This window comes from Salvia splendens, chromosome 9 (genome assembly GCF_004379255.2).
Source record: "Salvia splendens isolate huo1 chromosome 9, SspV2, whole genome shotgun sequence".
NCBI lineage: Eukaryota > Viridiplantae > Streptophyta > Magnoliopsida > Lamiales > Lamiaceae > Salvia > Salvia splendens.
This window is the reverse complement of record NC_056040.1, coordinates 1,488,257-1,607,775: the sequence shown is the minus strand read 5'-3', so window position 1 is coordinate 1,607,775 and position 119,519 is coordinate 1,488,257. Positions and strand designations below refer to the sequence as shown.

Below are 119,519 nucleotides of genomic sequence, written 5' to 3'. Positions count from 1 at the left end.
AGCTTATTGTATTTTAAAAACTATATGTTCACTCACAATATTAAATCTTATACCACTACTTCATTTTTATTACTACTATTTGTTTATGATAAATAAAAATAGTTAGATATTTGGTATAATCATTATAACACTACATATAGAAAATACAATACTAAATTTTATGGAGTATTTGACTAACGAGTAAAGAAATTACAAACGAAACGTGCGTTGACTGTGATCAGATCTCACAAGTGCTGTATACAATTAAAGAGTTTAATGTAACCTTACATCAATGACCGCATAGCGCAGTGGATTAGCGCGTCTGACTTCGGATCAGAAGGTCGTGGGTTCGACTCCCACTGTGGTCGTTTTTATCCTTTTTTACTTAAACTTAACTAAACCCTAAACTTAAACTTAAACTTAAAAATCATGGGCCGTAGCCCAACAAGAAAATACAAATTTTACTTAATTTAAAATCATGGGCTGTAGCCCAACAAGAAAATACGAATTTTACTTAAACTTAAAAATCATGGGCTTTAGCCCAACAGGAAAATACAAATTTTACTTAAACTTAAAATCATGGGCTGTAGCCCAACAAGAATAATACTACAAAATTAGGGTCTTAATAAATAGAGTTGAAAATCCATTCATTTAAAGGTAGACTTTCCATTGGTAATATTAATAGATATTTATGATGTATTGACATCTCGTCACACATTATATACTCCATTTAAATCTATTTTCCCCTTTTAGTATTTAGTAGTTAAGATTATCTAACCGTTAATTCACTAATCACGGATACAACTTGATCTCAATAGATTCCAATAATGTAAAGAATAGAAATAGTGATATAATGGTATATATATATATATATATATATTCTTGTAACACATAAGGTGAAAAGGTAGCTAAACTATATCGCTCTACAGCATTTACTTATTCGAAGTTAGCAAAAAGTAGCAACATTTCTATCCTAGAATTAATATTGGAAGATATAATATTTCAATTGAATAGTAAATCATTTATTTGAAATGAAGTACTAATATGAAATTGCATTCTAATTCCAAAATATTTGTTTCGTTTGCCAAAAAAACAACAACCAAAATTCACATTAACTTTTGCATTATTATTTTCTACTACTACTATTTATATGCATTTTTAATCTCTATATTAATTTTCAATTTGTTTTGAGTCGTGGGCCCGTGTATTATACTTTACTTATTTTTTAGTTATTCAATATTTACATTTTTATATCAATATTTTTCTGTCTATTCTAATATTCTAAAATGCATTCAAAATTCAACCATAATATGTCTAGTACATGGCCATCAATCACACTAAATTTAGGGTATACCATAGCACCCTTTTGATTTTTGTTTCAGAATTAGTATGTTTTATATATTTTGATTAATGTATATATCTAATACACTTATTTGGAAATAAAGGTCAAGTATATGCTTTCTCCTTTTAAGCTTCAAAGTTTATCCAAATTATAATGTTTTCATAAGGAAATCCGTAAATTCAATTAGTATTAATATATCATTATCAAATTTTAATTTAATGCACGTTATAGTGAATTGAGCTCAGAACTCTAATGTATGACTAGATTTAACAAAAAAATTATTTATTAAAACTTGCTTAGAAACTATTACAATGCGAATACTTAACTATTAGTACAAAAATAACTCCTAACTAATAAACACTGAACATTGTGAATCCTCATAGCTTTTAGTGAAACAAAGCTTGGAGTATAAATAAATATGCTAGGCAACATATAATGTGCACAGTGTTTCAGAATAACATATGTCAAAATATCTTCACTATTTTTAGAGTAGATAAATAGATTCGAACCACTATTGAACAATAAGTCACCATTCGCCAAAACTTTGAGTGGTATAATAATTGTAGACTTACCTCGTGGTGCTATTGGAGATTGGTTGAAGGTATATTCCATTATCCAAGATTTTGTATCTCCATATTTGTTCATCTTCCAAATAACAACTTGTCTAGGATGTGCCACATTTCATAAACATAGTCGATTCTCCAAAATGCATAGGCGATATCCACAATAGGATGAAATCGCATTATTGGAGTTTTGAAGAGGAGGCAGAGAAAAACTAGTATAGAGCTCGGTTTCAAGATCAAAGTTACAAACCAATAAATTATTCTCGATGTCACATGTCAACCAATGAATATTTCCGTTAAAAAATATAGCATAATCAGTTGTTATCTTAGCTCCTCGTAATTCTGGAGACATGGTCATTCTCAAGTGTCCTCGGTCAGGCAATTGACTATTCGCATCTGCTGGGATGCTTCTCCAACATACTTCTCCTAGAGTGTACACGTGACAAAACCTAGTTTCATCGACACATAAAATCTTATATTGCCCACTTAATTTGCTTACTCCAAATCCAAATAAAGACCTTTGTGTGGGTAGAGGAGGAAGCTCGATATATTCACAAGTCATTGGATTGACTACGAAAAGAATATCATCGTTAGCATCCAGTCCGTCCCACAACAAAAGCAAACCATTGACCGAATCAATTACAACGCGATGGCTATGGCTAGTAATAGTTGGATATTGATCATAAGGAGGAGGCAAGCCGAATCTGAAAAGTGGCCGGCATGCCTCATCAACGACTGCATACCCCATCTTGTCTCGATGATCGAAAGCCATAGCCATGCATGGTTTGGGAGCATAGACTTTCCAAATCTACTGTCTTCGATTAGATGGCGCCATGACTTACAAACACACTTGCATCTCATAATACTTTTAATCGATGTCCATCAATAATTCTTCGTGTAGAGGATTCATTGTTTTGAAAAAAAAATAGAAGTACCAACTGAAAAAGAAAACGGAAGGCAATGACTCGAATCTCAAAAGTATAGATGAAGGGAGTGGAGAAATTAGTAGATAATAGTAGCAGTGTTCTTGGGCATCTATCGTGAAACTCTCTGATATATATATACACACTAGGGTTTGGCAAGATACACATAAATCTATACAGAAGATATTCATAAAACAAGATAGCATAATTAACGTGATCAGTTATTTCTTCGACACCTAAATTGTATGCAAAATTATTTCACAGATTGTTACAAATTTATATTTCCATATATAAACTGCATTTTTATTTGTTGATCTTTAATACTTTCATATACTATTATCTATTAAATATCTGTAATTTTATTGGTTGTGATATATCTTTACAAATTTTAAAAAAAAAGATAAATTTAGTAAGGAGCATATTTTCAGATATGTTCCAATTTAATTCTCCTTTTTATTATATTCGCAATTTTTTTTAATCTCTCTTAGTACTCGTATAGGTATTTACCGAGAATGTCATTACTACTACACGTCTAAAAAGGAGCATATTGCTTGAAAAACAATAAGTAATTTGATCAATTTCTGGTTAATTACACTATTTTCACAAATATCCAATTATATAATTATAGTTTTAACATTTTCAACTGTCTCATAATGATGATGAATTTTCTTGATGAATTGACCTTGTGAGGCGAGCTCCCTCCATTTTCTTGAATAGATGATGACTTTTTCAATTTAATCTGATTATATATGATTCGTAACACAAACAAAAAATAAAATTTATCAGTAAAGAAAAAGAAATGATGAAAGAATATTGCCAAATGAAAAGAGAGACACTAAGAGCATGCGCAGCGGTGGCGTCGGACGCCATCCGTCGCCGCTGCACTCGCGCCGCTGGCACGGCGCTGCTCGATGTATCGAGCACGTCCGTGCCAGCGGACGCACACGTGGCGCGCTCCCATTCGTCAACGGCATAGCCGTTGCATTTAAACATTTTTATTTTTTTTTTAAAAAATCGGTTTTTTATTAAAAAAACCGATAAAAAATAAAAAAAAAATTCACTTCCCCAAAAAAATATATCCGTTTATAACCGTTTTTTACACATTTTTTTACCCCAAAAATACACACTTTCATCTATAAATACCCCCAATTTCACCCCAAAAATTCACATCAAACTACACAACTCTCATCATCATTCTCCAATATCCATTCTCATCTCCATTCTCTCATATCCATTTTCATCTTCATTCTCTCATACCCTACAACATCACTATGTCCGGCCAAGACGATAACCCTTCGGGCTCCCACGGTTGGAACCCCGAATGGTTCGGTTCACAACCGTTTCCTAGTCCAGAAACGGAATATTCGGCCCCTCCTCAAACCCAAGATTCGGCCGTTCCGGGTGGCTACCGTCCATACCCAATCGACGACCAAGGTGCCTCCGAAGGGCGCTACGGGTGGACACCGGAGCCTAGGCATCGCGCCCCTTCCCAAATGCCGATTCCTCCATCTCGCGCCGGTGTCCGCACACCGTACTCACCGGAGGAGATGGAAAGATTGTTCAAGGCGTACTTGGAAATCTCCGAAGATGCGGTGGTTGGAACGAACTAATCCGGCGATCACTTTTGGTGGCGCGTCTCTAGCCGGTACAATGCAAACCGGCCGCCCGGAACGATCGAGCGCAATGGTGCGCAACTGCATCGGCCGAGCCAACGAAGAAATTGGCAAGTTCAACGGCTATTTCATCCAGGAGTCCCGGAATGTCGGGAGCGGCCGAAGCGAGGTCGACATCATCACCGCCGCGCTGAGCACCTACCAATCCATGAACGGTAAGTCGTTCAAATATCTTAACGTTTGGCAGGAGACGCGGACGCACCCGAAGTATAAGGGAGGCATAACATCCTCCTCTAGTGGCTCCTCCAAACGATCAAGGTCGGTAGCCCTATCCGACTCCGGCTCGGAAGAAGTGGCTAGCCAACTCGCCGGAGCTAACTTGGGTAGCCCCGACGCCGGACCGAGCGGTTCCCAACGCCGCCCCCAAGGAAGGAAGAAGGCGGCGGCCAACCGTCGTCGCGGCTCGACTCCCGAAGCCACTCCCGAAGCCGCTCCCGCTCCCTCTGTGCCACCTCCACCCCCGAACAACTCGTTGTGGATGCTCTTAAGCCAACTCAATATGGCCGATAGGTCATCTATGGCCCCCACGCAACTTGAAACACACGAGACCATGATAAAAGGTCTCCAAAAACAATTGGGCTTGATCCCGTCGGATGCGTAGTCTTATTAGGAGTTTAATTATGTAATTTTTAATTTTTAGGATTTTAATTATGTAATTTTTAATTTTAAGGAGTTTATGGTACTTAATGAATTCTCTTTCAGTCCTCATCTACATTTGCTAATCCTTTCCCTTGTACAGTAGGACACCTGTGCCAAGTCTGAGACCATGATGAGCAGAGTAATAGTAAGCAGCAGTCGAAACGGATGACATGTACGTACTAACGTAGTAGTGCAGAGTAATAGCTTCAAGTTTAAAAATGACAAACTGTAAAGAAATCGGAGATGAAGTTGGATTGTAGATGACGAAGTATTTTGGAAATTTGAAGAGAAACTTTTATTTCTTGAATGGAGAATTTACAGAATCGAATTTGCAGGGAATCAAAATCAATTTCCCTCTCTCTCTTCTTTTAAACTCGCGCCTAACGAATTTAACCGAAATTTCAAATCCTACGGCTAGGATTAAAAGTCTGCTTCATCTCGCATCCGACGGCTTCTGAGTGTTCTCAGCCAATGCAGCTTGATTTCATGCTTCAACTTGAATTATCAATTGCAGCTAAGCAATTAATACTTACACAAACAAATCAGTAAGCGTAAATTTTGGAGCAAGCTTGTTGATGGCTATTCATTATACCATAGATTTTAGTCAAAAGTGTTACGTGTCAGTTATTTTGTCACAATCGTATCCCACATTATATATAGTCATGTTCTGATCATATACTTACGACTTTAATGCATAGTGATATTTACCGTGACTGCGAAAAGGGAGGAGGGCCGGGAATTAAATTTCTGTGGGCAGCGATAACTACAATATTGATAACATTAATAGTCAAATATATTTAAAAATAATGTCAAAGATATGCATATATAGGTCGTTTCAAGTTTCAACAACTAATTGTAAAAGATATTCAAATATTGGAATATAAAATTATTTAAAAATCAGCTGGAAAAGCTATGAAATTTTTATTTGACAAGTTAAACAATATCACCTATTTATACAAAAATATGTCGTTTAGTTGAAAAACAATAACAATATATTGCATATAGACGATCAAAATTTATCGCCTTGTAATGATTGTAAACAAATCAAAACTCCATGATTGTTTCAATTGATTTTTATAGTTGCGAAATAGACTAGGATTTGATCAGAATTCGTGTTTTTATCCAATTTGACCAAATCAAAATACTAGTGATGTCTAATTACCTATATAAACCAAAACAATTAAGACTTAAGAGGACAATGCTTTCTTTCACATCCAATGAAGCCGCAAACAACGTAGAATTCTTAATTATTTCCCAAAACATAGTTTCACTCACTCACTAGACATTAGTCATCAAGATTTGAAATATAGAAAGAAACTGTAGGTCTGTAACAGACAGACCAATTCATTCTGCTCTAACTGCACTAAACCATCACCATTAGTCGAATAGAAACTCGCTTAACAAATCATCAATCAATAGATCCCCGATCTCATTACGCGATTTCTTCCACGGGATCTTGCCAGTGCATCTCCCAATCAAGTTTTCTCTGCAGCTCGTTTGCAGATTCTTCATGGCTAATCAGCTTCTCAACAGTGCTTGTAACAAATCGGATTGTGCAAGATCAAAGTTGAAGGTTGATGACAACAAGAACAACAAGTAAAAGATTTGTAACTCGAGGGATTTACGTGGTTCGATCCTAAGATCTACATCCACGGACAAAACGAGAAGTAATTCATTGATGATCAAGTGTGGATACAACGAAGAAGAACACTCTCGGAGATTTACAAGTAAAGAACGCTCTCAACTCGCTCGAAGTTGGAACCTCTCCTCTCTACTCGATCTCTCTCGTTCTCTCTCCGATATGGAGCTGGATGAACTCTGCGAGCTGCAACTGCAACTGCTTTTATAGGAATTGCATCAATTCATGCTGCCGCTGCAAGTCTAACTGAATTTTGAACTCTTTCTTCTTGATCATGTGTTGCACACTCCTGTTGGAAATCATAGAAGGAATCAAAGGGATATTCTACGAAGATTGCATAAAATCAGACACGGAATTGAGAAGATTTCTAGCGGATTGATTAGGGAAATTGATTGAGGAAATCTTACCTTGTATAACATCTCCTTAGCTTATATATCATGTACCATTGTCATTGTGAAGAATATAATAGAAAATATACCTTTCTACATGGCATCAAGAGCAGGTTTAAGGCTCAGAAACAAATCATCATAGCCCAGAAAATACCCTTCTCGACCAATACAGGCGAGAATCTGTCCAAAAAAAAATGTCAGAAAACAAACCCAATATTGAACCCATAGCCGAAAAAATCAGGTCAAGTAAGAGTGTCACCATAGCCTTCAAACTGAATAGCTCGAATTACTCACTGTGGGCACGATTAATGAAGGTGTCCATTGGCGGCCGAGGAGTCTACCGCCACATCTCCGGAGTACCGTCCCCACCGAAGCCAGGGGAGAGCGGTTTCACGGATTGGGAAGAGATAGACTTGATAGTCTTCTCGTGGATTATCGACAACATGGAGACAAATCTCATAGCTGACTTCGCACATCACCAAACGGCGAAGTCCCTGTGGGATACGCTCGCGGTGACGTTTGCTAGTTCATCGGACTCGTACTTAATCTACGACCTGCGAGACAAGGCGAGTAAGATATTGCAAGGAGATTCAACGCTAGAAGCGTACTGGAGCCGTTTACACGGTCTATGGATCGATATCGATCGGTGTTCACACAAGACCGTGAATTGCTGCGACAAAAGAGTAGAACAATACCGAGAGATCAAATCAGAATTGCGTCTATTTAAATTTCTCACCGGACTAAACGAGAAGTATGATTGGATCCGACGAGAGATCCTCAAAGAGGATCCCTACCCCTCAGCCGACGTAGCGTATGGATGGGTGAAACGGGAGGCAGCTCGACTCAAGATCATGTCACCGGCGTCCGATTCAACATCCATTACCGTCGGCAACGAAGCATCATCGGGGGTCGGATTCGGATTTGGGGCAAGGGAGTATCGTCCACAACAGAAACAGAACCGAGGCCAGCCGACGCCGACACCACGTTCGGCCACCAACCGCCGGGGAAACAACCGGCCAGACAAGTCAAACCTCTGGTGCTCCCATTGTGGAATGCACAAACACACCAAAGAAACGTGCTTCCAATTGGTAGGGTACCCAGAGTGGTGGGAGGAAGAGAAAGCCGCCAAAGCCAAGGTAGCCGTCGGAATCAATGGCGGAGGAAGAAACCAGATTGAAGGTCTCTCGACCGGCGGAGGGAGTCAAGCCGTGACGGGATTCCAGGAGAGGAGGACCGAAGCCGGAGGTCTCTCGACCGGCGGTGGCAGCCGCAGTGAAAGCAGCGGCGACGGGAGAAAGACCGCAGAGGCGATGAGCGCCTCTCTACGGGTTGAAGACGGCGAGAATGGAGGTACTGGGCTGGGGGATGAGAACCCTAGCCCATTTAGAAATAGCTTTGCAATTAAATCCTCAACTTTTAAGAAATTTGGCATTTTACCCCATTCCGAAAATTATAAACAAAATACCCCCCAGATTCTTGATAATCCCAAAAACGATCCCATTATATGCAAAAACATGTTTTCACCCCTAGAAAATCTATCTTATGCTTTTGAGGCCCAAGAGTGTAGTATTATTAATGACACGGGATGGATCTTCGATTGTGGGGCCACCGATACTATGTCTTACGATCGGAATGATTTTCTAGAAATTCATAAGACCCAAAAATCACACATTAAGACTGCAAGCGGGGGGATAACACCAGTTGAAGGGGCGGGAACTATAGAAATTTTCCCTAATGTTCAAATTCCCAACTGCCTCTATGTTCCTAAACTGTCCCAGAAATTAATGTCAATCAGTCACGTGACGAAGAATTTAAATTGCTCTTTGCTGATGCAACCGAACTTCTGTATGTTGCAGGATATCCGGACGGGGAAGATTATTGGACGTGGCACTGAGCGTCGTGGGCTTTACTTTGTGGACGAGATTGCTCGACAAGATGGTGCGGCGATGCTTGCTCACGGGTCCACTAATCAAGATACTTGGCTCTGGCACCGTCGGATGGGCCATACCTCTCCGGGTTATTTGAAATCCTTATTTCCTAAACTCTTTGTTCCTAGAAATTTTTCATGTGAAGCCTGTGTTTTGGCCAAGAGCCACCGAAACTCTTTTAAACCAAATGATACTCGTGTTGACACTGTTTTTTCCTTGATTCACTCTGATGTGTGGGGCCCAGCACCCGTAGGAACTAGTTCTGGTTTTCGATATTTTGTGTTATTTGTCGATGATTGCAGTAGAGCTACTTGGGTTTATTTCATGAAACATAAATCAGAAGTATATGATAAATTTGTGATGTTTTATAAAATGATTCAAACTCAATTTCAGACATCTATCAAAATCTTGCGATCTGACAATGGGGGGGAATTTTTAAATAGCTCCATGACAAATTTTTTCAGTGAAAATGGGTTAGTACACCAAACTTCTTGTTCCCATACACCAGAACAAAACGGGGTAGCAGAACGGAAAAATAGAATCATTCTTGAAATGACCCGAGCCCTCTTATTTGACTCTAAGGTACCCCCATCCTTCTGGCCTGAAGCTATAGCCACATCCGTTTACCTCCTTAATCGCCTTCCCACTAAAGTGCTAAACCGAAAGACCCCTCTGGATCATTTATCTACCTTAACTAAAGTCCCATCAGCCTTATCCTTACCACCTAGGACTTTCGGTTGCTCCGTCTACGTGCACGTCCCAAAACATGAAAGACATAAATTCTCCCCTTGTGCAATTAAGTGTGTTTTCTTGGGATATGGGGTTAACCAGAAAGGCTATCGATGCTATGACCCCAAGACCAAACGGGTCATTACCACCATGAACTGCAACTTCCTTGAGACTGAATTTTTCTACCACCTTGGGACTCAGGGGGGGAGTGTGAGACAGGGGGAGCCGTCTGTCCAAAATGACTCCCTACGGTGGTATGTGCCAAGTACCTTTGATTCGGACCCAACAGAGCAAGCTGGCACTGTTCATGAGCCGATCTCACCTACGGAGACGATCCCAACAACGCTTCCGCCGCGTGCCTCTGATCCAACCGTAACGGAATCCGAGGTAATATCTAGTAATCCTGAAATTTCAGATATCACCCCTAACTCACTTGATACAGAAGACGAGGAGGATACCACTATTGATCAGGATACAGGGCAGTATGTACTCCCTCCACGGAGTACAAGAGGAGTTCCGCCAAAGAGATATTCTCCAGAACGAATAGGAAGGAAGAACAGGTACTCAGTAGCAAACTTCGCCGAAGCCAACATATCAAAAATGGCTAGAGCATTCCATACGGCACTGTGTGAGGAGGAGATCCCTAGAACCTTTGAAGAAGCTGTCAAAATTAAACACTGGAGGGAGGCAATGCACGTCGAGATGAGGGCACTAAAAAGAAACGGCACCTGGGAAGTTAGCCCGTTGCCCAATGGAAAGCACACAGTTGGCTGCAGGTGGGTCTTCACAATTAAACGAAGACCAGATGGAAGTATTGATCGATACAAGGCTCGGTTAGTAGCAAAGGGCTACACACAGACTCATGGAGTGGACTATTCGGAGACATTCTCCCCAGTCGCAAAGATGAATACCATAAGGGTCCTACTATCAGTGGCGGCAAACAAAGACTGACCACTACATCAGTATGATGTCACCAACGCCTTTCTTCACGGAGAATTGAAAGATCCCATCTATATGGAGGCTCCACCTGGGTTCACAGAAGAATTTGAAGAAGACAAAGTGTGTAAACTGAAGAAAACACTGTATGGGCTGAAGCAGTCCCCGAGAGCTTGGTTCGGGAGGTTCACAGAAGTAATGAAGCAATATGGCTATCAGCAGAGTAACTCCGATCACACACTTTTCATCAAGCGGAGAGGGGAAAGGATCACCTGTCTAATCATCTATGTAGACGATATGATCATTACAGGCGATGACGCAGAGGAGATAAAGGATCTCAAGGGACATTTGGCTACAGAATTTGAGATGAAGAATCTAGGAGATCTCAAGTACTTCATTGGGATTGAAGTGCTCAGATCGGGAAAGGGAATCTTCATTAATCAACGAAAGTATGTTCTCGATCTCTTGACAGAAATAGGGATGCTCGAATGCAAACCCGCAGATACTCCTATGGTGCAGAACCATGGCCTTCAAATAATTAAAGGAGCAGCGTCAACTGATCGAGGAAGGTACCAACGGTTAGTAGGGAAACTCATCTATCTATCCCACACTCGGCCGGACATTGCATATGCCGTTGGAGTTCTGAGTCAATTCATGCATAATCCACAAGACGAACACTGGGAGGCAGCACTTAGAGTGGTGCGCTATCTGAAGGGAACCGCTGGACATGGAGTGCTGTTCCGAAAGAATGGACATCTCGACATCCATGGATACACGGATGCAGACTGGGCAGGGAACCCAGTTGATAGGCGATCAACAGGAGGTTATTTCACCTTTGTGGGTGGAAATTTGGTGACTTGGAGAAGCAAGAAGCAGAAAGTAGTGGCTTTGTCAAGCGCAGAGGCCGAGTTCCGAGGCATAAAGAGTGGACTCACTGAAATACTTTGGCTTAGGAGAGTAATGAAGGAACTAAATCTCGAGTCACAGAAATCCTGCAAGCTACTATGCGACAACAAGGCTGCGATAAGTATCTCAGAAAATCCTGTGCAACATGATAGAACCAAACACGTTGAGATTGATCGACACTTCATAAAGGAGAACCTTGAAGAAAAGATAGTAGAAATCCCATATGTGAAATCCGAAGACCAACTGGCGGACATCTTGACGAAGGCCGTTCCAGCAAAGAACTTTCAAGAAGTTTTGGGCAAGTTAAGTTTCGGAAATCCCGTCACTTAACTTGAGGGGGAGTGTTGGAAATCATAGAAGGAATCAAAGGGATATTCTACGAAGATTGCATAAAATCAGACACGGAATTGAGAAGATTTCTAGCGGATTGATTAGGGAAATTGATTGAGGAAATCTTACCTTGTATAACATCTCCTTAGCTTATATATCATGTACCATTGTCATTGTGAAGAATATAATAGAAAATATACCTTTCTACAACTCCACGCTCGGTTCCCATGCACCATCACTCGTTGTTATCATCTCAAAACTCCTAACAGTGCTTCTGGCTCGTTCCTTCCGCCTTGTTAGCAGCAGTGATCCTGCTAATTTTGACATCACCCAGGGATGTACATCAACGTGCTTCAGGAAAATCTGTGAGAGTGCTGAGTTGATTCTGTGGAATAGCAACATCCTCTCTGGTCTCGACACAGCCACCTCGTAGTGGTATTTCTCCTCAAGGATGTCAAACAACCCGGTGTTCAAATGTGAAGTAAATTAGATAACATTTTGACCTTTCTTCAGAGGAGTTATGTTATAATTAGTAATATTTACGGTTTTCACAAGATTTGAGTAACTAAAATGGTTCTTTTAAATGAAAGGCATATTTCTGGGAGCAATATTTTCAAGAAGTGAGAATTTTTTAAAAGATGTTAACCATGGTCTTGGAATTTTATTGAGTGGCGTACTACCTTTCTTTAGAGGAGTATTTCACACACTACATATATTTCACACACATTACACAATTCATACACTACAAATACTACTCACATTTCACACATTTCAAGCCTCCTATTTTTGAATTTTTTTCAGCTTTTAGATTTTTTTTTTCTCGATCTACACCTAACAAAATTGAAAATTTGAAAATTTTCAAATGTTTAAACTGAACCAAATCGAAAAACTGAACTAAATTTGAAATTTTAGTTTGTGTGAAGAGTGTGTATTTCGTGTAAAATTTGTAAGTGTGTAATGTGTGTACAATGTGTATATTTTGTGTACAGTGTATGTAGTGTGTTTATTTGATGTGTATTTTGTGTGTTTAGTGTGTGAAGTGTGTGACAACAGTAGCGGTGGCGACGACGATGGCGGCAGCGGCAGCGACAACAACAACGATGATGGTGGCATCGATGGATTTATCCTGGTTCTTGGACTTGAGAGTGATGAGATTTTGCTTTCCGATCGAAATGCAAACAAGCTATTTGGGGTTAATCCACACATTCGCAGGCTCGCAGCCACATTATAAATGTCTTGCCGCAGGAGAATGATCCGTGTTAAGATTTTTTTTTCTTTTTTTTTTAATTGAATGAATAATATGTTACAGAGACTACATAGTTATAGGCTAGATATTCTACACATATGGTAAACCTAAATTTACAATAATTGCTCTCTCTAATTTAGGCAAAATATATTCTCATATCAATCACATAATATTCTCCCGATATTTAAATAACTTATTCATTACATAATTATTTACAAAATATCTATCAATAGTATGTTTATGCTTATGTATTTAAAACATAAATCAACTCTTTGTTTCAAAATTCAAACATAAATCAATTCGTAGAAAATTGAATAAAATTTTCATAACGTAAGAGGTGCATCGTAGATGTAACAAAAATATTTTGAATTGTTAAAGAGTGAATTATCAAGAAGCTAGCTAATTGGAGTAACTCTAAATTTTCTTGAATTATGATTGGGCAAATTTAATTTATTCCAGCTGTAAATAAGTCAAATAATAATTTATTATTGTTTTAAGAATCATCAAAGTACGCATAATTCATGAATCCATGAACCAAAACACTTTGCACTATTATATTGGAAATATACTAAAAGAAAGCTTTTATATACGAGTATTTATGAATCCATGAACCACATAGTGATTTTTTTCGTGATCTTATATAGTCGGTTGACGTATTTGGATCTTGCATGGTTTTAGAGGGTTGTCTTGTATGATTTTAATTATATTTCTGTTTTTGGTATGTTTACATATTTGTTGAGAAATGGTAGAAAATGGATTAGAAAATGTACACAAAATATGTGGATATGCAGCAGCCTTGTTTGAGTCAATGTTTCGCGTGATTTTGAAGTCTGATAAACACCTAATGCATATCATTCTCTTCGTCTTTGAAAGAGCTTCGCGTGGATATATTGCACGCCTCAATCGGAGCTTTGTAGAGAAAGTTATGACCACTACAAAAATTGCTCGCTGTGCAGAAGCCTTCAACCCGATGGCCTGCCCGTAACCCGAACGGGTCAGCCCGCCTAACCCGACAACCCGAACGGGTCAGCCCCAAATGGCCCGATTTTAAATTCGGGCTGCGAAATTACAACCCTAACCCTGTATTTTTATCGGGTTATCGTGCCGGCCCGCGGGTTCCGGGTTACGTTGGCATCCCTACTTAAACTTAAAAATCATGGGTCGTAGCCCAACAAGAAAATACAAATTTTACTTAAACTTAAAAATCATGGGCCGTAGCCCAACAAGAAAATACAAATTTTACTTAACTTAAAAACTATGGGCCGTAGCCCAACAAGAAAATACAAATTTTACTTAAACTTAAAATCATGGGTTGTAGCCCAACAAGAAAATACAAATTTTACTTGAACTTAAAATCATGGGCCTAGCCCAACAAGAAAATACAAATTTTACTTAAAACTTAAAATCATGGGCTATAGCCCAACAAGAAAATATAAATTTTACTTAAACTTAAAATCATGGGCCGTAGCCCAACAAGAAAATGCAAAGTTCAGGGTCTAAATAAATAGAGTTGAAAATCCATTCATTTTAAGGTACACTTTCCATTGGTAATATTAATAGATATTTACGATCTATTGACATCTCGTCACACATTATATATCTAATACACTTATTTGGAAATAAAGGTCAAGTATATGCTTTCTCCTTTTAAGCTTCAAAGTTTAATTATTTAAATAAACTAAAACTCTAGACAGTAAAGGATTAAAATCCATATTTCATAAGGAAATCAGTAAATTCAATTAGTATTAAAATATCATTATCAAATTTTAATTTAATGCACGTTATAGTGAATTGAGCCCAGAACTCTAATGTATGACTAGATTTAGTAAAAAAATAATTTATTAAAACTTGCTTAGAAACTATTACAATGCGAATACTTAACTATTACAAAAATAACTCCTAACTAATAAACACTGAACATTGTGAATCCTCATCGCCTTTAGTGAAACAAAGCTTGGAGTATAAATAACTATGCTAGGCAACATATAATGTGCATAGTGTTTCAGAATAACATGTGTCAAAATACCTTCACTGTTTTTAGAGTAGATAAATAGATTCGAACAACTATTGAACAATAAGTCACCATTTGCCAAAACTTTGAGTGGTATAATAATTGTAGACTTGCCTCGTGGTGCTATTGGAGATTGGTCGAAGGTATATTCCATTATCCAAGATTTTGTATCTTCATATTTGTTCATCTTCCAAATAACAACTTGTCTAGGATGTGCCACATCGCATAAACATAGTCGATTGTCCAAAATGCATAGTCGATATCCACAATAGGATGAAATCGCATTATTGGAGTTTTGAAGGGGAGGCAGAGAAAAACTAGTATATAGCTCGGTTTCAAGATCAAAGTTACAAACCAATAAATTATTCTCGATGTCACATGTCAACCAATGCATATTTCCGTTAAAAAATATAGCATAATCAGTTGTTATCTTAGCTCCTCGTAATTCTGGAGGCATGGTCATTCTCAAGTGTCCTCGGTCAGGCAATTGACTATTCGCATCTGCTGGGATGCTTCTCCAACATACTTCTCCTAGAGTGTACACGTGACAAAACCTAGTTTCATCGACACATAAAATCTTATATTGCCCACTTAATTTGCTCACTCCAAATCCAAATAGGCACCTACGTGTAGCTAGAGGAGGAAGCTCGATATATTCACAAGTCATTGGATTGACTACGAAAAGAATATCATTGTTAGCATCCAGTCCGTCCCACAACAAAAGTAAACCATTGACCGAATCAATTACCACGCGATGGCTATGGCTAGCAATAGTTGGATATTGATCGTAAGGAGGAGGCAAGCCGAATCTAAAAAGTGGCTGGCATGCCTCATCAACGACTGCATACCCCATCTTGTCTCGATGATCGAAAGCCATAGCCATGCATGGTTTGGGAGCATACGACTTTCCAAATCCACCGTCTTTAATTAGATCGCGCCATAACTTACAAACACACTTGCATCTCATAATACTTTTAATCGGGAGTCTTTCAAGGATGTTCATCAATAATTCTTCGTGTAAATCATTCATTGTTTTGCAAAAAAATGATAGAAGTACTAATAGAAAAAGAAAACCGAAGGCAATGACTAGCTATTAGTTTTCTTGGGCATCTATTATGAAACTCTCTAATATTTATAGTATAGTATTTGGGAGGATATTCATAAAACAAGACAACATAATTAACGTGGTTATTTCCTTCAGCAATCAGCACCTAAATTGTGACAAAGGTAGCTTTATGAGATTTCCTTAATTTATGAGATATTATACAATATTAGATTTCCATATTTCCATATATATTAATGTGTTGATCTTCCATATTTCTATACTTCCATATATTAGTAGTACATGTAATTTGCTTGATACTGATGTATCTTTACAAATACGTACAAAAAAGGATAATTTAGTAAGGAAAAATAAAGATTCGTATTGTATCAATTTATTTTTACTGCCACAAAATATGTTGTAGTGCATGACCAACAATGATAAACATTGGTTTTGAGGGAATTATTCTCATTATTGGTTGAAGAAAAGTAAAGATTTACACGCGCTCTCAATATCTCCACATATGGTAAGCTATTAAATCTATACCTAATTCTATACAAGGTATTAAAAAGATATCAATCACCACTAATTCTTCCAATCTTGATTGTGTAGGATCTTCCCTTGATTGAGTCGGATCTTTCCTTCCAACAAACAATCACAATGAATTTAACTCAATAAAGTAAAATATTTAATAAAGCATAAAGCATATGTGGTATAGTTTTATTTTAAGTTTATGTAAGTTTTTTATAAGCAGTTTCATTTAATTTTCTCAATGAATGAAGACATGCACCCTACGTAAAAATACATCATTTTTTATTTATAATACTAGTAGTATTGTTTCCTTTAGTTTTTTTTTTAAAAAAATACTCTAGTATGATGTATTAATACCGGTGTTACAGTTGGTTTCTACTCCTGTTAATTTAAAGTGTCAAACTTTATCCATGAATTCAGCGACTTTAGGTACATATTGTTAGATAGTCCGTATATGATATCTCAAGTTGCAGCAGCTCAACGACAAGTGTTGGAGAAGAGATCAAAGTTGGCACGGAGGTTCAGGAGCTTCCGTCGAATTAGGTGTTAGTATAGATCTTTTAATCTCAGTCCTTCGATCGTTAGAAGCATAGATTTAAATGCTTGCATGTTTGTTGAGAATTGATTACGTACATTCTTGTTACGTTGTTCTCTCTCTCAATTCAATTCAATAAAGTTTCTTTTCTTGTTCTACATTGTGTCTCCAATATTCGATTGCTCTTTCATGCATCATATTTTAACTAAATCCTAATGAATTAAACAATTAAGGACTCATAATATTAGCGGTTTGATTGATTTACGTAGATAAATAATTGTTGGATATTTTGGTAAATAGAACTCTCGAGAAATAACTATTCAAATTTCATATGGCATTATCCCTACTGTTGATATATTTCCTTTTCATAAAAAAAGCACACCCCCAAACTCATTTTTATAATATTTTTTATAGAATAACACTAAATATTAATGTAGATGGTTGAAGACGGTCTTATTAAGAATTGATCTGGTGTTAGATTTATTGATCACTTTCGAAACCCTTAATATAAATATTAGGAACCATATATCTAGGATTTAATGCTATCTTGGTGTTAGATTTATTGATCACTTTCGAAACCCTTAATATAAATATTAGGAACCATATATCTAGGATTTAATGCTATCTTGTTTTACGAATATCTTCCCAAAGCCTATAATATAAATATCTATAGAGACTTTCATAGATGCCTAAGAAACATCTCTCTCGTTCCCAATTCTTACTTTTCCTCCAATTCTTTATTTACTCTTGTTTTTTTTGTTCTTGTTTATGCAACTGGATACATCTTTTTTCATAACAATCGACTATGTTTATGCGATGTAGCACATCTAAATAAAGCATAGATTCACAAACTCTAAGATAATGGAATATACTTTCGACCAATCTTGGATAGCACTATCAAGCAAGTATATATGATTATTAGATTATTCAAAGCTTTAGCAAATGATAGACTTATTATTCAATAATGATTTGAATCTATTTATCTACTGTGAAAGTATTGAAGATATTGTGACACATGTATGCCAATTGCCCATTATATATTGTCTAGTGTAATTGTTTAATTGTTTATACCCTAGCTTTGATTCGCTCAAGTCGATAACGATTCACAATGGTTCATTATGTATATTACTCTCTCCGTCCGTCATTAGGAGTCTTATTTCTTGGCGGCACGAGTTTTAAGTAATGTTAAGAAAAGTGGATGGAAAAAAATTTATTAGAATAAGAGACCACTTGTATATATTAGTTTTAAATTTTAAATGAAATGTGAGTTAAATGAGTTAGTGGAAGGTGAGACCCTATTACCATGAACCAGGACTCCTATTCGCGGACAGACTAAAATGGCAAAGCGGACAGACTAAAATGGCAAAATGAAACTCTCATTCACGGACGGAGGGAATATTTGAGGAATTTTGTAAAACTAAGATATTCCTATCAGAAATTTGGCTTGACAATAAATTTATATACCCATACTCTTATCAAAACTAAATAATTATCAATAAAACTCTTTTTGTTATATCATAATTCGCAGTTTTGATCTTAGATTTTCAAAGAAAATAAAAACAATCAAATTCAAACTAAACTAGACAAAAAAAAGATACTAGAATCAAACTAGAGCTGCATGTGTACATTTGCATATCAACACAACGTTTCCTGAAAAGTTGGATTACAAAGGAAATTATTGTTGAACAAGAGAAATTAAAAAACTTTTATTATCTAAATGCAAATGTTATGTAGGAGTAGAATTTTATAGAATTGTGTGATAAAATGTTTAGATACTTGTAGTCAAATTATGTGGATATTATAATTATATTATCTAATAAAATATTTACATTATTATAAAGAATAATCTAGATATATAGAATAGAATAGAATAGAATAGAATAGAATAGAATAGAATAAAGTATTCTAGAATATGAGATTGATGCCTATATATGATGTATCATTTACAAGTTGATATTGAGAATTGAAGTGTTTCTTAGTTTCTCCAAATTACTAAATCTAATAAATTGTTTTTATATATCTGAACTCATTGTCTTCTTAAACTTCTTCCAAATTATATTAATCGTTTTTATATATTCCAATAATTATCATGTTGAATGATAGTAGATTCCACATAATTCAAAATGAATATACCACTAATTCTGCCATATTAGTGAAAGTTTTTTAACAAACGATTTAGTTTTGTTATCGCCATGTCTTAGTATTGCTTCTTTTTAAATAGATTTGCAATGATAGTGTTTTTATGACATTTATTGAATCATACTACAAAATGTATACATACTTGTCCATTCTCATTACCTAATATCAATGTCGTTGCGTGTACACGCCGTTGTCAACGGGATCGACGACTTTATAGTGACTCTCACACTTAGGACTGATGACATTGTGTTTTCCCATCGAGATGAAACGAAGCTATTTGGTAACCACCCACACAGCCGTGCCCATGTCATATGCGTCTTGCCGGCTGAGAATGATCCGAAAGTTGGACCTACCTGCAAAAACTTTGAAATCATACTTGAAAGATCTTCCATGGCAGGAGATGGGGAAGGTTATGACGTCAAGGATTGGGAGTGGATTTACAAGATTGAAGATAAGCCCGGGCTAGAAGAGGAAGGCAGGCCGTCGTGGCGAGAGGAAGCGGAACGTCAAGTATATGCACGCGCGAGAAAGCAACATTCGGGAATCAAAGTGGACAAGTCAACGTGATGTTCCATGTTTTGCATCTACTTGGATAATATTGTTGGAATTGCTAGAGTACTAACATGATATTGTTGAGTTCATGATATTGTTAGGGTACATTTTTGAACAAAACTTTGTGCGTTCGGTACCATGGAATTGAGGTCTTGGAATTGGAATTGAGGTCTTGATGAATCGGACTCTTTGTCGCTTTAATCTGCTCTCCAATGTGAAAACTACTCTTGGGGGCGTGTCTGCTGTCTGGAGCTCGAAAACCTAGGTGCCTTTTATACCCGGGGGCGGAAATAAGCTTTTCCAATGTTCCGCACAAATCGCCCGGCCGGGCGATTTTAAGTCGCCTAAACGCCCGGTCGGGCGATCTTCTCGATGCCGTGATTCTTCCACATCGCCCAGTCGGGCGGTTCTTCCTAGGCAGAACGCCCGGTCGGGCGAACTTTCTGGAATCATCCTCACAAACGCCCGAGCCGGGCGTTTCTCTTATGCATGAACGCCCGGTCGGGCATTCTTATGTAATCTCGCTTCAAGCTCTTTTTCAAGTCATTTTCACCTGTTTTAGCTCCAAACACTAGACAAACTCATCAAAACACTTAAGTAGTGGATAATGGATGCAAACTCGAGTAATATGCTACAAAACATTGAAGTATTCACGTTAAACATCCAAAATACTTGCTATACTACGAGTTTATCAAGCTCGGTTTCAAGATCAAAGCAATAAACCAATAAATTATTCTCGAAATCACATGCCAACCAATGAATATTTCCATTGAAAAATATAGCATAATCAAATGCTATCCTCGCTCCTAATTTTGGAGGCACTTTGAATCTCACGTGTCCTCGGCCAGGCAATTGACTTGTCGCAGCTGCCGGTATGCTTCTCCAACATTCTGCTCCTAGAGTGTACACTTGACAAATAGTTTCATCAACACACAAAATCTTATATTGCCCACTTAATTTGCTTACTCCAAATCCAAATAAAGACCTTTGTGTGGGTAGAGGAGGAAGCTCGATATATTCACAAGTCATTGGATTGACTACGAAGAGAACATCATCGTTACCATCCAGTCCATCCCACAACAAAAGCAAACCATTGACGGAATCAATTACCGCGCGATGGCTATGGCTAGCAATAGTTGGATATTGATCATAAGGAGGAGGCAAGCTGAATCTGAAAAGAGGCCGGCATGCCTCATCAACGACTGCATACCCCATCTTGTCTCGATGATCGAAAGCCATAGCCATGCATGGTTTTGGAGTATACAACTTTCCAAATCCACTGTCTTTAATTATATCGCGCCATGACTTACAAACACACTTGCATCTTATAATACTTTTAATCGAGAGTCTTTCAAGGATGTTCATCCATAATTCTTTGTGTAAATCATTCATTGTTTTGCAAAAAAAATGATAGAAGTACTAATAGAAAAAGAAACCGAAGGCAATGACTCTGTATCGCAGAAGTATTAGATGAAGGGAGGAGCGAAATTAGTAGCTATTAGTTTTCTTGGGCATCTACTATGAAACTCTCTAATATTTATAGTATATTATTTGGGAGGATATTCATAAAACAAGAGAACATAATTAACGTGGTTATTTCCTTCGGCAATCAGCACCTAAATTGTAACAAAGGTAGCTTTATGAGATTTCCTTAATTTATGAGATTTTACACAAAATTAGATTTCCATATTTCCATATATAAATGGCGGCCGTTTTATTAATGTGTTGATCTTCCATATTTCTATACTTCCATATATTAGTAGTACGTGTAATTTGCTTGATAATGGTGTATCTTTACAAATACGTACAAAAAATGATAATTTAGTAAGGAAAAATAAAGATTCGTATTGTATCAATTTATTTTTACTGCCACAAAATATGTGTTGTAGTGCATGACCAACAATCACAATGAACTTAGCTCAATAAAGTAAAATATTTAATAAAGCATTAAGCATATGTGGTATAGTTTTATTTTAAGTTTATGTAAGTTTTTTATAAGCAGTTTCATTTAATTTTCTCAATGAATGAAGACATGCACTCTACGTAAAAATACATCATTTTTTATTTATTTATAATACTAGTAGTATTGTTTCCTTTAGTTTCTTTTTTTTTTAAAAATACTCGAGTATGATGTATTAATACCGGTGTTGCCGTTGGTTTCTACTCCTGACAATTTAAAGTGACAGACTTTATCCATGAATTCAGCGACTTTAGGTACATATTGTTAGATAGTCCGTATATGATATCTCAAGTTGCAGCAGCTCAACGACAAGTGAGGGAGAAGAGATCAAAGTTGGCACGGAGGTTCAAGAGCTTCCGTCGAATTAGGTGTTAGTATAGATCTTTTAATCTCAGTCCTTAGATCGTTAGAAGCATAGATTTAAATACTTGAATATTTGTTGAGAATTGATTACGTACATTCTTGTTACGCTCCTGATCTCGGTTCTCTCTCTCAATTCAATTCAATAAAGTTTCTTTTCTTGTTTCGATTGCTCTTTCATGTATCATATTTTAACTAAATCCTAATGAATTAAACAATTAAGGACTCATAATATTAGCGGTTTGATTGATTTACGTAGATAAATAATTGTTGGATATTTTGGTAAATAGAACTCTCGAGAAATAACTATTCAAATTTCATATGGCATTATCCCTACTGTTGAGATATTTCCTTTTCATAAAAAAAGCACACCCCCAAATGCTATTGAAAGTGGACCCAAGAGAAGAGAATAATGTGTAGTGTTATATTTTGTCATGTTAGAATGTAAATGAATGAGAAAATGAATATACCATCCAATTTTTTTAAAGAATTAATATTACAAGCGTTTTAATTTGTTGACTAACAAGTAAATATTTGATAGCGATAAATGTACACAATTGTACGTACATAATTGAACTTTTTTTAACATTTAACCTTGAAAATCGTTTCATAAACATTAATTGATTTAAAATAAATTTCATACTAATCATTTTGCAACACTTTAAAAAAACTAAAATTTTAACTTAAATATTTGTATATTTAAGAAAAAATACATTTTTTACTTATTATTGTATATTAATTCGAATCAAGCTCGAAATCATGTTACAATTTGACGTAAAATTTCTATATCACTTCTTTCTTATTGTTACATAATAATACAACAAATAACAAATTTAATTTTTACTAAATTCAATTAAATTTTAAAATTTAAGGATATTATGTACATTTATCTTTTCTCTATTTGATAACTATGTTTATAAAATGCCCTCTGAAAACCTTTTAGTTACAAATTTTTTTTCAAACGATAAAGTTGAGATGTAAAGTAAAATATTTTTCTGTTTTTTAGATATTTACTAATTACGGAATGGAAGATTAATTATCAGTTTTTCAGTTTGGTTTTGATGATTTCTATCTTATTGACTGCAATTTTTATATTAATTTCCGTTGCAGGTTCCTTAATTTAACCGATTGATTATAAGTTCAACTCCTACTTGAAGAGATTGTGATTCATTCCAATTTAAAGGGTTGATGCATTTGAGTAAGGACTGTTTGTCTTTCAAGTTTTACATACCAACTATAAAATGAAAGTGAGTTAAATCTCATTTTCTACGTTTCAATCCATATGATTATTAACATATTTATATGTTTTGGACCATAATAAAATTTAAATTGTTAATAAATATCATACTACTTTCCATCTCAAGCTATTTGCATTTTTATTTTTGTTCCATTCCAAACTACTTGCACCACTTATATTTTAATTAAAATATTAAAATTAATAAATTATTCTTTTACTACATTTAATTACACTAATTTATAATAAATTTACCATCTAAAAAAGTGCGAATTGGGGAAGGAGTAATTTTATAAATGATCGCCCCTCTCATTATTATGTTAATTTAATAGTCATAGAAAATTCAACCGCAGAACGAATATCTTGCATATCATAGGAGTAGTAAATTTCCAACATAATAAAGTCAAAAAAGTTTTGTATACGGCAATCTCAGTAAAAAAATTTAATCAATAAATAAAACATAGAAATTCCGCAGCCTAAATGAAAAAAAAGTTTTGTGTACGGCAATCTCAGTAAAAAAAAATGTAAATCAATAAATAAAGAGCAAAACGTCATTAATATATGCCTATTTTATGATTTTGACCATATACTTTATCTATTACTAAATTTTAACATCCTAAACATTTCAACCCGGATCACAATTAGTCCAACACTAACAGTTCCATCAATTTTTAAACGGTTTAAACCCGATTTTGACGGTTTCAACAGTCTCATTCGTGTTAAAATTATTTAAAAATCGGTCAAAAAATCAGGTTAAAACTGTTTAAAAATTAATGAAAATGTTAGTGTATGACCAATTGTGATCCGAGTTCAAATATTCAGATGCAAAAATTCAGAAAATAAAATATATGACCAAAATTATATAATAGGGCTATGATCTGGAGTAGTTTTGGTGTGTAGTCGTGAATACAACGTAGAAATTCCGCAGCCTAAATGAAGATCCAATTGGGCCTTAAATGGGTCCAATGGCAAGGCTGTGAGGTGGGCCCGGGGCGCCACGTGAAGTCGGCGGCTACTTAAACAAAATCTCGCCTAATCTCTTCCCAGCCAATCAGGCGTCATCTCCCACGTGGGACTACTCACCTTGCCATCACCTGATCACTACCCCTTTCCCATTCTCTTTTACAATAAATTCTCCATTGTCCCTACTCAATCTACCCCTCTCCCCTTTTTCTTCTTCTTACTCCTTCCTTCATCTTCTTCTATCTATAGTTTTTAGTTATCTTGATCGATCAATCCCCCTCCCTCTTATTAATTTGATTTGCTTTTTTTTTTGGTAATCGAAGATATATTTTCATTGGACAGCCAGAAGATTAATTAATCATTCATCCCAACAGTCAGTGCCTTGGGAAAACATATGGGATCGGAGTCTCCTTCTGCTCAGTACATCCACATGGTGAGTATGTATCTTTCTATATATATATTATTCTCTCTTTCATTTTACTATTCTTCTATTTTAATTTATTTATTACTTTTATTATTTTTTTTAAACGAGTGTGTTAAAGAAATGAATTGCTTGTGGTGGAATTGAGGGAATATGTATTTTATCTGTCTTTAATGATATGGATATAGGTACAACACCTAATAGAAGAGTGCATAGTATTCAACATGAGTATAGAGGAATGCATGGAAGCTCTAGAAAAGCATGCAAATATCAAGCCAGTCATTACTTCCACAGGTATTTTATTTTAGTTGTATTGATCACAAAATGGAACTGTGATAAATTCAATTAATACAATCAATATTCAATATATATGTATAATTATACACACACATATATACTTATGGAAGTTTGACCTAACTCATTTTAAAGAGAACTAAATATTGTTCAAAGAATAAATTACTCATGGCCATTTTAAAGAATAAATTACTACTATTATTCTCTTGTTTCAATTCAAGAACGACGTTTGGAAGTGTGACCTAACTCATTAAAATGAATGATCTAATATTGTTCAAAGAAAAATAAACTACTCCCTATATATTTGTATAAATGCGGAACTAGTGTATATCACCAAAAAAAATGTTAAGCTATTAAGTATAAAATTGATGTTTAAAAAAAATTATAAAAATAGTTGTATTAGAAATGAGTCACTCACCCCTTAAAAGGTCTTATAAGGAGGAGGGTTATATAGGTGAGCTAGGATCGTTACCAGATCGATGTAGGACAAGAATTATGAATTTTAACACGCCCCCTCACGTGTGGGCCGGAATGACACATCGGACTTTCATCAGGGTAGGCAAGAGAAGAGATAAAAAGATATAATCCATCATCGACTTGAACCCGCTCTGATACCATATTAGAAATGGGTGAACTAGGATCGTTACCAAGTCGATGTGGGACAAGAATTATGAATTTAACAAGTTGAGTTGCTATTAATTTGTGGTGAGCGAGGATAGTGTGGAAGGAGCTAGAGAAAGAGAACAAGGAGTTCTTCGAGGCTTATGCGAAGAAGAGAGAAGAGGGAAGATTCAACTCGGATAGCGAATCAAGCCAACGCCAAAGAATACACGATATAGTATCGGAGTCTACGATGAAAAATAGCAATGACGATGATAAGTCATGAATGATTGGTACTTGAATTTTTTGATTTCGACAACGATGTCTCAAGCATTTGTTTTGTTGCATCACATGAATCTGTAATATGTTTTTTATACTAAATTCATTCCAACATCTGTTTTGTTGCTTCTTGCTTCACGTGTAATGTGTAAAATCTAGTACGAGTACTATTTTATATTTTAATTATTTTCTTCACGAGTAATTCACCCATTTTGCCAAATGTAAAATTGAGTTGGGTAGTGATGATATTTTGTACTTGAACCGTTGAGATGAAATATAAACAGAGAGTAACATTTAAATAAGAGGTTGAATCGATATAAGAAAATACTTCGGTTTCTTTTGTCCTTTGAGAATAGTTTTAATGAGTTGCAACATGAATTTTAGCATTAGAGATTGGTGTATGGAGTATATTATAAATAGTACTCCATTCGATAAATTATTCCAATTTATGAATAGTGTTATGTATAAAGATTAGTACTTCTATTATGTTGTGAATTGGTTCCATTTTATGGAATGTTACTAAGGATTAGTAAATATGTTGTGAATGGAGGAAATGATAAAATATATTGTAGGAGGAATAAATAAATTTATATATTACGAGGAATATATTGTCGAAGTAAACTGATCGAATTGATGATACAGTCTATGATATTAGTGCACGTATGTTTTATTTTATATAAAAAAGAAAAGTTTGATTATGTTATTTTATTAATTTAGCTGAAGTAATAAAATAAACAAATTGATCTTTAATTTGTATAATGCCTAAAATTAAGGATGCCAATAGTAATTTTTATGGTACCAAGAGAGAACTCATTACAAATACAACTAGCATTGCCTCTGTTTGTTAACTAAAAAATTTAGTGGTACAAGCATTGTGCGACAGTGCGACACTACATATCCAAGAAATATCCTTACTCTTAATACACCGACAAAATATCCGAATCACAAAAAATTTTAATCATGTTTACTAGCTCATCAGGCACATTCACAATTTTGTAACCAGTCCAATTTAAAAAGGGATATTGACACCTATATCAAAAACTTTCTAAAATTAATATTCCCTACAAACTTTAAATTTGGCAAATAATATTAAGAACTTAAAAAGTCCATCGACAACATAATCCGGCTACATTAAATGAGATGGATAACCAATCGACCTTCTAGGGATTTCGTAATCACATTGCTATCATTTTTTCAGTGGTAAGCACGTACGATGTGATGTGATGGCAAAGGACATGTAGCCGGATTTCATCGCCGGTAAAAAAAATTCAAGAACTATGAGTATCATTTAACTATATATAATTATGTTTGTATTTCTTTATATCTTTAAGTAGTATTTGACATTCGGAATAAGATCATATTCCATGAATTTAAGCCCAATTGGGAGTTTGAGAAGAAACGACTTTTTTGGCGCCTTGGTATATGGATGAGAGGATGGTACCTGGAGCTCCCATTTTCACCCGGACAGGTGATGGATAGCTTCAATGATGTTAGGAGTTGGGCAAACTCAATGGCTATTTTTGGAGGTTAACTGTTTTGATCCACTTCTGTGGCGAGCTGAAGCAAGAAGCTAGTGCTTTTTCCACGCCCTCACCCTGGATTAAAGTGGTACCATTTCCCACCCCTCGTTTGCTACTCGTTGCTCACTTGAAACAGGTTCAATGGCTGCCCCCTCCCTTCCTTCTTTTTTGATGTTTGGCCTCTTGGGTGTCTTCTTTTGGGTTTTGTGTTGTGTCGTACCCATGTGAGCTTTGGTTGTCCTTTTTTGTTTTGTTCTGTTTGAGTTCGTTGTGATGTTTGGAGCAGCTCGTTTTGGGGCAGTTGTGAGCTCCTTGCGGTTCGTTGTTGTTCAGCTCATCTTGAGCATTTTTATTCAGCTCACCATTTTTCAATGGTTTGAGCATTTTTGTCTCATAAAAAAAAGTAGTATGATGAGTATGTTATTTATTTATGTGTAATTTTACATACAGTATGTAACAAGTTGAAAGAATTGTTTGTAAATAAGGGACAAATGGAGTAGTAATTTTAAGTATTGATGTAATAAGTTAAAAGAAAAAGTTTTTGGAGTACATTACTTAGAGAATGGGGTTCAAAAGTCTATATTTTTATGGGATAAATAGAGTAGTAATTTTTTAAATTTTACATAAATATTACTCTATTTTGATTCATTATTTGAGAGTTATATTCATTATTTTATTTTATTTTTTTACCTTGAAACTTATCATAATATGTAAAAAAAAATTATGTTCTCTTTACTATACGAGTGGATTGATCCAAACCCGATAGAACGGACCCGATCGACATCTCCACTCTCATGTTTACTAGCTCATCAGGCCCATTAACAATTTTAATGAAATATTATTTGGGCCGGACTTCTATTTTTTAATAGGCCTGGTCTTAACCCAAGAACTTCTTACTAAAAAGCCCTATAAACTAGATGCCACTCTCCTCCAAAACCCTAGAACGCCACTCTCCTCCACAGACAGCAGCAGCAGTTTGCTTCGTTTAGAAATGGCTCCCGCGAAAGGTGTGCAATTCGTGTTTTAATCTCTAGATTACGCGAATTCGTTGTTTGTTATTTGTAGATCGTAGTTTTTGTTGATTTGAATGGTACCATCACTGTAATTTGTTTTTTTTTTTAAATAGTAAATGCAGAATTTGGAATCAGGATAGCAAAATAACGATGCTGTTTCCTAAGATGTTGAGTAATTTAATAAGCTGATCTACCTCCGTTATTAGTTGTTGCTTGAGATTTATTTAATGATTTTTAAGCAAGAGTTGTTAATGCAGTTTATGAAGATGTTTAGCCACTGTTGAAATGTTGCGAGCACTATGTGTTTGTTAAAAGTCGTAAACTATTGATTGTCGTGACCGATTTACTCGGGAATTAGTATAAATAGAGTTTAAAATCAGTTTCCATTTGATTTGGTGATTGATTTCTTCACACTTTCATAAATTATGCAGATAGAGTGGAATTGAATGTGTTAGCTTCCTTTTACTTATTATTATCATTCTATGCAAAGATGTTAGGTAAAAAATTTCTCACCCCTTTGCATTTCTATTTTGTTCATAAATGATATGCAGCCGATGCTACGAAGAAATCTGATGCAAAGGCCCAGGCCTTGAAGGCAGCCAAGGCAGTGAAATCACCTGGTGCCTTCAAGAAGAAGGTCAAGAAGATGCGTACTAAGGTCACTTTCTACCGGCCCAAGACATTGACCAAGGAAAGGACTCCGAAGTATCCTCGGATCAGCGCTGCCCCTCGCAACAAGCTCGATCACTACCAGATTCTCAAGTATCCCTTGACCACGGAATCGGCTATGAAAAAAATCGAGGACAACAATACCCTTGTTTTCATAGTTGACATCCGCGCCGACAAGAAGAAGATCAAGAGTGCGGTAAAGAAGATGTATGACATTCAGATCAAGAAGGTCAACACACTCATCAGGTATACCATTTCCCTTTATTTTGAAACCTGCTTTACACATTCTGAACTGATTTTGCAAATATGAACAGCCTTATATCCCGATATATGGCTTTCCTTAACTCTTTTTCTCTACATCAAATGATTTAATGCCTATCTTTACATCACTATTGTTATTATTTGATGTAATTCTGCTTTCTATTTGTTTCTGAAACTGTCAGTGTTAATGATTTTCCAGTCATGTGAAATTTCTTGATTTTATCCACATTCTGCTCTTCCAATATGGAACTGTCAAAACCAGATGATTTTTTATTGCAAAATGAAATTGTAGTACATGTCTTATACCAATTCTTGTAGTACATGTCTTATACCAATTCTGAATGTGCCAGTGTTAATGATTTGCCAGTCATGTGAAATTTCTTGATTTTATCCACATTCTGCTCTTCCAATATGGAACTGTCAAATCCAGATGATTTTGATTGCAAAATGAAATTGTTTCACATGATATTTGACCTTGTTTGGATATCTTGTAGTACATGTCTTATACCATTCCTACTGCACTTGAATCTTACTAAGCTTATTCGTTTCAGGCCTGATGGTACGAAGAAGGCGTATGTGAGACTGACGCCAGACTACGATGCTTTGGATGTTGCTAACAAAATCGGAATCATCTAAAGAAGTCGGCCTCCTTTATGCTGCTATTTATGATCTTTGTTTTTGAAACTGGTCATTCCCAGAATTTTGTAAGGATGCCTAATTACATTTCCTTAGTTACAGCTCTAGCTATATTATTAGACCGTTTATCAAACTCCAAATTTTGTGCTCTTTGAATGCTTGCCTTGAAAATGCATAATTTTCAGTCACATCCTTCATTTTACGTTTACCCAATGTCATTTATGCATTTATTTGTTGACTGCATTAAATTAGATTAGATTGAGTTTTGAAATCTTAGTAGTTATTTGTTGAGTTATTTTAATATTTTTTAAAAATCTATACTATATGTTTGATCTATCTCTATTACCCTGAGTGGAGTATTAAGTATTAAAAGTAGTTAGTAGTAGTACAAAATTGTGGAAACTCACTTTTATAAGGACATGGAGTATTATTATTATTGTTTTTTTATTGTTCCTCTAAACAAATTACGTTCTTGATTCAAGATAAAATGATTATTTAATACTCCATTCGTCCCATAGTAGATGGCACACTTAGAAATGATACGAGATTTTAGAAGATGTTTTGTGTGTTAGGTGGAGATTGAAAATAGTATATTTATATTAATGTGGGAGGGAGTTTTTCTAAAAAAAGATAATGTGACATCTTTTATGGGACAAAAATTAAAAAGGAAAGTCTGACATCTATTATGGGATGGAGGGAGTAGTAAATAAAGTTGGAAGTTACTACACTATGCTTATATGAATTTGAAGAAAAGCATGCGATCATGTACCATGGTATAAAAATAAGTTAGGGAGTCCATACACAATATGTCGCCTTACCTTTTCTATATCTTAATTTTGCCAATATGTGTTTCTTACGGTTTATTTTGTGTTAGAATTCATGCATTTCATATGGTCTTAAATTCCTCATTATGAGTGACTGTATCATAGTTATGGTGTATAATTTGTTAAACTTATATTTTCTTTATAGAATTAGTAATTAGGATTCCATATGACATGCATACTACAATATTTTTTTAATACGTAGTATTAAAAATATCAAAATTGGATGAAAATTATTTGATCGTGTTCATCATCTTCGATTCCAAATAACAACATTCTTGACTTCTTGTGCAATAGTTTCATGTAATTATGACCATTTTAAATTCATTTCCTCATATGTGGCATATTAAATACAAATCGTGTCAATCATCTTCAGTCCTTACATAAACATATCATAATAATATCGTTTGGAAAAAGTCCAAGAACTTTGAACTATACTACACTTTTATGATACAACTAAAATAAGGGACGTACGGATCTGGGTGGGGTCGACTGACCCCACCGCAGACCGACGAGAACCGCTGGAATCGGGCCCTGGGGCTTCCCCCGCTTCGACCCCACGAGGTCATTGTCGATCTCAGCAACGCTTAGTTAAAGGCTGCAAAATTTTGCTGAAGAAGAAGATGGAGGATAAATGATAGAGATAAGCCTAATTTGGGTTATAGTAAAACTCCTATAATTATATTTTACTTTGTAGTTTCAATTGCCATATTTATACACTAATGTGAGATATAGTTGTATTTTACTTTGTAGTTTCAATTGCCAACCGTTTCAACTACATTAGATAGTTCAAGGTTAACAAATCAAAGATAAAGTAAACTAATGTGAAAACTGAAACTATGATTGCAATTACAGATTTAGCATCTTCTATGTACCATGAAAACATTAAAAAATATTTATGTAAGTGGCATTCTAGATCGTATCACGGAAAAGATATTGGTTAAAAGAATATTTCAAATTAAAAATCGGTCATAAAAATTACTGTTTCGAACAGATTTTAATAAAAATTATATTTTAATAATTTTGTCTGCATAACCAATTTTTGGTGACAATTTTGGAGCGCACCAAATGACCAAATATCATCCTTTCATATTATCCGTATAAAAACTAAGAAAAAAATACTTTCCGATTTTGTGGGTACTTTACTTCTTGTGCAGATTTTTCTAAGAACATTTACTTCATTAATGAAGTATTAAATTACATCATGGAGTAATATATAAAACATGTATTTTTATTATATTTCATCCATATATCTAGTATATATTTATATCCCCATAAATTATAATCATATCAAAATCAATTAATTATCAAAAAAAATTATTTTGTTCAACACAACCAGGATATTCAAAGGAGACCAGCAATCAAATTCAAAACAAAGTACTATGCGAAATTATTGTTGGGATAAAAAAAATTAAATTTGATTTTTTACAATTGAAATTTCTAGATATTATTGTTGGTATAAAAATAAACTTGATTTTTTATAATTGAAATATTAGTATGATCTAAATATAGATGTTATGTTGTAGAGTTCTCTAAAAAATAAAAGTAATAGAGTAGATAATTTTAGAATATAAGAGGGATATATATGTATATATATATGGATCATTTTACCAATTGAGATGTTAAGTTGAAAATGAGGTACTTTTCACCAAATCTCCTAAATCGTTTTGATTTCAGTGTCTTTTAAATTTCCTATCACTATCGTTCGTAAATGCATGTAATGTATACAAGTACCAAGAACACTAATTTGTTCACAATCATTTTGTATCATTTTATAATCAATTAAAACAAATTCAATCTAAACAAAATTTTAGGCATTATACATGGAAATTCAATCAATCTTTTTTGAGTAAGACTTTGAAGTGATCCTTCTTGGAAATTATGATTCACTTATGAAATAGTGGAAGGTCAAAGTTATCAATACTCAATCTGAATGGAATTGCAATATAGTAGACATGCCATGATAAGAAGAGCAAGTGTTAATAGTAGGCAAGACGTGGCAAGATGAATTGGTCTGTCATGTATATGTACGTAACGCTGTGACAACAATATTCGGAAAATTAGAATGAATGAGTTGTTTATAGTTTGATTGTTTCACGTAGGTGTGTGTACTATTAGCAAAATCAGAATTTTTTTTAGTTTTGAATAAAATTTCTTCATATTGTGGGAGTAGAGTTTTGAATAAATCAGAGTGGACGAATGAAGGTGTTATTTGTAGTTTGATTGTCAATTAAAAATACTCCATTCGTCATCATTTTAAGTGGATCATTTTTTATTCGACACGAGATTTTATATAGTGTTATTTTGAATTTACTAGTTATTATGATTTAAAATTAGAAAATTTATACTCTTTCATGTTACTTGCACATTTCTATTTCGGATCGTCTCAAACTGCTCATACTATTTATATTTTAAGTAAGAATTAGATGTATTTAATTAATATATTAGAGTTAATCAAGTCGAGTGATCTCTTATTACACTTAAAATACTAATTTAATTATACTAAAAAATCAATTACAAATTTACGACCTAAATGAAAAGTACTAGTAGCATGGGATATGGGAGTACTTTGTATATCCATAGTGACATATGTAGTTGATTTGGATTGTATTGTATCGTTATCATGTCTTAAACTCTAAACTCGAAACCCATCCTTGTCGAGTTGTTAACACTTAACACGTTTGAGATTATTGGTTTGTGCCGACACGATAACGATCGTCCCGACGTGATTTGCAAGACCTATCTAAAATAAGTACATTTGGAAATTTCAATTAATTAATGTAATGGGCCGATTCACGGCCCAATATAGAATTTAGTAAGCCCATATAGATCAAAACTGCCGTTTCTTTCTCCCGCAGTCGGTCAACAGCTCTTCCCTTTCCACTTCCTCCCAATTCGCCGACGACAATGGCGATTGCCGCCGCCATATCGCTGCCGCTGATCGCCGTCAAACAACGCTCCTATTGTTCATCAGCGTCTTCATCTCTTTGGTTCTCCTCTTCGTCAATTCATCCGCCTAAGAATCTGCCGTTTGTCGGCATCTCAGCTGGCCGCAAATCTAATCTCTGCGTCTTCTCTTCGATGAGCACTCAGGCTCCGGCGAAGGCCTCTTCGGCGTCGTTTCTCGATCACAAGGAGAGCGGAATCCTTCATTTCGTGAAGTACCACGGACTCGGAAATGACTTCATATTGGTATTGTTCCAGCTTCGAAATTGCAATTATGCTTGTTTTTCCGAGCTCGTCGCACATTTTTCTCTCTATTGAAAACAATCATTAGCTTGTACTAAGTTGAATACTATTTTTTGGTGTGTTTTTGGTACATATCCTGCTTAATTTTTTTCTTCGGAACTGGCAGTATTTACTATGAAGCTACTGAAACCTAGACGCGGATTCAGTTTTTTATGTGTTTAACGTTTCTATATCAGCTAACATTTACTTTATATGTATTTGATAAACATAATTTTTGAGAAAAAGGAACATTGCTCTTATGCTTGTCTACACATATGTTCACGATAGCATGACTGATGATGTGAGTAATTTGTTTGGATTGATGCTTATTTTGTGCTTAAGTTTCACTTGATTAGGTTGATAATCGAGATTCCGAGGAACCAAAAATCACGCCCGAGCAAGCTGTGAAATTGTGTGATAGAAACTTTGGCATTGGCGCTGATGGAGTGATATTTGCATTGCCAGGCATTAATGGCACTGATTATACGATGAGGATCTTCAATTCCGATGGTAGCGAGCCTGAGGTAGTGTGTTTACATAGTAGTAATTAATAGTCTTGAGACTTTTATCTCTTAAAGCGGTGCATTGTTACGCATGTACAGAGTAAAAACAATTAGTTGTCCAGATTAGTTATTGCTCAAAAACTGTTTAATGATAAAAGAATTCTTAAGATTTGAACAGTATGTTATGGACTCCAAGATGGGAAGGGTAAACTAAGGAAAGAGTTTCCCTTTATGCTGTGTTTTCGTGCTTGCTTACTGGTGGAATAAAGGGATATTTGATTGATACTAGAATTCATCCCTTCCAATTATGCTTATCTGAAAGCCAACCTTCAATGGCAGTCTTATAGTTTCCGTAACTCTTATGATAATCAGACATGCGTAAAAATGTACTAGTAATTTGTGTTTTCCGGTTGTTTTTTTTTTCATACTCCCATTGTGCTTTTTTTCGATTGTACTAAATTGATAGATTGTAGATTGTGAAATCAAGATTAGACTTGTTTCAATTAATTGGCTCTTGCATGCCTGAGGCTGATTTCTTTTTTGTTGTCACAGATGTGTGGTAATGGAGTCCGATGCTTTGCCAGATTCATAGCTGAGCTTGAAAATTTCCAAGGGAATAAAAGGTTTATCCTTTCCCTAGTATCCGACTTTGTTGATATTGCAGAAGAAACCTTAAGGGTCTACTCATCTCTTAATTGGTGTTGCAGCTTCAATGTGCATACTGGTGCTGGTCTCATTGTACCTGAGATACAGGAAGACGGAAAGGTACTTCCAAAGTCACGCCACATTGATATAAATATAGCCTTTGCGGGTATGAGTTTGGCAGGTTTCTCATCCTGTTGATTGTTTATAATCTGTTTTCAGTTTTTACCTGGGTAAAGTCTATCTATCCATCTTGATGTGTCATTTTTCTTATGCAATATTGTACAGCTCTTGGTTGCCTTTTTCGTATAGTTGACATTGTTCAGCATTCGGTATCATTTTCAGGTTAGAGTTGATATGGGCCAGCCAATTCTGAAGGCTTCAGATGTTCCTACAAAGTTAACAGCAAACAAGGATCAGGCTGCTGTTAAGGCAAAGTTGGATGTCGATGGGTCAATCTGGAATGTTACTTGTGTTAGCATGGGAAATCCACACTGTGTTACTTTTGGTACAGAATCATGCAATGTATGCCTGATTTATAGCTCTTCTCTCCTTCTATGGAATATCAATGAATTAATTCGGTTATTTCGTTGTTTGTTCCTTGTGGACTCAGGATTTGCAAGTCGATGAATTAAACTTGGCTGAAATCGGTCCAAAATTTGAACATCATGCGGCATTCCCTGCCCGAACAAACACAGGTATTAATCAAATCGTACTTGCATAATTGCATTACATAATTGACGGTGCTACTTCTAGAGCTTTACATGTTTATGCAATCTATCTTTTAACGTACTTATGCTAGCCTATAGTAATAATTGGATGTGATGATAGAATACTATGTCTATGTCAATGTCACTCCAAACAGATCGAAATGAGAATCGCGAGAAGAACTCATTATAAACCATCTCATATATGAATAAGAAATGAATGTTGGATGTGTTGATCTCCAATGTGTGATTTTTTTGCTACACTATAATGTTTATCGTCGATCTCCTGGGCATTTTAAAATTCAGTTCTAGTACGAAGTATTAGAAGATATCATCTTAACGAATCGAATTCGTATGATACCTTTCAGCCGATATTTGTAAATCTTTTTGTTAACCCGGTTTCAACTTTCAAGAAATTGAACAATTGATTTGTGAACTAGATTACGAAAAGTACGCCGAACATCTACTTCATAGTACTAATTTATGGATCATCTTTGTCATATTGCAGAATTTGTTCAAGTCTTCACTCCAAGTCACCTTAAAATGCGCGTCTGGGAACGTGGGGCAGGTTCGCTTTTCTCTTCTCTGCATGCATCAATCGATACATGTAGTTAGCTTTCCAAACTTTCAAACTCGGCTTAATACATTTGCTGCATCAGGCGCAACGTTAGCCTGTGGAACAGGAGCGTGTGCAGTCGTTGTTGCTGCAGTTCTGGAGGGTCGTGCAGATAGGGTAAGCCTAAAACTCGTATCCACCTCCGCACATTTCATAATATCCGAACATCAAACCTTAAATTTCTTCCTCGCAGAGATGCACTGTTGATTTGCCTGGAGGGCCACTGGACATCGAGTGGAGAGAGAGCGACAATCACATCTACATGACGGGTCCTGCAGAGTTAGTATTCTATGGATCGGTTCCCCTTTGATGGGTCGGTTTCCATTAGCGTTCGAAGTATCGCGTGCTCGATGCTTTGAGAATGAATGGTATGTGTGCCAACTTTATCATAATTCTGCATATTTGCTGTTCTTCATCTTTGTGGATGATTAATTCCAGAAATGTGAGTTACAACCCCTCTGTATCATTTGAAAAACTAGTCTTTTTAAATTTTTCTTGAAATGGAAGATACCATTAGTTTGCTTGTGTTTTACTCTCACCATCTCATATTAGTTGAATTGTATTCCATTTTGGTTTATTCTATACTCCCTCCTATTGTATATTCTCTATTATCTCTCCTACTATTTTTTTATACGTTTTTATTTTATATATTCTCCACTTAGTCTTCTAAACTCTTTTTTTAAAATTTCGTGCTAAAAATCGACTCTAGTAACATGGTATGTTGCCAATAAATTTTAGTTGATGGGATATGTACTGTACCTTTTTTAGTAAGTTCAGTGATGATGTACTTTTATACTAGACAATTACTTTTGGAGTATGATTTATGAGTATTAGGTATGCACCTCAACTAAATCTAAAACGAGAGTGATCAGAGATTATTTCGATTTATTAAACCTAGCAAATTATAGAATTCTTGAAATTTTATTAATATTAAGATTTGGCAAAACATTTTAAATTCTAACGACAAAACACAATCTTTTGTATATGGTTTATTAAAATCTTTCATCTTTTTCCCTAAAAATAATGCCACCACCATGTTTGTAGTGATCGGATTCTGGCGGCTTTATAAGTCGACACTCATATTTTGTTAGTAGTATTAAACACATGGTTAATTTCGTAAAGATTAATGCTTAAGAAGTTTGCGTAATTTATCCTTAAATATAGCTATTGTTTCTAATTTTATTGGATGTTCTCGAAAGACATCCTTAATTTTTTTTGGTAATGAAAGACATCCGTAATTATAAATAAGTTTAGTAGCTATTTCCAAATTAACTATATCTTGCCATGTGGTGTGTTCTCCAATCATAAAATCCACTCATTTTATAGTATTTTTTTATAGAATAACACTAAATATTAGTGTAGATGGAAATATTAATGTAGATGGTTGAAGACGGTCTTATTAAGAATTGATCTGGTGATAGATTTATTGATCACTTTCGAAACCCTAAATATAAATATTAGGAACCATATATTTAGGATTTAATGCTATCTTGTTTTACGAATATCTTCCCAAAGCCTATAATATAAATATCTATAGAGACTTTCTTAGATGCCTAAGAAACATCTCTCTCGTTCCCAATTCTTACTTTTCCTCCAATTTTTTATTTACTCTTGTGTTTTTTTGTTTTTGTTTATTCAACTGGATATATCTTTTTGCATAACAATCGACTATTTTTATGCGATGTAGCACATCTAAATAAAGCATAGATTCACAAACTCTAAGATAATGGAATATACTTTCAACCAATCTTGGATAGCACTATCAAGTAAGTATATGATTATTAGATTATTCAAAGTTTTAGCAAATGATAGACTTATTATTCAATAATGATTTGAATCTATTTATCTACTGTGAAAGTATTGAAGATATTGTGACACATGTATGCCAATTGCCCATTATATATTGTCTAGTGTAATTATTTTATTGTTTATACCCGAGCTTCGATTCGCTCAAGTCGATAACGATTCACAATGGTTTATTATGTTTATTACTCCATCCGTCCGCCATTAGAAGTCTCATTTCTTGGCGGCACGAATTTTAAGTAATGTGGATGGAAAAAAATTAGTATAATAGGGGACCACTTGTATGTATTAGTTTTAAATAAAATGTGAGTGGAATGAGTTAGTGGAAGGTGAGACCATATTACCATGAATCTGGACTCCTATTCGCGAACAGACTAAAATGGCAAAAAGAGACTCTTATTCACGGACGGAAGGAGTAGTTTTGAGGAATTTTGTAAAAAACTAAGATATTCCTATCAGAAATTTGGCTTGACAATAAATTTATATACCTATATACTAAATAATTATCAATAAAACTCTTTTTGTTATATCATAATTCGCAGTTTTGATCTTAGATTTTCAAAGAAAATAAAAACAATCAAACTCAAACTAAACTAGACATAAAAAGATACTAAAATCAAACTAGAGCTGCATGTGTACATTTGCATATCAACACAACGTTTCCTGAAAAGTTGGATCACAAAGGAAATTATTGTTGACCAAAAGAAAGTAAAAAACTTTTATTATCTAAATGCAAATGTTACGTAGGAGTAGAATTTTATAGAGTTGTGTGATAAAATATTTAGATACTTGTAGTCAAATTATGTGGATATTATAATTATATTATTGTAAAGAATAATCTAGATGTATAGAATATAATATAATAAAGTATTCTAGAATATGAGAATAATGCCTATGTATGGATGTATCAGTTACAAGTTGATATTGAGAATTGAAGTGTTTCTTAGTTTCTCCAAATTACTAAATCTAATAAATCGTTTTTATATATCCGATCTCATTGTCCTCTTAAACTTCTTCCAAATATATTTTATATGCCAATAATTATAATGTTAAATGATAGTAGATTCCACATAATTCAAAATGAACATACCACTAATTCTGCCATATTAGTGAAAGTTTTTTAACAAACGATTTAGTTTTGTTATCGCCATATCTTAGTATTGCTTCTTTAAAAAAAAAATAGATTTGCAATGATAGTGTTATTATGACATTTATTGAATCATACTACAAAATGTACACCGACTTGTCCATTCTCATTACCTAATATCAATGTCGTTGCGTGTACACGCCGGCGTTGTCGTAGCACTTCCTCTCACGACGGCAGCCTGCCCACTATCTCTTCTTGCCTCGGCATGTCCCTAACTCTATAATTCCATTCTGAGTACTTGTTGATAACTCCACCATCTCAAACGAGAATGACCCTTCACCAATAAGAATCACCCCAAAGTCTTTACCGTGTCTTCCTAATTCAAGGTCACTATGTTAGGACAACACACTAATAAAATGGCTGCCAAAGTTTGGATTTGCTCCAAAAAGTTTGTATGCAATTCGATCCGGAAAAATGATCGTGTCGCTCTCAAGTCGTCTCATGTATATTATTCTCTCTTACTTTACCCTCCCTCCACTTTAACTATTTATCATTATTTTTCTAAAACGAGTGCAGAAAATAATTTGACTCTATTACCATAGAACTGAGGAAGTATTTTCTTTTCAATTATAAAAGCTTGAGTTTTTGCTCAATAACATAGAAACAAACAAATATTCTGCCTTAAAACAAAACTATTGAATTAAGATTACGTGATACTAGTATTTATAATTTTAAATACTTCACTCATCCACAAAAACATGCACATGTTTAATTAATGTAGTAGAATGTGGATTAAAAAAGTTAGTAGAATATGTTGTCATACTTTTATACTTACTCCATCTCACAAGAGTATGCAATATTTCCTTTTAGTCCGTCACACGAGACGAGAGTATGCACTTCCTAATTTTTGAAACTCTTTTATCTCTAATGAGGTGAGACTCATTCTCCACTAATAATATTTAAATTATTTTTTCTTTATATATCTATTACTTTACCAATTGTGCATTAAAACTCGTGTCTAACCAAAAGTGCATACTCTTATGGGACGAATGAAATATTAATTTTTTAATAAAATGAGAGTGAGATAAAGTTAGTGGAATGTGAGGTCCATTGCTAAAAGTAGTACTCAATTTGTCCCACAAAAGTATCAACTTTTGTTGGGTATAGATTTTAATGCATAATGGTAAAATAAGAGAGATTGAAAAAAAATGATTGTAATATTGTTACTGAATGAGTCTCACCTCATTAGAAAGATTTTTTTCCACTCATATATTATTTGTAGTTACCAAATTTAGGATTGGAATCAATCAATGAATAACAATCATATTCTCTTTGTATTCCTTGTGCTTACCAAGTACAACTGTACAAGGATGGAATGGAATTGTCATTCCATTCCCTTCTCATTTCATTCCATCATACCTAGAAGTTTGGATTTACTTAGCATTTTTTATCCTTTCTCACATTCATTCCATTACACTAAGCAAAGAGTCTTTGTCCTAGCGGCAAGGAGTTTAAACATTATTGTATGAGGTATCGAGTTCGAGTCTTCTTGACATCAGTTGCTATTTCATCTTTTTTATAGGAGTTTATTTATAACTTTCTCCTTTATATAAGAGTTTAATTTTTTTTAAGTTGGAATCACTCCATTTTGTCGTTTCATTCCATCCTACCAAGCAGGGCATAACATATCATTGCCTTGTATTTATTACTCTCTCCGTCCCAATTAAATTGGTACAAAACTTTTGGGCACGGGATTAAATGAAAGTATAATAAAATAGGAAAGAGAAAAAGTAGGAGAGATGAAGAGAGAGTAAAGTAACTGATGAAATAAAGTAAGAGTGATTGGATGTTTTGTTTATGTCAAAAAGGGAAATGATTCAACTTTGTTGGGACATCCCAAAAGGGAATACGACTCAACTTAGTTGGGACGGAGGGAGTACTTTTATCATTTTTTGCAAAATAATGAAGGATCTACCCCAAGATTGAGGGGCGTCCTTGAACGAGTCCGCATTAAAATCATTATGAGATGCAAGTGCATTTGTAAGTTATGGCAGGATTTTATAGAAAGAGGTGGGTTCGCGACGTTGGACACTCAAGAACCATGCATGGATGGGGTATGCAGTCGTCGATGAGGCCCACCAGCCACTTTTTCGGATTTTGCTTGCCTCCTCCTTACAGTTAATATCCAACTCTTGCTAGCCATCGCGTGAATTAATTTCGTCAAATGTTTGCTTTTGTTATGAAATGAACCGGATACTAATTATTATATTATTTTCATATTCAATCCAATGATTTGTGAATGTATGAAGCTTCATCCTCCGCCTACAAATAGGTGCCTGTTTGGATTTTGAGTGAGTAAATTAAGTAGGCAATACAAGATTTTATATGTCGATGAAACTAGGTTTTATCACGTATACACTCTGGGATGGTACGTTGGAGAAGCATCCCAATAGATGAGACAAGTCAATTGCCTAACCTAAGACACAAGCAGTGACGAAGCCACAGTAAGGCCTGGGGCCATGGGCCCTCGGGATTTTTCTTATTATTAAATACTCCTTCCATCCCACAATAAGAGTTATATTTTGTCATTTCGGTCCGTCCCAAAATAAGAGTCATATTTCACTTTACCATAATTGGTAAGTAGACCCAACATCCACCAACTTATTCCACTCAGATTTTATTATAAACCTAATACATATAAGTGAGACTTATATTCCACTAACTTATTCAACTCACTTTTCTTTATATTTCTCAAAATTTGTGGCATAACTAAATAGGACTCCTATTACGAGATGGAGGGAGTATATTACACGTGTAGAGCTAGCTAGCGCAGATGGCTACTGGTGGTGTCTTCCATATGATGGCGGATTGCCCAAGGTTTCATTTCCTTTTTTTATCTCTTACTTCACTTTATTCTCACGTCCTTTAATCGATGTTTAACCTCTCCTAAATTTTTTCATAGAAATTTTCTTAACTCTTATCTAGAAATTTTCTCACGAACATCGTCCTGCTCACCGTTGTGTATGCTCTGATAAATCAACCAAATCATTTATATGTATTTCATCATAAAACTCAAATCCATAGATATTGGTCAAAGTGATTGTTTCCGACACCAAATATACAGAAGATTATTTTAATAAAAAAATCAGTTTATAATCATTCAAAGGCATTGTTAATATTCAATTTGTTTTTTTATTTAAAATGCATACAAAACTGAATAAATTACTACCAAACTCCATACATTATAAACATTTATCAAAAAAGATGGAAAAAAAAAAAGAAAATACAGTACATTAGCGAGGCGAATCTGTAGCAGGTTGAACAGTTTTCATCTTCTTGCTGTTCTTGAGCTCAAACAATCCCTTCAAAAAAGCATCCACAATCTGCTTCTGCGATTCCAGCATCATCTCGTTCCGCTTCATCTCCATCTCCATCCGCGCCGCCTCCATCTCACGCGCCATCTCCATCTTCGCATTCTCCATTCTCACGAATCCTTCGCCCAGCGTTTTTATCGACGCCACGATCTCCTCCACCGCGCTCCTCCCCCTCTTCGCTCCGCCGCCGCCGATCACTGCTGCGAATTTGTTGCTACTGTTGTTGTTGTGGTTTGCTGGAACTCTCATCCAGAATTCTTCGTTTGGACTCTGCCTGTTTCTTATACTGTCGAAATTCTCTAGCTTCGATTGGAACAGTTGGTGGTTGAATCCGTCGCTGATGTTGAAATTGTTGAATATCTTGCCAGAGTTCTTCGATCTGGATTTGAATGAGGATTTTGGAATTGCGGTTATCGGTTGAGATCTGCTTCCGTAGCTCGCGAGATCCTGCTCGTGAGAGATGTTTTCCTCTGGAATTTCTGCGTAATCGATCGGGATCTGAGTTCCAGAGCTGAATCTCTTAGGTTTGACGCCGTCGGCGAATCCTAATTCGGCGCTGTTCTTCGATTTGAGCTTCAATTTAACAATATTCTGATCCAGCAAAGACTTCAGCCGAGCTGATCCGTCGCCGGAATCCTCCTGCTTCTGCGCGATCGGCGGCGGCGCGGTGCCGTTCTCCATCGCGTCCATGTTCTCGAAGAAGAACCACGACGAGAAGTACCTACCGCCGTGGTGCGGCGGGAGCGCGGCGGCACGCTGCCTCTCCGCTCTGTAGCGCTGGCGGAGCTTCTCGATCTTGTGGCGGCACTGCGCGGAGGTCTTCGCCGGGGACGCGCCGGCAGCACAGCGGCTCGCCACAGCGGCGGCGACCGCGTCCCAGTCAGCCGTCCGGAGGTAGCCGCGGCGGAGGGCATACCACCGCTCCCGGTACTCCTCGATGAGGACCAAGGTCTCCTCCTGCGTCCAGCACGGCGGCGGAAACCGCCGCGGAGGCTTCTCAGCTGGTTCAGCCACCGTCACCGCGTCTCCGGCCGACGACATCTCGTGGTTAGTATCGATTTCGGAACTTAACTATGATTGAAATTGATGATTGAGAAGAAGTATTGCACTTAATTATTTGTGAAATTGATGATTGGGAAGAAGAATTGAGTGGAGAGAGGGATGAATTGGGAATAAATGGAGAGGAGATGGGTACTGGATAGGAATGAACAGCATGAGGCGCACGATAGCGAGAAGGTGCGGTGGGTGAGGGTGGTGGTGGGAGGTGATTGAAATGATGATGTGAGAGAGGGAGAAGGGATTGAATTAGGTTGTAGTGGCAAAAGAGAGTGGGCAGAGGGGGTGGATGGTGACGAGGGGTGATGGATGCTAGCTTGCGCTGCTGCGGTGTGTGCGCAGTGAACCCCACACTACCCATCACCACCGGACGCGACGCCACCCTATCCCCACCCACCCTACCACCCTTTTCCCACCATCTACCTAAACCTACTATCCTCACTATTCTTTCCCTTCCCTTTTCTCTTTCCGTTAATAATTAGAGCATCCGCAGCGGTGGCGAAAGACGCCACCGCCGTCCGCGCCGTTGGCAAGGCGCAGGACCGCTGCCGCTGCAGCCGCGCCGCTGGCACGGCGCTGCTCGATGTATCGAGCACGTCTGTGCCAGCGGACGCACACGTGGCGCGCTCCCATTCGTCAACGGCATAGCCGTTGTGTTTAAACTTTTTTTTATTTTTTTTTTAAAAAATCGGTATTTAATTATAAATAATGCTAAAAAATAAAAAAAAATATTTTCCAAATCCCAAAAATATGGCCGTTTTTTTCCCGTTTTTTCTGAATTTTTTTGATTTTTTTTTTTATTTTTTTTCCCCAAAATCATCTATAAATACACACATTCATCATCCATTTATCACATCAAATCATCTCTCATTTATCACATCAAATCATCTCTCATTTTTAGGATTTTAATTATGTAATTTTTAATTTTTAGGATTTTAATTATGTAATTTTTAATTTTTAGGATTTTAATTATGCAATGTTTAATTTTATTTGTCATTTGTAATATTTATTGTGGGTTTTAAATGAATTTTAATATTATGGAAATGTTTTTGTGTAATTGAATTTTATATTAATTGTGCTCGTCCTTGCGGAAGAGCACAGTTGTGGGTGTTGTGCTCTTGCCAGAGAGCAGGCATGAATAGTACCGCCCGGGCCCACAACCGTGCCGCTGGCAAGAGCACGGTTGTGGATGCTCTTAGTATCTTATACTCCCCGTATATCATTTATCATTTTAGTCTCTTTGAAATCTCAATTCAATTACTTTTTTAGTAAAATTAATACATAAGAATTGTTATCATATTCAACTAATTTTTTTATCTATTTCTTTTATATTTTAAAATTCTTATCAAATTCAACCGAAACTCTTAATACTGAACGAAATCATTTCAGTTTTAGTTCGTTCATTCATGAATAATTATCTCATGGAGTACTATTTTTTACTAAGTATACTATTGTTAATAAATACAATTCATTTTACAAACTCTTTTTCTCACATTTTTATAAAACTAATAGTACTATTTTTTATCCCATAAAATTAGTTGCATCTCCTCTGAGAAACTTTTCACAACTTCGATCTAGTATTTATTAATATTATTTTTTGTTTTCTCATGGTAATTTACTAATTTCATATCAATAGTATATGTTATTTTTAAATTTCTGTTTTTAGAAGATATGTAAAAGTATAAATAATTAAATTTTTTTAGCATTTTTAAAAAATATTTTTTGAAATTGAGTCGAATGAAAGTAATAAAATTAGGTGGGTTCGGTATTTTAGATAAAATAATATATATGATTGAATTCTGAGATTATTTTAATTATAAGGGATTAGCTAGTACGGGGAGGTGAGTAGTATTATTTCTATTTTACTTCGATCTCTAGTCATCAACTTCAACCATCACCGCTGCTCTCTCTCTATCTAGAAATGGCAACCGCAGCACTCAGTTACTATACATAACATACACACAAATCGACTAACACTATCTTGGCTGTCGGTCGGTGCTCATTATTTCAGCGGTGTGCCTAAGAGCATTCATAACCGTGCTCTTGCCAGCGGCACGGTTGTGGGCCGCCCCACTTTTTCTGTCAGCTTTCTGGCAAGAGCACAACACCCACAGCTGTGCTCTTCCGCAAGGACGAGCACAATTAATTTAAAATTCAATTAAACAAAAACATTTCCATAATACTAAAATTCATTAAAAAAACCTAAATAATATTACAAATGACAAATAAAATAAAAACGACATAATTAAAATCTTAAAAATTAAAAATTACATAATTAAAATACTTAAAATTAAAAAAATCACTACTCGTTGCCGAATTTCGCCCACATGTGTTTGATTAGGTCTTCTTGTAGCTGAATGTGGGTTCGGGTATCGCGCATTGTGTGCCTTGTCTCGATCCTCTGGCCAACCGTCGTATGCTCACCTCGGCGTGGGGGAGACCTCGTTGTTGAGCTTCCGACTTCATCCTCGTCGTAGAAGCTAGCCGCCCTCGGCCCTTCGTCGGCTATAATCATGTTGTGTAAGATAATACACGTGAACATGATTTTAGGGGAAAAAAATATAAAAAATTCAGAAAAATGGGCAAAAAAACGGCAATATTTTTGGGATTTGGAAAATATTTTTTTTTTATCATTATTTATAATTAAATAACGAATTTTAAATAAAAAAATATTCAAAGGCAATAGCTATGTCGTTGCCCAATCGCGTGCCGCCACGTCACCTGCTTGTTGGCACGCCGCTGCTCGATGCATCGAGCAGCGCCGTGCCAGCGGCGCGGACGGACGCGGGTTACGGCGCCACCGGTGCGGATGCTCTAACTCCTAGTACTTCATTTCTATACTAAACAAATTGTAGAAAAATAAGGAAATTTAATCAAATTCTGATTTATTTATAATTTAAAAATTGATGAAAAAAACTATGAAGCTCAACACTGTTTGTAATTGTCACCCGTGCTTTAATATGTGTAAATTTTAATTTATATTTAATGTGATAGTCGAAATTTGAATATATATATTGTTTCGAATCTCATACAAAGAAACTTTTTCATTTCGATGACACACTAGTTTACATATTCAAAGTAAAAGATATGAGTAGTACATTAATAATATGTTTCATATAGGCAATTAGAATATATTGTTGTGAGGTAATCACAAGCAATGTTGGATTTCATTGGATTTCTAACCAATTATGTGCAGAAAGACTAAAATTTTGCCAGATTTCATGAATTTTGCAGCAATACGCACCCTTATATATTTTGCCAAACACATACATTATCAATTAATGACTAAATAATGTCTGTTTGCAAAAATTTGAATATGACATTGGCACACGCCATATGTATAATTCCTTTCAATAGAAGAGTAAAGTAACTAAATACTACTAGTACATGTATAGCAAAATCCGCCAAAACATATGATAAAATAAGAGAGAAAACCAGCCTAAATGAATCCGTTCTGTACTATAGTAATTTACAAAGAAAAATTGTAGAAAATTCATGAGAATTATATGAATCCATTGATCCATCCAATAAATGTAAATATAACATTATTGTGTGGCATCTAAAAATAATTAAAGAGAGGGGCGTCGTTACAGGCAACATGGACATCGTCAAAACGGTCAATTTTAAGGGCAGCCATCCAATCTCCAAAGGCGACACCGTTTAGCCACAGCAAGCCGATTTATTAGCACCTTGGGCAGCCCTGCCTGTCTGGCCTGGCTTGGTAATTTTTATAGTCTGAGGCTGCACTCACACCACATACGTCTCAATATCGTAAAGCAAAACATAAAGAATAGAGTAAGCTGACCGTATATACCTCTGACTTTGAGTTTGAGTCGGAAAGTCTTTGCTTTATGTCCTGAGCTATAGATAAGAAAACCTCGTCCACGTTCATGTTCGTCTTGGCACTCTGTTCAACACTGTGTTATTTAGATTGGATCTTTCTTACTTAAACACAACATCATAAGTGGCAATTGCTACTTACTGTCTCGAAGAATTTGATTCCGTATTCATCAGCGAGCGCTTGACCCCTACATTTAGGAACAGCCTATAAACAAATAAGCAATTTATGAGATTCAAGCGCTAGATAAACAAACATGTCTTCAACACGCAGTGTCACTTTTCTCAAATTTTGTAGATGCATTAGGCAATATTTCACTTGTAACTATGGAATGTATACATGTCAGTTTTCAATTACTATATGCATCTATAATTTCAAGTTGAGGTAGAGGAGAAGCCTAGATAATTAGTATTAAACACACAACAGGAACACGCACACAGATGCAAGCACAAGACATAGTGAGAGTGACACAGAGAGAGAGAGAGAGAGACCCGTTTGCTTTCATCCATGTCAGCCTTGTTGCCAACTAATATTTTGTTGACATTGTCGGAGGCATGTTGTTCAATATTTTTGATCCAGTTCCGAATGTCTGCAAAATGGATTAAGTCATTTTGACTAGATTAGGAGGTAATAAATTTATAGGGGCAAAGGCTAACAAGGAGCATATTAGCAGAATAGGCCAAGATTTTGACGATGGAAAGAGGTTTATCAGGGCTGGTCGGAAAATTGAGAAACAAGGATCAGAAGTTATTACTGTTGAAAGATGACTCGTCGGTGACATCATACACCAACAATATGCCCATAGCTCCACGATAGTAAGCTGCAAAAGAATACTAGTTTCTTAAGTAAAATACAATGTTTTGCACATCTAAAATGCTCTGCACAGATAGTAGGATGGAGAATAATAACCAACAAACAAGCTCATTTATAATGGTGAGGAATACTACCACTAGGGGCAATCAAGAGGCAAAGTTAGTCCACAGTTCTCAGTTTTCACTACAAAATTTCTGGCTTCTATAGTACTCCCTAATCAATCAACTACTACCTTGTTTCAAAGGTCAATGTGATTTCCATTTTCCATCAGATTTAAGAAAGTTGAATTTTACGACCTAGTTCAGTCCAATGATTCATATTGTACTATAGGCACAATAAATTAATCGATAACTATTACGAAGTATTCCCTTAACATGGTCCAACCAAGCAGTATCAATTCAAATAAACCTCGTCAAGAAGACTAATGAGCAAACAAGATTTTCGATTGAGCATTGTAACAAGGTAGTTGATTGATTAGAAGCCACATATTTTGTTACCTGGAATATAAAAGGTTGCTTTTAGAAGATTCTCAAGTTTTTGTTTATACCTTGTCATCTGGAGAATAAACTAGCCAAAAAATACGTAACCACATTACCAGTGGTGATAGTACGGAATCGTTCTTGTCCAGCAGTATCCCAAATTTGTAGCTTGATTCTTTTACCATCAAGCTCTACAGTCCTTATCTTAAAATCAATCCTGTATGAGAAAACAAATCATTCAATGTATGCCAAAATCCTGTCTGGAGTAATCAACTATTGAAGGAAACTAACCCTATGGTAGTAATGAAGCTGGTGGTGAAAGAGCCATCGGAAAATCTTAGAAGAAGGCAACTCTTACCCACACCTGAGGAAAGAAGATATTCATAACTTCTATGGTACACTTATCAAATGCAAATTGAAACAATCGCATCAATTATATCAAACGAAGAGCGAACAAACTCTCGATAAGACAATCCGTGTTTCCGAACATCCCGGGGACTAAAAAGCAACATCCATTTTCAGTTATTTCAAAGCAACATTCCTTTTTTTCTTATCATTCAACTAATTAAAAGGAGGTTTTAACATATGAACCATGCATTCTATCAAAAACTCAAAAGAAATATCTCAATAAATAATTGTTACTAGATCTTTGAATACATTATTTTCCATCAAATGTGCAAAAACAATAAAATCATCACCATACCCACACGAAATCATCAGAACAATAATAACAGGTGGAGCAACGACCTCTCCACATCAAATGCAGCTAACACCGTACAAAATCACACATTCTGATTCTCACATTTACATTAAAAACGCAATAATAATTTGCGAAAATTAAGCAATTTTAAGCGAGAAACACGAACCGCTGTCGCCGATCAATAGGAGTTTGATGAGGTAATCGTAATCAGCTCGAGCTCTGCCGGATCCAGCAGCCATCTGATTAACTTCGGATTTATTCAATTTTATTTTGATTAAGCAAACAGAATAAGCTGTCAATTATGATCATTTTTCATCACATCGTTTGGAATTTAAAAAATTGAAAAAATTAATTACGGCATACAATTTCCGAAAAAAAAACAAAATTTGTACCAGATCGAGGGTCTGATTAATGAGAAACGATGAAAAACGAAGAGGGAAGCGAATCTCAGCTGAGACGACTCCAAAGTTAATAAACTTTTTATTCTAATTTTTCAAATATTGTTAATTCTGTTAGCATTTGATGGATTTAATTTTGTATTAGTAGTACTTTATTTTAAGTTATGAGATTCTTCGAAAAAATAATTGTTAGTTATTCTAAAAATACCAAATGGATCCATAAATAGCATTTGGAAAGTAAGGATATTATGTATTTAGCAAAGAGTAGCAATGTATTTACAAATTATACTCAACTTATAAAATTTTACTACGTATAATTTTTTAAAAACTAATATTTTATTATTAGTTTGTTAAATTTAAAAATATTATAGTGGTAAATAAAGAAAAAGCAACTAGCTCTTAACTTGAAACCTGAGACAAATTCTAAAATCTAAATTACAATTAATGAAAGAACACGTCTACTATTATATCAACAAATTCATTTCACTTATTTTATCACAAAATGAATACTTTACATGTCCTAACAATTGTAATTTTAAAGATGATATCAATTTTAATGTGAAACTAATAAAAAATAAAAATCTAATTGAAATAGTGTTAAATCGTATATTATTAATAATGTACATGTGATAAAAAAGTTTATAAAAATAGAAATTAACTAGTTTTATGAAACAAAGTTTTTATAATATAGTATGATTCATATTGCAATTTTTAAAACTGTTTATTAAAACTGACGTCTAATAGTAATATATTTATACACGGAGAAATGAGACGGTAAATGTTTATGAATTTAAATAGGTTAAAATAAAGAAGAAAAAATAATAAAAAATTTAATATTTTGCCAAAATGAAAAATGACCCATCTCTAATTGTTCAGTTACGACTTTTTGAAGAAGCGGAAATATCTCAAGAGACAGGTGTCCAATTGAGTCCACTATCGTCAGAAAATTACCAATCATAACTCGACACGTGCTCAGTAAAAAACGTCAGAACTGTCCCGTATTTATACTCGTGTTTGGAAGGCAAACTAAGCCAAGCACAAAACAGAGCGGGAAGGCGTGACGAATCCCACAGCAGCTCAGTGTGGAAGCTTTGCCTTTACTCAGCTCCTCTTCTCTCTCTCTAGGGTTTTTTTTATCTCTCTACAACTCTTACCTCGTGCATAAATAACTAACGCTTGCCTTCATTTTCACGCTTGAGTATCGTTCGCGCGGAGATCTGAGTATTTTCCTTCTTCCATTGTAGGCGCATTTCTCCCTCCCGTGCTCTGTCTCGCCTCTCATCGCCGTTACAGGTGAAAATGCGTTTCGTCATATGCAGATCCTGGTTTCTTACAGTGTTTTCGGATTATTCTTATTCCTTTTGGTTTTTTATGCAATCGATTGTATTGATTGTACGCATTTCAGCTTGTTCACTTGATTTAATCCGTGTATGTGGTAGATCGGTCGGTATAGATCGTCGATCGCTTGAGTTTGCTAGCGGCGCGAACATTGCGTGTTTCGTTTTATGATTTTTGATGTGAACGAGTGTGTTATCGCCGTTGCTTTTTGGTCGGTGGTGCGTTAGATGAAAAAGCACTTCCTCCTTGTAAATCTCTCTATTGATGGATTTTTATGCTTTGTGATCCAACTCTAATCGTTAAAACGCTGGAAAAGTAACGGTGTGGACTGTGGAAAGCTCATATGCTTTTAGTTGTCAGTAAACTGATTGTAATTTGTAGTTATACTGTATTGTTTTGTTATTTGTCATCATATCAGTGTTCACTAGTTTGTAATTGGTCTTGCTGGTATTGCTAAGATATGAGCACATTGCATTGTTTTGGTAAAGTTGTCTATGTGTCACGAACATTTGACCATTCACTCCATCCTCTAAACCAGCATAAAGATAGTTTGTGTTCATGTTGTTCTGGCCGGTTCTGTTTGGGACATTGCACCTCATAAACTATGCACATTTAGCTATTGAATGAAGTAAAGAAGTTTAAAGTCACATAACTGTGTTACATTGGTTGAAAGGACTCAACGACAGCACTAATGGTCACATGTGATTTCATTTATAAAATTCTATATTCATGGAATCTTTGGATTCTCAGTGTAAATTTACATAATATTATTGTGTTCTTGACCTAACAGTTTTATATGATGATAAACATTTGTTTTTATCCTAATACAGCCAAATCTTCTTAGCTTCATTTGCATTGGATTTAGGTTAGCTAAGCTTATGTTTGTTGATATCTCGAATGCATATGCCTGCAGTTATGGCACCACCTACAGAGCAGTCGGAAAAACTCCCTGTTTTCAAGAAGCTGCCTCTTAATGAAAGGATACTCTCTTCCATGACTAGGAAAAATGTTGCTGCTCATCCTTGGCATGATCTTGAGATAGGTATGTGTTATTACCTCCCTCCTATTCAAATTATATCAAATGACACAAAAAACATGTAATGCTGTTGCACACTTGTCAATGCAGGACCCGGAGCTCCAAAGATCTTCAACTGTGTATGTATAATATGTATATGGCTTTTTCACTTTCATGTTCTATTAAAAATCTTGAACTAAATTGAAAATGTGTCACTCTTTCTATTTGTCATCAAAGCAATGATATATTCATAACATATTATTTATCCTAGAAATACATCTGTAATGAGTAATGGCCATACTTAAAATGCTGTTGTTATTATATCATGGTAATCTGAATCATAGATATTTTTTTACTGTTTCCTATCAATTTTGTGTTTCTATGTTTTGATATACCAATTATTTAGGCAAAAATTTGGAAGCGTGAACTTTGCTCGAAAATTTCAAAGCCATTGTTCATTAATGGCTGCTTCAAAACCCAAACACTACTTTTCCTGTCTGCCCTTTCACCTTGTCATCTAGATTAATCTGTTTGTGATACCTATCTTGCGATCTACTTCTGGCTTTTATGCCTGAACTATCACTCCCAGATTTACAAGTTTGTGCTTATTTCCTATACTATTATTTCACAGGTACTCCCTCTAGATGATTCGTCTCACTTTGATTGGGCATGGGTTTTAAGAAATATAATGAAAAGTGAGTTGAAAAAGTTAGTGGAACGTGGGTCCTACTTTTATATATTAGTTTTATAATAAAATGGGAGTAAGAATGAGTTAGTGGAATATGGGGTCCACTACCAAAAATAGTAAAAAGTGAAATGGGAAAAATTATATGGGACGGACCAAAATGGGACAAATTATCCGGGACGGATGGAGTATATGATAGCATCTTCCAAAGTTCCCTCGTTCTCTTGCATGTTTAATTGTGTTATTCCTTTTTAGCTTTATGTCAGTTTACTTACAATTGGGACTCACCTGATTGATTTCTGCAGTTTTTATAGCCGGGTGATTGGTTATCCGTTTAGCTCATGATAATAAAACACTTTTGATTTATTCTGGAGCTTCTAACTCCAGCTATCTTGTTTTCTTTAGGTGGTCGAAATAAGTAAGGGAAGTAAGGTGAAATATGAACTTGACAAGAAAACTGGTCTAATCAAGGTAAATAGTCAAGTGATATCCGGAGCATAGAAATCGATATAAAATTAATTATTATGATGCACATGCAGGTTGATCGAGTTCTATACTCATCTGTTGTGTACCCTCATAACTATGGCTTCATACCCCGCACACTCTGTGAAGACAGTGACCCAATGGATGTATTGGTCATTATGCAGGTAACATGCTGGTCTTGAAATTTCACCAAACATTTAAAATACGTCTAAACTATAAAGTTCTAGTGCGATCTATATAGCTAAAATGTGCCATAGCTTTACAATACATGTGTGTTTTGGTATATCGAACTAAGCTGCATGTTGTTTAGGAAAGTACGCTTTTATGACATTTTATTAGCAATGAGAACATACATGTGTTTTTTCTATTTTACTGAACTTACTCGCACTAAATACTATGCTTTGATTATGCATCATCGTGCTTTGAGTATGCATCATCGGTAAGGATATGCTGAATTGTTCATTTTTAATCTCTCTATTCTGCCAAGTTCATCATTATATGTGAGGCAAAAGTTGATAATCATGGAACCATGGGTGTTTTTTTGAAACTCAGTGGACTCTGCTTGAGTGTGATCTATTTGGAATTTTTATCTTTAAGAGTTCTCTAAACTTTGATGACAATAATACTATCTCCGCTGATATTGTCAGGAACCAGTTCTTCCAGGATGCTTTCTCAGAGCTAAAGCTATCGGCCTCATGCCTATGATTGATCAGGTACCCGTCATCAAATCCACATCATTTTATCATAAACGGAGAAGAGAGTAGCTTGACTTATCTTTTCGGAAACAGGGAGAGAAAGATGACAAGATAATTGCTGTCTGTGCTGATGATCCTGAATACCGTGATTATACTGACATTAAAGAGCTTCCACCCCATCGCTTGGCTGAAATCCGTCGTTTTTTTGAGGAGTGTATCCTTTGTTGAAGATTTTAATGAATGCTGCCCCTTTAATTTTTTTTCGCTCGATCAAAATTTATAATCTTCACCCTTTCGGAATTTGACCAATGACTGTATATCACCTTAATTATCATTTATCAAACAGACAAGAAAAATGAGAACAAGGAGGTTGCTGTTGATGACTTTCTACCAGCCACTAATGCATATGGAGCTATACAGCTCTCCATGTAAGCCATCACCCCTCCCTTTATATGAATAACATTTTTCAACTGTAACTATATCATAGCTTATCAGTGCAAAACGAACTCGGGCTAGTGTTTCATTACTTAGTTGAGTGTAGAAATTATATTGGTACGATATCTATAATAGTTGAGCAGTTGACGTACTGATATGAGACATCCCTGTACTTGTTTTCCTGGATCATTATATCCAACGGTCCTTCTCGTTCATATTCAATCCATATCATGTGCAGGGACTTGTATGCAGACTATATCGTGGAGAGTCTGAGGCGCTGATTTTCCCATCTGTCGTGGGGAGATAATTCTCCGACCTATGCGTAAGTAATATCCGTAAACTGATCCATATAATACTATATAGTAGTAAAATATTTTGATGAAGACGAAAACATTGTAATAGATCTACGGAAAAGGCATGTTGAAACTAAAGGTGATGGTGAAAACCAAAGTTAAACACCTCTGTTTTGTATAACTAACTGCAGTTTTTCATCTGTGAATTTGATTATCTATTTCTGCCTTCTTTCAGTATGCGTTGAAATGGTAATTGCTTTGTGATTTGTCAAAGCTTCGATTAATTTGTCCACTCCAAAATAGTGGTACTGGTAGATGCCCCTTCATTTACTATTTCCACTCCAAGATAGCTGTGATAAATATTCGTATGTGGTATTCCCTCCTAGGCTTGTTCTTGTTAATAGAGGTGTTTTCTCTTTGGCATGTAGGCACCACTTTTTTTCTTTCTATTTCTTTTACTTTATCAATTATGCAATAAAATCTATGTCATTTACAAATGAGAGAGATTTTTGTGGATGGAGAGAGTATTTTTGTCGTAAATAATTTACTCCCTCTATCCTACAAAAGTTATTCCAATATAAGTCATTTATCTTTGCTGCCAAAAATTAACTTATTATATCATTTTATTTTATTTACTCTTCAATTATGTATTTTATTTTGTCTCTTTTCTTCTACTAGTATTTTTTTTACTATTTTCATTATGGTGTGATCCGTTGTTAACTTTTCTTAAATTGCTAACTTGCTAACTCATTAACGTAGTGTATTTAAAATGTCAATACGATGATACTGAAATGTCAACATAAACTTAAGTTGATATTTTTATACATTGTGTTGACATTAATATTTAAATGTCAATATAGTTTATTAAAATGTCAACACAAATATATGTGTTGTCATTTTTAATACACTACGTTGATGAGTTAACAAGTTAGCAATTTAAGAAAAGTTAGCATTATAACGCACCCCATCTTCATTATTAGTATATTTTCTTTAATGTATTCAACCTAACTTACTAGATTAAGCTATAATCTCAATTACTGTCCAAGTTTATAGTAATAAGGAGTATATCTAAAACCTGAATACGATCCAAGATATATGGTACTACTACTACTACTAGTGATAATGTCGTTTTTTACCCATTTCTCGAAGTTTTTCTATTATTAAATTTAATAGTATAATCCATAATACTCCCTGTATGGATTATATAGAAATAACACCCCATGCATGGACGAAATGAATTGGGGCAAAATTAACTTCAGACTTGGAAAATTACAACTAGACTCTCTAATGAGTTGGCTTCATATTCAATCCGTCAAAATGTTACTACTATTTGGAATCAATAAAGCATAACAAAATTCCCCTTTCATAGAAAAGGGGTCCCAAACTTTCAATATTTTGAACCTTTTCGGCCTTAGCTGTTCAACCTCACTCATCTTGAAAATCTAAAGTCATTTCCATTCAATTCTAACAACAAACAATACAACAAGATAGTACACAGATTGCTAATCCATTTATCAACAGCCTACATTCCTACATAACCGACAACAATTCAAATTACATATGCCATTCAACCACAACACTAGGACTTCCTTCTTCCTGGGAACAGCATCCACAAACATCATCAAGCCTTCTTGGGAGATTTTGTCGCCTTCGATGGAGATTTCGGTGACTTCTCTGCCGCCTTCTCCGACTTCTTAGGTAGAAGAACCGGGTTGATGTTCGGTAGAACTCCACCGTGAGCAATGGTGACTCCAGCCAGAAGCTTCCCAAGCTCCTCATCGTTCCTCACAGCTAGCAGCACGTGCCTCGGAATGATCCTGTTTTTCTTGTTGTCTCTTGCAGCATTGCCTGCCAACTCCAACACCTGACCACAATTCAATCGTTTTAGCTATGACTGTGCAAAGAGATTACATAATCAATAGAGTCACCACAAATTTATGATGTTTTGTACCAATGTCTGCTGCGCACACACCCACAAGCAGAGCTAAGTTCTATCTCTCTCTCTCTCTCTCTCTCTCTCTCTCACCGTTACACATACAACCAAAAATCAAACCTTTGGCTGCCATCTGATTATAAAAATACCCCAATTCTTGTCTATGCTGGATGCGTGGATAAAATCAAACCTTTGCAGCACTGATGAATTTGGATGTCATCTAATTTTAAAATGCCCCAAATTAAATCACCTGAGCTGCAAAATCCCTAATTCAGAAACCCTAACTATCATATCCCAAGCCATAACCACAATCAACATCAATCAAACTAAACCAACACGAGATCCACCGCTCTAATTCATCACACAACACCACAAATCCCCAACAGAAAATGTTAAATCTAACTTCACTCAAAAACACACGATCGGATGCAGAGAATTCGAAAATGCAGGAAAGTAGAAGCAAAATACCTCAGCTGCGAGATACTCAAGCACGGCGGCCAAGTAAACAGGCGCGCCGGTCCCCACACGCTTCGAGTAACGGCCCTTCTTCAAATACCGGCCGATTCTGCCGACCGGAAACTGCAACCCGGCCTTGACGGAGCGGGTGACCGGCTTCTTCTTCGGGCCGCCGCCCTTCCTTCCGCCAGCTCCCTTCTTCAATTTTCCGCCGATGTCCATTTGGTAATTTTGCTGCGATTGGAGATCGATTGATGGAGGGGGATTTTGATTGAAGGTAGAGCTGAAATAGTGAGGGTGGAAGGTTGTTGGTGTTGCTTAAATAAGTGGGGTGCATGTTGAGGTGATATGGATGGGAGTTTGGGCCGTTGGATTGGAACTTATCGGCGGTTCTAAGAGGAGGTGTTGGAGATCCGTGTGGTTTGGGATTTGACCAATCGCGACAGGACAATTTTAAAAGTTGGAAAAAAAAACCTTCCATGCTCCACAAAAATTAGTTTTATCGGAGTACGATGTCATGGACTAATTTTTAATAGGGGGGACATATTTTTAGGTCTATAGACTTTCTCAATGTATTATTTTAGGTAAGTGAACTTTGAAAATATCATTTTAGGTCCGTCAATTACAAGTTAATATCATTTGAGATATTTTGAACTTTTTCTAGACGAAAATGCTCTTAAGGCCTTCAAAGGGCAATTTGGACAATTCTTTCGCCACTTATCTTGCCCCAGAGACCTATAGTCCAACAATTTTTAACGGTAAATTTTTATATTTAAATTTAATTTAGATGGTAATTGATCTCATTCTGACATTCATATAAATAATACTCCAAATGACAATCCAAATTAATAGCTATCCAATTTCAAAACAAATAAACTAAATATAATTCACAAATCACCGATAGTAAGTTCTTAAAATGCAATTTAGATTAAAAAAATTAAAATAAAGTATCAAAGAGCATTAGCAGTGGTGCGGAATTTCCGGCGGAATTCTCAAAAACACCTCATGCTACGTCATACGGACTTCCCACTGCACTGCCACATCATACGGAATTCCCACTGCACAGTGGCGGAATTCCCGAAGGAATTCTCACAATAAAAAAAATTCACAAATTCACAAATTAAACAATTTCCGGAAGTAAGAAATTATCCAGCAGAGCCTGACAATCTTCAGGGTTAGGCTTCCGAAGATACCTATCTCCGAATATCTCTCTAACGCCTTGACAAAAATACTTCAGGCAGTCGCGCGCAGTTGTCTCGCTGATGTGGAGGTACTCGTCGAACATGTCGGCCGAACCTCCGTATGCCAACTGTCTAATTGCGGCAGTGCACTTTTGAATCGGCGTGTGGCCGGGTTTACCAGCCGCATCCTCCCGCACCCTAAAATACACGTATCGACGCTCCAAAGCGCCCACGATACGCATAAAGAGCGGCCGATTCATCCTAAACCGTCGCTGGAATAGGTTCTCCCCAAACCGTGGCACCGGCGCAAAGTAATCCTCGTACAACCGCCTGTGGGCAGCGAGGTGATCCCGGGGCACTATAGTGCGACGATGGATGGGTCGAGGCACCGACGGCACCGAGGCCGCTTGTTCCTCCCTCTCCGCGGCCTCCCGCACACGTGCGTGTATCATCTGGATCATGTGTTCATAATGCCCACCACCACCACTACCACTAACACTACCACCACCACTACCACTACAACTACCGACCATTACGAATATATAAAAGAAATTTAGAGAGAGAAAAACTCGTTAATACAAGTGGTGCGAATGAAATGAAGTTCAACGGGATGTATATATATGAACCGGAAAAAAAATTAATGCATTAAACGGGAATTCCGCACGGAATTCGCACGGAATCCCGCGGGCGTCAACGCAATGGCGGACGTCCTCACGGAATTCCCCGCGGAATTCCGTATCCGTGGAAGGGACGCACAATGGCGGACGTCCACCACAGAATTCCCGCACGCCGGTGGGAATTCCTGCGTGGACGGCCGCCATTGCTGATGCTCTAAGTCCCAATTTACTATCCCTATATAATTGGTCATCTAATAATTGAAAAATGTACTATTTTTTACGATAAATTTTAATTATATTTAAATTCAATTTGGATGGTACTTGAATTAAACAGTAGTAAACAAAATTATTGGACTCTAGCTATTTGACGCAAGATGAGTGGCGAAAGAATTATTCAAATTGCCCTTTGAAGGCCTTAAGAGCATTTTCGTCTGAAAAAAGTTTAAAATTCTTCAAATGATATTAACTTATAGTTGACGGACCTAAAATGATATTTTCAAAGTTTACGGACCTAAAATGATACTTCGGCAAAGTTCGTGGACCTAAAATGATGTTCCCTCTTTTTAATATTATCTCTGGCTTTATTCACATTTTCTCTTTATCTTTCATAGTTAGTGGAGTCATTTTCCTTTTTAGTAAAAGTCAACGCATTTCTTTTTTACTTACTTTACTCTTTCTTACTTTATTCACTCTTCATCTCTTTACCTTTTTCTTTTCCTACTTTATTCTTCTTTTACTTAACTCACTTGATACATTTTTTCTTAAATCGCGTGCCGAAAAGAAACGTCTCCACTACTATGGAACGGATGGAGTAATACTTTACTAATATTGTATTAAAACTCATGTCGTTCATCATGAGACTATTTTTAGTGCATAGATAGAGTATGATTCATGTGTCCAACTTAAACTATAGTAGTACTCTTTATATTTTGGTATGAGAATTAACAGAAGTAATATTATTTGATTAAATGAAGAAACTATAATCTAAAACTATAGATACGGCAAGAATAGAATAACGACTGTAGTATTTCATGATCGAGGCTTGAGATTTAGCCAAACTAATGGGATAACTTTTTTTATTGTGATGTAGCAATGAACTACTCCACAAAACAAATGCAACATATGAAAACATGAAAACTGAAGAAATAATAAGGTAAATGACATTGCTCATAAAAAATTTTGGTAGTCAAAGTTAGGATACATCAATGCCTAAAGAGATTGTGTTTTGTAAATCACTCTAGTCTCTAGAAGTTGTAAACATATTCTTAGAACTGCATAATCATATATAGCTAAACATTTAGCTAAAAAATCTTAATTAATAAATTAGTAATGATCAATCAATCTACATTCTAGAGACCAACCGCATCTATTCACAATTAATAGATCAAAGATCCCTTGAAAGCATAGTAACCAACGATCCAAGAATCATAAATATTCATTTTTTATTCTACTCTAAACAAACAAGAATCATAAATTCACAATCTCATAAATCACTCCCTATCCTAACCTAAAGAGGTAGATGCTGAAATATTAATTAATGCCATAAAAGACATTTCCATATTAACACATACAATCATAATAAAAAAAAATACTATAATTGAAGCCAAAGTAAATCCATAATTCTTAAATACCAATCCATAATTCAATCCCTATAAAGAGCAATGGAGAAATCTAGCCAATCATACTAAGGTAAGAAAACACCAAGTGAAGCTAAAATTGTAGATTTCATTGTTTTATTCCAGTTTCGATGGTGGTTCGTTTCTGGATTGATGGAAATTTGATATTGAATCTTTTTCTCTGTTCTTATTTCTCTGTGTTTTTTTTCTCCCAACAACGGTGCAAAAATTTATCATTAAAATGTGATTTTGTACAACTACTTTTACGCCGTCCGACCATATGAAATGTGGTGATTAAGTCACCCGACCTAATAACAGAGTCACTGGACAAATCTATACGTCCGACCAAAAACACGATAAAATGCACGATATCTAATGCGAAAAAAAAATCACATCAGCAAGGATTGAACAAAAATATAATCAAATTCCATGATTTTTCAAGTAATATATGCCCCTAATGTAAATTATTTTCATTTTTTAAACTAATCAAATAATAATGGTAATTTAATTTTAAATAAAACATTTCTAATTTAAATCCCACTAGCAAGACTACAAGTCTACAACTAATCAAAAATTACAAGATGATAAGTGATAATTAGTCAATGAAAACTCTGGGGGTATAATAGTAATTAAGGACGAACAGATAAACCCCAAATATCTCATGTTCGTATCATAGTACACTAATTTACTATATATACTAAGCTCAGATATTCTATCCATTTGCCGACGAACAAATTCAGATCAATTCCATTTATCGAAAGAAGTTCAGATCCAAATTCACCTACTCTCGATCACAAGCATGCCTTAAGTTCTTCGTGTTACTTCGATCGATCGATCCTCACACAGTTGGATTTCTTGAGCATAAGAGCATCGGATTATGCATCCGGTGCTTTCGATCTACTCTCCAACACTCACGCGCCCGCGTATGACGTCGTACTATGGTGGATCGTCTTTTCATCGCCGGAAACATCTTCAGAAAAGTGATCGTCGCGGTAATCTTAGTAGTTAACGTTTTGCTCGCCGGATCTTAGCTTATTTTTCTCGAAGGTTTCAGTTTAGTACGCTTTGGTGCTGTTTTTTCGGTTCCGACGAGGTATTATTAGCGTGTGTTGATACTATCAGTAAACCAGTGGTGGATCTGATTTTTGTTGGCAATCGAGCTGTCTCGATTGAACGATCTTCTGTTTTTCCTGTGGATCGAGCTCGTTTTGGAGATATTGAGGATTCTCGACGGTTTTTGGATCGGTATAAGGTAATTTGTTGATGAGGATTTTGTTTAGCTTTTACATTTGCGTTATTTGTTCATAGGGAATAACGAGTATAACACACTCTCTTCTGAGAATTAGATGTTTCATATTCTAAATATCTGGTGAAATCGATGCCTGAGATATCCTGTTGGTTTTAATTTTTTTTTTTTTGTTTGCAATACTCATGACTGATTGCCAGCAAAGGTTGTTCTATAAACTCATTAGTAAGTACTGTGAGTTAGATCTAATAGGTTGAGTGAATGATGGAAGGATTGGTTTCAAAGTGCTAATTGCAGAATGGCATCTGTATAAATTTTGAATGTAGTAACCTAGTAAAACAAGCCTTGAGGTGACTCGTGAATTACGAGTTGATTGAATTAGTGTTTCTCTGCTAGTATGTAGAGGTAATATGTTGAATGATTATCATATACATTGTACAGTTATAATACTCGCACATCTTCATATTTTGGGATGTGTTAGTTTAACTTTTCATAGACATTTTCTTCGTATATAGTAGCTTGTTTATTTGCCTCCTACATATAATTTCTTGGTTGTGCTTGGCATAATTACAATTAAACAACTTTGAATTCTGCCTTTGTTACAGCTCTTCTATTCATCCTCAATTGTGGATGGAAGGTTCTGTTCCTAGTGATACACTGGCTTCCCAACAATTAAGGAGCAACACTGAGTCTGTGACGACTCCCCATATCCAAACTCAATACGGTTCAGGGGATCTTTCTATGAATGATCTGAAAGTGTGCTTCAATGAATTTGTAAGTGTTGAAGATTTGGCTGGAGGCAATAGCAAATGTGATTCCAATGACTCAGACAAATCCAGTGACAATCTTCCTGACGCTACATCTTCTGGTGTAAGTTTTTCGTGCGGCGTCTTTGCAATGCTTATCAGTTTGTGTTACTTCTCAACTATATCTCGTGAAATTGAAATTCTATTGTATCAAGCTAATATCGTATACTGAATTTTGCAATGCTTAATTTACGAGGTTTTATTAGTATTTTAGGATCCCTTCCTGTTTCCCAGTTCATCAGATAACGTGTTTTTCTGTTACTTTGTTACCGTTCTTTGTGAATTCTGCAGGCAAGCATAGTAGCTCTTGCCTTTCTTTTTCGACTATTTTAATGTTCTTGCTGCGTTATTTCCTCCGGTGGTAGTGGAAAAGCACTGGATTCGAAATATATATGCCACGGCCTGTGCGAGTATATATAAACATCGAAGGCTTACTCTTGTAAAGATATTGTTAACAGTTGCAATTTTCTCTTTGTTATTCCTCTTGATGTCATCGCTCTCAGACCCTGTCCAAGCTTGCATCTGCCATGAAAGGTAGCCGTGAAAAGCAGGGTATACCGCCTAAGAAGCTGTCCGTCACTTGGGCACCTGATGTCTACGATCCAATTCCAACTTCGGTATCTCACGTGCCATCGAGCAGGAATCAATACATCCGCAGTAATAGCAAGAAATATGGGAAGAACAAACAGAAAGGTGGTGGGAAATCCTCGCGAGGGGGCAAAGGCAAGGACAAAGACAAGAAGCAAGCTCGGAAGAATGGCGGGACCACCACCAAAGTCAAGAGCACAGCTAGCTTCTCTGAGCCCGAGGCAGGTATCCCCGGGTTCAATGTTATCAGCACAGATGCATTCTGTGGAAGCAGCTTTCTCAAGGAATCGGTCCAGAATTTGCACTTCCCCGTCGCAGAGGCTATGCGATGATGTGCATTGTTCTGTCTCTCCCCAATGTAAATAAAAGTACTCGTTATGCCTTAAATGCTTTCTACTAGTTATGCTTTTGCAAGACTTCGGAATTTTGAGAATTTGCATTTGGCCTTCAACGAATTTACATGGACTTTTGTTTGTGATACGAGTATTGTAAATTCATGGACATTATTTCAATACATTCGTGCTAAATCGACGTAGTTTATTATACGAAAGAAAAACGAATGTAAGCTAGTATATCCCGTTCGATTTGATGAATTAAACAAGATTAAATTTGTATGTTCAATCTCGGGAGAAAATAATCTTCAGCGATCGAACAAACATATATAGTAGTATGCAAATGTACATTGCATCACTATAATCCAACACAACACAACACAAGTATAGGGTTCGTCACAGTGAAATGCACAAACAAATGTAGTGAAACAAAAGTATTTGGCCTTCAAACACTAACTATTCTTTTCCTGCATGCGGAAAAAAGGGAAGCATGCTTGAGGAAATTCTTTCAACATTCTGCATATCTCTACGGCAGCACGATGCAGCGTGGTGTATCATCCCACGATATGATAAAGGCGTACAACTCCTGAGAAACCTGACCGCGGTGCTAAAGTGTGAAAGCTCATTCCTGTCGAAAACTTACCTCTGTATGTAGGTGGGGTGCCTCCTGCATTCATGCGCTTTCAGATGACTGCGGCACATCCAGATATCCACTGTGGGATGTGAGACTCGCTCGTTATCAGCATCTGCTGCACTCCACACATCTCTCGAGAGTATTCACTATGGCTGTACTTCCTTTTCTAGTAAGGACGTCCCCTTGAAAATTGTTAGCTGAAAGTCTCTCGTGTACTTCAGCATCTGCTCAAGGAAATTTCAGTTTATTAGAGCCTTATCAAGTAGTGCTTTTACAAGATTCGACTCGAGATTAAAAGATGCATGGAACTGTTTCGAGCCTCGAGGTCACTTTTCTTCAGAAGTGTGACAGAATACAGATGCAACACTGGTGACTAAAGTAGCCACCATGGATAAGAGACTTACTTTCTCTTGGCTCGTTTTCGTGAAGCCTAGCTTATTCAACCACATAGGTTCAGCTTCCTCGGCCGCAGGGAGTACCAGGTGTTTCACGGTCATAGATGATAGGAATATCTCGATGCACGAGAACAACGCTTGAAAATAGCCCTATATGGCATTTTAATGATAATAGTTATATCACTGTCGAAGCAATCACAATATCTCATTAAACAAAACCTAGTCACAAAAATGAAGCTTTCAGCAGTTTAATCGGAATTCCTGGATAATCGAATTATTGTTTTGTTTTTAGTCAACAAGTAAACAAAAACACTGACTATAGCAGGAATCCTTCACTACATACAAGAAGCTACCGAGTGTGCATAAACAAGGTCCAGCACCCCCACCCCGACCAAAATAAAGAAAAAAGAAAAATGGCCCTTATACGCTAATTATCAAAACATGGAATGACGGACATGTTTGATGCTGAACATGAATTCTGAGCAAAATGCGAGAAAATGCAAAGACAAGTGACCTATCTATTAAAAAGAAAAGGCCTCTGCTTTCACACGTTTCAAGTAAAAGAGTGTGCCTAAGACTTACTTTTCCTTGATTGTCTCTATCGGTAGCTACCAATGGAAGTTCAGCAACATCTTTTCCAAATAACCTGAGGAGAGCAGCTGACACAACAATGGAGCTGCAAGCACCAAAGAATATGTTAACTTTCATGGGTCGTATACATAGCAACAAAGCATTTGGGAACATCAACTCACTTTACAATTAGAACCACACAGTACATTCCACTGAACTCTTGGCCAGATATGTTCCTCCTGTATACATGTGCAAACAATATTATTGGTGGATTGACTGATCATCATTAACCAAGAAAAAATCGGGTACATATATATGGGAGAGGTTAACTTACCCATACACCATAACCGGGATAAGATCCCGACCAGATTTTGCAACGATGGGGTCAAAGCATTCCTACAACAATACATTCAGATTGAGGCATAAAAGCAGTTTGCAATATGTACCACGACACAATGTATTTCATCCTGCTATACTTTACATATGTCAATTCAATCCTCGTATGTATTAGTCTGGCATCGATATTTTGGCTAGCTACTAAATGCTTTAAAAAGCACTGACACAAGAGGCTTCTTCCGGTCAAAACATATCTACTGTTGTTAGAAATAATTAACCTAAAATGTATTATTGGTCCTCAACCATTCAATCGTCACACATGGAAAACGTATAATTGTTCACATATTCAAGTTACTATGGAAAACACACAGATGCACCCTGGCATAAAATATTTAATAGCCAATTAAGTTGCAAAGATGGTTAAGATGAGGTAATGAGTATTTGACTTCAAACACAGTGCACATATCAGCTAAATAAGGGAAATCTTGTAATGTTAGATGGGAAAGCTTACGCGAAAAATTGCTGCAGCTCGAGAGAGCAACATTAGATGCCCCGGAGCTCGACTTTTTCCACTCAGAATGCACCATTGGATCTCATTCGTATGCATACCATTCAAACCAATTGTTACATGCTTCTTATATAGTGCAGATGACACTGCGGCTGGAACTAACTTAGGCTCCCCAGAAGCCAAACTTCGCAGTGCTTCAAAGATCTTGTGGCAGTCATCACAACAAAACCATTTATCCTCAGGCAGTTCCTGCCACCATATATTTGAGCATCATTAACAACGAACTGTCAAAAACAGCTCCTTGATGAAAAGTAGTTTAAATACTTACTTTAAGATCACACATCTCAGACTCACGTAAACAACCAACGTGATATTCCCTCTCACACTAGATAACAAGAGAAAAATGGAGTCATAAAACATAAAAAGGATATGCCATAGACAAAGTAAATGACCAAGAAATATCAGAATAGATGTCCAAAAGTAAGATGAGGAATCAAGTCATACTTGATCACATATTATCACTGTTCGGTCATCAAACTTTGCAGCACTGAAGTCCTGTGACCTAGAAAGCAGAAGACAAGAATCAGTTTATAGAACTATAAAAATTTGCCTAGATAGGCACACACACTTCAGAATAACTATTGGAGGTATTAAGATATGAAGTTGTGGAACGAAGTGGTTGGTTACAGGAATTGCAGCTAAAGAGAGATATCAGACTAGAAAAATAAACTTTTTTTAGTAGTACATGGATTAATTTAGAATAGATACTTCAGATAAGAATACTAATAGCAATTGGTTTTTGCCATGACTAACAAGATGCTGAGAAAATTATACATCTCTCCCTATTTGTTGGGAGTCCTCAGGAGCAGAAAATGGCAAGAATCTGAATGCAATCTCGGTAAATAAACTACAAATTCGATTGCTAGGTTATATGTGGAAGATAATCCGCGACGAAAAGCTACTTCCTTAAAACAGCTATTCTGACAAAGAACTTGCTATAGTAAACAGAAAAGAATATAACCAACGCAATAAACCTGCAGATCACACAGCCACCGGGCTCAAATTCTGGTGCCTTTACCACTCTCGTTAGTCTAAGGATTATTGGTCTTGATTCCCCAGAAGCTTTTCTACCAGAACCAAGTCTATCCTTGCAATGCGGACAATACCAATCATTTTCTGGGGGACACTGTAAACCTAAACAATCTGCAACAATTTCGATAAAAGGGATCACAAAACGTGAAACTAACCCACAAGCACAAATTGAGTACATGAAGAAATTGAAAAAAAGGAAAAAGGAGAAACGAACCAGCATGAAAAGCTCGAGGGCATCCGTTGCATAAAATAAGTTCACCTCCATCTCCGCATACTGCACACATATCATCACTTCCACTAGATGGAAGACTTTGGCCATTTGCGAGCATCAAGGCTATGTCGTGAAGTGTTAATCCAGAGGACGTATAGATATTACGGTAGCTGTAAAAGAATAGAAATCATATTTCTGACACCCTATGGCACGTGTAATATACATTCTAATTTTTCAAAAGCAACTCACGGTTGACGTTTAGCTGCCCATCCAGCATGAGCCTCGAATTGGGAGGGACTAATCTGTTTTTAAATAAAAGAATACATGTGATGTGTTTCTTGAGCTAGATATATTATAACAGATCACATCTAGTAAACAGAAATTCCAAATACACGGATAAATGGACTTACCTCAATGTTACAACAACCACAGACTATGCCATTTCCCTGCTTGTAACCCCCGAGAATCCTCTGTGAACAGGCAAAAAAATGTCTTAGGTTATAGGATGAAATCAGAAAAAATGAGATCTGCATGAAAGTGCTATACAACCTTTCCTTTGGAGTAATAAGCCAAACTGGTGCCATCTGGCAGTCCATTCGGCAAAAAAAGCAATTTGTGCAAATCATTGTCCCTATTGTACATCAGTCACTCATTAGACCAAGGTCTTGCCGTCAGACAAGACCTACAAAGAGCTGTGTACAGAAAATTAGAAAGATGTATGATAATAACAAACTTGCCTTTTTTTGTTGCCACCTTCTGTTGTCTTCTTATGTCCCCAAAAAGAGCCAGAATGTCTTGGCCTGCATAAAAAATTATACTGAGCACCTGATAAAATTGCGCTAATATGAGAAACAAGAGGCAGCAAAAATAGAACAAACTTCTTGACTGGACGTTTCTGCTCAACTAGTGCCTCTACATAGCCTTGCTGATTAAAGGGTGTTGAACGAGAATAAAGATATGCATCCGGATAAGTGATGTCTTCAGTAGATGGTCTTTTAGAGCTGGAAAATTTCCCATTACAGTGTGAGTGAGAGTATGAATGATAAATCAAAATATCCAATAAGCACAACAACTTACTTCAAAGAGGTGCATACACATAAAAAAAGATTCTATGAATTTTTATTGAAAAATATGCAGCGCGCATACCTGGTGGTGGAGTGTGACATGCCTAAATAATGGTGTGCGCTATCCCCACAGGCTACATCATGTCCACGTACAAGACTTGCTGCAACATTTTAGAAAGCAAAACATCAGAAACTAAATATTGACAGGGAGGAATTGCAATAAATTATCATCTTTCACATCCAAAACCTTGATCACACATTTTATGTCTTGCAAGCACTAAAAAACAAAGTGGTTGTGTCATAAGCCTGAGAATGCCACCAACTAATTGATTGGCATCCCCCTCTATTTTATAGCAATTTAAAATATAAATCGCTTGACTGATAAATAATAACATAGGAGGAGAACAATCTACAAGTAAAATAAAGATTTCCTCAGGTGAGATTTGGATGGGTAAGTTGCTAGAAATGGCTTGTCTTAGTTATTTTGAAACATTTGCAACCCTCATTCATAACTGTCATGTAACTCATGATCACCTCTTCCACTCACTCCAGACAAGAAACCTAATATGTGCAATTCCCAACTGTCTCCAAAGTAATGGTCCCCAACCAGATCTAGTCATCAAGCATGAGAGGTTTACTGGTTGCGGACTAAGATGCCAGACTAGATGACATATTCAGTCAACCATCAAATATTAGAGAGAAATGTAGGTGCACTTGCGATAAACTGTCTGGAAATACTCAAGACCTATAATTCTGAAGTATGCACCATTCAAAACCAATATAAGATGAACTTTCTCGTGTAAAGAACAGTCTGTTTCAGTGAAATTCAAATAGAAAAGAGAAACCTCATTGGAATTTTACCTTTCCAGAGCTGATAGTACTCCTCATTTAAAGAAGGACCTGCAACAGCTCTTATCACTGTATCCACTGCACTGAGAGGAACAGTTTTCAGTTCTTCAATTATGCTGTAAATCGGCTTCCCATTCTCCAAATATATGTGATTATTTGGATGGCTTGTCTTGCTACCAGAGTGAAGTTCAAACTCGTATGCACTCACCACATGCTAAAGCGAATTTGCAAAATTAGAACAGACAAAACAACTGATCAAGAGAACAACTTAACTTGCATATATGACTTACTTTCGAGAAGTTGCAGATGCAACAACCACACAAAAATCCACCACTTTTTATAATTCCAGGAAGCTCCTTCTAGCAATAAAATAGAAACCAGAGTTAACCCCACACTGGAATAAAACTGAAGATTAGCATCAAATCACTAAGAAAGCACAACTACACCAACTACATACCTCACCAGACATAGAAATATACTTAACTCTAGCTCCTTCCAGTATTCCAGTGCACAAAAGCTTCTTAACATTCGAAGGGTAACTGTCTGGAATGATTTTCTTAGACATCCTCAGTTCCATGTTGGGAGCACAAGAAGGACTTCTAGGGTGAAGACACTCTCCATCAACCATGCTTGATTTCACTTTTGAGTTCTCTAAAGCAATCATGTCGCCATTGCGAAAGCCATGCATAGATAAACCATCAGCAGTCGACACGGATATTTGATTATCATAAAGGTCTTCTTCAAATTTGTCATCAGCCAAGGGCTTAGAAGATAGATCAGTATCACACTCATCTTTCCGTTTACTGAATTTAAATGTTATCTTTCTAATACCAGTGGGTCTAACATGCTTTGGAATTTCAAGAACCACACGAGCTGTAGAAACTGCTTCCAGTTTACCCTTACTGTGTTCTTCTTCACAAAACTTTCCATCAGTGAAGGAATTCCAGGAACAAGCTGATGTAATCTCTCCACAGCCAAAATGTTCCCCACCAAGCACATCGAGAGGTTGACTGCTAATGGTCAGGCTTGAGGTAACCTGTTTTGGAGATGGATTGGGGTCTGAAACTTCAGAATGCAAATCATCATTGGTTGGTTCTTTCACTCGATTGTTGTGATACATCCCCAAACCAGGATTATTTTGTTCTTCTTTCACTTCATTGCTATTAGAATACAGCTCAACCTTACCATCATCTAACTGTTCCACTGCATGATTCACTGCACAAGGGTCCATCTCGATGTCATTCAGTACCCCCCTTGTCTCCGTATCTCCAGCGTTCTGTTCTTCCTTTGCAACGTCTTTCATGCAATGCTCCTTCAATATTTCACTATTATGATATTCCCCAGAGGGTTCTAGCTCTGCACTACTTAAAACATCATTTGCACGAACCCCTGCAGAAGGTCCAAATGCAGCATAATTCCCAGATTCTCTCAGCTGAATTTCAGTGCATGATTTTGTCTGAGCACCATTCTTCACGTGGCTTTCATAAACTAATTCACTGTTATTTGACAACACGTCAACAGAACACGCTAATTCAGTCTCGTCAATTACCCCTTCAGTTACCTGAACGTCATAAAACACAGACTCACTTTCACCATCCATAAACTCAGCAGCCACACAAGGCATCATCCTAGTTTCACTGAACGATTCATTTGCTTCTGCCTCCACTCTTGACTTGCCTTCAGCACCATCCCCTGCCGGATGCTGCCCGTTCTCTGAATCAGTCCTCAATCCACCGTTCATTTCAATCGCATTAACGAAACAACAACCATCCAAGCTCCACTCCCCTCTCTCGCTTCCACAACTCTAAAACTCAGTAGCGCAGACTGCATCACCAATTCATATTTATGAAAGAAAAAAATAAGACAGACCGCGACGGTGTGAACAAAAAAGAAATTAAAAAGACAAACTATCAAATTTGACGGTATTCGAAAAATACCAATCAAATTCAGCTCCAAATTCACTCAATAACACAAATATTAATAACTACGCATTCATTACGTAATCCAACGTCCGTCAAATTCATACACCCAGCTCAATCGATATAATCTCCGAAATTGCAAATTGTGAAGTGAGTTTAAAGCAATATACGCATGTAAACGGACCTTTTCAATCCAATAAAGCGGGAAATGAAAGTGAAATTCAATCAGTCATCGGAAATAGGAAACTCCGACAGATCTGGTAGCTGCGTCAATTGTTCAATCCGAGAATCCAATTGTTGAACGTCACTATGAGCATAATAGTTGAGAAATCACAGATCTACAATGGAAGGAAAGAGCAATGAAGGAGGAGAAATGTTAGGGTTTTGGGTATTGGTTGTGAAATTTTCTGTTATTTTTGAGAAAACTGAAAAGTTGGATTGGCGGTATGGATTTACAGATTTTAGTAGAAGCAGTTGAAGTTTATAATTTATTCTTTATTTTTTATATATAGAAAATAAGTTATTACTTGTCATTTAAGATTGATGATAGTGGAAAAGTCGATGGAAGGAGCGAGATAAAGTAGTGGGAGATGAGAGAAATTTGAGGGCACGATTTATTTTGTTAGTATAGTTTAAAATAAAAGTGATTGAAAAAAAGAATAGAATATGAAGTTTGTGTATTGATTTCATATGAAATAGAGATTTATTATAATGGATCGTGAATTTCAATTATGAAAAATAATTTTTTTAATTACGGGTATAATCTATACATATATAAAAGGGGAGTTTTGGGGAAAATAACAAGATTGACATTATGAATTTTTTTATAAAATTAGGAAAATGAAAAGATTTTTATTTATTTGTATAGTAATTAGAGAAATGAAAAGGTTCCCATGATCTCCTTCCACAACTCACGCCATTATTTATGTAGTAATTAGGAAAATGAAAAGGTTTTTATGCATTTGTGTAATAATTAAAAAAATGAAAAGGTTTTATTTATATAAAACAAGTTACGTACATGATACAGTGTAAGAAAAATCAATCTATTTAGTAGTATTGTTGGAAAATGATGGTTTCAATTAATTTAATAATATCTATACATATATAAAAGGGGAGTTTTGGGGAAAATAACAAGATTTGACATTATGAACTTTTTTATAAAATTAGGAAAATGAAAAGATTTTTATTTATTTGTGTAGTAATTAGAGAAATGAAAAGGTTCCCATGATCTCCTTCCACAACTCACGCCGTTATTTATGTAGTAATTAGAGAAATAAAAATGTTTTTATGCATTTGTGTAATAATTAGAAAAATGAAAAGCTTTTATTTATATAAAACAAGTTACGTACATGATACACGGTAAGAAAAAACAATCTATTTAGTAGTATTGTTGGAAAATGATGGTTTCAATTAATTTAATAATATGCGGTGTTTAATTTTTTTTATGTATTTTCTTGAATATTGTTGTGTTTGATTTATGATTGGAAATGTTTCGATACTATGATCCATTACTAACATTACATTATAATCATGCATATGTTTCCATACTAAACTATCTAATCCAACAAAGCGTGCGAACAAATTAAGAAATTTTTTAAAAAGAAATCTATCGGGTGGGAATAATGGCGTGAGTTGTTGAAGGAGATCATGGGAACCTCCCACATTCTCAATTTTGTTGTTATAAAAGGCAGGAAGTTGTAAATGAATTACACGCCAACAAAAGCATTCTCAATTTTCTCTCAAGCTCTCTATATTTTAGAGTGTGTTTTAGGAGAGTTATATTGCTCGATTCTCGGAGCTCCATCAACTTCATTGATGTCTAGCGGGTTTGATATGCTTCTACGTGCTATGAGAAAGTAGTTTTATTTATGTGGACAATACGTCAATTCGAGAACACTAGCCGCATCGTAATTTGTCTTGCAGAAAGAAAGCTTTCCTCAAGTCGACTTATAGTCTGGTTTAATTTATTATTTTCATTGTAATTTTCACTCCACTAATTGTTTTTTTTTCTTCGATTGTAATAGTTAGAGTATCGTCTGTTTATGATTTAAGAATTTTTTCTCATTATATTTATAAACTCACTTTTACATATATATAAATGTTTTATAATAATTCTAAACTTTCAATAATTGATAATATATTATTTGCGAATTTACTTCATTTGTTATTATGTTATTGTTTACAAGGTTAAATGGTTGTATACATATTTATTTATATTATTTTATTTTTTTAGTTCAAATTAGTAAGTAATTAATCTCCGAGCATAGCACGGTTGTTACACTAGTGAAATGATAAAATTAAACATGTTGTGGAGGTAGTATATCACTAATTTTGTATTATCCTTTCTCGTAATCATACCAATACAACTAGCATTAGTTACACTATTTATTCAATAAAGTGCTAAAATAAAAATTTATTATACTGATCACAACCAAAAAATCTGATGGGGGCCACGCTTTGTGTTTCCACACGCCACGTGGTTGCTTACGTGATCCAATCTAGAGTTCCGTGTCCAAATTTCTCTCCAGTTTTGATTTGATCCGTTGTTTCCAGTTTTAACTTGTGTAAAAATTACTCTTACCATTCCCCCATAGTTGTGCCGGAATTTTTCTGACCCATGATTTAAGAAAATGATATTTATTGTGTTAAGTAAATAGATAAAAAAAATAAGACAAAAAAAATAAAGAGAATAAAGTAGAAAAAATAAAATAAGTAAGAGTAAAGTAAAAGTGAGAATATTACTTTAGTATATAAAAATAACTTAACTATGGGGGAACTTCTCAAAATGAAAAAATGACTCAATTATGAGGAAACGAATGGAGTAATACTCTAATTTAAAATAGATATAATAGGTTCAAATTTAATACAGCTATAATAAGAAGATACTCCTTCGGTATCATTCAAAATTTCCACATTCTTAAATGACACGGGATTTTTGGTGGAGTAGTTATGTGATATAAAGTAGAAGGGAAAATGGTGATTGAATATTTTAATAAGGAGAGAGAATAAATTGTTTATTTTATAATATATAAAGTGAACATCCTGAGTGGGACAAATTCAAAAAGAAAGGTGGGCTTATTGAATAGGACGAATGGAGTATTTGAATTTTGAAGTTGTACCGCGTTCCGATTCATAATTCAGTTTGCTAAAAAAAAGTTTGTGCATTGCTTCCAAATTCATTTTGCTTCGCAATACTCAAAATCTCAAATTATCAATGTCCATTGTTAATCTGTTGCTACTATGATATATTTTTATACTCACTGCGTCCTATAAAAATATGTGCAATTGATATGACATGAAAATTAAGACAAATTTTATAAAATAAGAAAAATGAGAAGAAAGGTAGTTAAAATAGTGTCAGTGAATAATGAAACCCACATTATTAGTAGTGTTTAATGGTGGTATAAATCGTAAATAAGTTGATGTATATATGGGTAATAAATTGAGATAACTTTCAAAAAATTGAATACACATATTTTTGTTGAACGGATAAAAATAGAAAGTGCGCATATTTTTATAGGACGAAGGGAGTATATAAGTATGTTCAAAACATTTCCATGTTTGAAATTAGTGATTAATTTATTCTTTAACACATACATAGACTTGGGTTTGTAAATAGGTCAAATTTATGTATTTTCATGTTTATAACGAATAATGAACATCTGGTCATGTTTATAGCCATGACCAACAAAACGTTTAAGAGCCGACTCAAATGCTAGCCCAGAAAGTTGTGGGCATGATTAAACAAAGGAACTAATTGTGCCCAACGAGCAACTCAGAGTGGTCGTCACGGCTAGTGATGGCCTACGAGTAGCTGTCGTGACCAACATGGCAGTGCAAGGCATATAGCAGCTAACTTTGATGGCCCACAAAAAAATGGCAAGACAAAGGAACTAAAGAAGCCTTTCGTGACCAACGAGCAACTCAAAGTGGTAGCCATACTAAAGAACCAACATGGCCATGCGAGCCATCTCAGAGCTAGCTGACTCAAAGAGGTGGCCCACAAAACTCAGCGCAGTGGCCCATGAAATGGTGTCCAGACAAAGGAACCAACCATGATCAACAAGCAACTCAAAGTGATGGCATGGCTAAAAGAACAAGTGTGATATCAGATATTAGTCTTTTGAAATGAATTTTCCTATTTCGTTTGTCACATTACTTAATCAGTTTTATTAAGCTAAATTGCAACCTTGATCTCCAAACCACCCCAGATTTTATAATATTATACTAATAAACCACACCACATATATATGTCTACATAGAAAAATAATATGATACATACCTTATGGACACACCATCCGTGAGCACCACACTCATTTATTGCATAATTAACGCTATTTATTCTATTTTATACATTTAGTTTGATTCTAATACATTAAAAAATATCATTGACATTTTAGATTTTATACAGAGTACTAAATTTCATAAAAATCCAAGCTCGATTTGTTAGTTTTTTTATAACTTCAAATAAATGAATAAAATTGCAAATCGAGCTTTAATTTTTATTAAAATTAAAATTTTAATAGTATTTTTTAATGTATTAAAATCAAACTAAACGTATAAACCAAAATAAACAACGCTAGTTGTATAAAAAAACGAGCATAGTATTCACCGATAGTGCTTACATAAGATATATAACATATCATTCTTACTGGAATATAGTTATACTTATACCGTTATACGTTTGATTGCATACACCGTGTATATTTTAATTTTCTCATAATGCGGATGGTTCAGTTAAAACTAGTATGATAACGATAATTTTAATAATACAAGTAATAATTTCATTTATAAATAATTATTTTTAACAAAGGTTCCCTAAGATAATTAAGAAGAATATTACTAGTACAGTACTAGTTAGTTAGTAATAGGTTATTGGGCCATTGTATTGGGCCAACCATGACCAATTCAATTTTCAATTATCAAAGTTTGATTTGCAACTGAAAATAGACAATTATAATTATTATAGGGATAAGATCAATAAATCAATAATGAATTTATTATTCTTTGTATTTAAAAAAATAATTCTATATGGATAAGAACAATAAATCAATAATGAATTTATTCCTTTTCTTTTCTGATCTTGTTTAGGTCTAGTGTATGTACTGTTATTTTCTAGAGAACTTGCACAAACTTGGGAGTTTATAAGATAAATTATTTTGTTTCATAACTATTTTTTATCAAGCTGCACCTTAGGTGTTTAAATAAACTGGAGTCTTAATTTGATATTCCTACTACAGACGACGGAATTATTAAATAAAATTTATGTTATTATAAATACAATTATAGGTCTAGCTAGCTAAATGTACATGATTGTTTTGATACTTGTCCAATAATATTACTCTTAGAAGGGTCACATTTAATATTCATTAATTATAAATTTTCCTTTTCGAGCGGACTCTTACAATTATTAATAGGATAAAATAGAGGGTACGGAATAACGTAACGTTTATTAAATGTATGCATGTGAATTTAAATTTTGAATCCAGTGGTAGTTAGAATTCATATTCCATATATACCAACTAAGTAATACTCCCTCCGTCCCGCACTACTCGCACCTTTCCTTTTGGACACGGAGATTAAGGAATGAGTGATAGACAAAGTCAACAATTACGGCAGTAGGTATAAATTGTTACTAAAAATGGAAAGAGTGCAAATAACTTGGGACGCCCAGAAAGGAAACAAGTGCAAGTAATGCGGGACGGAGATAGTATAATTATATAAATATGGGTATGAGTAAATCAATATATGATATAGGTATTAAATAAAAAAACCCATGCAAAGTAATTCCTAATAACTTGCCATGTAAATAAATATAATTAATTATACGGTTGAGCTGCAAAAGGCAGGCATCATATAGGAGTATATAGTACTAGTACAATACAATATGAAGGAATTACTTTAGGGCAATAATATTAAATTGGTCAATTATTTGTCTGTTTATTTTCGTGTCACATCGTTATCATTCGAGGATCTTTATATCAAATTTTATTTTTCTCTATAATAAAACAAACAACTTAAAAATAAACCATACACGTATGAATATATTTAGTCAAATCGGACCAGACAAATATGGCCCATGAGGACTCAATTGTTTGTTCTTTACAACCCAAAAAAGTTTTGAATTTAAAAGGTTGGTTAAAACTTAAAAGTATAGAATTAATCAGTCTCCAACATAGTACATTATTCTTTTTAAACTAATATAAAAATACTAATCAAAAGTCAACTAAATTGAAGTACATTGCACTTCAAAATTAAATCAGAGTCAAATTCAAATTATATATAATAACTGATACAAATCCATATAAGTAAATATTTGCCTACATCCATCAAGTGCATGTGAGTTAGTGCATTATTTAATGCATGATTACAATAATTCATAGTTCAGAATTAGACAATTTACAACCATATCACATGTCTACCATAATTTTTTAAATTACATACATGCTTCAAAAATGCTGCCCCTCTTATAAATCACTATCTCAAAATTTGTTTCTCATAAATTATTGTGTATCTTGTGGGACATTTTACTCTATCATACCATATATATTAATTATGAGTAACTCAACTGTCTACATATTTTAAAAATAGAGTGAACTACATAAATAGTACCTGATCTTTCACTTTCGCACATAAATAATACATGATCTTTATTTTATATCGTTTTTGGTACCATATGACAAAAATAACCCTAGATACCAAACATGTGATTTTTTTTTTATGATATTTTTGGAAATTTCAATTAAATAGAACCAAATATGTGATTTTTTCCTTCCTTTCTTATTTCTTTTTTTCTTCTTTAGTTTATTCTTCTTTCTTTTTTCTTCATTTTCTTCTTTCTTTTTAGTATTTTATCTTCCTTTCTTTTTTCTCCTTAGTTTATGTTTTCTCTTTTTTCTTTTCTCTTCTTTTTCTTCTTTCTTTTTAGTGTTTTATACATACATTTAATTGCATTCATAGTATAAATCAATAACAAAACACCTAATTAAATTAATTATTTAAAGTAATTAAATCAATTAAATATTTTAATTAAATTATTTATACTCATTTTAGGGTTGAAACACCTAACTAAAAATATTCAACTCTTTATCATTATGAATACAATTCACAATTTTAAATTTTGATTAAGATTATATAGATTAGTTATTAATTTAATATAAAATAATAATTATTATTATTAATTACTACTATTTTTTAATATTATAAAAATAATATTATTATAATAATTAAATATAATTATAACTATAATTATGATTAAGTATATTTAAATGATATTAAAAATAAATTAAATATTAATTTATAATATTAAAATAATAATATTAATATTGATTAATAATAATAGTATAAAGAGTAAGGAGAATGAGAGAAGATATTATAATATCACTTTTGGTACTAGTTTTGTCAATGCCCAAAATATCATTTATGACACAAATGGAAAAATGAATTTCTTTAGAGGGTATTTTGGGGTGAAAATTGCATCAGATACAAAAAATGTGATTTATAGGTACCAAAAACGATATAAAATAAAGATCATGAACCATTTATGTATGAAAGTGAAAGATTTGGTACCATTTATGTAGTTCACTCTTTAAAATAATATTGACATATTGGATAGTATAATATTGATACTCGATTCTCCAAAATTTTTAGATATATTTAGATTCAATTATGCATTAAATAGCTTTTTCTAATTTACAAAAATTTCATATATTTAATTTATTAGAGAGGCATGTGTGAACATTAATTGAAGGACAAATTCCTGGTACATGTTGTTGGGAAATCTACCTTACCTAACCCATCACTATTTATATCAATGCACCTGTGGATAATGTTGTATTGTGTCGATAGGTCGGACTCTACATTGATGATATTTTTATTATTAATTTAAAAGATATTTATAGTATTGTTATTTTTAAATTTAAATTAGTTCATTTATATGCTTGGGATTATAGACTCAATAGTGTGATTGATACATGAAAAATGATGGTCCCATAGATCAAGAATCATCGTAGAGTAAAAATTATACTACTACTAATATATGTCAATTGGTGCGCGCATCGCAATAATACTCTCTCTGCCAAAATATTCCTCGACTCCTCCTCCCCCGACTATGCCCCCGCATCCTCCACCCACAGCAGTCGAGTGGAGATCGCAGGTTGTACGCGCGTACATTGACATTTGGGGGCATAAAAATTAATATCGGCTTGTTTAGATTTTCATTAGTACTTGATTAGTTAATTTAGTTTGGTGTGAGTGTTTGAATATATTAGCAAACGTGTAGAAATTGGTTTTCTATTACCATTAGAATTATGAATATGTTAGGCTTTTACTATTCTCTACCTAATTCATGCAAACACCTTAATTCCTTGTGGTAGTTCATCTTATAAGGCTTTTACAAATAAACCCATAGCGATTTGGAATAATTTACAAATGGTATAAGGATTTTATGAATTTGAATGGCATTATTAAAACATATAATCATGTCACACAATAGTATATCATGTTTTATTTATAAAATATGTACTACTAGTACTTAAGAAATGCACTACTTATCTCTTAAAAGATATCAAATGCACTATATAGATTTGTGTTATAAAAGCATTAGTAACACGATTTGTTTTTCATTATTTTTCCTTTATGTCATGGATTTTTTTTTCATTTTTAATTATATACTTACTCTGTAGTACTCCCTCCGTTCCGGAATAGGAGTCTTATTTAGTTATTGCCCGGGTTTTAAGAAATGTAAAGAAAAGTAGGATGAATAAGTTAGTAGAATATGAGTATCACTTATATATTAGTTTTATAATATAATGTCAGTGGAATAAGTTGGTGGAATGTGAGGCCTACTTACCAGTGAAATAGGAATCTTATTGTGGGACTGACCGAAATGGCAAAACATGACTCTTATTGTAAGACGGATGGAGTATTATTTAATTGAATTATGTACTTTTATTTCTTATTATTCACAATTCAGTTATGATATGTATATATTGATTTATATAATTATAAAAAACATGAAATAAGATTTTGAATTAATATAATATAACATGCATAATTGCAGATTATACTCCATAAAATACTAATTTTCTTAAAACAAGAGATGAAATCCACGAATAATGGTAAGTAAGGTGTAATTTTAGTGATCTCGATTTTGGGGGTTTAACAATGAAGTTATTATCTGTTTTTTAATGCTAATTATACAACAATAAGAAGTTACCGATTTCCATGGAAATACATGTTAGAATAAACAAATGCATTAGAATTATAGGAAACAATTTAAATTAACCAAGTAAATTAATTGTGAAACCATGGATCTTCAATTCAAACGTGAAATTAAAAAAAAAATTCAAACGTGAAATTAGCCACTAGTAGTCTTACCCACAGCCACAAGAGTAAAATAAATAAAAAAGATAAAAATATTTTGCTACTTGTAAATAAAAATGATTATCTTAGCCATTGACTGTCCTCAAAGTGTGCTTGGCAGCAAGTGTTCCCAAAGTTTTAGGAAAACTGACATAATATAAATAATGCATATTATATCCATATAATATATTCTCTCTTAATCACACACACAAGCACACATATTTTTTGTTAGCCACACAAACAAATTAATACAGTACTCTTTTCGTGCACATATTTTTGGCTCAAAAAATTTGAACACAAATTATACTATAAAAGAGTTGAAAATGATGCAAGTGATTGTGAGGGATAAGCTATGTGAGAACACTCACAACGACACCAAAAAAATAGATTGAGATGCACTATCAAGAGAATATCGTTACGGGGGAATGAGCCAACAAGGTGGCTGCATATCGAGTATAAGCCACTTGTGTGCACTGTCGAGACATCTGGACCATATAACAAAGACAAATCTTGTTGCACCACATGGTATCGGTAGTTATTGAATTTTAAATTTCTATTTTTTATTTTTTATTTTTACGATTTTACGTTGTATTTATTAAATTATAAGTATGTAATATTTGGTTATAATTATGTAATTTTTAAATTTTTGATAGTTTGTAATATTTATGTAAAATTTTTAAAAATGACATCACTAATAAGTAAATAAATAGTGAATTAAAAAGAAAGCGGTGAAATCATACACAATATAGGTCATTTCAAATTTGTGGTCTAACTATTGTGATTATTTAGGACCTGGCCAAAAAAGTTGATGGAGACTCGAATAGTACATATGTTATATATTTGTGGTTCGACTGTTATAACTATACCTTGAATGATAGTATAAGTACTATTAAAAAACAAAAATTTATCATAATATATAATGATCCAAAAGGAAGAGCAAAAATAAACATTAGGTGAAGGGGGTAATAATATACTACTACTACTACTACTACCTATTTTCCTTTTCCTATAAAAGCTTTTCCAAATTTAATTAAATTTCCAAATGCCGTAGGGCCTTTTATAGAGTTATTTCAATTATATTTCCAACGTGGAAGTTCTCAATCGAATGCTTGCAATTTCATTATTTACAAGCAATTAAGCATCTTTTTTATATAAAATTAAAAAATGTGACTTCCAAATTACCCACAACATGCTCGATTAAAAATCAAAATATAATTGAACGTATCTTTTAAAATACAATAAAAAATTAAAAATTGATGCATCAATTCGTAACCTAATTAAATAGTATCACTCTTCTCGTAAAAGGAATAATTTTTTGTTTAAGCTTATGTCAAAAGTTAAGTTTCACCGTGACATGATTTTTGTACAATTTCTCAAGACATGGTCTATATATTTAACTACGAGAATCAAAGGTTAAAATAGAATACTAAAAAAAATTCAATTACGTTTGAATTATAAATGTATTGTGATGCTTAAGAAAATGAATTGCTCCAGAGATCTTTAGATTAGAATTTTAATTCATTCAAAGTACTTTTTTTAGACCATTTCTTTTTAGTTTTGCTTTTTTCAGCCTCAAGAGCAAATTTGATTATTTATTTATTTTCATCTATTTTTTCTCTTATTTCTCTCTCTTATCTTCTCATAGTCTCTCTTAATTAATAATGTTATTTTATGTTAAAAAGTTAAATTATGTTTATCCATTGAAACAATAATTTATATTTACTTTTATGCTTAAATTAAATTTTTATTTCTCTATTATCTGCTCATATTCTCCTTTAGTTAAGTTTATTTTATGCTAAAAAGTTAATTCATATTTATCTATTGCAACAATATTTTATGTTTAATTTTATACTTAAAATAATAATTTCAGTTCTACATTTTTATAATATTTGGGAACATATAAACTTAATCATTTAAATGATTTATTTTTATTTTTATAGTTTCACGCGTATGTATTTTGTTTTCAATTAAATAAACAACAACGTTATATATATATATATATATATATATATATATATATATATATATATATTTCTATCATCTAACATTATAAAATTTCGAACTAAATAAAAAAAATTTAAATAATAATTTTGAGATTATAAAAAAGGTGGTAATGAGACATTTAAATTAATTTTACCATTTTAAAACACATGATAGGAGAGATAAATGAGAAGATAAAGAACAATGATAGAAGAGACATAAATGAAGATAAACAAAAATGATCATGTTTGCCTTTGACGCTAAAAGCGATAAAAATGAGAAAAAACATTACTTACTACTAAAAATAAAAAACATCTTAAATAAATTAAAACCTTAGCCCAATGATCTCTAATGCAATCTATTTTTATAAAGTACGGCAAATATTCATTTTAGTTTTTAAATTCACCAGAATTATAAATGTATCAATTACTATGAAAATTGAAATCCAACTAACTCAAAGCCTAACAACACCTAATCACCTTAATCCCCAAAATCCCAATTTTTTCATATGGATTAGCAAAAAATGAGTAAATTAATGCAACATAATCCCAATGTGAATGCATAATCTTTGACTTCACCTCTCCCCTATAAATTAACCCAACCTTCACCACATCTCTCCACCACATTTCCCAAACTTCCAAAAGCATCAATCTCTTCTTCCTTTCTCTCTCCACATTTTGCCCTTCTACAAAAAGGAGATGTCGCAGAGAGCAAACCGCCACCAGCGCCGGCCGTCGCTGGGCGTTTTCGTCATTCCTGACAACCTCACCGCTCCTCTCCCCGACGAGATCGCTCCTCCGCCTCCCGCCGCTCAGCCTCCGCATCCTCCGCCGGAGAAGAGCGGCGGCGGAGGAGGAGGAGTTCACCTGCCGCCGCCTCCGCCTCCGAAGCCGGCGGAGGAAATGCAGGGCTCCGATCGCTCTAGCCGAGGATGATCCGTCGATCTCACTCCTCCTCCGCCGCGAGTATGAAATAAATTAGTTGCTAGTTCTTCTTCTAAGTTTTTGTTTTTTTTGCTCCGATTCTCTGCTGTTTTGAAATTAGATCTTCGATTATAGTGATAAATGTGAGCTTCAGATTAATTAATGTCAGTAATAGCGCAGAGTTATCGTGATTCAGTTTCTGAAATGCTGCTAGTGTAGATTTGTTCCTTTGTTGATTAATCGTTTTCATTTTTTTCCCCAATCGGTTTCTGAATTTCTGATAGAATCATCGCAGCGTTATCTCACAATTGGATCTACGATCGGAATCTCATTCTCAGCTGATTTGATCATAATTTCAGCTTTATTTTAAGCAGATTAAACAACGAATTTTGTTTTCTTCTGATCTACGTGCTCTCTCCTTCCAAACGATCATCGAACTTCAAAAGTGAGAAATTCAATCGATTTCCTTTTTCTTCACAAACAAAATTCGAAAAGGAAATGCCGAGAAAAGCAAAAAAATCACGTTTGTTCATGAAAACTTGTTTGTCGCGTAGTGCAATTAGATGAACAATTATTAATTTCTATATTAGTTTCACAAAATAAATAAAAATGAAAAAGAAAATGAAGATATTGGTGATGGGGACAGGTGTAAGACTTTCACTGTGGAGGTGGTGATTTCTTGAGAAAAAATTGGTTGCAAAAAAAATCTAAAGGTAGTTGTTTGCTTTAACGGCCAAATATCAAAAATTAGGTAACGAAAGTCTATTTCGTGACAAATATTTGTAAGAAAAAAATACACCGACACAAGATATGAAGAAACGGCGTTCAACAATTTTCACGCGGTTGCTTTTTTCTCTCGTTATTTGTCGGTCAATTTAAGTGTTTTGACGCCCATCAATTCCTCAAATAAATGAAGAATTATTGTTAGGCCATCCGCAATGGGCGGACGATGGCACGCCCGATGGCGCGCATCGTCCGCGCCATCGATCGTCCGCGCCCATTGCGGATACGGACGATAGGTCGCGGACGATCGTCGCGGCCGATACTAAGGGCGCGGAGGATGGCGCGCCCGATGCCTATCGTCCGCGCCATCGTCCGCGCCATTGCGGAGGCGGCGGACGATGGGCGCGGACGATGACACACATTTTACTTAAAAAAATGCGTTTGCTGGGATTCGAACCCGGGTCTATTGCTTGGAAGGCAATAATTCTTACCATTGGGCTACAAGCATTAGTTGAGATAACTTGAAAAATAAATAATTTTCTATTATATCTTGAAATTAATCATCTTAATAAATTTGTTTAATTTAATTAAACTCTATTATATATTAAAAGACGTCATTATCAAAATTCATATGCATTATAAATAATCCGGACTTGTTTAATTCAATTTATTTATCATATTTGAAATATTATATACGTATATATTCGTATTGTAATAAAATTTTATTCAAAGTAAATTCGCATTGTAATATATTAATTTTTTTAAATTCGCATTGTAATGTATTAATTTTTATAAATGAAATGAAGTTTTTTTAATTCTTATTGTAATGTATTAATTTTTTTAAATTCGTATGTGTTTTTAAATATTAAAAAAAATGATGATGTGGCGCGCCATAGGGCGCGCCTTAGGGCGCGCCTTAGGGCGCCCCACTGCAGGTGGGGAGGTAGGAGGATAAAACTGCTGACGTGGCGCGCCATAGGGCGCGCCTTAGGGCGCGCCTTAGGGCGCCCCATTGCTAATGCCCTTATATTTTTTTATAAGAAAATAAATTTAAATATTTGAATCATTGCAAAAGGAATTGTATTACAAGTAGTAACTCTCGCTAAATAAAAATTGCTATGTGTGAACCTATTGCTGGTATGATGGCGATCTTGTGAGTAGTCGTGACTATGTTTAAGTCTGAATAAATAAATAAAATTGAATTTAATGTGAGTTCAATGCATATAAACTTAAAAAAAATATATTTTATGTTATAGTACTCCCTCCGTCCCAAGCTACTCGCACTTATTTCCTTTTTGGATGTCCCAAGTTACTTGCACTCTTTCCATTTTTAGTAAAAATTTTCACCTACAGCCGTCATTTTTGACTTTCAAACTCATTCCTTAATCTCCGTGCCGAAAAGGAAAGGAGCGAGTAGCCCGGGACGGAGGGAGTATTATATTACGCATCACGCTTACCAAATAAAAACCTTACGTTCGTCATGATTGGTGGGGTGGGTGATTTTGTGACTATGTTTAAGTCGAATAAATATTGTTCAAATCGAGTTTAATGCGAGTACATTGCATATAGATTGAAAAAATAAATAGTCTAATAATTTTTATATTAGTTTCTCAAAATAATGACAAAAGGATAAGAAAACCTGTTAAGTCGGAATAAATATTGATGGATTTGTGTTTAATGCGAGTACATTGTGTATAGACTGCAAAAATAAATGTTTTATGTTGTCTTATAGTACTCCGTATATTATTTACGCGTCTATCACAACCGTCAACTGAAAACAATGTATTCATCATGTTTGGTGGGGTGGACGACTTTGTGACTATGTTTAAGTTGAGATAAATATTAGTCGATATAGTTTAATGTGGTTCGATCCATATAGACTACAGATAAATTTGTATGTTGTATTCCCACCAAATTAAAGCCATATATATGTGTGTCATGACTCATGGTTGGTGGGTCGACGACTTTGTGAATGTGTTTAAGTCGGGATAACTATTGACCGGCATGAATTTAACAGAGTTCAATGTGTATAGAGTATAAATAAATAAATAAATATTTTATGTTGTATTATGTCATTTAAACGTAACTCCCACCAAATAAAAGTCAAATGTTCGTTATGGTTGGTGGGATCGAGAACTTTGTAACAGTATTTAATTTGGGATAAATACAGATCAATGCGAATTTGATGATAGTACAATGCATATAGACAATAAAAATTAAATATTTTTACACTGTATTGTATACTAGTAGTACTTATGATTTACACTTCGCTTCTACCAAATAAACACCATATGCTCACCATGGTTGGTAGGGTGAACAAATTTGTAATTGTATTTTAGTGATAAAAATGATCAATTTGATTTATTGTTAGCTCAATGTATACACATTATAAAAAAAAATATTATGTTAGTGGAGTAGTATTATTTAAACGTAGCTCCCATCAAATATAATCTATATGTTCACAATTTACGAAAGATATGTCAATGTATAAAGACAAAAAGGAAAAATAAAAATACATGTCAATGTATAAAGATAAAAGCTAAAATAAAAAAACATTATCGAAAGGTAATCTTGACGATGGTCACTCAAATATACTCCCTTCGTCCTAGAAAAGATGTGGGTATCAAGTTATATTGAGATGTTATTTAGTACTTTTATTTAGTGCGATGAGCAGATAGAAAAAATAATAAATAAAAAGAAAAATAGTTAGATATGTTGATAATGATTTAATTTTAAGAAATATGCAAATGTGAGATCTTTGTTGGGTTAAACTAAAAAATAAGATATTTTTGTGCAATAAAGAGTGTATATATATAATCTCTGAAAAAAAAATACTAACGAGAATAAGATAAACCAAAAACTATATTAGGACGGCTTTTGTAAGTTTATTTTTCCAACAAAACAGAATGGCCAAAAGTTTAAATTCAAACACTTGATGATTGAACACTATTAAGTTGATAAGATATAGTATTTTTTTTCATCCAATAAATCGAGGTTTGAGTCATTACAGAAATAATAAAAAATGATTACTCCATCAGTCCATTGATTCTCTTTTACAAAAACTAACAAAGTAATAAGTAGTTTTTATTTTATTTTATTTTATTTTTCTGTAATATTTCCATCCAAAGATATTGAAATCATTTGCTACACATAATTTATTTATAACAAAAATGTTTAGTATCGAAAATGAAAACACGTTTCATATTGATAAATTTCAGTCATGATGATTAATTTTAAAACAAAGATCTAGTATTAGTTTGCTCAAATTATACATACAAATTTATCATATTGAAAATTAAAATAAGATTATGCTACTCGACAATTATTTTTTGCAAAGATAAATTGGGCTTCACTCTGAATTCGGCCCATTTTCATGACCTATATGTACAAATAGTGCTGTCGATGGGCCTAAATTGGCCCGGGTATTTGTTTGACATATAAGTAGACCCAAATGTGTAAGAAGTGTAATAAATAAATATTCGATGGGCATAAATTGGCTCAAATGATTTAAATATATGATAACTAAAACATTAATAAGAAGATTAAACAAAATACCAACCTACTACCAATGTAGGGCAATTGGTAGCGCAGAGCTGTGCTGATCTTGAGGTCAGGAGTTCAAACTCCGTCACCAGGTGGAAAACTTATCCGCAAATCTGGCCGAACAAGATTAGTTGGTGGAAAACTTATCCGCAAACCCGGTCGAACAAGAAAACTTATCCGCAAACCCGGTCGAACAAGATTAGTTGATTTAGTTGATGGAAAACTTATCCGCAAACCCGGTCGAACAAGATTAGTTGGATTTCACCAAATGCGAATTCGATAAACATGTGGTCCAAACCAAAAAAATTATATCTACCCACTAAAAGCTAAAATTCATTAATTTTTACCACATAACATCATTTAAATCATACTGCACTAATAGTTACTCGTATTAAAGTTAAGTTTAATCAAAATTATGGTCGATCCCAAAAATTTGAAAACATAATATACTTAAATCACGAAGTTTTAATACTTAGTATATTTCAATTGTCCTTCCGTTTACAAATCTAACATTATTATATTCAAATAATGACAGAAAAAAAGAAAAATAATGAGAAATATGAAAAATGATGTACTTACTTTACTGAAAAACTTAAATTGAGTGTCATCATCACATTATTTTATTAAGATACGACATTTCACAAAATGATTTTCTATTTTCAAATTTTATATCAACAAAATTGGATAATTCATGATTTAAATAACTGTTACTCAAATTTAAAATAAGTAAATTAATTTGTCTTTCTACTACAATTAAAGCAACACCAGAACTAAATAATCCGATGAAAATTTAATTTTAGAGCATCTGCACCGGTGAGCACATGCTCACCGTCTGTCCTTGCCGCTGGCAAGGACGAGCTTGTCCGCCGCTGCGCTCTTGCCACTGACACGGACGTGCTCTTAGCTAAGAGCACGTCCGTGCCAGCGAGCAGGGCGACGTGGCTCGTTTCTATTGGCCATTGACATTTTTTTCTTTATTTTTTAAAAAATCCAAAATAATACCAAAAATTTTAAAAAATATATTTTCGGATTCCCAAAAATACAACCGTTTTATTATCGTTTTTCTGAAAATATTTCTGAAATTTTAAAAAAAATTTAATCCCAAAATCATCTATAAATACACACATTCATCATCCATTTGGACGAAATTCGGTCACTTATTTAATTATGTAATTTTTAATTTTTAGGATATTAATTATATAATTTTTAATTATTAGGAGTTTAATTATGTACTTTTTAATTTTTAGGATTTTAATTATGTCTTTTTTATTTTATTTGTCATTTGTAATCTTATTTTGGGTTTTTAATGAATTTTAATATTATGGAAATATTTTTGTTTAATTGAATTTTAAATTGAATTGTGCTCGTCCTTGCGGAAAAGCACAGCTGTGGGTGTTGTGCTATTGCCGAAAAGCAGACAAAAAAAGTGGGCCCGGACCCACAACTGTGCTCGCTTGGCCGTGGGTGCTCTTATGTTTTCTTTTAGAAAAAGTGTGAAAAGTCATTTCATTATCATCGAGTAGCGTGGAATTAACGCAGGAATGTAGAGAGAGAAAATGCGGTGGGCCCCACTACTAGGCTTGCATCATTATTATATTCTTATCCATATTTTTTACACATTTAGATGTTTGGAAATCACATTAGATTCTTTTACTTTGGTTTATGTATTTCGAAAAATGATACTCAAAAATTAATAATCCATTCGTTATTAAAATATACGAATAATCTTTATTATTTTAATTTATTAATGATCTGAGTTTTACTATGCTCTAATATTATTTGAAGTCTTACTTTATTTTAGCTTCCTCCTATATTTATATCACAGTTTACAAAGAAAAATCTCTGGAGGAGACCCTAGTCTATCATGCTTCTAAAGTTTTTAGAGAAAAAAATAATCAAAAAAAATAATTTATGATATATTTAGAGTTTGTTCATACGTTGTGATAATACATTAAAATTAATCAATACTTTGATTTAATGCTATTTACTTGATGCAACACACTATTTGCTCCATTCATTCGAGTCAATTAATGTTACTAACATATTTGTATAATAATTTGTGCAATATTCTTCATTTCATTTATGAATGATTGATGCGCTTTGAGAAAAATTTATAATGTAGCAAAAACAATAAACTAAATATTAATCTGCAGTAATTACATATACGCTACGAATCTAATTCTATAGTTACATTAACACAATATATATCCTGATAAATCGCAACTAGAATATTTCGTATAATTTTATACTCCCAATTCACCTTTCATCATTGCTAAATGTGCAAGGTTATCAAGAGATGGTTGGTCAATTAGAGCTAGATAATGTTTAAAAAATCAGAGCGGATCTATCGATTCGACCATTTTAGCCACAAATCGACCCACCATCCGGTCCAATGTGGATAACGAAACTGCTCAAATTAAGACCGCTAAGAACTCCAACAACTATCTAGCTCGATAGTGAATCAACAGACATTAAATCGTCATTTGTATTTTTTTTCTAAAAAGTTTAACGAGATGATAAAATGAGAGTAAAGGAGAATAATATTGACCAACATGCTCTAAGTTTATAATTATGGTTAGTATTCTGATATAAAAAATGTTTATTTAATAGTATTTGAATTCAACAGTAAAGCGTATGATATAAAAAATGTTTATTTAATAGTATTTGAATTCAACAGTAAAGCGTAACTCAATTGCTAAGATGTTTTATATGGATAAATGAAAACTATTATTGATTCAATTTATATACTCCATTTTTCATACTGCTATAATATATTTAGTTATATATTCATTGATGCATAACCTATTAAATCATGAGCCGTTTTCACTATATAATTTTTAAAATTTATTTTGGAGTATAGTATAGTCCCTTTTCTTTCTCTCTTTTTTATTCATAAAGAAATACAGTAATTAAATCATGGGCCGTTCGCGCAACCACTTTTAATCTGGTTTCACTTTAACACGCAGTAAAAAATCGAAGTAAAAAAACCCTACCACATCTGCTTAATAAAGAGAGCTCCACGTTATCTCTCTCTCTCTATAAAATTTCTTTCATTTTCTTTGCCTACAGTCCTCCGCTGGTCCTCGCATTCTCTGCTTCAAACTCAAGCACGATCGAAAATGGTGAGTCTCCGCCCTTCTGTTTCTCCAGATTTTCCGTTGCATTGCTATCGCGTCTCCTGATTATTTTATCACGCGTGGCTCGCTTGATCTGATTTCGTTCCTCGTCTAGTTCGAATAAGTTATCGATTTTTGTTTTGGCGAGCTATCTGTTTTAGTCGGCTAATAATCTAGACCGGTGATCTGGTTTATGCTGGATGCTTCTCTTTTGAGTTGTTTTTTTTCCGGTGCTGAGAATCGGAACTCGTGTCGAATTCATTTAACTATTGAGATAAGTTTGGAATTCGCGTGGAAGGATTGCAGCTTAATTGTGCTTGAGGCGTGGACGCGTGGTGCCTGATGTGTGACTGATCTGACACTAGTTGCTATTCGTTTCTGTAATTTTGCTCGATTGAAGATGATTTTGTCCAATTTTTGAAGTTTTTGCAAATCATCCTAACTTGTAATTGTTTTAGCAGATAAATCGTATGTGATTCGAGTTTTTAAACATATTTTTTTGTTGTTGTTGGTGATTCCTCTTTATCTGTTTTATAACGATGCAATGGCATAGTTGTTGTGGTGTTATAGTTTGATCTATCTGTATTCATCATCATGTAGGCTAAAGCGTATGTATGTGGCAAAATAGCTAACTATCTTTAGATGTATCGAGTTGTGATTTTGGTATAATGTCTGTTGGTTGTTGATGCTTTGATGATGATGATGATGTGTGTGTGTGTGTTGGGGGTATACATTGCACATTTTTGTGAGGTTCGGATTGTTAAATATCATGCTTCTGCTGTTTGTTTACTAATTTAGTTTACTGATTTTCACGCAAGCATCATGTTTCTCCTGATTTACTTCCGCATAGTAAGATGTTTATGTTATCTAAACGCGTTCTTGTGATCAGGCAAACGCAGCATCTGGGATGGCTGTTCACGATGATTGCAAGTTGAGATTCTTGGAACTGAAGGCGAAGAGGACTTACCGCTACATCATCTTCAAGATAGAGGAGAAACAGAAGCAGGTTGTTGTTGAAAAAGTAGGTGAGCCAACTGAAACCTACGAGGATTTTGCTGCTAGTGTCCCCGCTGAAGAATGTCGCTACTGCATCTACGATTTCGACTTTGTGACAGCAGAGAATTGCCAGAAAAGCAAGATTTTCTTCATTGCTTGGTAATCTCACCATCTCATTGCTTATCCCTATGGTTAACGCACTCAATTTAACACTCGCTGAACACAAACCATATGCTCGATTGCTTTTTTGCTATGCAAGGTCTCCTGACTCCTCAAGGATCAGAAGCAAGATGATCTACGCCAGTTCAAAGGACAGGTTCAAGAGGGAGCTAGACGGGATTCAAGTCGAACTGCAAGCAACTGATCCAACTGAAATGGGCCTTGATGTCATCAAGAGCCGTGCCATCTGAGTGAACAAACATAGGCAGGTGTCTCGTGCAATGCCCGCCTACCGTTTGTTCGAAGGTAAACTTGGGTATAACCGTATAAGTAGTCGCCAAGTACTTGGTATACTGTTTCTTGTAACTTGGATGCAATTTATGTTTGTTTTGGTATATGATGTTTTCAAGTGTTGCAGCTGTAGTTTTAATCTACAGGCTGATATTGTAACAATCTGGGAGGTGTAAGACCAGCATGTTTTGGTATGATATGATATTTGACCACTGGCTATATTTCTGATTTAAATCAAAATCTCATTTAGTTAGCAAAAAAATAGATTTCTTGTTTGCTTTGATGACTGTCTACAGAAGATTTTACTTTGTTTGGGGTTCTGCATTTGCAACTATTGAGTTTGAAATGATTTTTCTTGCTTTGTTGAGTCCATTCTTGACAACTTTTGTTTTTCTTTATGCCATTGTAAGTGGCCATTTTCACTTATGTTGACATAATTGCAATGACATTTTTTGTTCAATGTTTATATGCAATTAGATTAGGGGTAAAATAGTAGTACCACTTTTCTCGTCCAGACATTTTGATCACTATCTCATATTTTGAAATCCATCGATATTATCTTCATCCTTTAATAATTGTATGAATGACGTATATCATAAACTACCAATTTCATCAGTCTTTCGATAAATAATTATTTTAGGAGAACAGTCATGTCACAACTCCGCCACCTCATGATTCATGCCACAGTTACACTGTTGGAGTGAAATTTTGTTAATAGAAATTGATACGAGTTTGAAAGATTAAGTTTAGACAATTACTTTCTAAAAACATACACATCCAATCTCTTAAAAATATAAATAGAAACTTGAGATAAAACTGACTGATTCTGACATAGTATGCCGCGATTGAAAATCAGAATTTTGTTATACTCATCAATCTCTTAAAAATAAGAATAGAAACTTGAGATAAAACTGACTGATTCTGATATAGTATGCCGCGATTGAAAATCGGAATTTTGTTATACGAAAAGCATCCACATCCATACTCTTGTCAAAGAGCATGGAAGTGGGTCCGGACCCACTTTTATTCATTTTTACTCTCTTCTTCCTCAAGAGCACAACACCTACATCCATGTTCTTCCGTAAGGACATGTTCAAGGGTTCCACCATTTTATTATTCAATTTAAATAAAAACAGTTCCACAATATTAAAATGCATTAAAAGTACCTGGAATACTATTACAAATTACAAAAAAAGTTAAAATTACATAATTAAAATCCTAAAAATTTAAAATTACATAATTAAATTCATAAAAAAATTTTAAATTACATAATTAAAATCCTAAAAATTTAAAATTACATACTTAAATTCATAAAATTTCTGCTCGTGGCCGAATTTTGCCCAAATGTGTTTGACTAGGTCTTCTTGTAGCTCAATGTAGGTTCTGGTATCGCGCATTGTGTGTCTTGTTTCGATCCTCTCGCCCACCGTCGTATGCACACCTCGGCGTGGGGGAGACCTCGCGGTTGAGCTTCCGGCTTCATCATCGTAGTAAAAGTTAGCTGCCCTCGGTCCTTCATCAGCTATAATCATGTTATGCAAGATAATACACATGTACATGATGTCGGCGATATTCTTAATGTACCACAGTCGAAACGGGGTCTTCACAATGTTGAATCGGGCTTGAAGGACCCCAAAAGCTCTTTCGACGTCTTTCTGAGCAGACTCTTGACGCTGCGCAAAAAGAACTCGTCTCGGGTCTTGCGGATTGCTGAACGTCTTCACGAACGTCGACCACCTTGGGTAGATACCATCGGCGAGATAGTAACCCATGTGGTATGCATTTCCGTTGACGGTGAAGTCGATCGTCGGTGCTACACCATTCAAAACATCATTGAAAAGTGGTGAAGAATATAACACGTTCAAGTCGTTGTTAGATCCGGCAACATCGAAATATGCATGCCAAATCCATAGGCGGTAGTCGGCGACCGCTTCAAGGATAAGCGTTGGGCCGCCGCCTTTGTGGCCGCTTAAGTATTGCCCCCTCCAAGCAGTCGGGCAATTCTTCCACTTCCAATTCATGCAGTCAATGCGGCCAAGCATACCAGGAAAACCATGGACTGTTTCGTGAAGATGAAGCAACCGAAGATGGGTTCCCGAAGGAATTCCTCACCGAAAGCAGAACGAACGCCGTCGCAAAAATTTTTGAGGCATAAGATTCCAGTTGACTCACCCACATACAAATACTCGTCGAAGAGGTCAGCCGTTTGCCCAGTAGCAAGTTGTCGGATGGCACAATTACACTTTTGCAACGCCGAGAGAGTTTGCCGACCGGTTGCGTCTCTACGTGATTGAAAGTATTCAACACGGGCGGATAATGTGTTGACAATACGCATAAACAACCGTTTTGACATGCGAAAACGACTCCGAAAGTAATCTTACGGAAACCGCGGCTGGTCGAAAAATAGTCGGCAACGAGCCTTTCGTTGGCTCCCTCGCGGTCACGAGGGATGTAGCGGCGAATTGATCTAGTTGGCCGAGGAGGAGGGGCAGGGGTAGTGGCGGCGACATAGGCTTCATAGGCGGCACGATATTGTTTATAGTATTCTTGTTCTTCGCGCTCCGCTTTCGCAATGATATCGGTGAAATCCATTTTTAAATTTTTTAGAGAGGGTTTGCATGAGAGAGCAAGATGTAGATGAGTTGTATGAAAAAATATGAATGAGAGATAATTTGATGTGAAAAATGGATGATGAATGTGTGTATTTATAGATGATTTTGGGATTAAATTTCTTTAGAAAAATAAAAAAAATTCAAAAAACGGTAATAAAACAGCTATATTTTTTGGAATATGATTTTTTTTTTTTTTTGGTATTATTTTTTATTTTAAAAAAAATCCAACGGATAATCCGTTGGCGAATAGAAACGCACCACGTCGCATGCTCAGCGGCACGAACGTGCTCAATGCATCAAGAAGCGTCGTGCCAGCGGCGAGAGCGCAGCGGCGGACAGCGCGTTGCCGCGCCAGCGAGCACCGCTGCGGATGCTCTTAAAGAGATCGAGATAGAAATCATAATTTTAAAACATTAAAACGTAAGTAACACAATTACTATAGATTTATACGAGTATTAACCCAAACAATAAATCTATTTTTGTACAACCAAAAGCTGGTTTATTTGAGAAAAAATCGGTTTATTTATGCATTTAATTAAAACATATGGGCGTATATATAGTACATGGAACGTGCATAAAATTGTGGTCATATATCAATGATTTGTGTATAAATTTTTTATTTTTTCGGAACTCTAAAATTAATTAATCATACTTTAATTCAAATTTGAAAAGTAATACAGAGGTAATTCAAATATATAAAAAAAATGAAAATGAGGCTGAAGACTAATCAAGTCTTTTTAACTTATCCACTAACTACATTTATTATTTTAATATATAATTAATACATCAAATTACCAATATTATAACCTTTTTTGTTGTACAAAACTTGGTTGTTTATCATCACTCCCAAACAATAAACCCCCAACAAATTGTACTCCATCCGTGCTGTCTCATTTTTCTATTTCCGTTAGTCCCATAAAACAAAATTTGATAAATTGAGTACGAATATTAAAAAAGAAAAAGAAATTGAAAGAAATAGTACTCCTACTACTCTATATCAGCATTTCCCCATTTCTAAACCAACAAACAAAATTGCATGAATAATTTCCCTATTCATAAGGAATTAGTGATCCATCTTCACTTCCTCTCTCTCTAGAAATGATCTTCCGAATCCTCAATTCCCTCCCCGAATCCCTCTCCTCCCCGACCTACCTCCTCATGCTCTACGCCGTCGCTTGGACGGCCGTCCTCACGGCCGCCGTCGCGATGGCCTCCTTCACGCCGGAGTGGGCCTTCGTCTCCGCCATCAGCCCGCTCTCTCCGCCCTGCCGCGGCGAGGGCCTCGTCAGGCTGCCGCTCGACATCCCAACGGAGGACTTCTGCCTCGCCTCGAGACTCTTCAGGCGCTCCGAAATTGACATGCTCGTGCCGCCGCTCTTCGCCGCCGTCATCGTCGCCGGATCCGCCTTCGCCGTCAGAGCACTCGGATTGTGGGAGGGCGACGACGAAGAGGTGGCGCCGCTCTGAGAATACGGTTAGTTCGACGATTTTCCCCCTAATTTGGAAATAAATTTCGGTTTTCGAATCCGTTGCGCCAAACGACGTCGTCGTCGTGGTATTTTGATTTGTGAATTTTTTTTGTTTTTTAGTGTTTGCTGATATATTACTACTGTTTCCCACATTATTTAGAAATTATAGTTCATCTCCAGCTTGAGTTAGAAATTGATTATTGTTTTTTGTTTAAAATTGTTTGATCTCGGTTTAGTTAGTAACTAATGTAACTAATTAAATTGAATTGTGTCACTAAATTGGCTCGAATTTAGTTTAATTATAGTTATAGATTTTTGCCGCTTTCCTAAATCCTCAATATATATCGATATATATAGTGTTGATAGGAAAAAAAATGCAATGCTCCAAAAGTTATCTATAAAAAATGTCATAATGTACTGCTCCTACATATAAAAAACATATCATCATTGAGTTGTATTTAATGCACATTTTTTACATATTTGTATTTTTTTATAAGAAATGGGTAAGAAGTGATTACATTTAAAAATAAAAATTACTAGAAAACAGCTAAGAATTGTGTAAGATAGTAGTAATAGTGATATATATATAGAGAGAGAGAGAGAGATAAATTAATACATCAATTACAATGCATGAGTAAACTAACTGCAGAAGCACATAACACTCAAAATATTTGTTATATGTAAATAAACACAACTTTTTTAGACAAGAAAAACTAGGCCATCTTCTATGATTTGAGCAATATTCTTGTCCAAGTTTACAAAATATTAAAAACCACAAGATCTTAAATTGAAATAGAGTTCAACTCATTGATGTGCATTCAGGCTTTTCCAGCTGTCTTAAGTAAGTTGCAGCTGAAATCCCAGAGTCTCTTCGCCAAAGCCTCGTCTCTGGCCAGGCTGCTTGTCTTGAATTCGTTGCAGTCGACGTAGTAGTTCCCTGACACTCCCTTAAGGCCGGGGTGGAGCACAACATAGCACGTTGTTGCTGCACCCTGAAAATTGAGAGCAAAGTTAACATACATGTTAACTTTTTTTAGATCATCATGTTCTGTTTGAGGGACTGTTACCTGAGGAACATTTTTCCAGAGAATGTGAGTTGCCAGCTTCAACATTTCTGCACCAAAATGTTGATTTAGTGCAAGAAAACTAGCACATAAATGTGTGTGTCAGTGTGTTGTAAATTCGATATCTCTGCAGAAAAAAATTTTGATTTAATGCAACAAAACTAGTGCAATATTTATGCAGCAAAAATCTTGATTTAGTGCAAGAAAACTAGCACACATAAGTGTAAAACTTGAAGATTTCTGCAGCAAAATCTTGTTTTAGTGCAACACACATGTTAGATTGTAGGACTTCTTACTCATCAAAATCCCGGAATATCTGAACAGATTCGTCATGATCAGCCCCGGATGCACTGAATTCACTGTAATGTTTACTCCTTCACTCTGCAGAAACACACAAGTTTAAACAACTACTTTTGCCTCCTAGAGAGCTCTAGTGTGTTTTTGAGGTTGCGATACGTTACCTCCAGACGCCTAGAGAGCTCGTTTGCGTGTAATATATTGGCTAGTTTGGACTGTCCATATGCTTTCTTGTCATCATATCTGCCACCAAACAAAAATGTATCGCCTTATACACCAGGCCTTCCATCTTATGATTTACATTTTTGATGAACTAACTTACTTCTTTTGATCACTGATCTGTTCGAAAGCAATCCCTTCTGGATAAGTGAGTAGATGTGCTACCGATGATAGATTCACAATCCTCCCCTCGATCCCCGTAGATTTTGCTGTTTCTTTCATCTTGTCCAGGAGTAGGTTAGTCAAGTAGAAGTGGCCTGACCAATGAAACATGAACTCTTACAACCTAAGCTGAGAATATTTCAAGATATTATAAATGTGTTATACTATACCAAGATGATTTGTAGCAAACTGCATCTCAATCCCATCTTGAGACAGCTGAAAAGGGCAGAACATGATACCAGCATTGTTTCTGGAAAAATAAACCAAAGTCAGATTGAACACTAACCAAAAAATGTCTAAATTGTTGTGAAAATGAGTTTTTTTAAGTTACATTAAGATGTTGAGGGGAAGGTTGAGAGTGGCGAACTCATGACTGAAAGCCTCGACTGAGTCGAGAGAAGCGAGGTCGAGTTTAAGGGTGGTGACTTTAGCTTTGGTGTAATCTTTGAGAATGGACTGCTTTGCTGCATTAGCTGCTTCAATGTTTCTTGCTGCTATAATAACATGTGCATTTCTCTTAGCTAAAACTCTTGCAGTTTCCAAACCAATCCCACTTGCACCACCTGCAGTTTGAGAATTTTTTGTTAACTTTTTTAACAAAATATTGAAAAATAATGTTCCATTTATGATTCAAAACTCTGTTATTATTTTGGCAAGAACTTGACCTGGTCAGGTTAGATCTGTGCTTCCTATGCGTTCTTGGAGGGTCGTTGCTCTTTTTTATTATTATTATTATTATTATTATTATTATTATTATTATTATTATTATTATTATTATTGTTGTTGTTGTTGTTGTTGTCGTCGTCGTCGTCACTGTTGTTGTTGTCGTTATTAATTTTTATTCATTGGTGTGTGTACTGAAAATTTGTCTAGCCTGGTCTATCACTATCAGGGTGTGGTGGATCAATTTAATTTTCTATATTTGTTATCCTGTGAATTTATTTTTTCCATTATTGAACCCTACCAGAAAATTTAGAATTAAATTTGTGGTATCAATGTCGTTGTAGCAACCCACTATGCTAGATTTTCTCATGGCAACAACTAATAAGCAGAGGGATGTACAGAGATCTAAATCTGCAAATTATGATTGGACGTGCACAACATATATCTCATAAATTCAATATTTAATTTCCTGTATAGTTGGATCTAAGTATAAAAACAAAAGTTACTGCATAACTTATGTGAGCAGCATTTGTGAGAACAACTATTGTTTAGTTCACCATTAGCGTTATTAAAATTATTACTATTTTTTATAAATTACATGGAAAACAAAGTTCATTTTGTTACTTTAATCTTTTATGAAGTTATAGATAAAATGATCAGATCGACTTTTGATTTTTAAATAATTTATAGAATTAATGATGTAAATACAATTCTTGAGGTATTAATGTTATAGTAAATAAACAACAAAACAAATAATGCTAGCTTGAAGTTGTGAATTAAACATGGTTAATTACCTAACCATGAAGTTTGGTTAAAACTCTGATTTATCTCGCTCTTATCAAAATTCAAATGATAAGTCGTGAAGTTTAAAAAATTTCTCAATTATCTGAACCTGTGATTATGGCTGTCAAGTTTGTCGCATCGATCCCCTCAGTCACATTCTCAGCCGTTGATGCAGATCCGAACCCACTAGGCCCCGGTATACCTGTGATCAACCTAAACATCTTCCTTCTTGTGTGTGTGTGTGTGTGTCTGTGACAGAGAGAAGAGAAGAGAAGAAAAAGAGAAATAAAGTGTATGAGAGGTGATGGTATACACCATATATATATGAATGGATTTTGCCTTTTTGGGTGATTATAGGTATGAATTGGGTGTGTGAGCATTTATTGATTATAAGTGAGTGACAAATTATTTCTAACCACTACTCACCATATTTACTCACTCTACATATGTATCTACATTTAAATCTGGGATATATACACTGTTTAAATCTGTGATATCAAATTATTCATATGAATTATGTATTTGGAAAGCTTTATTTAATTTGTTCACATGAACATATATATGTAGTCGGCGTTGACATTATTGAATTAATTATTTTCTTACAATTAATCTGAAGATGGTATGCCATAACAAAAGGTATGGACAATTAAACTTTTGAACGTGTTCATGTGGATTGCATTGATGAGATCTCTGCCATCATTCCATCCAATTGGTACTATATTTTCAATAGTGAAAACTGTAGGAAATACTATGAATTAATTTTGATTATGATATGTTTCGCAACTTTAAATATCAACAATAAAAAAAAGTATGAATTTATATTTTTTCCCCAATTTTCTAATGTAAAAAAATACAAAATTTTTATTTGTAATGGTTTGTTGATTTGGTGCATACTAATTTCAAATTTACAACTTGTTGAAATATGTCGCCCATCCCATCAAAAACATCATAAGTTGGAGGATTATCCAAAAATATATAGGCAAGACATGATTAACTCCAAGTCGATGTAGCACAACAATGGAGGTTTTAATATAATGTGGTTGAATTATTTGCTAAGTGTGTTGCAAAAATTGATAAAATTCATGAGCAGTCTCATCATTTTTCGAATGTCACGTTAGGCGATCTACAATCTTGTCTCTTATCATCTCTTCCCTTCACTATTCATGGGCTCCACAATACATTTTACTACATCTTTTAATTAAGAGACAACACTCCCAACCATGCATCTCTTATCGGCTTGGCCATCTATTCCCTTCACTATTCCTGAGCCCTTAGACACAATTTCTTTCATTAAACAGAAAATTGAGAAAATATTAAAATTAATAATTATTCTGATAATTTTTCATTTTTAATAAACTTGTATTATAAAAATAGGTACTATTAAAAACGGACTTAATTGACCGAATTATTGTTGGATTATGCTTCCTTATTAATTACTGTTGGAAATTTCCGTTGGCAAATAGTAAACTGATGGATTGCCGAAGGATCTCTTGTTGATAAATTAATGCTAATTTCAATAAAGGAAATAATGTTATGAAAAGAGAATATATTATCCCACCTTTAGGAATAATTCTTATTACAGAAATATTAACAATGAACATTTTATACACTTGTAATCAATATTGTATGCACTTGTAATGAACATACATTGCTTATAATGCGTATTATAAGAGGACAGATAATTACAAGTACATATATAAAAGTTAATTGTTTGTAGTTCTGCAATAAAAATTGTTTATATTTTAATACACTCCATCTTCGTTCCGTATAATTTTCTTGATGGTGAATGCTAAGAATCTCATTGTCGGCTATTCTAAATATGAAAATTGTTTTAACATATATTTAAAAAATTTAAATATCCTAAATCAAATGAGCCATAGAACATGGAGTAACATGCAACCTAGCAAAAAGGGTCGAAGCGAATAAAACCATCATCACAAAAATAAATTTTATGATGTTAACCTCATGATGCTAATTCATTTTTAACATATAGTATGTTATAGTATTTCCTTTTTTCTTTTTTCTTTTTTCTTTTTTTTTTTTTGTAATTGGTGAAACCGAAATGATGGCGTATCAGAATACATAACTTCTGTAGAGAAAAGATATGTCGCCTTGTCAGAAGACATCAACGATGCGGCAACCATTTCAAAGATTTGGTGCAGAGCTACCAAAAACCGAATTTAATGGAGTTTCCGGCCTTAATGGGCCAACGGTAGAGTTAGCCTATTTCAAGACTCACTGCTACTAGATACGATAAGAGTTCATAACTCAATTCATAAGATATTTTCTTGCTACCACCATATTTAGAGGTGTATTTACTATACTTCATGAGTAATTGAGTGTATATGAGTTGTAACTTTAATAAAAGAAAAAGGTTGATATAACGTAAATGTGAGAGGGCGAGGGGGCCATAATCAATCCAACACATAAATAACACAATTAACACATGCATATGAATTTAACAATGTATTTATTGATGTAGCAATGCTACATAAGCTATTATTATACATAATCAAACAGTAAAATAAAAAATATTCCGAAAAATTTAATGTTAATCATGATTTAGGACTTATGTCATTGTATAGTAATGTACCGTACGTCGTCGGTAGCGCCAAAAATTTTACTAAAATGTGATTAATTCCAAAATAAATAATGAAAATAAAATGCACCATAATGAATGGAAAAATTAAAAATGATTAGTTATGATAATTGATTTTTTAAGATTTCGACATTTTATTCAGAATTTACTCCTGTGCTTTAAAATTTGAAATTTGATAGTAAATTTTTTTTATAAAGCATCAATAAATTGTTGGATATTATCAGCAGATATTGAAGGTAATCAATTTCCAATTAATAATTCTGAAATGGAAAGAAGTATTACTTCTCCATAGCTTGACTTACATATTTGTATAATTGTATTCTTGATTCTTACTTACTTGCATATTTGATATTATTATTTATATTATCTTATTAAAATATACACTATTACGTATTATAATTATTGATACCACCTTCAATTTTTTTTAATTATCATTTATCTTTATGATTACTATTAGAATAGAAATAGTAGTAATTGTTTTTTGTTCTTATGAAAAGAAATGCTCACATGCAGTATTTAGTTTTGGCCCATTACACAAGAATCAAAAACAAATTAATTGGGCTTGGGCTTGGTCTTGGGCTCCATTTAAGATACCTAACCAAATTAGCCCACAATTTAATTGGGATTGAGATCCATTTAGCCCAAAGTTTCATTAGATCATCAAACCCTACACTTCGGCTTACAATTACAAATGGGTTTTCAATGGATCATCGTATATAATAATAAAAAATTGAAGAGCTCAAAAAGACAAAGTCCAATTCTAAAATTCCATCAATTGTTATTTATTAGGTTTTCAATCAAAAATTAATATGATAGAATGACTTAAATGATGGAAATAAATCAAAGTATCAAACGTTATTAAAAGCACAAAAAATCAACGAAAATTGATTGAGCATGAATCCAAAAATTAAACTTGAAACTAACTCTCGGCTCAAACTCAGCCTCAAACGAATCATTGGCTCTACCAAAACCACCTTGCCCCTAACTCGAATCTGTCCTAACCCAATTTAAATTTGACTCAAACTTAATTCATGACCTATTTTATTAAAATAACACTTGTTATAAATGAAATTAGCTATTACAATGGCCATTGTTATTGTTATGGATAAAAAATACTCATTTTCAGAATATGTTAATAAATGAAAATTACAATTTTAAAAAGATAGAAATAAGTCAGGTCAACTAGGCCATCAAGCAAAATATGCCTTAGTTTTGATTATATACCAAAAACTAAATTCTTAAACCCCAAAAAAAGGGGGGAAAACTTTAGAAATAATGTAACCCTACTAGCTTTTGCCAAAAATGTACCCGTATAAAGATATCCACCATAAAATCATAGTTATTTTACTTATTTTCAAAACCAATGGATTTCCATATCTCCTTTTATGTCTATTACCAATAGTAAGAGCATCCACAATGGTTTTCGCCCAGACATAACCCAACCATAAACTTCTCCTGCCACATCATCAGCACTAAAAATCCTCCTGCCACATTCATCAAAACAAGCAAATAGCCTAACCATAGCCCAGCCACATCACTCAAAATTATATAAAACAAATAATGAACAATCACACAAAATACGGAATTAAATTTACGCCACAGATACGGGAAAATGCAACAATTTTATTTAAATTTTAAACAAATACATTTTAAAAAATTACATAAATTTAAATAAAAACTAACGTCTTGCAATCCTCCGCGCCCACAACTCTTCAATTAAATCCTTTTGGAGTCGATGGACAACTGGCCGAGGTCGAGGTACCGCCGGCTGCAAGGCGCTTTGCATCCATTGGTCTATCCCGCGGTTGGTATATGCCTCAAGCGCTTCGGCCATTCGACGTTCGTACTCCTCAGCGTCCCCCCACTACCTCCACTACTACCACCCGCGTTACTCATTTTTCGGTGTTGATCTTGTACAGAAATTAAGATAGAGAGAGTACTCGTTAATACAAGTGGTGCGAATGAAAATGAAGTGCAAATCGCGTATATATAGTGTTTCGAAATTTTTTTTAAAAAAAACCGTTGGGCTATGCACTGGGCGATCCGCTCGGCGCCATTTTTGACCGCCTAGCGCTAGGCGAAATTCATTTCCAAAAAACCGCTCGGCGGTTTTCGGCTTTTGCAATGGTTCGCCTAGCGCCGGCGCTCGGCTAGGCGGTGCGCTAGGCGCCATTGTGAATGCTCTAATATCACTATTTGTTAAATAAATAGAGTGAACTATCAAATTGGCCCCTATGTATGACAAGTCGAACGCTAGAGGTATCCATGTTTAAAAAAATGCGTTGTAAGCCTCTACGTATGGGTATAATATCATTTCAGACCCTTTATCACTATTTTGAGTCTTTTATACCATTTTCTTCTCACTTTTAACCTAAATGTAATTCTAAGGATGTTTTAGTCTTTCTCATTTTTATTACTATGTATTATGTTTATTTTATATTAAAATATTATTTTCATTTAATCCATAAATATTGTAAATTTAATTAGAATGATAAATTAAAATAATTATCAATAGTTATCATAAGAATGATTTATATTTTTATTTTAGTTTGATATGATTTATAAATAGTGAGGCCAATTTTGTAGTTCAGTCAGATAAATAACACAAATTTCTAATTACCATATTTATATTATTTTTCATTTCCAGCCCATTTCCTGTCAGCTCTCTCTCCCCATTTGCATCCGCCATTTTCCCTTCAATTGCTTTGAGAAAATTGCTTAGATCCGATTTTTTTTCTCTCTCTCGCGATCTCGATCACGTTCTCGATTGCGTGAGGTGGCATCAACAATCACCGATTCAATTTTCCGTAATTCAATCCGCATCGTCAAACCGCGCGCACCCACACCTCCAATCCGGATCCGAGACCGATCCGACATTGTATGGCGGCGTCACGGCGGCTCCGGGAGCTCCAATCGCAATCCGGCAACAAGATCTGCGTCGATTGCTCCCAGAAGAACCCCCAATGGGCGTCGGTCTCCTACGGCATCTTCATGTGCCTCGAGTGCTCCGGCAAGCACCGTGGCCTCGGCGTCCACATCTCCTTCGTCCGATCCGTCACCATGGACTCCTGGTCCGAGATCCAGCTCAAGAAGATGGAGCTCGGCGGCAACGACAAATTCAACAGCTTCGCCTCGCAGTACGGGATCCCCAAGGAGACCGACATCGTCGCCAAGTACAACACCAAGGCCGCCGCCGTCTACCGCGATCGGATCCAAGCCCTAGCCGAGGGCAAGCCCTGGTGCGATCCCCCAATTGTGAAGGAATCGCTCGATTCGAATCGGAACGGTCGCAGTAGTAGTAAGCCCCCTTTGAGCGGAGGCAATGGGAATGGCAATTCCGGGTGGGATAATTGGGATAGCTTCGATGACGGAGGGAATAGTAATAATATCAGGAGGAATAACACGGTTGGGGATTTCAGGAGCGGGGGGAGCGGCGGCAGCACGCCGTCGCGGTCGAAGTCGTCGGAGAATATGTATTCGCGGGCAGAGCTGGAGGCGTCTGCGGCGAATAAGGGGGATTTCTTTGCGAGGAAGATTTCGGAGAATCAGTCGAGGCCGGAGGGGCTCCCGCCCTCGCAAGGTGGGAAGTATGTGGGATTTGGATCCACTCCGTCGCCGGCGCCTGTGAGGAACAACGGCAGCGATGGGGATGTGCTTTCGGTTGTTTCTCAGGTTTGGTTATGAGCAGTTTTGCTGATTGTGTATTTTGTTCTAGTTGTGGTGTGGATGTGATTGTGAAGATGGATGTGTTTTTGCATATGCAGGGATTTGGTATGTTGTCAATGGTGGCTGCATCGGCAGCGCAGTCAGCCGCGAATGTTGTGCAAGCTGGAACTAAGGAGATCTCTTCCAAGGTAGTTCTTTTTTTGCTTTATAGTACTGATTTTGATTGAATATGTAACTTTTATTTGTTTGTTTGGCTAATTCGATGTGCGTTTGAGCTAGAGGAATGACAAACTAAGAAGATTTAAAAATTCTCAATTGTGTATTTATTGGTGCAAATGCGATAATAAATTGGTGCATACCTGTAAACTTTTGGTGATGTTGATGAATAATGATGTAAATGTGTATTCATGTGCTGATGTGAAACAACGTTGTTTTGAGCCTAAGAACCTAAGGAAACGACGTTAAACTTTTGGTGATGTTGATGAATAGTGATGTACTAACTGTATATTCTTCGTGATTTTACATGCAATTGACCCTTTTTGTTTTATGGAGTATGTATTTTGATTGAATATGTAGCTTTTACTTGTGTATATGACTCATTAGATGTGCATTTGGGCTAGAGGAATATGTAGCTTTTGATTGTGTGCATTTGTAGAGAAGCTTAACTACAGTTATAGTTTCATTTGAATAGTACTATAATTGAAAAATAATGCACCAGAAATAGGATGTTTGAGATATATTTACCTTTTGCCAAAGCTGATTATGTAAAGACAAGGTTAAAGGTTAGTGAGTTGTATATTAAATTATTGATCTCTGTTTAACAGGTAAGAGATGGGGGTTATGATCACAAGGTGAATGAAACTGTCAATGTTGTTACCGCAAAGACATCGGAGATAGGGCAGAAAACATGGGGGGTGTTTAAAGGGGTGATGGCTCTGGCCTCCCAGAAGGTTGAGGAGTATACAAAAGAAGGCTCGGGCTCGGGCTTTGGCTCTGGTTCTGGTTCTGGCTGGCCTCGGAATGATACCGAAAACAATGGTTATCATCAGGATTTTGGACAGGGGGCTAAGGGATACAATTCTTCAGTTGGAGTGCAATCATCATCAAGTCAACAGTTTAACAAAGTTAGCTCTGGTTCATGGGATGATTGGGATGCCAAAGACAGCAAGAAAGAGGAGTCACCAAAGGGGACGACCTTCCAGAATGGAGATAGCTGGGCCGGCTGGGGGGACGACGGAAAAGATGATGGATTTGATGATTTTTATCAGAGTGCGCCTGCGCCCGATAAGAAGACAGGGGGTTATAATGGGAAGTCGGACAGCAACTGGTCCGAGGGTGGGTTTATATGAGGTAAGAATATCTCATTCCCCTCCTCCCCGTTTGTTTGATTTTTCATATTATTCACTATAAACCATCTGTGGTGGGTTTGTGGATGAAAGTGGTCTATAATTGTAAAACTTCCTGTAGTGTACCTGCAGTGCCCAAGATACTGTACGGATCACTTATTTGTGTTACAAGGACAAAAATTTTCCAATTCTAAGATTTATTTTAGACTGCATTTATGATAGTTGGGTCTGTACTTATAATGATTTACACTAGCTACATTGAATTCTATACATCTTGCTTATTTCTCAATATTGAGCTGCTTGTTATAAGCTTAGGTTATTGGCCTACCTTTTGCCCTTTTGATGCGTTGATGGGCTCTCTTTTTGTGAATTTTTTATTTGTTTGAATGACTAGTGGTAAGGAGCTTTTCCTTTCTGTTGGATCTGGAATTATATAGCTGAGTTTTTTGGTGTTCCAGTAGATTGTTCTCTGATAAGTACATTAGATGGTCCATAAGTTGAATTGCTAGGTAAGTTGGTACACTTTTATCGATTGGCTGGCTCTCTTCGTTACTGCGTTCACATCTAACTCTATGGCTTTTAGATTTGTAATTTGCTTGAAATTGCAGACACCGATGAGCTCTTGGTGTCTTCTTAAATTAGGTGTACATATAGAGTTTGATTGTGTAACTGTTTTTGACAAAGCCAAAATATGGTTAGAGCTCTGAGATCCCCTGTTAGAAACTGTTCAGTTCTTATTTCTATCTGTTGCTCTAATTTAGGTATGATTCATTCTTAATTGCACACATTGTTCTAGTAATTTTATCTGTGGTCTGGATCTGTTGAAATTTGAAAATATAGAGACAAGCGCATTCTTTAGTATAATGGTTACTGAATGTATTTGGAGAAGTTGCAGTTTTTTCAAGGGGAAAATGAATCTCTCTGTGAAGAAGAGAGTGGGGATTTTAGTGGGAAGTGGAATGTTATCAACTTGTTCCTTGATGATTTAGAATTGCTTCCCACTTCTGGTACTTCTATAATTTCTTCTCCTCCTCCCAGCTATCCTGCCCGCCTAGAAAAGCAATGCACACCCTCGTTACCTGCCCATCCCCACTGCAGCCTGGCCCGAATCTGCAGTTGACGAGTTGGGTAACTGAGTTGGATGCATTAGCCACCACTCTTTCATTCTCCAACCCTGCCCTAAACTAATCTCCACATCCTCCCTTTTCCTCTGCTCTTTCCTTTTCTGCAATATGGCAGATATCTCTGTCCGTTATGGGTAGCACGTGGCTGACCGGAACTTCACCTTCTCCAGGGGAGGCCGTTTCTGTGTGCGTTGGACGGTTTCAGGGAGACACATCATGTTAATTTTCCTGGTGGTGGATGGTTTGGCCGAGAAGCAATATGTTGATGAGGGCTGTGAGAGAGGGTAAACTCCCCTGGCCCTCTGTGATGCAGGGTAGCATTTGGATCTTGTTGTTACCGCCACCAGTTCTAAATTCCGGCTAGGTTTTGTTGGGAGTGTGGGCAACACGTGCGATGAGATGTGGTGGTCCGGCCGGTATATGGCCATTAGTATGGATATTGTAATCCATGAGGGAGGAATATGTTAGTCGGGGTTGTATAGTCCCAACACAAGTCACGTAAATGACGGATTTAGAAAACGAAACTCATTGAGTCAGAGGCGATGAAGCGACCGTTGCTATCAACTAATGGAGTAATAGACAAGAACGGAAGACTTCAACAATCTGCAATTGATATACACGGATACAATAATAACTCTGCATATAATCTATATAACCCATTTAATGATTTAATGGAGTTCCTTCTAAATTTCAATCGCCATGGCATAGTTGTTTACTTGGATTTATATCATTAAACGCAAGAAAAATAAAAGCCACCACAAGAAATACAGAATAGCACAAGAAAATGTGTTGTCCACATATTATTAATTTTGTTTAAAAAACTCATTATTTGTCTCTTTTTCTATCTCACTCACAATTTTGGCGGAGTATTCAGATTTCAGATAAAGATATCTGCTAAATTCAATTTTGAGAAAATATGAATTTGAATCGATCCGAAATCCTAACCCAAATTCGAAAATACAAAATATTTATAATTAAATTTGAGTCGGAAAATCCAAGACATCTGAAATGATTGTTTTTATTGTTATGTGTAAATAAATTAACTTACAAATATAGAATAAAATATTTATCAACTATAATTTGAATTTTTCAGTTTCAATCATTACCAAACCAAAAGTTCAAATTTCGAAGAAAAATAAACTGATTCAATCTTAATTCCTACTACTATATTGGAGGTAAAACATGAGAAAAAAAATGTGAGTGGAATATTATAAATGGAGAATGAACATTTCGATTTGATTCAATACAATCATTCAGATTACGAATACTTTAAATTGAACCCTAGCAATCAAACATCCTTCATCTTTGACTTTGCACAACCAGACAAACAAACGAAACAAGAAACAAGAAACAAAAAAACAAATGATTTTAAAATTAGAAAATAGACATCTCATTGTTTCAGACAAAGACAAATACAAACACAAGCACGCTGCATTACAACACCCGAATAAAAACAACACAAACTTCACATTTACATCCCAACAAATGCAACAAAAATATCCTCACACAACTGAACAATAGTAGACACACAGAGAGAAAGAGCGAGTTACATTTTCGGCCACGAACGAAGACCACGAACACGCGATACAGAATTTCAGCTCGACTCGACTCCACCCCAAGGCCGTGAACAGCCGAAGGAGGAAAGGGAGGCTCGGATACATCAAGAAACCATCAAGAAAACATGGCTGCTGCTGCTGCTTTTTCCAAATCAATCATATCGGAGAAGACTTCAAAGATGATCGTCTTTCAAGAGTCCAAGACGCGATTTTTCACACGCTGCGCCTTTCAAGACTCGATTTTTCACACAAGCTCTACGGCTACCTTTGCTAGAAACGACTAGTTTATAGACAACGGAAGTCTCTACTACGACTACCTGTTATTTTCGAGGAACGGACAGTAGGCGAAGTTCATAGGGCGTCGAGCGATTCGAGCCCCAAGGCCTTGGCTTTCGCCTTCAACGATCTCAAGTAATGGATTGCTTGATCAATCACAAAGATTGCATCTTTCCCGTTTGAGTAAGGGATTATGCTCTGCAGAATGCTCACAGTGTCGAGTATTTCGTCTCTCCTCGACCTTTTGCAGGCTGACCGGAGATATGATGCCTCCTTACGACTACCACAGCTCGACTCAGCATCACTCTCTACTTGTTCGGAGTAGGCAAAGGTTTTCAGAGAGCTTGTGTCGTACCTGCTTGATGGGATGTCGTCGTTTCCATCCAAAAGCTTTCGCCTTTTCAATGGTATGGAAAAGCTATCGACTTCTTCACCGGTTTCCTCTGCCAGTTTTGGTGCACCGTTGTCAGTCATGGTGCTAGGGGAATGTCCGGTGCTTGTCTCCTCATCCTCGGAGAAATCGCTGTCGTAATCGGAGCAGAGGAGGGCATCCAGTTCTTCTGTGTCTTCACGCATTTCGCCTTCCGTGACATCTTTAGAGTTTTCTTCGAAACTCTCGTCTTTCAAATCCCTCGGCTCGACACCCAAATTGTAGGCGGATGGGGTATTTGGCGGCTGACAAGCTCCAAACTGAACAGGAGCGTTGACCCCAGAGCTGTATAAGAGAGTGGTTTTATCACCGGATTGATCGAATACGAGAAACCTCTTTTGACCGGGCATGGTAGCGGTTCTGAGGCGTTCGACATCAGATAGGCCCAAAGGGAACTTCTGTCCGGATGCAGGAACGAAGGCTTGGTGGAATTGTTGCTTATGGTAAAACCAATTCTGCAACCGATTTGGTTCACTTGCCTTCGACTGTTGGAAACCCGAGCCAGGTACGGGAGGAAGATTTCTCAATGTGGAATCTTCGACGGGGTAAGGGTACCTATGAGCTGGCTCGGCATTCAGATAGCCGTTCGTGAAGGGAAATCCCGACAGATTCAGTGTAGATGACAGTAGATGCTGATCATACCCGGACCCGAAATGCCTTTCCATTTAAGCACACCAATAGCCTGATAGAAACGAGCAGAAGTGAGCGATGAGATCACTGAAAACGAAGAAATCCGAGTTATGAAGAGAGGGTAGATAAAACATACCTAAGAATTAACTGATTTCTTGTTGAATCTTCGAGCTAAAATAGAAATATATAAAACAAAATCCAGCTTAACTTGAATGCGTGGAAAAGAAACGAATCTACGTGACAGGTTTAAGTAGATGTCTGAAATATTCGGCCTGAAATGCACATGAGGAAGCTAGTTAGCGTTTTTGGAAAAGCACACAGAGAGTTATGGTCGCAAAATTTTGCGTACTAACCTGACAATCTTGAAGAGGTTGAAAGCATGCTATTACTCTAACTATAATGGTCGCACTCCCGTCAATTCCACTCTCGTGTTTCAATGCTCGAAATCTTGTCTGACTAGCTGCTTGGCTTACCATAACTACTTCCCCAAAACTTAAAAACTCAAATTCACAGAAAACTGTCGCGGAAGAGAGTGACTACCAATCCAACGATTCGAATTCCTTATCTCGAGAACTTGCACCACACAAGGAAATGACAAAGGGAAATGACTAAAATCACTAAACTTAGTCGAAAGAAACAGTTCAGATGGCAAGAGAGATTTATAACAGTATAGAGGTGGGACGAGAGAAGAAAGATCAGCTAATCCAGTGTACGTAGCAAGGGATAACGACGAAGCAAGTGGATCCCATGGCAATAAGAGACTATGCTAGGATGAATGTGGGAAAGAAAGAGAGATAACAAAGATGTTTGGTGGAACGAAACGAAGGCTTTATAGAATCACACGGCAATACAAGTTCAAAGAGATGACTTTCTGGAAAACATCAATCGACAGACTATACCACCGCATGCTGTTTCTTCAGTTTGATTGATTGCCACTTTTTTTTACCAACACCTGCTGAAATTTCGAAACACAAGTTCAAAACCAAGTCGGGACATTCAAAAGAGAAGCTATTCAACGTTCTCTACACATAAATAAGCGTATGGTGCGGCTAAGTTTGTATACGAATTTGCAACCAATGAGTTCAACAATACAAAATAAGGATAATTAGCCACACCCATTATATTTCTTGAATGCTAACTTACAAAAACATGATACAAACACCAAAAAATCTCATCTTTACCACTTAATTAACAAAAAGAACAGATTTTATAAAAAATTGGCTACAAAAATCTTCTCTAATTTGGTTTTCATAGATCAATGATGAAATATGAACAGATCCCATTATGAAAAATAGAGATTACAGTGTAATAACATTCTAGTCTTTTCAATTCTTTAACCCATGAAATAGGAAAACAACTCTAATCAAGATAGGTTCTTTTTAATTCAAGAATACAAAACAAGGATAATTAGTCACATCCATTAAATTTCTTAAATACTAACCTTACAAAAATCTCATCTTTACCACTTAATTAACAAAAAAGAACAGATTTTTATACACAATTGGCTACAAAAATCTTCTCCAATCACCATAGCTGCATGCAAAAACACCTTCATCACTACACTTCTTCACACACTGAACCTAAGCACTAATACTGCGTAAACAAATGGATCTAAAAGCAGATAAATTCTTACAAAAGAATCACAAAACCCAACCTTTTTATCCATTCCTGATTCCCATTTATTTTTTCTTTATTGCTCAAAAGGAAAACCCAAGAAACCAGATCTAAAAATTAAGCCAAGCAAGATTCAAAACAAAGGCACATCACAAAATAACAGTTCACAAAAGCCTTAAACAATGAAGAAATAGTGAGAAGAAAACTCACAGCCCACAAAAGAAGACAGCACCCAAAAAAGACTTATCCTTCCAAAGAGACAATCTACCAAAAAAATCCCAAATGCAGAAAACAGCTGAATTTCTTTTTTAGAGAGAGAGGAAAGCAAGAGCGTGTGTGTTCAAGACAGTGAATAGAGGAGAAAAGAGACTATATAGACACAAATTTATGGGTTTAAGTTTAACAGGGAAAATTGCAATTGGTAAATTTGGTTGTGGGTTTTTACTATGAAGTATGTTAAATGGCCATAATGTGGCCGGCCATAAAGAGTTAATTTAGTCCATTTACATGTATAAAAAAAATTAGAATTACCGATATAAACTTATATGTGTGTGAATGGACTTGTGAGTTGATACTTATCTTTGAATTCCATTACGTAAAACACATTAATATCACGAATTACTGTATACGTTGAACAACAATCAAGAAATGACAGTAGTAATAAGTTGAGCAAAAACTACGAAAGAGCAACACTAACGTGTTGAGCAACATATAATGAAAATGATATAAAAGTAAAATCAAGTAGTATTAAACCAAAAATTTGAAAGAAAATCAATTTTTTTTGTTATTTAATTAATTTATGACTGGTCATAACGTGGCCGTATAGCATTATTCTTTTACTTTATTTAATTTAATTTTAGTATAATAATTGAATTTTATGAATTAATGTGCCAAACGTGTGAACAATCATGGACTGGTTTGGCTTTGTGTGCGTGCGTGAGGGGTCTTGTGGTGGGGCCCGCGTGTGGCTGTAGAGAGAGAAGAGCAAAGCATTATTCCTCCAATTGTTTGATGTGATAATTAACAATAATTAATCACTATGCTTTGGGCGTTTTCTTTGGGCAATTAAGAGCAATCAATTTTTCTTTTCTCATGGCGTGTGATTCTTGTTCTTGCTTTTCCTTTTTTTTGGTGGGTATGTTTTTGGGTTGGAAGGAAGTTACAGTAGCTGATACGTAAAAGCAAAATTTGTGAAGTCGGACACAACAAACAAAAAATATTGTGTGCATCAGAGGATAAAAGATGGTTGAAACTAACAAGTGTAAAATGATTGTGGCTTAAGACCGGATGTGAATCTCAATTTGTTGTCGTGTTATGGAATCGGTTGCAACTCTGAAGACCGGTGGCAAGGATCAACTCCTCTATTCTACATGTATATGCCAGTGTTAATATCGATAGTAATAGTCATATTATGCATCAAAGTAGTACTAATTTATTATCTACAGACGAAATGGTTGTGCGTGATAAACTATGGTTACATGGCATTGCATGTAACGCTATCAAGTGATAGATTTTTTAATGTATAATCTATCATACAAAGAGATAAAATCAATCAATAGCACGACAACTCACCAATATTTGCATGTGAACATTCGCAGAAATCCAACACAAGTGCACAACATCACAACAAACAAAGTAGCAATAAAACCACAATCACGTAAACTCAACATCGGCCGATAAACAAAGACAATGAGCAAAGGACGAAACATAAAAGAGGAAAGAAGCAACTAGAACGCCCGTAAAACTAGATATCTGGTTTGAATTTTCAGACTGTTTGTGTCTTCGTCTCTCTTGCCCACTATATCGTGTGATAAATAAGTTTTAATGTGTGTATTTTCCATAAAAATATCATGACAAAAATAAAATGGCCATCGATAATTTATATGTTGCAAAAAAGTATAGTTGTTTGACAGGTTGTGTAAGCTAATGTAAAGATTATGTTTTATATTCTACAGAAATATTGCTCAATTTGTTTTTGAAACTTTCAACGTTATAGTTTACTTATTTATTAAGAGCATTAAAATTTATTTTTCTTTGGTGTATGATAATTATAGTTGGGCTCAAAATTCTTTTAGTTTAACCGTAAGACAAATCTCAATTTCTTTATCTTCCAACTCAAAAAAAATAATGAAAAATCATAAAATAAAATAAATAAAATAATTAAAATTTATATTTCTTATGTGTGTGATAAAAAGGGTTGCAACTACTACCTCTTGTAAATTATCCACATATTTCCTAATGGATTATCTGTTTCTACATTCATTTAGATAATAAAGTAAATTATTATAAGCTTCGATGATTGAGAAATAGGGAACACGATCCGTTGATATTATCTGAATTGTCTACAATTGTCTTAATCAAGCCCAAATTTGTTTGATATTCCACTATATATCATCATCGTCATAATTGAGAATTTGATAATTTCTTGTTGCTTTTTAAATCCAATTCCAATGTAAGTTTTGGATAGCCTATGTAAAATCACATAATAACCCTCTGTTCCGCGGTAGTTGAGTCATTTCATTTTCTGCACTCGTTTTGAAAAAATGATAATAAATAGTTAAAATGAAGAAAAAATAAAGTAAGAGAGAGAATAATGTAGAGAAGAAGAGTCTTATCTACATTATTTTCTCTCTTATTTTACTATTTCTTTACTTTAACTATTTAGTATCATTTTTCTAAAGCGGATGCATAAAAAGAAATGACTCAACTACCGCGGAACGGAGTATTATTTTAGAAATCAAACCGATAATTAAATCAGTGAAACTATCGATTCATGCATTAACTGATCGAATAGATCTGTAGATTAGACCAAAATACTATAGCAAATAATTTATATACATAATAGTATATAATTAAATATATATTATGAAAATATTACCATAGTTTTATGAAATAACAATCTTAATAACAAATCATTTCAAATATAAAATAATAAACAAAATGTTTTTGTTTAAATATCTTAAACATAACAAGAAAATGAAAAAAATGGAAAAAAAATTGTTTAACCTTCCGGCGATTTTATTTATTCATAGCAGTTCAATATATGCCAACAGTTCATCATCCAAACCGAACCAACAAGAAGCTAATTCACATTAATTCAAATTATTAAATAAACATGACTCAGTTGACATTAGTACTCATGCAACGAGACAATTAGTTGCTAACACAATTGATAAATTGAACATTTTTTCATACTACACAATCCAAACCCCATCTACTTAATCAAATTGAATCATCTCAAATCGGAGTATTAATTAAACAAAAGACTATTATATTGCAATAAAAAAAACGACATTCGATTGCCTAACTTTACTCTCATAACCCTATATCCCAAAAAAGAAAAACAACAAATATGTTATATATTTTACCATAAGCAATGAGATCGAACAATCTAGGCAATAATACAAAGCCCAGAAAAGGGAATGAGGATGAGGCATCCTATGAAGACCAAATCATCCATTCTTGACCATTCAAACCATTAATCATAAATTTCAAAAAAAAAAAAAACTAAAGAAGAAAAGAAAAATAAAGTGTAACTTTTTTTTTCATTTTCATTTTATTTTTGTGGGATATAATATTATGGACCAGTTTTAAGGGTATTGTTAAAGCTATTTTTATTGAAATTCATCATCAATTACATCTTACTTTGTAGACTACATCAATATTTGGAAAGGGAAAATCCAAATTGGCTAATGAATTAATACTACTTTCCATTGATGTGATTTATGGCCTTGTTTGAACCATCGAGAGTTAGTCATCAATTTCGTGTCCCAAATTAGCAACACTTTATTTAAATATGTATCATGGTCGATTGTTTAGCATCTCATTATATTTTACTATTAAATTGAAATTTATTAGTTTATATTCGTATTACAGTCAAAGATATATGGATTGAATTATGATAGTATTAAATTTAGTTAATTAAGATTGAACCATTAATTTCAAACACAATAAGTTCACATAATGCGAGAACGCGAGAAACAAAATTACTTTATCAAATAAAAGACACACTCTTAAATAAGGATTTCCTAACTTTCTTTGTAAGAAGTGTTGTATTGGAAATTACTTTTGAAACATATTGACATATAAGTGAATACCGAAAGAATTAGGTTCATCTATAGGATTCGATCACGTTGAGAAAACGATTTACGTAACATGTAAGTTTTTGTGTTATTGTGTCAACACATTACTTATTACTAATCCAGAGATCTTATTCTTATTTGTTTTTCGCTGCTTCTAGTGACAAAAAATTCTGTCTATAACAATGCTTGTATTATCACGTAGAATGACATTGGATAACGTTGATTGCATGTTTCAAATTGGGGAGTGAAGATTAAATGCAGACTTTTTTAAAATCTTTTTTAAAGTAAATATGGATTTTTTTCTCCTATTTTTTCTTTATTAAAAACTCGATGGAGGTTTCCAATTTGATCAAAACCAACTTCAAACAATAGGGATAATATTATTGCTCGTTAATTTTTGTTTAATTATGTCAACTAAAATGTCGACATTGGATAAAGTGACATCAAATATTAATTATCACGATCATATAAAACAAGAAAATGTAATAATAATAGGTTTATAGTAGGCTGCGGTTAGCTAAATTCTAGAACCTAATTTGATGTGTTCACTTGACTAATCCCAATTTCTTCTGATAACAATTTGGGAAAAGAACAGATTCTCTATCAATTGGCTTTGACCATTAAAAAATTACTATTTTACTCTCAATTAATATTTGTTTATTCATATATGTTAAGTACATACTACTAATGATCTCATAGTATACGTACGAAAAATAAATAAGATATAGAAATCAAATCCAATTGAAACACAAGATTCCATGAATTTTACAATAATGACATAATTATCATAATGTGGTAGGTTTAATCGACAATGATAGTCAAATGTGATTTTTGACTACTCCCTAAATTATACCCAAATAAGGTCACCAAATACCAAGTGACACATACACAAACATTTTTTAGGAAAATAAAAATAAATCCAGCAATTAGGTGATGGTATGGTGCGAGTCGTGACACACTAGTGGAAATAGGGTTTTAAATAATTCCCAAACAATAATAAATAAAATATTTAACAGGGTTAGTGAACCAAATGGGCCATCCATTAACTAAAGTTTGGAAAAAAAAGATAATTAATTAAAATATATATCAAGGTTTAAATTAATGCAAAGGACAATTGTCCAAGAAATTAAATAATTAAGACGACCATGATTCATCACCTGAAAGGAAAATCTTTTGTACAGAGTAGAAGATCTTGGGGCAGAAATTATAATTATTATATTTGTGGAGGTCTATTGGGGTAGTGTGTTGGGTGGAAAATATAATATTGGAAAATTAATAAAAAAAATATAAAAATGTGTATTTAATATTGAGAAATTCAGGGCTTGTTGTTTGGAGTGGAGGGAACAATACAATCAAGTTCATAGTGTTGATAAAGTGCTCCACATTTATAGATTCACGAGATGTTTTTTGTTAATTGTTATATGCATACATATATAAAATATATGTTGTGGTAATATATAAAAGAAAAAGGGTAAAAGGGATTCCTCTAGAGTCTAGGACCATGTCTTATATATTTGAGTCTTATTATGAGATAATTATTTATTATTTATATTAATACCAACTAGCCGGTCGCATCGTTAAACATTAAGTACCTATTTGTTAGATAGAAAGAACTGTCCGAATCACTTCAAGAACGACGAGCAAAGAAAAACAAAGTCCAATACAAGCAAAATATGCACACATGAATAATGATACAATAAAAGCGAACAAAACTATACAAAACTAGATATGATCCAACTAATCAAACAAGTTCAAGACGAACACCATGTAAACAAAACATTGAACTCAAAACAAAACGTCGCATCATCAGATGCCTCACCACAACTTGCCCGAGATTAACAACTCACCAGAACAAGAAAGATTGTATCAAAATAACACCTTTGCATCAACCAACAAGAAGAGAATTGATTCTTCTATTTTGATATCGAAATGATTTGCGTTGATTGGTATATTTGTTGATAGAAGCTCTTCAATTAGTATCCGAAGAGTTCTTTTTTTTTCACAAATTGCACATTTTTATTAATTTGTGAAATAGTTGGATTTTATTTCTCGTTTCCCACAACCGTTGAAGTCACTTTCAAATTCACTAGCATTTTTAGTGTTTGATGTAAATTTAAAAAGCACAATATATAAGTATATTCTATCTCAACATCGATACAGTTTTCATGCAATATAAAAGGGCCAAAAAGAATTTGTCATATTAACTCCACCAATTTTTGCACTTTATCA

General features: G+C 34.9%; 14 protein-coding genes and 1 non-coding gene across 26 annotated transcripts; 9 read left to right on the top strand and 6 right to left on the bottom strand.

Moving 5' to 3' along the window:
- Nucleotides 1-273: 273 nt before the first annotated feature.
- On the top strand, nucleotides 274-347 carry TRNAR-UCG. Its single transcript has one exon. It is a non-coding gene; the product is annotated as a tRNA-Arg (tRNA).
- Nucleotides 348-24,716: 24,369 nt separating this feature from the next.
- On the top strand, nucleotides 24,717-26,345 carry LOC121746521. Its single transcript, XM_042140399.1, has 3 exons — nucleotides 24,717-24,982; nucleotides 25,159-25,264; nucleotides 25,984-26,345. Exons 1-3 carry the CDS (start codon nucleotides 24,944-24,946, stop codon nucleotides 26,148-26,150), a joined length of 312 nt encoding a protein of 103 aa, XP_041996333.1. The 5' UTR covers nucleotides 24,717-24,943; the 3' UTR covers nucleotides 26,151-26,345.
- Nucleotides 26,346-28,579: 2,234 nt separating this feature from the next.
- Nucleotides 28,580-30,430, top strand: LOC121749536 (60S ribosomal protein L23a-1-like). Its single transcript, XM_042144102.1, has 3 exons — nucleotides 28,580-28,670; nucleotides 29,228-29,591; nucleotides 30,158-30,430. The coding sequence occupies exons 1-3, from the start codon at nucleotides 28,655-28,657 to the stop codon at nucleotides 30,240-30,242; spliced, it is 465 nt and encodes a 154-aa protein (XP_042000036.1). The 5' UTR covers nucleotides 28,580-28,654; the 3' UTR covers nucleotides 30,243-30,430.
- A 3,485-nt stretch (nucleotides 30,431-33,915) lies between these two features.
- On the top strand, nucleotides 33,916-37,291 carry LOC121749662 (diaminopimelate epimerase, chloroplastic-like). The gene is made up of 9 exons (XM_042144247.1): nucleotides 33,916-34,255; nucleotides 34,648-34,815; nucleotides 35,347-35,417; nucleotides 35,502-35,559; nucleotides 35,782-35,961; nucleotides 36,050-36,134; nucleotides 36,652-36,711; nucleotides 36,803-36,876; nucleotides 36,953-37,291. The coding sequence occupies exons 1-9, from the start codon at nucleotides 33,971-33,973 to the stop codon at nucleotides 37,067-37,069; spliced, it is 1,098 nt and encodes a 365-aa protein (XP_042000181.1). The 5' UTR covers nucleotides 33,916-33,970; the 3' UTR covers nucleotides 37,070-37,291.
- Nucleotides 37,292-42,942: 5,651 nt separating this feature from the next.
- LOC121748065 lies at nucleotides 42,943-44,064 on the bottom strand. The gene has a single exon (XM_042142273.1). The coding sequence runs from the start codon at nucleotides 44,062-44,064 to the stop codon at nucleotides 42,943-42,945; it is 1,122 nt and encodes a 373-aa protein (XP_041998207.1).
- A 3,314-nt stretch (nucleotides 44,065-47,378) lies between these two features.
- Nucleotides 47,379-50,412, bottom strand: LOC121746475 (ras-related protein RABE1c-like). 3 transcript variants are annotated; one of them, XM_042140317.1, is made up of 9 exons: nucleotides 50,302-50,412; nucleotides 50,076-50,156; nucleotides 49,501-49,573; nucleotides 49,326-49,426; nucleotides 48,672-48,737; nucleotides 48,409-48,506; nucleotides 48,062-48,124; nucleotides 47,894-47,986; nucleotides 47,379-47,820 (listed from the first exon to the last, which is right to left on the bottom strand). In XM_042140317.1, exons 2-9 carry the CDS (start codon nucleotides 50,146-50,148, stop codon nucleotides 47,740-47,742), a joined length of 648 nt encoding a protein of 215 aa, XP_041996251.1. In that variant the 5' UTR covers nucleotides 50,149-50,156; nucleotides 50,302-50,412; the 3' UTR covers nucleotides 47,379-47,739. The 3 variants fall into 3 exon arrangements, with proteins under 3 accessions (XP_041996251.1, XP_041996249.1, XP_041996250.1); XM_042140315.1 differs by having other exon boundaries at nucleotides 50,076-50,201; nucleotides 50,302-50,404; XM_042140316.1 differs by having other exon boundaries at nucleotides 50,076-50,148; nucleotides 50,302-50,404.
- Nucleotides 50,413-51,289: 877 nt separating this feature from the next.
- On the top strand, nucleotides 51,290-55,485 carry LOC121747089 (soluble inorganic pyrophosphatase 4-like). 3 transcript variants are annotated; one of them, XM_042141073.1, is made up of 10 exons: nucleotides 51,290-51,433; nucleotides 51,552-51,600; nucleotides 52,559-52,687; nucleotides 52,772-52,800; nucleotides 53,751-53,816; nucleotides 53,885-53,992; nucleotides 54,476-54,541; nucleotides 54,617-54,737; nucleotides 54,918-54,951; nucleotides 55,197-55,485. In XM_042141073.1, exons 3-10 carry the CDS (start codon nucleotides 52,561-52,563, stop codon nucleotides 55,237-55,239), a joined length of 594 nt encoding a protein of 197 aa, XP_041997007.1. In that variant the 5' UTR covers nucleotides 51,290-51,433; nucleotides 51,552-51,600; nucleotides 52,559-52,560; the 3' UTR covers nucleotides 55,240-55,485. The 3 variants fall into 3 exon arrangements, with proteins under 3 accessions (XP_041997007.1, XP_041997006.1, XP_041997005.1); XM_042141072.1 differs by having other exon boundaries at nucleotides 51,291-51,433; nucleotides 54,870-54,951; XM_042141071.1 differs by lacking the exons at nucleotides 51,290-51,433; nucleotides 51,552-51,600 and having other exon boundaries at nucleotides 52,549-52,687; nucleotides 54,870-54,951.
- Nucleotides 55,486-56,685: 1,200 nt separating this feature from the next.
- On the bottom strand, nucleotides 56,686-57,946 carry LOC121748948 (histone H2A-like). Its single transcript, XM_042143536.1, has 2 exons — nucleotides 57,653-57,946; nucleotides 56,686-57,115 (listed from the first exon to the last, which is right to left on the bottom strand). The coding sequence occupies exons 1-2, from the start codon at nucleotides 57,860-57,862 to the stop codon at nucleotides 56,873-56,875; spliced, it is 453 nt and encodes a 150-aa protein (XP_041999470.1). The 5' UTR covers nucleotides 57,863-57,946; the 3' UTR covers nucleotides 56,686-56,872.
- Nucleotides 57,947-61,748: 3,802 nt separating this feature from the next.
- LOC121748882 lies at nucleotides 61,749-64,174 on the top strand. Of its 2 annotated transcripts, none has more exons than XR_006039538.1 (3): nucleotides 61,749-62,306; nucleotides 62,906-63,170; nucleotides 63,398-64,174. XR_006039538.1 is itself a non-coding variant. In XM_042143438.1 (3 exons), exons 2-3 carry the CDS (start codon nucleotides 62,931-62,933, stop codon nucleotides 64,024-64,026), a joined length of 657 nt encoding a protein of 218 aa, XP_041999372.1. In that variant the 5' UTR covers nucleotides 61,753-62,306; nucleotides 62,906-62,930; the 3' UTR covers nucleotides 64,027-64,174. The 2 variants fall into 2 exon arrangements, 1 of the variants encoding a protein (XP_041999372.1); XM_042143438.1 differs by having other exon boundaries at nucleotides 61,753-62,306; nucleotides 63,610-64,174.
- Nucleotides 64,175-64,320: 146 nt separating this feature from the next.
- On the bottom strand, nucleotides 64,321-72,086 carry LOC121748881. Of its 2 annotated transcripts, none has more exons than XM_042143435.1 (20): nucleotides 71,789-72,086; nucleotides 70,143-71,509; nucleotides 69,976-70,044; nucleotides 69,698-69,899; nucleotides 68,919-68,997; nucleotides 68,651-68,773; nucleotides 68,510-68,572; nucleotides 68,322-68,403; nucleotides 68,183-68,242; nucleotides 68,022-68,074; nucleotides 67,776-67,942; nucleotides 67,504-67,672; nucleotides 66,974-67,031; nucleotides 66,798-66,854; nucleotides 66,473-66,718; nucleotides 65,960-66,021; nucleotides 65,808-65,864; nucleotides 65,638-65,731; nucleotides 65,065-65,205; nucleotides 64,321-64,884 (listed from the first exon to the last, which is right to left on the bottom strand). In XM_042143435.1, the coding sequence occupies exons 2-20, from the start codon at nucleotides 71,424-71,426 to the stop codon at nucleotides 64,807-64,809; spliced, it is 3,144 nt and encodes a 1,047-aa protein (XP_041999369.1). In that variant the 5' UTR covers nucleotides 71,427-71,509; nucleotides 71,789-72,086; the 3' UTR covers nucleotides 64,321-64,806. The 2 variants fall into 2 exon arrangements, with proteins under 2 accessions (XP_041999369.1, XP_041999371.1); XM_042143437.1 differs by having other exon boundaries at nucleotides 69,976-70,041.
- A 19,036-nt stretch (nucleotides 72,087-91,122) lies between these two features.
- LOC121748902 (actin-depolymerizing factor 1-like) lies at nucleotides 91,123-92,932 on the top strand. The gene is made up of 3 exons (XM_042143463.1): nucleotides 91,123-91,258; nucleotides 92,142-92,407; nucleotides 92,508-92,932. Exons 1-3 carry the CDS (start codon nucleotides 91,256-91,258, stop codon nucleotides 92,656-92,658), a joined length of 420 nt encoding a protein of 139 aa, XP_041999397.1. The 5' UTR covers nucleotides 91,123-91,255; the 3' UTR covers nucleotides 92,659-92,932.
- A 3,404-nt stretch (nucleotides 92,933-96,336) lies between these two features.
- On the top strand, nucleotides 96,337-100,502 carry LOC121747738. 3 transcript variants are annotated; one of them, XM_042141838.1, is made up of 2 exons: nucleotides 96,337-96,784; nucleotides 100,143-100,502. In XM_042141838.1, exon 1 carries the CDS (start codon nucleotides 96,409-96,411, stop codon nucleotides 96,775-96,777), a length of 369 nt encoding a protein of 122 aa, XP_041997772.1. In that variant the 5' UTR covers nucleotides 96,337-96,408; the 3' UTR covers nucleotides 96,778-96,784; nucleotides 100,143-100,502. The 3 variants fall into 3 exon arrangements, with proteins under 3 accessions (XP_041997772.1, XP_041997773.1, XP_041997771.1); XM_042141839.1 differs by lacking the exon at nucleotides 100,143-100,502 and adding an exon at nucleotides 98,168-98,264; XM_042141837.1 differs by lacking the exon at nucleotides 100,143-100,502 and adding an exon at nucleotides 97,602-97,733.
- Nucleotides 97,344-100,347, bottom strand: LOC121747737 (short-chain dehydrogenase TIC 32 B, chloroplastic-like). Its single transcript, XM_042141836.1, has 8 exons — nucleotides 100,077-100,347; nucleotides 98,853-99,084; nucleotides 98,692-98,771; nucleotides 98,463-98,616; nucleotides 98,305-98,383; nucleotides 98,140-98,224; nucleotides 97,847-97,893; nucleotides 97,344-97,771 (listed from the first exon to the last, which is right to left on the bottom strand). The coding sequence occupies exons 1-8, from the start codon at nucleotides 100,345-100,347 to the stop codon at nucleotides 97,598-97,600; spliced, it is 1,122 nt and encodes a 373-aa protein (XP_041997770.1). The 3' UTR covers nucleotides 97,344-97,597.
- Nucleotides 100,503-105,188: 4,686 nt separating the features above from the next.
- LOC121748417 (ADP-ribosylation factor GTPase-activating protein AGD7-like) lies at nucleotides 105,189-107,867 on the top strand. The gene is made up of 3 exons (XM_042142767.1): nucleotides 105,189-106,238; nucleotides 106,331-106,420; nucleotides 107,057-107,867. The coding sequence occupies exons 1-3, from the start codon at nucleotides 105,447-105,449 to the stop codon at nucleotides 107,579-107,581; spliced, it is 1,407 nt and encodes a 468-aa protein (XP_041998701.1). The 5' UTR covers nucleotides 105,189-105,446; the 3' UTR covers nucleotides 107,582-107,867.
- A 2,184-nt stretch (nucleotides 107,868-110,051) lies between these two features.
- On the bottom strand, nucleotides 110,052-113,576 carry LOC121748594 (transcription factor bHLH145-like). Of its 4 annotated transcripts, none has more exons than XM_042143055.1 (4): nucleotides 113,419-113,576; nucleotides 111,948-112,549; nucleotides 111,731-111,866; nucleotides 110,052-111,646 (listed from the first exon to the last, which is right to left on the bottom strand). In XM_042143055.1, exon 4 carries the CDS (start codon nucleotides 111,627-111,629, stop codon nucleotides 110,610-110,612), a length of 1,020 nt encoding a protein of 339 aa, XP_041998989.1. In that variant the 5' UTR covers nucleotides 111,630-111,646; nucleotides 111,731-111,866; nucleotides 111,948-112,549; nucleotides 113,419-113,576; the 3' UTR covers nucleotides 110,052-110,609. The 4 variants fall into 4 exon arrangements, with proteins under 4 accessions (XP_041998989.1, XP_041998990.1, XP_041998992.1 ...); XM_042143056.1 differs by having other exon boundaries at nucleotides 111,948-112,546; nucleotides 113,419-113,561; XM_042143058.1 differs by lacking the exon at nucleotides 113,419-113,576 and adding an exon at nucleotides 113,249-113,385.
- Between the last annotated feature and the right edge of the window lie 5,943 nt (nucleotides 113,577-119,519).

Excerpts from the sequence above, each read along its gene's own strand:
- LOC121746521 (XM_042140399.1), top strand. The coding sequence starts at position 24,944 with ATGGGATCGGAGTCTCCTTCTGCTCAGTACATCCACATG. Across the intron at positions 24,983-25,158 it reads CTGCTCAGTACATCCACATG|GTACAACACCTAATAGAAGA; the intron begins GTGAGTATGTAT and ends ATATGGATATAG. Across the intron at positions 25,265-25,983 it reads GCCAGTCATTACTTCCACAG|TGTGGAAGGAGCTAGAGAAA; the intron begins GTATTTTATTTT and ends GAGCGAGGATAG.
- LOC121749536 (XM_042144102.1), top strand. Across the intron at positions 29,592-30,157 it reads AAGGTCAACACACTCATCAG|GCCTGATGGTACGAAGAAGG; the intron begins GTATACCATTTC and ends TATTCGTTTCAG.
- LOC121749662 (XM_042144247.1), top strand. The coding sequence starts at position 33,971 with ATGGCGATTGCCGCCGCCATATCGCTGCCGCTGATCGCCGTCAAACAA. Across the intron at positions 34,816-35,346 it reads CCGATGGTAGCGAGCCTGAG|ATGTGTGGTAATGGAGTCCG; the intron begins GTAGTGTGTTTA and ends TTGTTGTCACAG. Across the intron at positions 36,135-36,651 it reads CCCTGCCCGAACAAACACAG|AATTTGTTCAAGTCTTCACT; the intron begins GTATTAATCAAA and ends GTCATATTGCAG.
- LOC121748065 (XM_042142273.1), bottom strand. The coding sequence starts at position 44,064 with ATGTCGTCGGCCGGAGACGCGGTGACGGTGGCTGAACCAGCTGAGAAG.
- LOC121746475 (XM_042140317.1), bottom strand. The coding sequence starts at position 50,148 with ATGGCTGCTGGATCCGGCAGAGCTCGAGCTGATTACGATTACCTCATC. Across the intron at positions 49,427-49,500 it reads AGCTTCATTACTACCATAGG|GATTGATTTTAAGATAAGGA; the intron begins GTTAGTTTCCTT and ends TTTCTCATACAG. Across the intron at positions 47,821-47,893 it reads ACTCAAACTCAAAGTCAGAG|CCTCAGACTATAAAAATTAC; the intron begins GTATATACGGTC and ends GTGTGAGTGCAG.
- LOC121747089 (XM_042141071.1), top strand. The coding sequence starts at position 52,549 with ATGCCTGCAGTTATGGCACCACCTACAGAGCAGTCGGAAAAACTCCCT. Across the intron at positions 54,542-54,616 it reads TCATGCCTATGATTGATCAG|GGAGAGAAAGATGACAAGAT; the intron begins GTACCCGTCATC and ends TTTCGGAAACAG. Across the intron at positions 54,952-55,196 it reads GGAGCTATACAGCTCTCCAT|GGACTTGTATGCAGACTATA; the intron begins GTAAGCCATCAC and ends TATCATGTGCAG.
- LOC121748948 (XM_042143536.1), bottom strand. The coding sequence starts at position 57,862 with ATGGACATCGGCGGAAAATTGAAGAAGGGAGCTGGCGGAAGGAAGGGC. Across the intron at positions 57,116-57,652 it reads TTGAGTATCTCGCAGCTGAG|GTGTTGGAGTTGGCAGGCAA; the intron begins GTATTTTGCTTC and ends AATTGTGGTCAG.
- LOC121748882 (XM_042143438.1), top strand. The coding sequence starts at position 62,931 with ATGGAAGGTTCTGTTCCTAGTGATACACTGGCTTCCCAACAATTAAGG. Across the intron at positions 63,171-63,609 it reads CTGACGCTACATCTTCTGGT|ACCCTGTCCAAGCTTGCATC; the intron begins GTAAGTTTTTCG and ends CATCGCTCTCAG.
- LOC121748881 (XM_042143435.1), bottom strand. The coding sequence starts at position 71,426 with ATGAACGGTGGATTGAGGACTGATTCAGAGAACGGGCAGCATCCGGCA. Across the intron at positions 67,943-68,021 it reads TGGGCAGCTAAACGTCAACC|CTACCGTAATATCTATACGT; the intron begins GTGAGTTGCTTT and ends ATTCTTTTACAG. Across the intron at positions 67,032-67,503 it reads GGTGGCTGTGTGATCTGCAG|GTCACAGGACTTCAGTGCTG; the intron begins GTTTATTGCGTT and ends TCTGCTTTCTAG.
- LOC121748902 (XM_042143463.1), top strand. Across the intron at positions 92,408-92,507 it reads AAGATTTTCTTCATTGCTTG|GTCTCCTGACTCCTCAAGGA; the intron begins GTAATCTCACCA and ends TTGCTATGCAAG.
- LOC121747738 (XM_042141838.1), top strand. The coding sequence starts at position 96,409 with ATGATCTTCCGAATCCTCAATTCCCTCCCCGAATCCCTCTCCTCCCCG.
- LOC121747737 (XM_042141836.1), bottom strand. The coding sequence starts at position 100,347 with ATGCTCACACACCCAATTCATACCTATAATCACCCAAAAAGGCAAAAT. Across the intron at positions 99,085-100,076 it reads CTTGACAGCCATAATCACAG|GTGGTGCAAGTGGGATTGGT; the intron begins GTTCAGATAATT and ends CTCAAACTGCAG. Across the intron at positions 98,225-98,304 it reads AGCTCTCTAGGCGTCTGGAG|AGTGAAGGAGTAAACATTAC; the intron begins GTAACGTATCGC and ends GTGTTTCTGCAG.
- LOC121748417 (XM_042142767.1), top strand. The coding sequence starts at position 105,447 with ATGGCGGCGTCACGGCGGCTCCGGGAGCTCCAATCGCAATCCGGCAAC. Across the intron at positions 106,239-106,330 it reads TGCTTTCGGTTGTTTCTCAG|GGATTTGGTATGTTGTCAAT; the intron begins GTTTGGTTATGA and ends TTGCATATGCAG. Across the intron at positions 106,421-107,056 it reads CTAAGGAGATCTCTTCCAAG|GTAAGAGATGGGGGTTATGA; the intron begins GTAGTTCTTTTT and ends TCTGTTTAACAG.
- LOC121748594 (XM_042143055.1), bottom strand. The coding sequence starts at position 111,629 with ATGGAAAGGCATTTCGGGTCCGGGTATGATCAGCATCTACTGTCATCT.